Below are 103409 nucleotides of genomic sequence, written 5' to 3' on the forward strand. Positions count from 1 at the left end.
CACACACACACAAAGTCCAAGCCTGTTATCACGGTCAACAATTCAGCCTCGCAATGAGATGATATGATTTAGCACGCTCTTTGAGCACTGGCTTCACAGGGAGTGGAAAATACTGTTATTTCCCTCCCTCACAAATGCCATCTTGGATTTTATGCATGCATTCATTCTGGGAGGGGAAAAAATATTCCCCACGTTCAAACCATCTCCGTGTTTCATGTCAGTGCCATTAAAATAAACCTTCAGGGCAATTCAGTCGCTCTGGCAAAGACTTAATGTTGAATTTAATTAAATTCTGAAGGTTATTCTGCCCTCTGGTCGTCGTCTTCACAACGATTTCTCAGATGTTTTTCCCCCATATATGGTTTTTACAGCTTTCCCCATTTTATATAATTTTTCAGGATGATGTTTGCTAGATTTTATCTTCCAATTAACATATTCAGAACGGGAGCTTCAAAGCTACTATGGAAAAAAAAATCATATAACAGAGAGGGAGAAGTTGACTCATCTCCTCATTGTGGGCATCATGTTGTAATTCCATCCTTTAAATGTAAATCCAGAATCTACTGAAATACTAGGTAAGATGAACTGAACATCATGTCCTGGTCAAAATTGACTTCCAGCTACACATATTGTTTTCATAAATAAGAACATGAGCAGTAAAAGAAGTATAGTTTTTTGAGAAAAAATAAACATATAGTTCCTCCGAGGCACTTTACCTGACAGCATAATGAGTCAGACCTCAGAGGCGTTGACCTAAGACCACTGAAGCAGAGCAGGAGTAAAACCTCTTTGTCAGGAGCAAAACAGTAATTTCAGCAACATGAGATCAGTTCAGACAAGCAGCAGCGCAGAGGAGGAGGTGTGGGGGTGGGGGTGCGAGTAGTGAGGGGCAGATGAATGTGTTTGGTGACTCAATAGTGACACCTGTTGGAGAGACAGGGACTAGCGGAGTCTGAAACGATGGAGGAGGCAGAGGACAAAGGGAAAGAATGTGGCTGTAAGGGTTGTTATTTTTTGTGTGGTCTCTTAAGGAAAAAGTCAATTGTCCCTTACAGTTTTTCTCCATTGCTTTGGATCATTTCACGAAACAGAAATGACATTCTCAGAGCTCTAAGTGCAAATGGCAAAATAGCCCATATGGTTCAGCACAACTACATAGATCACCATCATAGATCACCAGAGCTCTGAGAATGTCATTTCTGTTTCGTGAAATGAGCCAAAGCAATTGAGAAAAACTGTAAACTTACTGTGTGATTGGTGATCAGATGTGTGAAACTCAACCTTCATTACTAAAGTTCTAGTTGCACTGAAAATTAAGCCAATGATCCAAGATATCCTTATTACACTATATACCATGATGTTTTTCATGGTATTATGTGCCTGTACGATTTTGACAGTAGAGTGAACTATTGTGCAGGTGATGATGTAAACAATGAAATTATGCCAACATGTTCTGCAGAGAACAACCACTTGACTGAGAAGCGACAGTCAGTTTTCACCAGCAATATATATTCAATTGGTAATTGGGCTAACTGAAGGCAATTGTACCTAACCGTTTGCAAAGGTGTGCTAAATCATTTGAAATTTGTGCAAGCTGTTGGAAATTGTACTTGTCATTGCAAGGATGTGCTAATACAATTGCAATTTGATTAAAGGAATGAGATATTCCAATCTGTTGTGAACAAGTGCCCAGTGGTTTGGAGGTTTGCACGTGTTGTTTTGAGAATGTCATTTCTGACCCAAAGCAATGGAGAAAAACTGTAATATAAATGTCTGTATCTATCAAATCCAGTTGTTTGACACTTTTTCTTCAACTGCATGCATGTCATTGAGATGCATTTCCTAGATTCAGCTCTGGGCTGATTGATTTGATCTCTGTTACCATGTTTACCAAGTATAAATAAGAAGACACTTGCAAATTATGAAAAATATGATCAGCAGTCTCATTATCGCACATGCTGAACATGTGCAGGTTTGTTACTTTGAGACTTAAAATGTCATCATTTCATGCAAGGTATGAATCCTTTATGTGAATAAGATTCTTTGTTGACTTTATCTGTAAAATATAAACCATTGTCTATACTATATTTTTTGCTGATTCTTGACTAAAATCTCCATAATTAAAAGGACATTATCAAAGCGAAAAACTAAAAGGGTTAATTACAGCCAATACCTACATCTTTAAACAGAACATAATTTAATTATAACTACCTCTAAATTCTATTGTATTTTATCATCCACAGATGCATGTTCTTTTTATAGGGTGGGGGTTATGTGTTTTGTCTTTTTTCTTGTTGCGTTATGCTGATTGTTTGGGACACTGAGGCAAATTCCGGACAAATAAGAAAAATTTTCGAAATAGACACAACCGCTTTAACAAAAGTTGTTTTATTCTCATGTAAATAACTTACAACATTGTCTTTTGATACAAAAATAAAATGATATCCAACCAACTTGACACATGTTGGACTCATCCACATCAGACTTAAGAACATGAGAAACCTTTTTTTTTTTGAATCAACACATGTTGCCTCTTAAATGCTTAAACAGAAGTGTTAATTTCAAGGGACGACTCCTGCGACTGCTCGTCTACTCTTCACCTGCTGTGGTCGGCCGCCAAACAAAAATGTTGCAAACAACATTACGTCACAAAACACAGAAATAAAGAGCAAGTTAACAGAGGAAAAAATCATGCAACAGAAGTTGGGGCAGGGCAGTTTCTTCACCAATCAAAACCACAGCCGAGGAGACAAGTTGACAAGCAAAAAGTATTTAAACATAAACCTTGTTCCAGTGTACCACCTGATGAACAAGTACTTTTTGAATATCTAAATGTGATTCGTGATACAAGCTGATTTCAAAAGAACAGTAAAGAAGCCTTTTAGCTCTGACTGATACACCGGTATATTGTCATAAAAAAATGTCATACCAACTTAAAGATGCTAAAAACAAAAATTCAGTGCAAATGCACAGTTTCTCTCAACTTCTCCCAGCATGATTTCTGCAGCAGTCAGTCCTGACAAACATCTCAGCTGTAGAAAACACCAGAGGCGCGTAGAAGGAGTAATGACTGAATAAGAGGATGCGCTGTTGATGGGGCCACGTTGTCTGTCAGTGCTGGTTCTTCATTCCCTGTGGTTTGCCTGGTTTCTTATCCTGCTGCTGCGGTAGCTGTATCTGCTGCTGCTGGCCACGACCGGGGCCGCTCAATCCTCTGCCACGACCACCAAACAGACCTACACAGAGACACGAGGGGAGCAGAAGGTTAACAAGAGCCTGTTCATTATGTGACAAATGTTGTTTTCCACTTCCACAAAACTTTATCACTTCCAGTTTGCCAGGTTATTAAAAAAGATGAAGTTGCAGAAGGCAAGACAGGTTCACTTAGAACACATAGGGCTGCATGTTGACTTATCAGGAAATTGCTGGACCCCCAAAAAATTGTTTTTATATTTTAACACCTGAACAAAATTAACATAAACTATTTTCCAATATCAATGTTGATGTTGTGACAGCAGGCACAAACAAATGGCCCTGCAGAAGTCTGAATTGCAGGAAGCATTACCACTCACCTCGGCCAGCTCCTCCCCTTCCTTTGCCCTGCTGTTTGTTCTGCTGGGCACCTCCACGTCCGCGGCCCTTGGACACCACCTCCTCCTTCACCATGTCGATGATCTCGTCTGGGATTCGCAGATACTTGATGGTGCTTCCTCTGATGTAGCACTCAGGCATCCTCCAGAACTTATCTCCATCCTGTCAGAGGTTAGAAGTGTCAGCGAATCCTAGTATCACTTTTTAAAAACAAGTATTGCTTTAGTTTTACTAACAAGTTTCGGTTTGAAGCTTTTCAGACGGTAGAAGATCTTTGTTCTATCTTGTATTGTTTTGAATGTGTACTTATTTTCTTAACAATGTTGCAGATTAACAGGCCAGTGTTGGTCATTTGACATTTTGTCAGTTAAACCACCATCATTATATTTAAATAATCATAAGTGACTTTTCGTAAATACAGGCTACTATACTTGTATGTATTTACCCTTGAGGTGCAGATGACTTCTCTCAGGTTGATGTTCATCCAGTTGTCACAGCTGACCAGGTGACCGTTATACGTCTCCCCATTTTTCAGCTCCACCAGCTGAGCAGAGAGGAGAAACAAAAAAAAATACACATTACTTATCATCTTTAACTTTTTTTTTTTTTTTAAACATTTACAATTCAACAGAGCGTTTTTGCACAGCAGCAAGAGCTCAGTGTCTCCTCACCATGGGGTGGTTCTGGGCCGTCTTCAGCAGAGAGAGGGGAAGCTGCAAAAGGACAGAAAAACATGTCAAACATTGGAATTAGGATAACAATGGTGTGTTTGGTAGATGAACTTTAAAATCAACATTTTGTCAGGCAAGCCAACCTGTATTCAATCTATATAAATATCCCTAATATTTTACCATCTAGACCGACCTGCATATTACTGACTATAGGGATACTACTTGTCGAGCCACTGGGATTTTGCCCTGAATGAAATGGCTTCGAAAGTTTCTTATTATAAATTCACAGAGCTCAGTTACTACACTATAAAAACCACTTTTGGTGCCTTTTACAGGTGTAAATCCTTAATGTTACGTAACCGGTCTACTAGAGATGAATGACAGACATTTGATCGTTTAAAAGAATAACTGCTTGATTTAATTTGATAGATTTAGATTTGCCTGTTCAATGTGAATCACCTTTCTCCCCATTAACAAAAGTTACCACTAATGTAACTTCATATCCTCCTTGCACTGACTCATGTTTTATTCCGGGATTTGCAATCAAACGCAATGCCTGATGAATGTAGTTTGTATTAATTGTGAGAGGTTATAATGTTCTGATCTGCACTTCAGCACGATGAAGGTGTTTTCTGTGGCTTTGTGTTAAAAAAACAAAACAGCAAACACACACCGTGTCTCGGTTAGCCTCGGTAGCTAACCTCACTTAGCTTAGCGCAACGTTGGCGGGCATCACTATGAGCCGGCGCTTCGGTAACACGAGGAAATTACTGAGCTCTAAAACACAACAACGAACGTTTTGTGTAGATACCAGAGTTAGATACTCACCATTGTGATTTAATGTCTTTTTGATTTTGTGTCTTGGTCCTACACGGTTTCACCTCCTCTTGTTCTTCTTCGAGTCTCAATGAGTTTCCGGTGGGAAATAACCAAGCTATTATAAGATGCTGCCCTCTGGCGTCAGATGCACTCACGTACCGCCAAATCCCCTCTACCCCTGATCAGCAGGTTCTCTTCACTGAGGTCGTTTCTTACACAAGAACAATATTGAACATCAGATCTTTTGAAAACAGATACAAAACAAATGAATGGTTTGTTTGCTGTTGTTATATATTTGGTTATTTTTAATTATTTTCTTTATCGCTGAATTGTTTTCCATATATTGTTTGGGACTATACAGCTGTATGGGGGCCTAAACGAAATACAAATATAAAACCTTGAATCTGTCTTGGTTAACGTCTGATAAATCAAATGTGCTGCATCAATGAATGTTATTTTTGGTCTGTCTGTCGATCAACCTATCCATCTGTCTATCTGTCTGTCTGTCTGTCTGTCGATCTACCTATCCATCTGTCTGTCTGTCTGTCTGTCTGTCTGTCTGTCTCTCTGTCTGTGTGTCGATCTACCTATCTATCTGTCTGTCTGTCTGTTTATTCGCTATCTGTCTGTCTGTCTTTCTGTCTGTCTGTCTGTCAATCTATCTGTCTTTCTGTCTGTCTGTCCGTCTGTCTGTGTGGCGATCTACCTATCTATCTGTCTGTCTGTCTGTCTGTCTGTCTGTCTGTCTGTCTGTTTATTCGCTATCTGTCTGTCTGTCTGTCTGTCTGTCCGACTATCTGTCTGTCTGTCTGTCTATCTCTCTGTCTGTTCTTTCTGTCTGTCTGTCTGTCTGTCTGTCTGTCGATGTACCTATCCATCTGTCTGTCTGTGAGGGAGGCTTCTACAGCCCAGCGTGTCATCGTGCGTCACACTGCTGACGTCATCACGTCACGTCGCACGCAGCGTAAACACCGGCAGTGTGATGCCAGAAGAGGCGTCAGTTGTACTTGTGTGTGAGTGAGTGTTTGTTGTCGGCTCTGTTTTTCGGTCGGTGGTTGGAAATAGAGAGAGACAGTGACACGGAGGAGCAGCGGAGCCTCAGGCCGGGAGATGGACAACAGTAAACGGACGGTGGTGGTCACAGGTCGGTGTCTCTTCTTTGTCGTGTCGGTTGTTGTCGGTCGTCGTCTGCCGGCGGTTGAGAAAAGTTGTGGAGTGACAGGAACGTTAATGGCGTCAGTCTGCTGGTGCTCCGGCTGCTTTCTGCTGAGGAGCGCGTCGTGTGGACTCTCTCACTGCTCCTCAGGTCTCGCTGGTCAGTAGAAACTACTGACCAGCGAGCTGACATCATCCCTAGTGCTACTGTCTGTTGTCTGTTTAAAAGGCCCCTGATGAAACAATACAAAGTGAGAGAGGCTGAACTTATATGTGGAGAATCCCAAAACGTGCTTTTAATTCGTCGTCTGTTTTCTCTTAACGTCCATTCTTCTTCTGTGTAGATCAAATGAGTAATTTTAATGTGAATGCATTCGCTCATCAATACCAAAGCTTCCTTTAACAGCCTATTTAACTCATATGTGCCTGGGGCAATGTACAACTGTCAGTGCCTCATGTTCCCTGCTGTAGTCTGATTCAGTCCTTTAATAACTTTCTAACAAAGAAGAGAGTCTGAGTTTAACTCCTTTGCTGCTTTTCGTTATTAGTTTCATCTTCTGTAACACAAACACTATTTGTTCTCAGCACCATGTCTCTTCACAGACATGGTTTCCTTACAGACAATGTGGTTACAAGTTAATAACACCAATAACCAACCAATAATTCTGTCCCAGTATTAATATCTTAATGTCATGTTTTCTGTATGGATACTCATCTACCCTGTTTCCTATTTAACTTAACTTTGCATTTCAATATCCAAATCTGGACGTTGTTCTTGTCAGTAGCATCGTACCAAAGCTGTTTGAGTTTAGAAAATATCATTTTGTGTTGTTGATGTAATGGGACTCATCTCCCACCTTATGTGCTAAACTACTAAAAACGACTATTGCGCAGGGTAATAAAACCATATCAACTATTCATTGCAATATAATCTTCATCAATAACACTATGTGTTTTGCTCTATATCAAGTTTTCAAGAAGAGTTTTAAACCACACCCTTCACTCAGGAGTTGGAACACAGTATTTAAAAGAAATAGTACTGACTGATATATAAATATTTTATGATATAATTTTGGGCCATATCATCCCGGCCCTGAACACGACTCTCCCCATCAGTTAATGTGAGCAGAGTTAACAGAGACGGTGACCTGGTGTTTTCAGACACAAAGGGGTGCGGAGGCCGGCAGACCCAGCTGATCGAAGATGTGCAGATTGCCTGGGAACCGCAGCTTCACAATAGCTGGCCGGCTGGCAGCTGCTGGCCCCTCTCGCTGCTCCTTTTCAGCCGCCTGTCAGACAGACCGATCCCCCTCCACCTCTCCACCCAACCCCTGGGGACCCACTGACCCTCGGAAATGTGGTGGAGGGGGATCAGTTATAGATCCCTGTATAAACAAGCCTGAGTGAATATCGGCTGCTGCTGCATTTCTTTTATTGTACAGGTCACTCCGAGCGGTACAGGGGGGAGATTTTTAGTGATTGATTTTACAGCAAATCTTATGCAGCAGAGTCTCAGTCTGCCAATATTGGCAGTTTTGCTAGAAAACAACTTAAAATATAAGAAACAGCTTTTTATTACAATTGCTACATTCAGCAAAGCTTTAACTTGGTCCTGTAGTACAACCAAAACTTTTACAAGTCCCAAACAAGACAAGAGATCTTATTCAGGTAATAATAGTGGAATAGGTCGGATCATCTCATTTCATATTGGGACAGATATCTGCTTGAATCGCTTGTTGGAAGGTTTGCTGTATTCGCATATGCTTTTTCTTCAGAATAGTTCTATTTGCATTTGCAATAAAATATATTTCAGAAAGAGAGATATTCCCTGAAATCACTGGTCATTTTCCTACTTTTGTAAAAACCAAACTGATTCCATAGCTTTATAATTAGAAACATGGTGTAAGAGAAATGTGTCATCACCAGCAAAGCATGTAAGCATCTCAGAAACTAAATAACTCTCATGTTTTGTAGGTTTCGGGCCTTTTGGAGAGCACACGGTCAACGCCAGCTGGGTCGCAGTGCAGGTATGTTTCACCCCTCTGTTAAATGTAACCTTCACCTAAATGATATGATTAAGCCCTTAGATGAATATATATTAACTTTTGAATTTGCTGTTGATTTTGTTTGTAATTCACATTATTCATTACACTGAGGAAATCAAATCTTCTCCAAAATTGTGTTATGATAAAAATATAAAAGCTCATTGTGTCTGTCATGTTATTAGCCAGATGTGTTCCTGTTTGTTTGACAGTTTTATGATGCTCTGATAGTTGCCGGCTTCACACATGTGCCGCAGAGTGTCCCAGAGGTTCCCTGTGTCCTGCTGGCGAAACTGCATGTGGGGGATGATGGTGGTTGTCAGGGTGTCTAGACGGACTTGATAAGGATATTAAAGGCAAACAAAAGGCCGCTTTGAGGCGGGGTCACAGACGTGGTCAGAAAAGCCCATTTTCAATAAAAGTGGGGGTCAGTGTCCAGAGCAATTTGTCCTGCAGGGACATTGGGGGAGGTGTTGGTCGACTGGCTGTGAATCAGTTTCACATTTGTCATACTTATGATATGTGTGACTGCATCTTTTATTTCCTGCTTGATTAGGAAAGTGGCCGAGTATTGTAGTTAATTTATTTCTGCTTATTTTATTTTTTAAGTTTCCAAATATACTATCAATTTCGCAGAAACACATAGATCACCATTATCAGTTCTAAATAGTTTTTGTGTTTTTGTGTTCTTATTTGTTTTTGAATTATGTTGGATATTTACATTTTTTTATTTATACTGTATATTTTCTGCTATAAGAGGCAGAGGTATCGACTTAATTTGTGGAAGTATGGCGCCAGTGGGAAGTGAGAGAACAGATTAATGAGGCAATTAGCTGAGTGGAGGTTTCTTGCACGATGGAAATAAAGTACAAAGCTGTTAAAACTCTAATAACACTCATACAGAACGATTGAATCTTCAACCTGATTAGTTTGAGCTTGTTTCTGTATCAGGCTCATCCGAATGGGGCAATGACCAAAGACTGCTTGCCAATCTACAAAAATGTATATCTTTCACAAATTGTAGAAATAGTTTACTCGGTTCCTTAACGTTTACCATATAGATTTAAATGTTTAAATGTTAGACTCTGTATGAAAAAAAAGATGAACCTTTGAACTTGACATTTTTTTAGTTGTCCTTGGTTTTAGCCTATTTTAAATTAGCATCCAACCTATTGGTCATTTCTGAAGCTTTCAACCACTATCATAGTAAGAAGTTCTCCATGTCACATAGAGCTGCACTCTCCAATAACACCTGAGAACAACGTTGAGAAATATGCTGTTGTCGTTGAACGCTTGGAGGACACATAACCCAAAAATAAATTCAAGTACAAATGTTTTTTTATTCTTTTTCTTCACCCTGTCAGGAACTGAAGAAGCTGGGACTGGGCAGCGAGGTGGACCTGCAGGTGTACGAGGTTCCTGTAGAGTACCAAACCGTCCAGAGTTTGGTTCCTTCATTATGGAAGCAGTATCATCCGCTGGTAAGAGGAGAACGTGGTGTGACCTGTACACGTAGTTCTTTGTGATAATTGGATCTGACAGGCCCAGAGAACAATCTGGTCATTAGAAACACAAGGCACAAATGCTGAACAAAATTTTATTATATACAATTATCAAATTATGCAACTAATTACTGGCTTGAGTGTAGCATTATCTACATGGGCGTTAACATTTACAAGGATTGTACTTGGGTCTCACCTTGTGTTCAGATACTTTTTGTGTTGAATAAATTTGACTATTTCTGGTTCAGTTGAAATTGCCACAGACATTTTTTTGGGGACCCACGAACATCTCTGGTTTATTTACTGTAAATAATTTGTATTATGGGACATTATTTCGGTAATTCTGACGTTGTGAATTTTATTGGATTCTTTGCCAGTTGGTTGTTCATGTTGGAGTCTCCGGAATGGCCACCACTGTCACCCTGGAGAAGTGTGGCCGAAATAGTGGCTATAAGGGTCTGGACAACAGCAGCTTCTGTCCTGACTCACAGTGCTGCATTGTGGGAGGCCCAGACTGCATCGACTCAGTTATTGACATGGAATCAGTCTGTAAGAGAGTGACCGCCTCGGGGCTCGGAGTAGCTGTGACTGTCTCCAAAGACGCTGGGAGGTAATTCCATTTCTCCACTTAGAATCAGCCAATTGTTTTCGCCTGTCACCTCTGGACCTCATGCAGGGATAGAGGCTGATTCATGTGGTCAGCATCACTCTGTTAAACACATGATTCAGCCATACAAGTGCATTCAGTTTGACAGGATGAGAGACAGCTTAGGTAAAAGCTTGGGTAACAGCGTCTTGAGTAAACCTGGGTTTGATCATGGGGTATACAATGCAGAGACTTGTAAGGTTTTTTGCAAGACATTTAACATGATTTTTTGTGTGTCCCCATTGGTGTCATGTTTACATCACCACACAACTCACTTTATAGCTGTTTTGAGGGTCAGATTTTTCTGAGGGACTCACATGCACACGGACATGTTCCAATGCACCCACATGGGTAAATAAAACACAAACAGAGATGCTGTGATGATCACTTCATTCTTTGCGCTGGATGCCATTTTTCCACTGTTTGGTAAATAGTATTTGGCAGCTTTAATAATGTTTAGAATCTTTAATACATAACCTTTAAAATGATAATGGTGCACTCTGGTGGAGCAACTGTGTAATGGCAGCACTTTTTGCAGAATAGGAACACGTAACAAGAACTCAGGCTGTATTTTATTGAACCATGTGGATTTGACTTATATAGTGACGCTGATCATCTATCAATCAATCAATCAGACTTTATTTGTATAGCAAATGGCTTATTGTACACTGCAGAATGAGGTTCATCTATGGTTGGTATGTAGAAACTTCTATTCACTTACAGTGATGCCATAAACAGTGATTATATAGCTATAATGATTTTATATATGTTTGTCACAATTGGTGATCATATGAATACAAGTAGGGAGAGACCTTTCATTCCCTTAACGTCCTGTTTCCCTCTCTGACAGATATCTCTGTGACTTCACCTACTACACGTCTTTGTACCTGAGTCACGGCCGCTCTGCTTTCATCCACGTGCCTCCTCTTGGAAAGCCTTACAGTGGTGAAGACCTGGGTCGTGCACTGAAGGCCATCGTCCAGGAGATTCTGGAGCTTCGTGACCACGCTGGGGAGAAGCTCCACTGCCAGCATCACTTCCACTAAGTGACCTCCGGATGCCAACCATCCTCTCTCCAGCAATCGCCACACAAGAGACATTGCACTTAACCACAAGTAGCCAAACGTCCTCCTTTTTAAATTCTTTGTCTTTATTTGGACAAAATGAAAAAGTCAGCATATAGAACGTTTTCAGTCTTTACTTCTCTTTGTTTTAGGTTTTTGCTTCTTTTTTTTTTTTGCTAAGCCTGATTATTTGTTACGTTCAAATGTCTCCTGATGGCGAGAAGATAGAATGGGAGTTTGAAGACAACCCTTAGTCACACTGAAACATAAGCCTTTCTGCCACTTCCAAGGAATATGAAACATTTTGACTTTGAACATGGGAATTAGTGTAGGCCCACGATGAAAACCCAGCAGCTAAGTGCTGCTTCTATTTGTTCACATGCAGTTCAAGTAGTTCCAGTTGGTTTGTAATGTGGCAAATATTGCAACCTTTACCCCAAAAGTGACTACTATTAACCTTATAGGGTTAGGGTTATTGAATTGGTTATAGAAGTCACATTTGGGGTAACTGCTATATCTGCTTTATACAATTAGATTTTCTTCATCCTTAGATTTTGAGTTTCCATCTTTTACAACATGTTTCAGTCGACAGATCTTTACACCTGGATGTCTCTAAATGGTAAATGACCATGATAAATTATGCAGAGATGTTCAGCATTAAGCTGTAATTCTAATTTCAGTTCCCTTCAGATACTTTTCCAGCTGCTCTATATCCTAACTGTGCCATTCACATTTTATGTTGAGTTGTTTCTTGAGTGCTTTTTCTTTATAAGAAGTCGTAAATTTGCCTTCTTTTACAAAGGTTATTTTAATCAGGGAACGGGTTGGTTCCAGCTCATCTTCCCCCAGGTTTATGGCCCAATTCTGACCGGAAAATACTAAACAGATTCTCCTGGGATCTGGCCCCAGGCCGTGCAATGTTATTTTACAGATCTCAGGTCTGTCAGTTTAGGAGATTCATGTTGTGGTTTTGCCAAAATTCTGTTAGAGTTGCAAAATTATCTGAGAAAATATTGACCATTGCAGTTATTACGATAACTTCCATTTAACAGAATAATTCTTCTGAGTGAGGTGTGGGTTCAAATGTTACAAACACGCACACACATTGGATTGTGGCAAGGAACTGACATCACAACACTGGATTTCTGGGTAGTAAAATCTTTGTCTCTTGATTTAGGGTATCTGTGTCCCATCAGAGCCAATTTATTTCAGATCTTACACTATGTTTAAAACCAGTGATTTGTCTTTTCATCGTTTTTCAATAATCGTGCAAACCACATGGGTATAAGCTAGTGAAAGCTTTCAGTTGCTCCCTGCATTGAATCACATGTAGCTGAAGATTTGATTCGATGTGGAGTTTGACTCTCACTTCAGTCAGAATTGGGCCTGGACATTTATTTCTGTAGCACTTTCCTTTATCCACTTTTTACTTATTCTGGAGTTTGAACAGCATTTTTCAAAGAATTTGTATGTTTTATTTTATTTTCAGTCACTTTAATTCGAAATATGTAGCTTTCCAGATATTCACGCACACCCAACCCATGTTTAATCTCCCCTCCCATTGATTGTGTGGTATGCTTTATAGTTGACTTATGCTTTACTTTCCTGAGCTTTGGTTTGTTCAACCTGCAGCAAATTCTTTCATCGTGTCTGTGATGGTGACACACTCCAGGTGTCAAGTTTCTCTTTTTAATATTTGTCTGGTTCACTGTGTTCACGAGCATTTTCCTGACGGCTGAGCGGTCGCTGAGTAAGTCCCACAACACCAAACACAGCGTCCGTTTTATATGTTTCAGTAGTAAAGGTAGCATTGAGCGTTGTATATGCTGCTTCACCCCCCAGTGTATCACCAACACTATCTCCCTGTTTAATACAAAGATGTAGTGTGTATATATATAAATATATATAAACTGCCATACCTAGTTTTGAGAAACTAGCATCATCAAACATTGAACTAAACAGGATTGAACCTCATCTCAGACTTTGAGTTCTCATCTCAGCCTTTGGCATTTACCTCCTGTCTCGTTGATGTGGTTTAAAGCTCCTGGAAATTTTGCAAATTTTTTTAATGAGTTTGCCGGTGCTAGTATTTTACTGTGTGGCTTTACAAGTGCTGAGGTGTGAGAGAGTTGTGGAGGAGCTCCCCCTAAAATATGTGTCCGCTCTCAAATGTGAAAGCCCCGAGTTTACGTACGAGGTGACATCTGACCCTGACTCTTTTCCTGTGCCTTGCTGTTGTTTATGTGTGTTATGAGGCCTTAAAAATGCTCAGCGGGTCAGTTCAAAGATATATTACTGATTCTGTCCAGTCAGATGTGTGGCTACCTCAAGAATACTTTTTATCTCTGTGCGTGCTCTGTTGTATAACATAACGGCTCTGTGAAATATTGTGAGTTCCTGTGTTTAGGGAGTTTCCTCTGCCTCTGACATTAACATAGCACAATAAGTCATCCTGGCTTTGTAAAAGAAAAAGCTTGGAGGTGAAGAATTAAAGGATCATAAATAATGTTTGTGTCCAATACTTCAACTTTGTATTTTTCCTCCAGTGGTTTTTATGAAAAAACGGTTCAATGTCTTGTCAAATGTACAAACACACAGTTGTATTAAAGGTGCCAATCAAAGATATGACTTAGAAGCACAGCTCTGTCTTAAATAATCGGCCTGATTTCTGCACAGATATGGTTTAAGTCTCCGCACAAGTTTTTTTTTAAACTCAACAAGCATGTTGTTTCAGAATACAGCAGTAAACATACTGCTTTTTCTACAGATATGTTTACATCACTTTTTTAGAACAATGGATGGTTTGTTGTTAACAAAATCCTCTTTCAATAATACATCATTTTTTTGGGACCTGTGATGTGTTTGGCTTTGGCAGAGAGTGGTTCATCAAATTAAGGACATATTGTTTTTGTTTACACATTTATTTATGCATCTTATTATTGTGTCCTCCCATAGCTTGAACTTTGGTGCTGTGGACATGTTGTACTCTGAACATGTGCATAGTTTGTATATTTTTAATATGTAGTCATACATGTACATCGAACGGTAGCCACACCATAGCTATTTAATTCTAAATCAGACCGTGAGCTAACTACAAAATGAACTACAGGTTATTTGGGAGTAAAACTTGAAACTAGAGACCATGATCTTGTCAGGAAACCAGTGGAGTCGCCCCCTGCTGGCACTTAGATACAATGCCGACTTAAAGGCATTCCACGTTATCTCTCCAGACCCTGATCCATGCAGTCTGTGATGTGAACCGGATATTTATTTTGAATAAAGAAACATTAGCATCTTGAGCATTATCATAGAGGATCGCCACACTTATGTGGTAAGAATGTAGCTTTGCACTGTGTGTGGCCTCCCCACCAACTCTCTCAACAGTGTCAGGGGAGGCTCAGTGAATGAAGGTGAAAACATGACATTAGTTATGAAATGATCTCTTAGAACAACCTGTTTGTGATCACTGATTAGGTTGACACTTCAGAGATACAGCATTTGATTATTTTACCAATGAATTAATAACACATATTTATTCAGAGGTCAATCAGCAATGTGGGTTCAAACAACATAACCATAATCACAAAAATTCAGAAAACTAGGAAAGTAAACTACGGTTTAGGGAGGGGGCCCTGTGTTATTGTGGCCTTTGTTTACTCACGCTGAACATCTCCTGTTTTACACTGTATATATTATTTCTATGCCATGAATATTTTTATATCTTCTTTGCATTTACAGGTATTGCAAGTTTGTATTACTTATTATGTGTGCAGCAATGCATATGTTATTATTCCCCGTACTTCTTATAATTCTTAGTTCTTCTGCCATAAATATCGTCCAGCTCCTCCTCCCGCAGTTTTGATCGCACATGAATAAGTAAATACATAAAAACGTGAGGCTCGGTGGGGAAATAGTATGATCTGTCTATTCGAAGACTATCACCACTGAAAATGTCCCCATTGTGTCACTGATAAATGGTCATCTCATCTCATATCATCCCATTTCCTGCCATTTCTTCTGCAGTAGTTCTTGGAGCTGTTTGGGTCTCCTGAAAAAACCTCAGAGTGAGAGCTCTTCGCGGTGGTGACGTGCCTCTGGTCCACAGTTACGTCACGCGTCAGGACGGTCTGTGACGGAGCCGCTGGATCTGTCGAGCTTCTCATCGGTTCCGCTTGTTGTCCGGGTTTCAAACCCAGACCCTCGGCCCCGACCTCGGTCTCCCGGGCGTCGCGCACCGAACACACCACCGCGAGGACTACGTTCATCCACGGGCGAACTACGGGAAGTCGTTGAGTGAAGCGAAAGTGTTAGAGTCGAGATGAGCGTGGAGGCGTACGGGCCGAGCTCCCAGACCCTCACCTTCTTGGACACCGAGGAAGCGGAGTTGCTCGGAGCGGACACCCAGGGCTCCGAGTATGACTTCACCGACTTCACGTTACCCAGCCAGACCCAGGGCCAGACCCAGAGTCAGCTGGACGGACAGGTGCGAGGCTTTTTATTTCCACGTGAAGACGCGACGAGACTGCGGTGCACTGACGTTAGCTGCGGCTAGCTCATCCGCCACCCCGCTATTATCGGAGGTTAGCAGCTAACGGCTAACTGTTAGCTTGCCGCTAGCTAGGAAACCTCGTTAACTCAACTCGTAAAGTAGCACCCGGTGGTTTTTGTTGTTGTGTTTGTTTCGACCCGCTCGGTTTTTTGCGGGTTTTAACTTTGACAACAAAAATCCAAAGCGTCGAGAGAACTGACAACACGTCAGCTCACATTTAACTCAACTGGCTTTTCCGCGCTTCCTAGCGGCTAGCAGCTAATCGTTAGCATCGGGTGAGTTTTTTTTTGTGTGTGTGTTAAAGCTTGTTCTGTGCTGCAGGTCAATGGTCCTGATGAGAATCTCCTAAACGGCGGAGTGGAGGACTCCGTCGCCAAAGCCAGTCAGCTGCTGGCCGAGCTCAACTTCGAGGAGGATGAGGAGGACACGTACTACACCAAAGACCTGCCCGTGCACGCATGCAGGTAGACGAGCCGCACCATGCCGGGGACCTCCGTGTCCTGTTTACCCCCGAAGACACTATTTAATGTTCACTTTGTGTGTAATCTGCCGAAGACAGGCGGTGGTTCGACTGTACGATCACCAGCTGGGTAGTCTGTGCTGCATTTGACCCGAATGGGGTCATACAGATGTGTCTGTTATGTAGCCCAGCCTCGATTTCAAGTTGTATTTGTCATATGCAGTTAGCATAGGCTCGACAGTACGATGGAAGGTGTTGGACAAGAAGAAACACGTCAGCTCAGCAGTGCAGTACTTATATTAAAGTTAAAGCCACGTAGAAAGAACTTACTAATATAAATACCCAAAAAGTCATATATTATAAAAAAGTAAAACTATATACATTCAAAGGTGCAGTGGGACATTCGTTGCAAATGAAGAAACAACTTTAACTATGTGGAGTGTGTTAGAATAGTTAATGCACGTGTCTGTGTTCATCAGATGTTTCACATTTTTCCAAATAAAACCCAAACGGGTGGGAAAACACATGTACAGAAGGTTGTTACTTATGAGTTTAGGAGCCTAGTTCCTCAAGAACCTAGTCCCTCATGTCATTCATATAAATGTAGTCGACAAAATCGTTAAAAAAAACAACACGTGTCCTTTTATAACCACAGAAGTCTACAGCCACTCCAAGTCAGTAAAGTTGAATCAACACCACTTAAAACAGTTTCCACACAAATTGGACCGTATATCTGTCAGGGCGGGTGTACTGGCAGAACTGTTGAATTAATATGACCTAGTTGCACATACTAAACTGAGTTGAGATTACTGAGGAAATGGTCTCGCTGCTTCTTTTATTTTCCCTTTTTTTTTTAGATGATTGTATGGTAATTTTATAATACTTCTTATTTTCTCTGTGGCTATTGCTCAGTGATCACTAACAGTTCCCTGCAGTTCTCATTCAGATATTTCCATACATCACTAACTAAGCAAATGTTTACTTTGAACAGACAGCTATCATGGGGACTCGAGCCCTCACACCTGAGAAGCGGATAACGTTGTATCTTTTGCATTTTTGCTGAATATAAATGGCTAATGGATTATAGTCAACAATGTTATCACCCAAATGATGACCTGTTGCACCTCTTCTAGATATGCAGTAATACATAAATGTGGAAAATGCCAATATTGCTTTTGCATAAAATGATGACGTCACAAAGAAGTGGCATCATTGGCACGATGTTAATTTCATATTGCAGTAATTCACATGCGTTTTTTATGGTGTTTTTCAGCTACTGTGGAATCCATGATCCAGCCTGTGTGGTGTACTGCAACACCAGTAAGAAGTGGTTCTGTAATGGACGTGGCAACACATCTGGCAGGTGTGTAATGAACTCCTCATCCGATCACCTCACATAATTGCCAAAATGACAGTATTTCGATAACAAACATTGTAATAACTTACATTAAAATTTGAACTGTACATTTGTTATTAAATGTTTTAAGTTTCGCCCACATCACAATCAGCCAGCTGTGAAGGCTCAGATGATGTTGAATGGGTATAAAGAGAGCTCTGCATGATGTAGTTTAAACAAGACTTTTCATTGTATTTTCATTAGTGAAGAGCCGTGTTTAGCTAACTAAGTTTATTTCCTGTCAGCTGTTGGCATTTGCGATACACTAACCCATTTGTTTAAAAACTGTAAAATGATCCCGGGTGTCTGTCCTGTCTTTGTACTGTGAGTCAACACACTACATAAACTGTCAATTGATTTCTTCTGCAGTGCTGCCACAACAAGTGTCATTGAGTGTGATTTTCTTTTTTTCTTCTTCTTTAATCATCTGACTCCTGTTATCTTACTTCCAGCCACATTGTGAACCACTTGGTGAGAGCCAAATGCAAAGAGGTGACTCTGCATAAAGATGGGCCACTGGGAGAGACGGTGCTGGAGTGTTACAACTGCGGCTGTCGAAATGTCTTCCTGCTGGGCTTCATCCCGGCTAAAGCTGATTCCGTGGTGGTGTTACTCTGCAGGTAGGTGATGGCCGGGCAGTAGGTTTTAACATTAACAGTTCAGTTACCAATGCCCTCAAATTCAGTATGTGTTGGTCAAACAGGTTCCTTGTGGACAACTTTGAACCTCTTATGATAAGTTACTCTGAATCATCAACTGAAAGCGAAACATGCAAATTCTTCGCATCCTGAGGCTCCAGAAACTGACGCAGTCCCTATGAAATGCTTGAATAGTCAGTCAGATGATAAAAGTAGCTACCTTATAAATGTTATAAAAATATGGCTGCAAACGAAATTGCCTGGTCAGAATTAGCAAATAAAAACAAAAACCTTTTCTGAAGGCAGAAAGCCAATTTCCAGACCTAGTTGTTCAGTACAGTATCTGAATTTAAATGAGATAAAACATGACAAATCAGTAATATGAAAACCAGAAATCGAAATCTATGTCACCGAGCAGACAATGTTACGAATGAGACACAAACTGTCGGTGCTCTTGTAAAACTGTAAGTTTCGGTTTTTACTGTTCTACATTTTGTTACTTATCAGCCAACATATTTGTCAACATGTCTTTGACAAGCTCGTAGGAAGAGGAAGTTGTACTGATTTATATCATGTTGTAACCCAAACTCTGACTGTACTTAAGGCAGGACAAAATCCTCTTCCATAATCTGATTACTGCAAAAAACCCACACATGAATTGAACGTAAACCAAGTTCTCTGATTTTCCTACCTTGTGTCTCCATGCAGGCAGCCCTGTGCTAGCCAGAGTAGCTTAAAAGACATCAACTGGGACAGCTCGCAGTGGCAACCACTGATCCAGGATCGTTGCTTTCTGTCCTGGCTGGTGAAGATCCCCTCGGAGCAGGAGCAGCTCCGGGCACGTCAGATCACCGCCCAGCAGATCAACAAGCTTGAGGAGCTGTGGAAGGTATGTGCCTTATGACTAAGCAGTGTCGTCAACAGAAGTTTGAAATATTAACTAGAGCTGGTTAAGGAGCAACCAGTGACAACCGTTAACAAGATTGGTAACCTGTTGAATTCCATTTTTTAAGAGGCATCTGCAAGTGAGAAAGGGAATCTTTTTATGTTTTTAAATTGTGTGATGAAGTGAAGCGCTTGTACTTACCTTTTCATTCTTCACAGGACAATCCCACCGCCACCTTGGAGGACTTGGAGAAACCGGGCGTGGATGAGGAACCCCAGCATGTGCTGCTGCGGTACGAGGACGCCTACCAGTATCAAAACATCTTTGGCCCGCTGGTCAAACTGGAGGCTGACTACGACAAGAAGCTTAAGGAGTCCCAGGTACTTAAAAGACCTCAATAAATCCTGGAGATTCTTACTCACAGAATAATGTTTATCATTGATTGTCAATGTCCTCTGTATTTATTATTATTTTCTAATGCTGCATATCAAAATGTTGCTTAAGTTGAGTTTTGTTATTTCTCATTGTTTGCCCTCTCGAGAATTTTTGTCACAGTGATATTAAACATTGGGCCTATTATTCATTTGTTGATAATATATTCCTACATTTCTTTTCGTAGACCCAAGACAATATAACTGTCAGGTGGGACCTGGGTCTGAATAAAAAGCGGATTGCCTATTTCACACTGCCCAAGACGGATTCAGGTGGTAATTCTCCGAGTTTTACTTCCTCCATGTGGTTCTGTGGTGCTGATAGAGCCTCGTCCCATCCCTCTTCAGTTGTCAGAATTGCACGAAACCTCCCCTGACCCTGCATCTTTTGGTGGCATGTGTGCTTGGTTTTGTCCTTGCCTCCGTTTTTGTAGTGGGGTTTTGTGCTGTTTTGTAGGTTCACGGTATTGTATTGTTTGGTTTGAGAACATAGCTTTTGCTCCTTAGTTTGTTTTTTGGGGGGGGGGTTGAGTTATTAAGGGTTCCTAACATGTGTCCTTTTTTATCAATCCCAGATATGCGGCTGATGCAGGGTGATGAAATCTGCCTGCGATACAAAGGAGATCTGGCACCGATGTGGAAAGGCATTGGTCATGTCATCAAAGTCCCTGACAGTATCCTTTATGCAGATTACAGCAACTTCTCCATCACATTCATGTAAAACATAACTATCTACCGCCGCTTACTAGACATAATGTACAGATAATGCTGAACTTCCTTAACTGCCGGTTTTTAAAGACTATGGAGATGAAATTGCCATCGAGCTGCGGAGCAGCGTTGGAGCTCCGGTGGAAATCCCACACAACTTCCAGGTGGACTTTGTGTGGAAGTCAACTTCCTTTGACAGGTAGGCAAAACTCTTATAACCCCAACATGTGACTGGAACATTTAATTTAGATTTCTTGAGACATATTATTCTACAGAACAGGAATAAAGTATAATGCATATATAATACAAAGTTTCCTTGATATGAATAATTGTTAATAACTGACATTTGTTGCTGCAGGATGCAAAGCGCCCTGAAGACCTTTGCCGTGGATGAGACTTCTGTGTCTGGTTACATTTACCACAAACTGCTGGGCCATGAGGTTGAGGATGTCACTATCAAGTGCCAGCTGCCAAAGCGCTTCACTGCTCAGGGCCTGCCTGACCTCAATCACTCACAGGTCAGACCTCACTGACCAGATTCCCCTGTGATCAGGGGATTCTTCCTCAAAATAGACATGTGTTTGCTTTGGCAACATCTGACCATAACAGTTTTTTTCTAAATTGCTCTACACATTCAGGTGTATGCTGTGAAGACGGTGCTGCAGAGGCCTCTCAGTCTTATTCAGGGTCCTCCCGGTACCGGAAAGACTGTCACCTCTGCCACTATTGTTTATCACCTGTCCCGACAGGGCAATGGGTAAGACAATAGTTCTATAGTAGTACACTAAAAACGAACCCACTAAAAATATAAGTGATGTCATTATTGTTTTCAATCCAGCAGCAGCATTTACTGTTCTTCTGCTTACTGTTTTTACATGTATACGTTTGTGTGTCCTGCAGCCCAGTTCTGGTGTGTGCTCCCAGTAACATCGCTGTGGACCAGTTGACCGAGAAGATTGACAAGACTGGACTAAAGGTCGTCAGGCTCTGCGCCAAGAGCCGTGAGGCCATCGAGTCCCCCGTGTCTTTTCTGGCTCTGCACAACCAGATCAGCAACATGGACAGGTCAGTGGCATGAAGGGAAATGTCCTCCACACACTAGACCCCTTTTGTGAATTAGTTCATTATTAATTGTACATCTAGAGAACTGGTGTTCAGTCAGAATAATCTTTGATGTCTAATAGAGCTTCAATCATGATAAATGTCAAATGTCTTTGCAAACAATTGCAACTGTATCCTGGGGGAAAAACTGAATCTAAAATTATTGACTTTTCTAAATTTAGCCCGACGGCATTGATCTTGAGCCATGACATGTTACAAACCTTTCTCTAAGCTTCCACCACCACATGATGCATGCATTAAAGTGATTTAATAATTAGATCACAGACTGGTAATAGCGAACTAACATTTAACTGCCACCCTGATTCGTCTCTGCCTCCACAGTATGCCTGAGCTGCAGAAGCTGCAACAGCTGAAGGATGAGACCGGTGAGCTGTCGTCTGCTGATGAGAAACGCTACAGGGCTTTGAAGCGCACCGCTGAGAGGGAGCTGCTCATGGTGAGGAGCATCTTCAAAGGGTCATACCAACATTCCAACTCAAAGCTGTGAATGGTGTCACTCTTCAAAACAGTCTGCTTTCAGACTGCTTGTGCAACAACTAGTTTTGACTAAGCATTCAAAAATAATAAGTAATCAAAACATGTCTTAATGTTTAAAAATCTGTAAACCGTTTCTTTTTGTCCAGAATGCTGATGTGATCTGCTGCACCTGTGTCGGGGCTGGAGACCCCCGCCTGGCCAAGATGCAGTTCCGCTCCATCCTGATCGATGAGAGCACCCAGGCCACCGAGCCGGAGTGCATGGTGCCCGTGGTGTTGGGAGCCAAGCAGGTACACGCCATGTTTGGCTAAAAACACTTATAATGTTGAGATGTCATCAGTATAATGTTTGGATAAAACTTCAAATGTGATTGATTGTCTTTATCAATAATATGATATAAATAATATCAGAGGTGCATACTTATGTCTTTTGACATGATTTTAGTAATGTTTATGACTAATCTGGATTTTAACTTTTAAGACCAAGAAAAGTAATAAAAAAAAATTGAATAATAACCCATGTTTAAAATAAGTTTGCAGTTTTATAGATGGTTTTACATAAATGTTCCCTCTTAACCCACATGTTGCATCTCTTCCTCCCCACAGCTCATTCTGGTGGGCGACCACTGCCAGCTGGGTCCTGTAGTGATGTGTAAGAAGGCAGCTAAGGCAGGTCTGTCCCAGTCCTTGTTTGAGCGCTTGGTGGTTCTGGGCATCCGACCAATCCGCCTGCAGGTCCAGTACCGCATGCACCCTGCCCTCAGTGCCTTCCCTTCCAACATATTCTACGAGGGCTCCCTGCAGAATGGCGTCACCGCAGGTTTGTCAAACATTAGCAGCGCATTGTCTGGTTTGATGGAGGGAAACATTTGTTTTCACTTTAGCTGGAACCTCACCAGGTAAATGAAATTCTACAAACTCCTTAAAAGACTAAAACCTTTTTTTAAATATCCTTGCCTTTCAAAGCTGACCGCATTAAGAAAGGATTTGACTTCCAGTGGCCACAGCCGGACAAGCCCATGTTCTTCTACGTGACTCAGGGCCAGGAGGAGATAGCCAGCTCTGGAACCTCCTACCTCAACAGGTAATATTCTTGCGTTACTTCATTCATGCTTAACATGCAAAGTGATTTTAATGCAATGGTGCGGAAAGGGCTAGATGAAGCCTCCCTCTGTATTCATTGCATTGTTGGAAACTGTACAGAGTTTAGTTTGTAATATTAATATAGACACAACACCACCTGATCACAAGATGAGGATTGTTTTCATAATCACCGCTACATCCTCCCTCTTCTGTTTGAGATTGCAAACACACTATTGTCGGTGCGCTCGCAGCATTCACAACCCAACCAGTGAGGCAGCCTTAAACAGTTGCAGCAGTTACTTAAATGACAAAGAAAGTCTTCCACTTGTCAGCCATGATCAACAGAAATGTCAGGTACATGGACCTCATTGATGGAGGATTATACTTTACCCAAAGTGAGATTAATTTGGTCCCATAAACCTTTAACAGTGCAGGGAAGGGGCATGAAAATTTGCGTTCATTTATATGCAGCTTTATGAACAAGAAAAGATCTTAAACCATATTGTGCAGGGTGTGTAAAGTTGATTCACAGCATACACGATTTATGTCTTAAAACCACTATGAGTCTACTCCCATGAAGTTGTGAGGTAATTTTTCCTGCTGCTGTTTTTAAGGACCGAGGCTGCCAATGTGGAGAAGATCACTACCAGGCTGCTGAAGGCTGGAGCCAAACCCGACCAAATCGGCATCATCACCCCATACGAGGGTCAGCGCTCTTACCTGGTCCAGTACATGCAGTTCAGTGGCTCCCTGCACACCAAACTCTATCAGGTACCACGCAGATCTGAGTAGATGATTAAATAATGTTTTAAAAATCGTTTCAACTGAGCAAAAATGGCCCCAATATTGTTTTTCTCTGAAAGCCTCACAGAAATTATAAGTTTATTAAAATTCAAATGGATGTAATTCTCCATTAGTCGATGTAAGATTTACTGAAGTTGTCAGCAACACTCCTCATCCCTGTCCATGTCATGTTCCTTTGCAGCAAGTGGAAATTGCCAGCGTGGACGCCTTCCAGGGCAGAGAGAAGGACTTCATCATTCTCTCTTGCGTCCGTGCCAATGAGCATCAGGGCATCGGCTTCCTCAATGACCCTCGCCGTCTCAACGTGGCGCTGACCAGAGCCAAGTAAGATCCTCAATAAAACTGTTAAAGCTGGCACAGCACACAGCTCACTTGTTAGACCTTCATGGAGAAGCAAATTTAGCAGTAATGAAAATCAGATACGTACTCTTTTTGGCCACTAGTCTGTGTAAAGTTCACCTGATTAATTCTTTATGGTGACTTAAACACGCATATTATCCCCTTTTGTAATAAACTTAATTGAGGTTAGACAGGCCTACTGATCAAATTTTGTTAGATCAGTAGTAGGAGGAATCAGACTACTGGAATTTCAACACTCAAAAACTAGCGCCGAGTAATTAGAATCCGATGCTGTCATCGCACAAAGAAATCTACTCCAAGTAGTCTCAACATTTCCCCTCAGTCTCTGTTCAGCAGTCTTATGCTCGTGTGTGTTGTGATTGAAGGTATGGTGTGATCATTGTGGGGAACCCGAAGGCCCTCTCCAAGCAGCCGCTGTGGAACAACCTGCTGAACAACTACAAGGAGCAGAAGGTCCTGGTGGAGGGGCCCCTCAACAACCTGAGGGAGAGCCTCATGCAGTTCAGCAAGCCTCGCAAGCTGGTCAACACCATCAACCCTGTGAGTGGAACCAACTGTGCACATATTGTACTGTGGAAACACAGAAGAAAAGATGGAAAACTGATTCTGACTAGGCTGTTAAGAAGTGTTACAGTTTTCTTTTCTTTTAAAAAGATTTAAACACAAATGTCACTCTGAATATTTGGGGTTTTCAGTCGTTTAGATAGCAATACAACATCTTCAGGCTTTAGACCACTGCTCAGAAAATACCTGATATTTGGAGACATTAACTTTGGCTCTTGGACATTATTTAAATTTTTCATGCATTGAGATTTAACAGACCAAGTGTTTGATGGGGCAACAGTGACAATAATTGTTAGTGTTAGCTCTAAATCTGAGAAAGTTTGCAACTGTACTGAATGATAATGTGTGATGTTTTCCAGGGTGGGCGTTTTATGAGCACTGCGATGTATGATGCCCGTGAGGCCCTCATCCCTGGCTCCGCCTACGACCGCAGCAATGCTGGTACGGACTATTTTTTTCAGTACATTGTGGTGTGACGCAAGACAATAAATTAATTTAAACTCTGTTACCAAACTGTGTATTTAAATGATCCATGTTATATGGGTTTTTTCATCAGGACGTCCGTCCATGTACTTTCACACTCATGACCAGATCGGGATGATTGGGGCGGGCCCCGGTCACATGGCCGCCCTGAATATCCCCATACCCTTAAACCTGGTGATGCCTCCTATGCCTCCACCCAGCTACTTGGGTCAGACCAACGGCCCCGCTGCAGGTAGAGGCGCACTGAAATAAGACAGTGGCTGAAAGTGTGGAAACTCAGGTCCACATCTTAAAAAGAGAATAATGAATTATGGTTGGTTACCTTGTCTGTTAATTTTTTTCCCCTCATCAAGGTCGTGGGGCAATGAAGGGTAAGCCCGGGCGTGGCGGGCGGCAGAGGCTCCGTGGCTCTGGGAACCAGGGCTCCGGTCAGGGTAATGGACCAAACAGCCAGGTCAGCCAGGATGGGGCCTCCCAGTCCTTCTCCCAGGGGCCACTGACACAAGGCTACATATCCATGAGCCAGCCCTCTCAGATGAGCCAGCCTGGCCTTTCCCAGCCAGAGCTCTCCCAGGTAACACATCCATGCTTAAGATTTTCATTAGTTATCAGTTTAAAAAAAAAAAAATAGAGATACTGGTAAGTTGTCCCTTTTTGAATTCCTGAAAACACTTTATCTAACTAGTGAAACTATTTGTTGAAATTCCTTTGCAGCAGGAAGAAACATATTAACTCTGCTGCGGAAATCACATGATCATGTTTACAGCACCCCCGACACAGTCAGCTCTTATCACAAACACACTTCCCATCTTTATTGGAGTTTAGTGAATGTCTGAGAGAATCTTATGGGAAAGGTTTGCATTAGAATCAAAGGGGTCCTGAGTTTGAAGTGGTCTGCTGTAATGTTGTTGCTGTCCTCTTGTTCATCAGGACAGCTACCTGGGAGATGAGTTCAAGTCCCAAATCGACGTGGCTCTGTCCCAGGACTCGACTTACCAGGGTGAACGTGCGTACCAGCATGGCGGAGTGACTGGACTGTCACAGTATTAAAGTGTAAGTATATTCTGTTATTGTTTAACTGCAGATTGTTTCAAGGGTAATCAGGATTTCACTGTGATGTGTTCTTGCTGGAAGAAGCTTTTTAGTTTATTGACAAAACCCTCACCAGGTCACAAAAGCCTTTATTATGCTCATTATGAACCTTGAATCATGGTCAGAGATAAAACATCACTTTTCAAAAGCTAAGCTTGGTAAACTTCTCGCAGCTGTTGTGACTTTTAATTAGCTATTTCTCTTTGGACTAAGACTAATGAACCCTGCGTTGTGTCTTGCAGGATGCTTGAAGAAGGGAGCTAGGCTTGAGCTGAGCTTAGTTCATCAGCTTTTTAATCTGGGAAATAATAAAAACATAAAATGGATACCTGTTTTCCTCTGCTACAACCGAAGCACCACCGAGTGAAAGCGACGGGATAGCGAAACCAAACCAATGACCAGCGAGAGAAAGAAGAGGGTAGAAGAAGAGGGCTCGAACAGAAGGGCAGGAAGATGGCAAGAGAGGCCGAGTGAACAAGCGAGAGGCAGGGACCGATGCCCGTGCGTAGTGAAGGAGGGAAGTCGAGAAGATGGGGGCGTGTGGTCGAGCTGCCGAGGGAAACGGGAGACATCCTGACGGACTCTCATGGGAATCCAAATGAGGCTGATCTCCTAAACAAAATAACCCACCCAACCCCCTGCACCTCACTGTCTCCAGGAGAGAGCGGAGAAGTTCTTACAGTCATCTTCAGAGGAGGACCAACGCCCTCCCGCCTGAACCTGAAGAACAAGATCTCCAGACCTGGACCGACGTGGTGGCAGAACGCCTTCAAACAGGCAACACACATCCCCATCCTGAGAGTCGGTTGGTTGCTCAACCTGTACGATGTCCCGGACACTTTTAAATTAGGTTTCTCACGGGAGGAGAGCGGCACCAACAGTCATCTACTGGGCCCCGAAACCTCAGCAGCCTCGAAGAAGCAGCGGTCGACGCCCTCTTGGAGAGGAAATACAAACACGGTTTCTGTGCTTGATATTGAGGAGGCTTGAATTGAAGTACCTTCCAGATGCCTTGAGAACCACCGGTTCAGTCACAAGGTCTTTCATGGGGTGGTTTCGACCACACGCCAGTGGTGGAGCGACGCAGGGATTTCAGACTTTTTGTTTTTTCAAAGGCATGAGGCGCGAATCCCTCCGATATCGCGATCGTCATGGGACAGTTTTCTTCTCTGAAGTACCTTTCTTATCACAGAGCACAAAATTGCAAAAAAGTCATAGAAACTATCAGACATGACCAGCATTGAATATTCAGCTCAGTGTCATTTGATGTTTCTGCGAAGGCTTTTTCCTTATTTTAATCTTTTGAACGGGGTTGTTGATGTCCGGCTGTGCTTCGTGACCAGATGTCTTCTTTTAAACGATCTGTGTACGCTTAGATCGGCAAATGCTTGAGCGCTTTGCATCGAGTGACTCCTCAGGGGATCGTGGACTGACCACACTCGTCACGCAAATCCCTGCTCGAGGTAAAAGAACCAAACAAGAAACCGGAGGAGGAGGAGGAGGATGGTAGTAGTGGAGGACGTGGCAATCAATCCACCACAGGTAAGGAGTAGAAAAGGAAGGTGGCTGAGGAAGAGGAGGAGGATAAGAGCATCCACATCTGGAAACCAAGTTCAGGTCACTTAAGGTTAAACCGTTGAATACAAGGACTTTATAGGCCCAACAGATTTGACCCAGTGTCCTTTCACAAGGCATTTTGATTTTGTGAATGTTCACCGGCTGCACAGCCACACTGACGGTCACGTGACCCTGCCACACAGCACGCTGCATAGGAGCGGCGACCAAAATCTGCAAATTTATACTTTGTCATGAGTTGTTATTTCAGACTATAAATGAATCTGAACCTCAAATACACCCTGTAATAAAAACTAATCGTCTTAATCAGGATTCTTTCTGTGGATTAAAAATACACTTTATCCCAGTCACATAGTGGAGAGGCCATTCAGCACCGAAGAGATGACGGCAAGGAGATAATGAAGTGATTGAAAACCTGATTCAGTGCCTAGAACCAATCCCCTTCAGATAAACAGCTGCAGCACAAGCATGAATGTAGTTAAAATCACTAAAAACTACCAGCATTTCAAAATAATAACCTTCCAGACACGAGAGTGCTGAGGAAAACCACTCGGTATATTTTATTTTTCTAATAAAACCAGATGAGGTCAGCGAGTTGTACAGCTGGGTTGTGTTAAGATGGGTTGAAGAAAAGAAGAAGAAAGCCACCTTCCTTCTCTGTGGGGTCAAAGCAAATGGAGGCTGGTAGAGTTTCTTTTGTGGACTTTTGAGTTGTGAAAAGCTGTTTTGCTCATGTTTTCCTTGTGGAGTTTCTCTCCAGATTTATGTGGATCCTATAAAAAAAAAAAAAAAAATACCTCTCCCTATTTCCTCCACACTTTGCTTTTGTCAGATGATTTGCTGCGTTGTGCTGCGTCATGTTGTTCGGTTCGGTCGGGTGTAATTTAGCCATGTTTGTGTACTTTTTACTAAAAATCCGTTTTTTGTAGCACCCTGCAGACACCGGGAACGAGGCTGTTTTCCTTTCCTTTGTTTTGTATCCTCTCCTCGAACAGTCCGAGGACTTGTAGTTTTGTAACTCCTCAAGGGACTACGCTTTTCTCTGAATCTGAACACAGAATGTATTCCACTGTTGTTTCTCACCTGCTTCTCATCTCCACGGACATGTGACAATCATTCTGCGAGTAGACGTCGCCATGTTTAATTGACGTAGAGGTAGTTGTGTGTACGAGTCTTTTTTCGTTTTGTGCGATGAATTAGTTTCACAAGTCAACTTCTAACATGTTACAGCTTTAAAAAACCTGCTGCCACCATTTTTATTGCTGTTTTTTTCCCCCTCCTTCCATCTGAGCCGCAACACGTGCAGTGATTATTAAAGAAGTGTCTCAGTTGTAGTTAGTTATGAAACCTTTTGCATCCAACCCCCGTGATTCTCTACATCCAGAGATGACATGAATGGTCTCAATGTGATGTAAACAGTTTTGTTTGAAACGATGAATCTTATTTGCAGTGACGTTTCATCACAACATGGTGATTCCCTTGTTAAAGTAAACTAATAAAAGCTGTCAAGCAACTGTTTTCACGGTATGAATTTATTTGCATATGCTGAAAAACAGGAAAAAATATTACAGATATTATACAATTAAACTAGATATACACAAGTCAGCTGTTTTCATGCTGTTGCCTGTGGAGCTTTTTTCTTTTCCATGTGTTTTGTCTTAGTCAGTTTCTTCTTCAGCTGTCCTTGTTTCTGTCTCTGCATGCTCTCCTGGATTTTCTGTTTGAACCTCCTCTTCTGTGTCCTGATCTTCTCCAGCTCGGCCTTCCTCTTGGCCTCCATGTCTGGATCCTGGGACGGAAGGATGATCACAAGTTAGCAACAGGACATTTGGAAACGTTCTTATTTAAACCGTCTGAAATCAGAGTTTGTTGTACGGATCTTTCAGATTAAGACCAATGTTCTATCACGTCTTTTGTTTTGTGCAAAGAGCTGATTTGTAAATTATTAGAGGGACAGAAAGTTCATAAACTTTCCCGTGTCTGTTGTTAAAGCAGGATTATGCAAAAACACCTCAAATGAATCCATTAAATGATGGTGCAGATAACTTCCTTTGATTCTTTCATGTCTAAACTAAGAACTAGATAATCGTGAAGATAGCTCTTCCTTGGCTGAGGTATATGCTCTACAGTCATTAACCGTTTGCCTGTGGACTAATTTTACATATTTAGTTTGTGCTCTGAAGAGACTTAAGGTAACTATCTCCAGCCTCTCGACAATTAAAACCACATGACATTTCTCTTTCCACAAACTTTACACTAACAAATCACACACGTAAAATAAACTGAACTTGAAGCTTGTGATTATTCACATGAGCCAAAAACAATTGTTTTAGTGGTTGATTGTAAACATTAAGGAACTTGCCTTTCCCTCCAGGATCAGCTGTTTCCGCTTATTGATCTCCTTTTTCTCATCAAAGTCGGATGTTTCCAGTTTCTACAAATCAGAAAAGGAGATTAACATAAAAAAAAAAACAAATATTCAGGCTGGAGACTCTGTAATTATACTGGAAACATTCAGCAATGAGAGGAAAAGAGGCGTTCGTACTATTTCACAGCGTCGCCTGGTCACGTTGACCTGGGTGAGGATCTGCAGGACTTCTTTCTCCTCCACAGGATACTCCTTCAGCTTCGTCTCTGCAGACAGTTTGCAACAGTTTGAGTACAGCTAAAGAAATGCACATGCACGCTGGACATTGGCTTCACATGTGACCTGGAACATCATCTCATGACATCACGTCTCATTGATTTGTGATAAATTCAGGAAAGAGCATCATTCTTAACATTTCACCGATTTCTTATCAAAGTAAATAATACAAACGTAATATATAAATGCTGTAATATTATCAATTCTATACTTGTCCTTGAGTGTCTCCGTTCTGGGAATGTCCTGACCATAACCAATAATAGCAACGTGCAAACGGATCATTTCTAACCTGTCTTATTAAATTGCTTCATCAATGCAGTTGTTTACCATGCAGCCACCAACACCGACAGTTGTCAGGTTGAGCTCTAAAGACAGAGATGATGGATCTGAGTCTATGAAACCAGAGGCAGGAGGGAAACGTGTTCCTGTGAATCAGAGTGGGACTTACGGTTCTGCTCTTCGATGGCGTTCACTAGGTGGATGTCATACTGTGTCACCAGAGTGATGGACACTCCGTTCCTGCCTGCAGAGGAAGAAAACCTGGTCAGGATTGGTTTAACATGTATATCGATAGACGACGCTGGAGGATCAGTGTTGGGCTTGTTAACCGTACCTGCTCTTGCTGTTCGCCCGACTCTGTGGATGTAGTTCTTTGGAAGGCCGGGGGTGTTGTGGTTAATGACGACCTGGACAGTTGGAATATCCAAACCCCTGTGGGACAGAAATAACCGAGGATGTCAAACAACGTGTCTACAGCTGCCTGTACAGATGCTGTCAGGCTTCCTTCAGTGGAGAACCGGTTTCAGACTGTGTGGAGTCGAGATGCTGCCGCTCAGCAAAGCTTCTTACCTGGAAGCCACATCTGTCGCAATCAGGATTTTGTAGACGCTGGCCTTGAACTTGGCGAGGTTTGCAAACCGTTGTTTCTGGAGGAGATAAAGAGCTGTCGTTTGTTCTGCAGGCCCATTCATCTGGTTTAAAGCGCTTCCCTGCACTAATCCCTTACACTTGCATTGTTTCTGTATTATCACCACGGTTCTGTGCTCATTTCTGTCTTTGCATCTTTAATTGGACTAATTCGTTTTCCCACACCCAGCAGGAGCTTGTCCAGCAGCTGCGTAACGACGGGTGATAAAGGAAACATCGCTGTGTTGGAGGAAATCTCCGTTATCAGCGTTCCTTCAAACAAAGCAAACTTTAACTCTCTGTAAGTGCAAACTTAACTCGTCTCCTCTTCAGCTGTTACTCTTACAAGGTGAAGGAGTTTTCCTCATAACCATATCAACATCCTCCAGCAGACATTCATTACTTCAACTGTGCTGAAGGATGATGTGAGAGAAACAGGGTTCGAGATGAAGTCTCACCTGCTTCATCATGGAGTGCAGGGAGATCGTTGGAAAGTGAAATTCCCGCAGCATCATGGTGAGGATTTGGCAATTCCTGAGGAAAAAAAATGTATAATAACACACAAATCATCTTGTGAGACAAAAGTACTTTTATATATGTATGCTTTTATATGTATTAACAACATAGTGGCAGACTCTAAGAAAACAATCATATTTCATTGAAGCTGCAGAGCCTCCATTAGAAACTCTGCACATCTATGAGCCTGTGAATCAGCTCCGGGCATCGTACTTGCACGTGTTGGTGAAGACGATGATGGACCAGTCGTCGTGCTCGTCAGTGAACGTCTGGATCAGGTGCACCAGGTAGGCGTCCTTCACCCGCTCGGCAGTGAGGATGAACCTCTGGTCCAGCTCCTCCACCGTCCGCGTCCTGTCAACAACAAACAAGACAATTCACTCATTCTGGTTTAAGGTCCAGATTTATTTAAAGCATAGAAATCAAAGCCTGTATACAGAGGGAATGATGAATATTAAAATGCTTTGCCACTAATAGTAATCATCAAACTGAGATGATTCTGTGAAAATCTGTAAACACGGATCAAAACAGCGTCTGTGACATCATCATGCTCAGCCTGATGAAAACTGCTCATATTACAATTTGGATTTAACAACACAAAGCAACTTCCTCTCAGCCATGTGAGACCCTTTGACAGGAAAAGAAAACACCACTAATGAATTAACAGAAGAGAACTTTTACCACAGTGAAGCTCAGTCAAGTTCAAATTTAACGACCACACTGGGGGGGGGGACCAGGATGTTTCCTTTGTGAGAAGGTGCTTTCTGATTTTATTCCTCCCCAGAGAATAAGGTTAAATAATTAAAGAGGATTTGCGCCATCTTAGCCTTTTTTTAATTATTATCTTCTTTCAAAAAAAAAACTGCAGTGTAAACCTCGTGGATGGATTCATGGTGGATTGACTCTTTCCTGGTGAAACTGGTGCTGCTTTAGATTAAACGCTCATTAAAGTTTCTGTTCCATAACTTTTCATGAAATATCTGTGTTCATTTTAACTCTGCAAATCATGTGAACAGAAGTTCATCCAGGGGAAACCTGGATCAACCACACGAAACATTTAGCTCCAGTTATTTGAACAACTCTCGGGCATCCAAAGGCATTTGTGCATAAAATGCTGTTCAATCTTTAGTTACGCCTCAGATCAGATTCAGATTCCACACCGCTGCTCCCGCGTCATTAATAACTCGCACGATTTCAGGCAAATAATGCATCTGAAATGAGGCGAACACAGTTGACTCAGTCTGACCCTGACTGCTTTTTAAGATATTTACAAATACAAGTTTAGTACTCTGCACAAAGGGGACTTCATTTTCCTTCTTCTCTAAGGCTGACCTGGCTAAATACTCCTGTCACCAGCCTGAGAGCAGCAGGTTTCTTACTCTGATGTGCTCTCCCAGAAGTACGGTCTGTTCATGGCGATGCCCTTCAGCTCCTGCAGCGTGTCTGTGAGCGTGGCGCTGAACAGCAGCGTCTGACGTTTGGCCGGGAGAATCCCCAGGATCACCTCCAGGTCTTTGGTGAAGTCAGTGCAGCCCTGTTCTAACAGCCGGTCCGCCTCATCCATAATCTGAAGCACAAGGTTGCAACATTGGTCTTCTTGGCTTAGGCATTTAAACATATAAAATCTGAATCTACAAGTGAAAGCGGGAAACTCCTGAACCCACCAAGAACTGGATCTTGCTCATGCTGAAGGTGTTGGAGCTGCGGATGTGATCAGCCAGTCGACCCGGCGTCGCCACGACCACGTGCGGCTTGTCGGACAGCTCCAGGGCCTGGGCCACCATGTCTGAGGTCAGCACACAGGACAGCTTTAGACAGATGCTGAACCCGAACACAGCAGAGGACTGATGTGTCTGCCTTTACTGAGCAACATGACAGAGGTCGGGCAACATGGGATCATGTGTATATATATATATATATATATAATATAATTAATTCCGTGCCGTGACGTGTGTAATTACCCATTCCCCCTACGACGATGCAGTCCTTCAGACCCAGAGGTTTCCCCAAGACTCGGAACTGCTCAGCGATCTGATAGGCCAGCTCCCTGCAGGAAATCACAGTTATTAGCTGTAATAAATTGGAGGATATGTTTAATGGGATCAAGTTTAACTGAAGTTGCACTGACCTGGTGGGAGTGAGCACCAGGCAGTAGATACCATATGGGTCCTCCGACAGTTTCTGCAGTACTGGGAGAACAAACGCAGCCGTCTTCCCACTGCCAGTCTTGGCGCAGCCCATACAGTCCCGACCTGTGTGTACAAATAATATAAATATAGAAACACCTCCATGCACCAGCTCTGGGCTCAGGTCTACTGAAGTACATGCTCTGTTACTTCAATGAGTATTTCCACCTCAAATGACCACATTCTAAAAACCAAACTCTGCTTGATGATCACTGGAAGGTCTTACTGGTCAAATCAGCTCAGCTTTGATGCCTCAACTTTCTAACTTTGATTGTCAACCTCTGCTGAGTAGTTGGGTACTTCCATGTCAAATCATTACACTTTCGTGATTCGGCGTAAGAGTTATTTATGAAAATGTTCATGTTGATCTGGTCCCATGAGAAACCAGTGGAATTGAACCTTTAAGAGTCACGGATCCTTATTAAGGCAGATATGAGCTGGGGATAGCTTTAACTTCGACTGGTCAGATCTCCCCAATATAGAGAAATAGTTTGGTCATACGTTTTTAGAGAGATCATGTTGAGTGACATCACAAAAAAAAAAACGAGCTCCTAAAATGATATCAGATTATTTGGCATAACTCCTGAAATCCTCCTTCTCTGATACAAGCACCGAGCGTTACATTGACAGATTCTTCAATGGAGTTTGGTTTCAGCGGTCAGGAGGATATTTACACCACATGTTTACAACCTGGTGGTGTTTGTTTCACCTGAACATTTAGCACAGTCTGTATATAAGGTCTCGATATAAGGTCTCACCCTCGAGGATGGGTGGCATACAGTTCTCCTGCACCGGAGTGGGTTTGGTGATTCCCAGCTGGTGACACTGTTTAATGAGCCAGTCTGACAGTCCCAGCTCCGAGAAGTCCGCCATGTCTGTCGTATCTCGTCCCCCAGACCTCGATGAAAACCTCTGTTAACGATGTTTAACAAAACAACAACGAGAAACTCTCTTTAAACCAATCCTCGTGTGTCGCATCAACAGTCGCTGATTTATTACGTCATCAACGCGACGTCTCCGTCTTCTTCCGCAAGAGGGGGCAGCGTGGCGGTGCGCGATGTTGCCCCCTGCTGGTCAAACAAATCCCTCATGTACACTGATGACAAAAACAAGAAGTGATCCCAGCTCCTCCCCAATGTTAATGACTTTTATATTATCATAACATTAACATTATAATCCTCAATATCTTGTAATTTCATAAATGTTCAGGTCCAGAGGAAAATAATTATAATTATACTAATTAGCTGGAGAGCCCTATTGACAACCCCACAGTGGTTCGATGTAACAAAGAAAATTTTATATTTATCTGCTGTTTACTTGATTAGATATATTTTCAGATACTTTTCTTTTCTACTCATCAGAAAATATCTGTACTTTATACTCCACTACTTTTATTTACAATGTTTTGCGTTGCATGCTCATATGGTTATAAAGTGAAAGTACTTCAGTCATCATCACTAAAGATAAGATAGGGTAAGATAAGATAAGATAAGATAAGATAAGATAAGATAAGATAAGATAAGATAAGATAAGGTAAGATAAGATAAGATAAGATAAGGTAATCCTTTATTAGTCTCACAATGGGGAAATTTGCAATATTACAGCAGGAAGAGTCAAAAATATATAAATCAGTGAGTAATAATAAGCAACATGCAATACTTAAGTGTTTGGAGAAATAAAAGATATAGACGACTAGGAATGGAATAAAAAACAAATAAATACAGTGTCAGAATATAATTACAGTCAATGGATTGCACATGAACCATTGTTTTACAGAGACAGAATGAAAATTGCACAGTTAAGAGAGTTAAACCAGAGCTTCAGTCTATAATGGGGCCTGTCGTTCTACTGGGAGCAGAGCTGCTTGTACAGTCTTACTGCAGCAGAAGGGAACGACCTGAGATACCTCTCCTTCAGACAGGGTGAATCAGGGCTGTGATGGTGTCCTGCAGGGGGTGCGACTGGTTGTCCATCACAGGTGACAGCTTCACCATCATCCTCTTCTGTCCCACCACCTCCACATAAACAGAGGAGAACTGGGTCATTGATCCAATCCCAGCGGTGAGGTAACATTGGACTCCGCCTGCTGCAGCACTCATAATAAGACCATTAATTCATATGACAATGCTACGTGTAGCATCATCTGCGGAGTTATTTATTAGCTTGACAGAGTGTTATGATTGAATCAAACAGAATATAGCTACTGTTCATGATGTAGTAGTTGCATTCTGGAATAATGTCTTAATTCAAGTATATTCAAAGGCAAGTACTTACTTCAACTCATGTAGAAAAGTTAATGTGGTGCTTTTACTTTACATTTATTTTTACGTGTCACTGCAGTAAAATGCTCTTAGCAGTGTATTCTGCATTAAGAGATTTTTTAACACCATGTGAGTCCAGCATGAACTTCAATAAAGAAGCTATTAAATCAAAGGTCCCTCCACAAGACAGCGGCTCTGGGTGAGGTAACCATACAGGATCTTTAGCCACTTGTCATTTTAAATTTAGTTGAGATTAGAATCGAATTCTTAATCTTCACAAACACATTCTCAAAGAAAAAACTGCTCCCAGACCAGCCGCCCACCGGGGCTTTTGGGAAACGATCACTCTTTGCCCTGTTGATAATCCGGCCTTGTTCAGAGCTAACAGGTCCCAGGGTGTAATGTCAGACACTCGGATGAACACAACAGTTCAGGTCTCTGCAGCAGGCTTCCTCTGAATCTGCTGATCTGGCTTTGTTTACCCCCGTTAGTGCAGCAGCAGTGAAAGGATGCAGGATATAATAATTCACACATACACACAGAAATATATCAAACTAATCAAGTTGTGGAAAAAATGACCTTTCAGCTGTGATAGAGATGTTCTGATGGTCTGTCTCATTATGAAGAGATTGATGATGAAGAACGAGACAGTTGCAGATCAATAAAAAACACCAAAAACAGATGTCAGGATGTTCTCCTTGTGATTAATGAGCCGCCACAAATCATACATCTTTTTTCAAATGTTACCCTCTCGTCATTTCAGGCCCAGAAACCATATTCTTAAAGCAGCCTGTGACTCGTCCACGTGAAACCAGCCTGAAAATGTCAGTGAGTTTTAGTCAGCGGTTATCAGGAGCAGCCTGATGTGCACTGTGGCGGTCTACAGCGTCCTCTGCATCCAGCTGGTCTGAGGATTTAAACCTTTAACTACAACCATGGAGCTGAAATCACTGAGGCAGGAACATCTTCAGATTTTAAATTCAGAGGAAAGTTTGTTTGTTCTGTGAAAAAAATCGACTAAATGACATTTCAACCTCCTTTAACCACACACCTGAGCAGTTCTTGATCAATTCAACTTTTATATTCATGTTTTAACTGATGAGATAAACTGACACAACAACCTGGATGTTGGATATTAACCATCATTGACAGGGGACATGGATGGACTATGTGTTTTGCTCTTTCCTACAAGGTAAATACAGAGTAGCCTGGATGTCGCACCATCGTGGATGAGTGTTAAATAAGTAATTCATGATGATACCATGGCAACACCACTATCCCCTTATTGTCTTTATTATTAAAGCACTCAATCAGGCTTCAAGTACTTTCTGCATAGAATGAAAATCAACATGAAAAGGCTTGAATGTTACTTTATTTACGTCTCGTATTTATTTTTTCCAAACGTTATATCCAGAGAGAGATCATAAGCACTGTAGGGGTGTGTTCATAGGTTGATGGAAACATGAACATTCACATATTTTCAACCAAAGGAAAAAGTCTGTCAAAGGTTCTTTCATCTTATGTTGAGCGGCTCCACCTTTAACTTAAATGTCAGAACTCAGAATAAGTATGTGAACTTGTACAGATACATTTGTGTGTTTTTTTTGTGAACACTGAATTAAACTGGGCTTTCTGAAACATCTATAAATACAATATGTACATGTGGGATTCACTAAAACAGTGATATAGAATAGTGTTGTAAATATAAATTACCTAATTTAAGAATATACCGTAAAACATGTAAGGGAGGGGTTGAATGTAAACATGGAAAACCATAATATAGATACAGGATGAGATGCTATTGGAGGATTTTCCCCATGAGATGTGGTATGAGTTGGATTCAGCCACAGCCCGACTGGTAAACACGAGGACCCATCTGTGTCTGCACGCTGAGCTGCCAGAGGTGGTTAAGGGCCTGCGTGTCAGAGACCTGAAGGTTCGGCATCAGGCCTCAAACTGCCTCCGACCGGCTGAGGAGTGACTGTGTACAGGAGCACGAGGGTTGTTTGCATGCGAGGCAGAGAGCTGATGCCGCCTGCTGCCTCCCTGCAGCACATGGAGCAGCTGCATCTCTGTAACAGGCCACTGAGCAGCGGGATCACCGAGCTGCTCCTCTTCGCTCTTCCGCCACATTTGACGCTCCATCCTCAGCCCACACTCTGAGCAAATAAGTGATTTATTCCAAATCTGTGGTGACACCAAATCCCGGCCTGTTAATGGGGGGTGAAGAGCAGCTCTCTCTTCTTTACAAGCATGACGGCGATGTGATTTTCACCAGTTTCACATGGGAATTCTGTGAAGCTTGAACAAGGGAAGAATAAGTGGTTGAAATATTATTTTTAACCAATAAGTAGCTCCATGGAAGTTTGACTCTTTTAAAACCTTTATCGGCTGCTTTAACATCATGAAAAATCTGAATTCTACTTCTTCCATCTGATATAAAAAAAAAACATTCATTTATATTGGTGAGGTCGTTGTAGTATTCAAACGACGTTATTAGTTTGTGTGTAAGTGTAAATTATTGTATCCTGCATGTTACTGATAAACAAATCAGAACAACTTTCCAAAGTCATGTAAAGAGGAGTTTCAACAGAAACGTGATTATTGATCTTATCGATGGATTACTCAATATTTCAGAAACAGTATTTCAAGAGTATCCTTCAGTATCTTTCAGTATCAGTTGTAGTATGTGAGATATTTGATGACACGACCATTACTATGAAACATGCTCTGATGAATAAAGGCATTGTATGGATACATGTCCCTGTTATATATTGTAGAGTAGGTTTATTCAGCTCAATGGTATTTTTTACAATCGGATCCCCCCCCCCCCCCCCCCCCGGCCCATCATCAGGGGGATATTTAGATTTGATACATCACAGTGTTTGATAGGATTGTCCTACAGCTCTGTATAAACAGCTTTATTCTGAACATCATCTGATTTAATGTGAGCTCAACAGACAGCGGGATGGTTCCTGCTCATCTGACTGGAGCTTTGCTGTAAACAGCCATTTGGCTCCTGTTCCTCCTCGCGTAATTTCAGATGTGACAAGCTTTTATTACGCTCCACCTCATAAATACGCACCGAGGGGGCTTTTAAAACGGCCCGCAGGACATTTCCCCAGATTACATTTCACTGGAGAAATTGGGAACAGCCTGGCTGGGTCGTAGTGTTGCAGTTTGGCCGTTAGGTGGCGCGGGAGAGGCTCCGCGGTGCGACTGTTATTGGCTGAACGGGATCCCAGTGAGGACTGGCACACTGAGTGGGGAGAGCAGGGGAGCACAGCACAAGTCCTGGGGGCGGTTTGAGCTGAAACTATTCCACCGCCAGACTTCCATCGACATTCCTCCGTGTGTGCGGCCACACAGAGCGGAGCCAAGGCGGGTTTACGGCGCGTAATTACGCACGAGCATACGACGGATCTGCGGTGTCACCGGCTGTGGACACCGGCGGACAAAGGGAAGAAGGCGAGCGGGCTGGAGTACAACAACTGACTCGAGAGGAGGAGTGCTGCTGGAGGGGGGGAACCAGGGGATCTGGAGTCGGAAGTGATTTCTCTTCTTTCTCTCTTTTCCGAAATATAACTTGCGCTTCAGGATTTCACATGAGAACATAATCGAGTTTGGAGACGCAGAGGAAACACGGGACGGAGAGAGTTCGTGAGTGGAATCTTTCCCTTGAACCATCATCCAGAGGAGCATGGGGTAAGTTGTGTGTGTGTGAAATGCGTCTGGAAGTGATTTGCTCGGGTGACAAAATGCGTTGAAAGTGAACTTTACGCTGACTTGCGGTTTTTTTTTCTGGGCGTTTGGCGAATCGATCCTTTTAAAACGTTCATTTCTTGTATTTCCTTTTACAGCATTTTTGGGGGAAATCGATCAGTTCACATGTGACACTGCGTTTGTGTTCTCTGTCCATTTCTCGTGTCACCAAAGACAAGAACCCCTCGATTAGTGATGCGTTGACCCAGTTTCATGAGAATCTGATGTTCGTTCACACCTGAACCTCAGCTGTGACCCACAGAAGGTCGAATCTCCACGGCTGCTTTAAACTGAGCTGCACAGAGACGGTTTGTTTAAAACTGAGCGTGGTGTTTTCATGGTCATGTGATAAAACACACAAACACACTCTCTCTCTCTCTCTCTCGCAGAGGTCACTCATGCATCACTCAGTTATTTGTGATTTCCTGTTTTCTTCTCTCTCCTCTGCTGTTTGCATCACACACACACACACACACACACACACACACACACACACACACACACACACACACAAACGAACACACAAAGATAGGGGGAGAGAGAAGAGCAAGGAGCTTGGGCCACTTCCAGGCTGATTTCTCTGTAGAGGATTCGGAGTGGTTTGGCTCTCGGTGTCCCATTGTGCTCAGTCCTGTTACCTGTGAGTGTGTGAGTGTGTGAGTGTGATAGTGTGTGTGTTGAATGATGCATGAGGACGATGCTTTCAGCTCAAACACACCTGAACTCTCCTCACATGTCCAGAGTCCTGGCTCTCAGCTCCTCTGGGGTCAGTTCAGTGACATTTAAATGGAGCTGCTTCTCAAATAAGTGTAAGAGCCCAATATGTGAGTGTTGTACTGATATGTATTTTTAATGGGAGTCGAGTACACCTTCGTCCCGTCCTCAAATGCCATAATATACAGTTTGCAATCAGGAGATATTGTTTTAATGCAGACCGTAGCTTCTTCAGACCAGTGCAGTAAAGTGATGCTGCACGGTGCTCACCTGTTTGTCCCAAATTGCTGCAGCAGCTGCATCAGAAGTCAGCAGGTCCACGGTGCTGTGGCCTCCGTAGGTTCTGAACTTTAGCCTCCCCCTCAAATGAAACACAAAAACTCACTGTGTGTTCAGAGGTTTCCCCCAAAACCCTCCAGCTCTGTCTGTCAGTTCAGCTCCATATTCTAATTGAGGAGAAGTTGAAGATAAACTTTTACAGCAGGGATAGCTCACGGCTCTTGAGCACCTGAGCAACCAACTCTCACATGTCTGAGTAAAAATCTATTTGATCTTGGCCACTCAAAAGATTTGCACCCCTTGTTGTCCTGTACGTCAGCAAATGTGGATTTGACAAACCCCATTGTATCACATGTAACTCAGTCACTGTGCCATACAGGGAAAACTCCAGGTGCCCTTTCATATGATGTCAGTGGCACAGCAGCACTTATGTTGACCTGTTTTGTGAAATCTGCAGGAGCAGGAACACTTACAGTCTGACAGGAGGTCTGAGACAAACAACTGCTGTGTTTTGATGTCACATGTTTGATGCCCATATACCGGCTGCACTCTGGCCGATAATACCGGCATCACCGCATGCGTCACCGAGGCAGCAGAGCACAATCACCTTGTCCAACTAGAAATCAGAAAGGAGCTGGATTTAGCTGCAGGGCCACTCACTCTGCACAGTCGGACAGGAACCTGCGCTGGAAGGCAGAGACACCCTGCCGCTCTGTTCCACTCCCGACTGAAGTGAGCAGCAGGAGAAGAGTCTTGATTAACGGCCCCTTCAAGTCCATTAACAAAATATATGGTCGGCGCACAGGTGCACGTACAACTCCTCTAAGAGTGCACACTGAAAACTAAATTTACCCTTGATATAATGGGAATCCTTAGTTTTCCTGTAACAAGCTGCTGACAAAACAAAATGTATTGTTAGAGTAGCTTCCATTATTTACAACATTAAGTAGTTTGACCATTTATCCACTTGAAGGAGACACATTATGATCCTGGTGATCCCAGTGCGTGCCACACTGGTTTCTGAGTGTGGATTATGAAGATGTGAGTATTGTGACATCACAATACCCCTGAAATACTGGCCTGACTACTGACGACCCTTTACCACAGACTTCAGGATTTTTTAAACTTTTATATACACAAAAAATCAAAATAACACATTAGAGGAAAGAGAAATCCTTCAAGTTGTTTATTAATCAGAAACCAGACCTGCTTTAGACAACTGGTAAATTCCACGTGGCTGGGTGAACTGGACTGAGGGAGCGTCGATAGCATGAGTGTGATAAAGTTTGAAAGTTTGAAAGTTTGAAACAAATGTTTTGAGTGATGATGTGATTTCCGTGTTATTCTTTGGTGTTTTCATGTTGAAATGACCCAATCTTAAGTGTATATTGTTTGATAAGTGAAGGCCATCAAAGCATTAATTCAGTGCACAGCTGATACAAACTGGTTTGTCTTTTACTAGAGCCTGACCTATAATGCAAATGCCAGTATTAGGGTGTAGAACATTTTTAAACGAAAATCTTTTGGGAAAGAGAAGAAAGATTTTGGGGTTTGATATTTTGTTTTAGTTGAATGATATAAAAGAAAACAAATATAATAAATAGAACTTGAATTAAGAAAATAAACCGTATTTTCTGCATTGTTTATTCTGTCAAGTAAATATTGACACCCACCGATATGTCTGTGAAAGGCTCGTACAGACAGATAAATCGGTCGAGCTCTAGTTTTTAGGAACCTGAGTGAGTGTTAAGTCTGTGTTGTGCAGCTGAGGGTTTCCTGACAACCTCCGCAGGTACATTGTTCTGCTTTGTAACTTGAATCCTCTTTCCTCTCGCCCTCTTTCCTCTCGCCCGGCTGCAGAGGAGTTGTCTACGAGCTGTAAAATGTACCCGCTACAACGAGAGAGGTACAAACAAACCCGCCTGGTCGTCTCTGTGTCGTGGCTCTGCGTGGCCGGGATGGGCGATAACTGCAAACTCAGATATTGATCTCCGAACGATAAAGGTGGAGCCAAATTCATTGTGTTTATTCATAATTAAAGAGTTAATTACGTGGATGTCGGTGTCACTCAGCAAAAATTACGAGGCACACGTGAAACCTACTGAATGTTAATGTTGGAATCCCTGTACAATTTCAAGCAGGGCAGCTTTTAATGGAAAGTCAAACATTATAACGTGAAACTGAGAAAGAGCTTTTCTACATTTTAGTTTAGCTTCTTGAAAAAACCTGAATCTGATATCGATAGTTTGGGGATCAATGCGCCCATCCCGACCTCGTCAGTCATTCATTTGCCTCCGAACCAAATCCACCTTCATCACGTCCCCATGATGTTTATCCTCCCTCAGCATCTGTTGAATCTACGGTTCACTGCTCGATCCGAGGGGGGGGTCCATGCTTGTCATGATGTGCAGATGCTGTGGGCAAGATCTTTGCTCAGTGTCTTTGTGGCTTCATGTCTCTGTCATCATACGTCGTCCTGTCAGTCGCTGCAGCTCAACTTTGAAACATCTCTGCTTTGTTTAAACTGTGCATCATCTCTGTACATGATCGTGGAACGTCTATCATGTCAAACGTCCGTGTTCAACTTAACCACACGGCTGTCACGCATGTGCCGCCGAGTTTCCACTTGCTGCTGTGAAATGGGAAACTGAGCCCCTCAGTGTTTGACGCTCAAATGACGGAGCATCACAACAACTACAAGAGCCGCCGAGCTTCCTTCATTCAGGTTTCTGTCTGACTGGTGATTGGTCGACTGAACAAACTGCTGCCGTACGTTGACTGAACAAGCTGGTGAGGAGTAAGTTAGAGGAGCTGAAGTCTGGAAGTGGCCAGATCCTAGAGCTGCAACGATTAATCTTGAGAGAGAAATGATAATCAGTTATGTTTTGGTAATTTTTAAGCTAAAATATCAAACATTCTCAGATCTTACCTTCTCGTTTGTGAGTTTTTGGTGCTTTTCTTTATCACATGACGTAAACCGGATGTATTTGCATTGAGTAAATTAGTTTTGTAATGAATTAAATAATTAAAGTAGAGGAAATATGTGCAGATAATTAACTGTTTTATTTGTTGTTGGGCCTTTTGTTTTGAAGAAAAGCTGCCAAATGTCACCAGAGATTTTATTTTTGTCGCTTCGATGGGAATTTCCATCGTTGTTCAAAAGATGAGAAATAGTTGTGTAAAGACTTTGAGTTGTGATGCAACAATGTAAACGATGGAGTACAACATAAAACAATAGTTACACATTACTATCATATTGTACAGCTGTAATTAGTTTTAGTAGAATTATGACTGTTGCTGGTGTCTGTATCGAATCATCTACAATAAATTAATTCCTCATATCGCTGCCGATCTGTGATGTTGAAATGGAAGCAGCTGATCCATCGGCCGGTCTCTGTGGAAACCGGTTCAGCATCCAGGAGAAAGTAGCTGCTCGGCGAGTGGAGGATCTTTTTGATGAGTGTTATGGAGACAGATCTGCAACTGCAACAGTAAACACTCGTGTCTCTTTGTATTCACTTCATTTCACTGCGTTTTATTGGCATGAAAGTGAATAACGGTGCCGCCGCAGGATTGAGCTGACAGACCCCCCCCCCCCCCCCCCCCACACACACACATACACACACACCACCACCACCATCATCTCTCTGTCTGACCTTCACATCCTGAGCACAGAAAACACTCTCTGTGCTTTGCGTCACCTTCACAAATTGTGAGCGCGCAGTGACTAACCGGTCCGACTCCTGCAAGAGGAGCCGACCTTCAGATAATGAATCGCTCCTCTGTCTCTCAACACAAACACAGGTCACATTTCAAACCTTTCTCCGAGTGTTTTGCCAGCGAACTGCTTGTGGTGATATAAAGTGGAGTGAGCTCTTATGAATCGGGGAAGTGGAGAGTCGCTCGGTGAGGTGGTCGACGGCTCCTGATGTCAGAGGACGTCCAACTGACAATAACAACAACTCCAGAGGGTTCCCCCACGTTTTGCAATGTGGTGTATGCAGCGTGCTGGGTTGTGGTTTGTGCCTTGTGACTTGTTGAGCTGCTACACTGTGAGTTAGCGTTTCCCCCTCGCCGTGCTATTTTGGTGTGTAGTTGTAGCGTGTCATGTTGCCAGACTGCGGGCAACACACTTTCGCTGGTCCGGGAATGTGGACGCGAGGCCGCCGGAGGTCAGAGGAAGCAGACGCATAAAGGAGGAACAGTGTCAGATGAATAGAGAGGGGCCGACAAAAGACCGTCTCTGCAAAGACTGTGACGTCCCTGGAGGCTGTGAAACCACACTAGAGATTCAGCAGTGTGTTGTGTTAATGCACAGATGGTGAAAAACGATGCTCTGCTGAAGCACTCAGCCGAGGCTCTCATTCACACTGACTTCCACTGCAGTCAGATGGAGGCAGGAACCAGGACCAGCGCAGGGTCGTGGGTCAGCACTCGTTATTTAACCTGACAGACTGGAGATCAGGCTTTTCTTTGTGTTAATGTTAGTCCCTGATGCATCTTTTGAAACGTGGCTCCCTCTCAATGGGAAGGATACTTGAATCGTATCGCTATCATGTGACTTGTTACATAAGACCACTCTCCTCTTTCATCTCCAGTGGAACAGTACTACAAAGCCGAGAGGTGATTTAAAGGGCAGCTACACGCTTGTCTTAAAGGTTCAGTGTGTCGAATTTAGTGAACTTTAGTAGTGAAGTTTCATGTTGCAGCTGAACACCCCCTCCCCTCCCCCTCTTCTTACAAACATGGAAGAGAACCTGTGGCAGCCTTCAGTTGTCGTAAGACTGTAAAAAAAACATGGCTGCCTCCATAGAGAGGACCGGATCTTGATGTAAATAGAGTATTTAATATAAAGGTGTAAATCTAAGGTTAGGAAAACAGCAATTCGTACAATTTACATCATTACACACTATTGAAAACATCACTAGGATTATTTTATATTTACTTTCTGCCAATAGATTACTTTGACCTAAATGTTACACTCACATTTGGTCGGTTGTTATTCTGGCTGTGTAGAGGTTCCATCCTAATGTAAATAATGAGGCGCTTGTTCTGTGTAAAACCCAAAGTATCATGCAGAAAGTGTTTTAGTTCAATATTTACCTCCACCAAGAACTTTGTGTTTTTAAAAGAAAATCTGTGCTTGTGTGTATGTTAGCAGGGTTACACAAAAATTACTGCGAACATAACACAAAACCTGGTGGAGGGGTGCGGTATTGACCGGGGGAAGTACCCATTACATTTTGGTATGCTCCGGATAAGGACTCATTCACTTTCTCACCTCACTGCTGGATAGGGCTCATTTCAACATTTTCATTGATTTCTCAGAGAATAATTCATGGGGGGGGGAAAGGAGACCGATACTTATGAGTGTGCACGAACAAAATAATAGTCGAGTGAGTTCAAACGTGGTTTCGTCAGCCGTCAGTTGGGCCTCGGTGAAAGTTGTGTTATTCTAATCTCTCTTTGTGTTTCTATCCACCGTCATCATGGAAACGAGGTCTGTGGTGAAAATAAAAGAGGAACCAAGAGACATAACAAAAAAAAGACCTTGGCACGATCAGTCTGACTCAAGCTTTGTGTTGCTCTAGAATGTATGTCTCGTCATTGCCACAGAATTCATATGTGAAAACTGCTAATGATCAATGTTGAAGGGGAGACCTCCTCTGAATTTAGGGTTTAAGAACAGAGGGTGTGGTTGCTCCGTGCACATTGTAACGCATGTTGATGCTTACATAAGGCTTTGGTGTATAAATAAAACAGGTATGATTTTGTGTCCTTGGCCTGAAACCTACTCCTCAGTGTACTTTGATATACATCTGGGAAAAGCAGTAGATTGTTGCATTGAGAAGCTGCAGCGTCAGTGATTTTATATTTGTATATTTGGCATTTTCGCTTCATGAATGACTTAAAAGATTAATTTAATAATCAACATATAGTTTGACGATTGATTTATAGAGTCATTGTTCCAGCACTACTTTAAAGATAATGTCTGTGAGTATATCTTGCATTTACATCCCATGTAGATCCTGAGATGTGGTATTGTTCTGTGTGTGATGCAGTTTCATGGCCCCTCGCTGCAGACGTATGACGAGCTGATATCTTCTCTTGTTTCACTGCATCTCTTTGGCACGAGGAGCGTTCAGCCAACCACAGCGCTAGCTCTTCACTTCTCTTTCTCTAGAGATGTGCAGAAGCCAGGAAGTAAAAGTCTCAGAAGTTTAACATCCTCTCCAAGTCCCTCTGGTATTTATTAAGAAAGTTGACGAGTGAGATAAGAGAGAATCGGCCACTGGATCCTCGGATGTATGGAAGTTCATTTGCATATGTGATTCATTTTAAGTTGACCCCCTCCACAGGCTATTTACAGTCCACAGAGCTCATAGGCTCCATTTCTGGCAGTTTGAGGACTATTTTCTCTTCTGCAGAAGCGACCGGTCGTGTATGACCGCGTGGCCAGACGGGGGGGGGGCAGCTTCTGTTTCACAGACCAGGGATTCTGCGTCGGGGAACGAGAGCTGAGGTTCAGAAAAGAGATGGAGGCATTAGCTAGAGAGAGGATTAAAAAGTGATGACTTAGGGAAAAGACACACAGCGCAACCATGGTGTGCATCAGTGTGTGTGTTTGTTTGCAGGTGGCGAGACACTGAATATGCAGAAAGTAAATATGCTACACTAGGAGCCCCTGAGCCTTTTCTCAATGTTTATGGTTAAAATTTAAAACCACTGTGAATAGTTAAAATTGTATACATTAATGGGGAAATTACCATCATCATCTTGTCTGCACAACCATAATAATAATATACCTATAATTTATGTTACGATTGTCTTTACAATGTTACCAAGTGCTTTACAAGGAGGAAACAATGATAATAAAACAATAGAATTAGATAGAATTATATAAATAAATAATTAGGGATATTATTTGGGCTCAATAAGATCCCGTCTCAGTGTGTTTTTATTATTGGGGTTTCAGAATAATTTAAGATTAATATATTCGCTAATAATGAGAAATCAAACAATGGAGAGTTTAAAGTGAAATGAAATGGACTGATTTTGATAATATAATTATCATGAATTCTTTCGGCCACAATAATCACTTGGTAAAAATATGATATAGAAATAGTTGTAAAATCTGGGAACATGGGAAAATATTCAAATTCTGTGTATTTTTTGTGATTTTGATATCAAACCTCATCCAATATGCAGTGATTTATAAATTGCTCATGCTAAACTGATCTGATATTCAAATTATGAAGGGATTCTTTATTTTGTAAATATATGTTTGTGGTGCACAAACAGCTCTGCCAAGTGCAATGAGAAGCTTTACAGTTTGGAGACTTTATGCAGAGTTCAATGGGCTCTATGTTCTACAGGTGCCACCATCAGCAGTTGCTTGTTAACTTTCCCTCTATGAGCTTCTTCTGTTGAACGCTAAGCCCCAGTCCACTGAGTCACTGCAGCATCCAGTCTAACCTGAATGAGCACAGGGCGTCTCAGGTTCAGTGACTAGCAGCACGTTCAGTAGCAGAGACAACGTTCAGTCAGTGGAGAGACTTCAGAGACGCTTCTCTCAGTTTCTTCACCTTGTTTTGAACTAATTGATCAGTATAAACGAATCATGGAGATGGAGGAATCATCTCTTAATCTTGAGTGTCTGAATTCTTTGAGGTGTGTGTATGATTCCAGTTGGACATGAGGACTGAGGGTTTTATGCTGCAGCCTGTGTGTGTGTGTGTGGGGGGGGATTAACGTGACTCTTTTGCTGCTGATTTTATCCGTCAAAGAGTCGCTCTGCTGTGAAATTGTTTTCAGACTGACTTGTTCGGCCCTTTTATACAATTTATGAAACTCTGCAAGTCTGTTGACTTTGCTTTTTGGAGAAAATGCACATTGTTGTGCTGTAATAAAACAACAGTGAAAGGATGTTCTCCTTTGTTGTTCTGCCGTCACTGGGATAATGAACTTACCTCCGACATCTAGATAACGTCATTATTGGTCTTCTAGACATTATAATGAGATGGAGCTCATGTTAAGGTTTGTTAAGGATAGTTTGGTTCTGGCTCAGGTGCTGTTGCGTTGCTCTGGTTTCAGGTCTGTGTGTTAGCGAGCTGGCTGTCAGCTCTGATCACACACTGTGACATATTCATTGAGGGGAAAATGTGTTTTTGAGGCAGACGGAGTGAACTGTGACCTGCGGGGAACAGATGATGTGTATTAGAGCACTTTTTGTACCATGGTGGTTAGTCACACCGCTGTCAGTGCAGGAACCTGCTGTCTGTTGTCCAACACATTTTTTGGAAAAGCTGTTTTCAGACACGAACTCGGGAAAATGTCATGACAATTGTGTCCAGACACTTTCCTGACTTTGCCTTTCACACATGAACAACACTGCAGGAGATTTTCCTGTCAGACGTGTTCACAACAACAGAAAATGAACCTTCAGGTGAGGGCTGGTGTCTGTAGAACATGCAGGAAGCAGGACGTGTTCCTTCTGCTGCGTTTGAAGCACATCAACACTCTGGAAACTCATTGTTTGTTTTTTAGTTTTGCCGGATAATTAGTTTTGCGTCTGTTGTGTCATCAACGTCCTCAGTTGGATGCTGTGAATCCTCTAAATGATTTCCAGCTGTATTCTCACAATGGCTCATTTGAAAATGATCCGGAGTGGTTAACAGGCGGCCAGAAGGAGAAGCTCCAGAGATTCTCCTGACTTGGATATTTGTGTTCTCACATACATCCGGCCCCCCTGGGTACTTCAGGAGTTTAATATCTGAAAGAGTCTGATAGTCTGTTTGTTTTTTCTCCTTGTCAGATTGGATCTTTTGGTTGAAAGTGAATTTTTGCATGTTGTGTTTATGGTAGATTTTTCAGCCGTTCATTCCGAGCAAGCCCATAATTTTGAAACTTGTGAAGAATAGAGCTGCAGATATTAAACCATATATAGAAAGTTAATTGGTTTAGTCATTTGCAATCAAATGTGTCAAATGTTCATGTCCAGTGTTGACTGCTTTTCTCTGTCAGATACAGTGAACAACAAGTATTTGATTATAGTATGTTGGTAGTATGAAGATGTTAAACTGCACTTTAATTCTAAATTCTCAAGCTGCCTTCTCCTCAAGTTGAAAATACAATTTAAAATAGAATGTTTGTATGAAACATATTTCTATTGAAGCAGTAGCAGCAACATTAACAATAATCTTTGCTCCTCTCCACGATAAGCAGATGTTGAGGAGGAGATTCAGAAGTGACTCAGCATGTGACTTTCCTACATCAACGTGTCATGATTTGATTTCTCTGCTGGAGGAAAATGAACCTTTAACAAGTTTGTCCAAGCGGTACATAGAAATGGAGCATGACGGCCTGCGCTGAATGCAGCCACTTAGTTCAGAGGCAGTTTATCCTTTGTGTGGTGATGGCTCCCTGTAGAAGACTGAGCCCCGCGCTGTCCGACTTCCAGCTCCTCCAGATGGAGCCGTCATAGAAACCCGTCTGTTTACGGCCTTCGCTGCAGGCAGAAGCCAAATACCGTGGTAATATTTTCCTTTCCCTGAGAGGAGTCACTTCATCTGTTTGAATGAGAAGCTGAGAAGAAGAGCGTGCACGCCCGGCAGAAGACTTTTCCAGGAGGACAGACTGGAGGAGGAAACCGGAGAAGTGTTTGTTTGCCTCAACCTGACATTTCATTAGATGTGCAGCCATATCCTTGAAATGCTTCTGAATGCTTCGATGCAATTAATTTATGAGGAAGGTGGGGTGTGTACCTGAGGTCCCCGGGGGCCGCTCTGCCTCCTCCTCTGCGTGGCTGTGTTTTTTATGTTGGATAAAAGAAAACTTTAAAACTTCAGCTGCTTTATTCCCCCGTCCTCCGACAATGGTAGCATATCAAGTTCAGTTTTTCCAAATGCACACTCTCAGTTTCTCTGAGGGAGAGTATAGTTATTGAGCTGCCAGTTGGCTCCTTATCAAAATCATCAGATGAGCCAGTGGTGAAGTCCCCTGTGACACGCTGCTGTTGTGGTCAAACGGCACATATAGAGGTGAGAACCACAGGGTTGAGCCCTGATGACCTGCCCGTCTGCCTGCCTGGGCTCAGATCCCAGCAGAGACGTCCTGCACGTGTCCCCCAGGTTCTACCTGTCTCGGTTTTTCTGTCTCCTCCACTCGGACCTGGAATATAAATAAGAAGAATTCCAAGGAGAATGGTTTGAGCTGTTCTCCATAAATGAAAAAACTGATTTTGTTTCTGTCATGAAAACCATCTCTGAAAAGTTTCTCAGGATTTTGGATTGGTTGTTTGACAAAACAACCAATTTGAAGATGCCATCTTGATCTATATGGAAAATGATAATATACATATTTGTTTTTAAGACCAAGGAAGAAGTTGACTGGACACTTTTATGGCCTGTCTGTGTTTGGGGCCTCTAACCACAGCTAGACAACTTAATTCTAGCAAATATATATACATAAAGTAATACAAATATATAATTATTATTATTTGCATGTTGTGACACCTGTTGTGATCCAGTTGAAAGCAGCTGTAGACATGTATATATAAATAAACTGGGTGATCACTTTTAGGTGTCCGCACATTCCCACTAACTTCAGATGCAGTCTATTATCTCAATCTCTACAAAAACAGTAATAATAGTGATAACTTGAAAAAGAAGCTTGTGGATGTTTTCCACAGCGACAGATTTAGTCCTTGAAAAACATGTTTTCACGTTTTTTAACCCCTTAAAGGAGCGAGCTGTAATCTGAAGCTCCGCCTCCTCGCATTCATGGATGAGTCGCAGTGAGTGTGTATGAATGAGGGGGAGGGGCGGGGAAGGATGTATACAGCACGTATGACCTGCGATAGATTAACTATAATTGATCCTGACGACGCCTCACTGGATTCAGAGCGGGGGGTGGGGGTGCACGCTGCTTCACAATCACTAAGCAACAGGGGTGGATCTACTCAACCACTTCTATTATCATGTATATTTAATTTGATACTCTTCTTTCTACTTCTACCAGGACCAGAATCTATATCATTTCCTCATGAGGTTTTGGTTTCAGCTGCGTTTGCTTGTTTATTAGGAGGATTACGGTTGAGGGTTTGATTCTTCTCTCGCCCTCTTGAACCTTGTGAGATCAGAGGATTGTTTTTTTCCACATGTTCCTTGATTTCACACGGAATCATTCATAGATCTCGATGAAAAGAATCGTACATGTTTAGGGAGCCGATATTTTTAAGTGTGTTTTTTAAAAATATATGTGATTTTTGCTCAAGGGACTGTTGGGCGGAGGAATGTGCTCTACTGTGACGCTCCCCTTGAGTCCGTGATCTGAATATTGTTTGTCTCGTAGCAATGCAGAGAAGTCGGCCAATAGAACGATGACTCCCTTTTTTCAATTTAATTCCCTCAATGACGCAGATTGAATGACATGTCGTCCTTTCAGGTTACAGACGTTGGGCTAATTTCTGTAGTTTAACGTTTCACTCGTCTTCTCTTATTTCTAACAGCAATTCAAACTGTCAGGTGTGAGCGTCGGCCTCCTGCTGCCCAGTCATTTACTCTCTCTACTCACACAGCACCGGATTTGATTAAAAGCTGCACAGACTCGTATGAATCATATCAGGTTTGTGTGAAGTACAACAGATTGCAGCTCACCAGGCTTTTCTCCTCTGCTCTGCATCAGTCTAGACGAGTCCTCTGTGACTGCCGGGCTGCTGCGGGCTGTTTGCTCTCCTTCACCTCAGGAGGAGTTTAATCCACTTTTAATTTGCCCGTATGACCGAACCTGGACCTGTCGGAGCTGCTCGGCTCGGCGGTCCTGTCCCAGAGCGACGTGAGGACAGGGCCAAACGAACGGAGGGGGGGGGGTTACTCTCATTCCTGTGAGATCCTCTGTGACGCCTGGAAGACGACGAGCAGTCAGTCTTCATTTTACATTGAGATGAGAAAAAGAAAATCCTGAGTGAAGCTATATTGCTCTGACGTTAATTCTATTTCGGCTTATTGGCTTAATGAGTTCAAAGCCCTGGTTATTGGTTATGGAGCCAGATAATGAGTTTTATCAAGTACTTTTCACGTTTCGCTGTCAAATTCGCTTGATTTGTGTGTGAGATGGTTGTTGCTTTCATAAAACTTCACTGATATTCGGTTTCTACTGTTGGAAACTACAAACATCACTTAATAAACAGTTGTTAAAATGGCCGCACTGAAGGACACAGTAGATCAGATGATAGAGATGGGAACTCGCTCTGTGAGACACGCTGCGGGGAATTTTAATGCAGTGATTGAAATGCTTGGAAGCAACGTTCATGTTAATCAACAGATGCCCTGTCTGTACCCGTGTGTTGTCACCTTCTGTCTGTAAAGCTGCTCTCAGACGTGCAGTGAACTCCGCAAGGGGCTGAACGTGAGTACGCAAATCTTGTGAGTCAGTTGCTCCGGACTTTCTCTGCACAGTTTTAGTAAAAACTCCAGAGAATATCAGAGAGAGCCTCTGTTCGACAACAGCAGGATATGGTCCAGAGAATTTCTTAAACTTGAAGAACAAAAACAAAGTAATACAAATATCTCAGGATGAAGATGAGGTTTCATACGCGTAGGAGACACAGCCGAAGAAGTCGATTTGGACAGACAACGAGATTCAAGCTTTGGAGGATAAGGGCCAATCCTGTGAACAAAAACTTGTGACTTTCACAGCAGTGTTTAGACTCCATTTTGGACAATCTTCTGCTGTGCTCCTCAAATTGAAAAGTAGTTAATGTCTGAAAACAGCTGATCGGAGCAGCAGACAGACAAATGCACTTTTAAATGTATATATATATATATATATATATATATATATATACATTTATATATATATATATATATATATCATCAGTTAGTTATATTTATTGTATCTGTAGCTGCTGTCTTCGTGGACCTGGACTTCACCTAAAACCACTTCTTTGGCTTAGGCCTCTGTAATCAGTGTTTGAACGACAACGACCATTGTTTGTATGCAAATTTTCTGTAAAACCACACAAATCCCACAGGAACAATGCACCATATAGCCAGTCATGACCTACATAGTAAATGGTTACTTCTCTTTGCCAAGACAAAGACTGGGGCCTCCTCCCAGCGCCCATTATCCTCATTGATGTCGGGGTATAATTGACTTTCCGTGGGAGCATCTTATTGTGTACATTAACATTATGCAAACATCAGTGGTGTAATGTTGCGTGACGTGTCTGTGAGTCCCCTCATGGTCCTGAGAGCCCGTTTCCACAGTCTGTCCCCACAGCGAGTGTGTGTTTGTCTCCAGACGGAGCGGGACGGCTAATTGGACCGCTAGCAGTTAGCAAATCTTCAGCTTCATTTGCACCGTCGGCCTCATTACACCAGGAGAGCGCCGCTGACCTTGAGGACGACTGGAAGAAACAATCACATTTGGAAATTGGAAGTGTTTTGTTCTATTTGCGACTCGATCCATCGTCATTCTGCACTCGGCCGCCACAGTTTCCCCTCGAACGGAAAAACAAAAGAAAAGATAATGATATCCAATTAATTTTAATGATGATAGCAGATGTTTTAGCCTCTCGGCTTTGATCACTAAGCTAAAAATGGTTTCTTGAGTGCGAGTTTAACATTTGTCTACGGTGCACATGTTTTTAAGTATAACTGTGAAGGCATTCTTATCATGGTTGCCCTATTTCTTTCATAATGCAACAGAAGAAGGCTTATTAACTTGAATATTTCTGCTGCATCTGTAAAGATTACACCCTAAAAATAACACCTACAGGTCCTATATTTATTTACATGGTGTGAAATACAAAGGAGAAAAGATCGGAGCAGAACTGGGAAGATCCCTCTTTGAACCAAAGGCTCAAAGTTATGCAGTAATTTCTTTGCTTTCATGCAGAAAATAATTCTCAATGGACTGATATGATGAAAATATTTTTTTATTTTCGTTCAATAATCAGTTTTTGAGCACAACAGGCAGTTGTTTGTTTCACCAGTGTGGATTAAGTGTGAAATCATACAGTTATTTTGATTTGGAAATAAAACCACAAATCGTGTGGTTGATTGTGTTTCTTGTTTACTGGGATAACTCCCGCTGCACATCTGTGTATCACTGGGATGGCTGCAGCTGAAGGGACACTGTGAAACTCCTCTGCTTAAAATTCAGATCCTGCGGTGAAATTGTCCACATAAAGAAACTTATTCAGAGAGACAGATTTATGTCTCCCTTAAAATCTGACATGTGAATCTGGACCTCAGGCTCCACTCGCTGTGATGTGTTCACAGTATGAAGCATGGATAGAAAATGAATGATACAACTAGCAGGGCACCCTTTACAACTTATACGCTTGCATTCAATAAGCTGCACCAAAGAACACACACTCATAGACATCAGACAAACCAACAAACACAAGGACAGGAGTGAAAACACGAAATACCTGGCAGAGGTAAAACTGAGGTACAAACCAAAATGTACACGTTTGTACATGTTTTCATTTGTTCTATTAGTTTCAGTCTTTTTCTGGTAGATCTGGTCCCTGACATGTCCACATATTTTTCTTTAGGCCTATTTGAAGAGCTGAAACATGTTTGCACGTTTGTTAAGTCCACTTCTGGCTGCTACCAGCTATAAATATAGAAGCTTTTGAAATAAAAAAAGGTTTGTGAAATAAATTTGAGCTCAAAAGGGACACTGAGCCGTTTTTTACAGACAGGAGATTGCTCAATGCCAGCAGGATCTCGTGGGACAATAACAAGCTCAGAGTGATGGAAGTCAACAGGAGCCGATGCCAAATTTGGGCCAATTAATCAAAAGAAATACAACATAGGGAGAAAAGCCTCGTGTTTTCTTGCTTTCTGGTTTGTCCAAATGTTGCCACGCTGATACCTTTTTAGATTGTGTTCCAGGATTCACCGTCAGCAGGCAGCTTAACAAACGTGTCTCGCTTTTGTCAATATACCGAGTTTGTCCAAAAAGCGTCTGACCGCCCGAAAACAAGACTTACAAATTAGATTCTAAACGAGCATGAATCCATCACTCAGGTTGTGAAATGGGCCTTTGAAAAATTCTGCAGTCACAGATGGAGAAATGTTTTGGCAGATCTGACATTAAAAGTGAAATATTTAATTGGAATGAATTATATATGAATTGTGTTTTTGTCCTACATAATCATTTCATGTTATACTTACAAATGCTGTTTCCTATATTTGCAAGTATCTCTGTTTGTGCATCACCATGTGGTTTTCATGTCATGTTTTTCTATGGCTGATCTGTTAGTGTCCTTTCTTCTGGTTTGCGAAGTTGTTGTTTAAATTGTAAATTAGAGTAAAGTAGTAAAGTATCCAGCTGATAACCACCGGTCAGCATGTTACACAAAGCTAAGGAGACAGCGTGCGACAACTGGAACCCTCTCTTCTCTTCCGAGTCCCCAGCAGCATCAAGTGAATGTGTGTTAATGTCTCTCTGTTGTGTGTGTGTGTTTTTTTTTTAAAGGGAGCAGCCCATCTTCAGCGCCAGAGCTCATGTCTTCCAGATTGACCCGGCCACCAAACGCAACTGGCTGCCGGCCAGCAAGCACGCCGTCACCGTGTCCTTCTTCTACGATGCCAGCCGCAGCGTGTACCGCATCATCAGCGTGGGGGGGACCAAAGTAAGAGCCTAACGCACACACACATACACACATTTATTATTAAATTATTATACATTATTCTTGCTGCTTTCTGGTGACAAATTTAAAGGATTTTGAGCTTTCATTGGTCAGCGCAGGGTCAGCACGGAGCTGTTCATGTGTGTAAGGCCGACTTTATTCACAGGGCCGGGGGGGGGGGGGGGGGGAAGACACACACAACATACACATCTTGGTATCCTGTGACATTTTCAGGACAAAAGAGAAACAACGAGCAATTCTACAAACATTTTTCAAGAGGAGAAATGTCAACACGGTTCAGGGGTAAATGCAGGCCTATAGCCCCCATCCCCAACCCTCTCTCTGTCTGCTTGTGTGTGTCTGTGTGCGTAGACACAACTGAAAAATGTGTGTTTTGTGCATAATTAAGAAAAAACAATTACAGTGGATGGGCAGATGGGGAAATTTCATCATGCGGGGGGGGGGGGGGGGGAATCTGGTAAATTAAAACTCCAGGAGAACAACAGGAAGATCAGAAGTATGGGATGCTGGAAGACACCGAAACCACTGCTGCAGATCGTGAGCCGGCCACGGTGCCTCGCTGCCGGTGTGAACAGCCCCATTGATTAACATGGACGCCGAAAGGAAGCGGACAGCCTTTCGTGGTGCTTCCGCCTCCAGAGTATCCGTAGCCTAATACTCAACGTGACCAAAAAAAGCTGTTTGTTGTATTCAGCAACTATTAAATCTGCCATGATTATATTTCTGTCAACTAAAACAGGACAAGATGTGTAACATAATCCAGAGTGAAAAATCGAATTTGTTTTTGAATTACAAACTGCAGTTAGTTGTATTTTTTGCTCTTCATAATCATCCTGACTTTCATGTGATCCTGCTCACTGTGGGCATCTTATCCTGAGGTTCTGGAAGTAAATAGAAATGGATCTATTTTTCAATTTGCATGTGGGATTGCATTTATATAATATGCACATGGTCCACGTGGGTAATAACAAATCCACAACAACATTAACGCACTAAAGGAATATCTTGTTTGCACCGAAGTGAAACTCAGAGAAAACACTGTGCTTTGTTCTTATCGGCCATATGTGCCAGTTTATTCTACTGAGGCTTTTGGAGGAGAGGCTAATGAATTCTACATTTGGCAACAAATCCCCTTATCACTCTGGATTCTGCATAATTTAATGTAACTGGTTGTGTTACAGTCGGATTCTGTATATCGACAATATTTATTACTGCTAATGAGCGTCCTCAGCACCAGCCTGTTTGATGTAACAAGCTGCTGCATAGTTGGCCACTTCACAATCAGATGGGAATCAGCACAGTCTCTGGTCAAGTGCGTCCAAATGAAAAATAACAAAGTGCTGTAATGAATTCGACATATAAATGTGACAGGAATTATTTATATTCTCCTCTACTGGCTTTGGATATTGTGAACCGGTTGTCCTTGAAAAATTACCTTCCTTTGAAAACCAGGTTGTGTTTTCGTGCTGTGATAAATGCACGTGTCTAAGTGCAGCAGATAAATACACGTGCAGAACACCAGGTAGTTGAATCAGAGTCTAAGATCTGACTCATCTGCCCTTCGGAAAAAAAGAGTCCATACAGTTTTTACCGACCCTGTAAGTCTATGTCCCAGTTAGACGAAAGATAGACGACGTGTCTCCACTTCCTCCCACTATCCAGAAATGGAGCCAAAATATCCTGGATACGAGCGATGCCATCTTGTGCATTTGGAGCCAGAGTTGCAATCGGGATGGAGACGTCCCACAGACACTTTCCCAATCCAGAGTCAGTCTCAGCTGTCAATCACTTCATCTTTATGGAATCAAATAACCAATAAAAAAACAAACAGACAGACAAAATGGGCAATTGCACAAACATCCGTGTGAGCAAAACTACCTGAAAATTGATGCGTACTTTAAATTTAGTTTGGTTCATGTATGTGGGGGTTTACGACCTATACAGCAACCAGCCACTAGGGGGTGATTTAGACTCTTTGGCTTCACTTTAGTTGGACCTTCCTGTCGTCCATCTTAATATAAAGTCTATTACAGCTTTCACACCAAAATAAGAGGGTGTACGGGTTTTTTAAATAAAAATGTGTGATTAGCTGCTTTCACATTGTCACTAGAGGAGTTACCTGCTTTTTTCCCACCAGTGCATCACAAACACACAAAAACCTAAGGCCCTCTCACACCTCACTGTTTAAATATGTGTGTTCCCCCGGGTGTTTGTTTTTCCTCCGATCGGAACCAGAGCCAATAGAATCCTGCGTCTCCTGCAGAGCCCTCAACCTGAGCTGAACGATTTGAATCCATTCCTATAGCAGACAAAAGCCAGATGTTAGTTGGTGGTAGTCGGGGGTTTGGACAAGTGGAAAAGGGGCTTATGAGTCGGACCATGACTTTAAAGGGATTTCTCTTAACAAGGTTCATCTCAGTTTCGATCCCTCTCCGTCTTTATCTTCCTCTCACAATGTCCCACTTTTCCTCTCAGGATAATCGATCCGCTCGATTTTAACTCGCGTCATTTCTTTTGTTCCCCCGTGGTGCCAGGCTATCATCAACAGCACCATCACCCCCAACATGACCTTCACCAAAACCTCCCAGAAGTTCGGCCAGTGGGCGGACAGCCGGGCCAACACGGTGTACGGACTGGGCTTCTCCACCGAGCAGCAGCTGCAGCAGGTGAGCATCCCTCACCGATGCAACTGGATTTTATTTACAACAACACTTACAAAACATCTCACATCTGGAAATACTTTTTATTTTCCTCAGCATGACACATTTCACAAGACGTGATATTAATCAACATCAAGATGTCAACATGTTATTTCACAATTTTCCCACAGCAGTTTAACCATAAACTTAATTATATATAACTATAAATAAAAATAACACACAAATATATAGATTTGTGTTCTTTTTAACTTTTTCAGAAACATATAGGCAGATACTGATTTGTCTGTAAAAAGTTCCTATTCAGGTTTTCTTTGTACACATAATATGACATGAGTGTGACTAATGGCTCCTCTCTCCCTCCACCTACAGTTTGCAGAGCAGTTTAAAGAGGTGAAGGAGGCAGCCCGCCTGGCCAGAGAGAAATCCCAGGAGAGGTTTGAACTGGCCAACCCGGCCCTCAGCATCGCAGCTCCACAGGTAGAGAACTCCTGCACGTTCATAAAACCTGTGTGTGTCTATTTCCCAGCTGCAAAACAGAACTCTCAAATCAGGTGCCTCCAAGGAGGTTAATCGGTCCTACTCCAAGCCGGTCTGATGAAAATGCATTTGTTGCTGTGCCAAATCAATGACTTTCTAATTATTTAGCCCCTGATTTTTTTTTTTTCATTTGCTGGCTTGGAAACTCACTTTCCAAAAGTCCTGGTTGTGAACAGTTTTCATCAGAAACTTTTGTTTTACCGGAGGAAAGATTTCTCAACCCAAGAGAAATCTGTGTATAATCCTCAGTAGCTGGGACATTGCTTCTGAACACTCACACTGCTGTAGAGATCTGTGATGCTTTCAGAAACACAAACAGGGTTCTGATTTCACATGTCAGAGAACCTCACAACACAAACCTCCAACTAACTGAATTCATATTTATGAGTTGTAACTATTATTTTTAAACATATATGATTTAATTGACCTTTATGGGAGTAAAATTGCCAACTATGTGAAGACATAAGTCACAAAAAGACCCGCATCTGAAAATAACATATCATAAGTAAACATTCTTAACCTATGTAATAAAAAGTTCAAAATTACCTCCCTTTCTTGACACAGACTTAAGGTTGAGTTGTAATGATTAAACGTGAACGCCCCTCAGGCCGACGTGACACCGGAGCAGTCGTACAACTACGAGCTCAGCGTCTGCGTTTCTTTCTATTTTAAATATGTACAGGAACACGAGGGGTTAGATGGATCCCCTTCTGGCCGCCTCATTATTCCTCCCATTGGTTCACTCCATTAAAAGACTTCCTGCGTGACAAATGAGGGTGGGAGGCGGAAAGAGACGCCGGGGCTGAAGGTGTTTCGGAGGGGCAGTAATGGCCGGGGCTGAAAGGAAGAAGAACGAGGGATGATTTGGGGGTCGGAGGGTGGGAAAGGAACTGATTCATCTATAATTGAAGGGAAGCTACTGCTGCTGCTACTGAAGGGACAATGGCAGTCTTTTATTCTGCCAGCATGTGTGGGTTCGTGGTGAACTTGCTAACTGAGGTTCAGATGTAAGAGTTTCCCTCCACTGGGATGAGAATAGCGAAACCTTCACACCTCGTTGGGTTCGGACCTTCAGACTTATTAGTTTGCAGTATATGAGACACTTTTTGGGTAGTTCAGACTTTTGGAATAATTAGAGGAAGTTGAAGAAGAAGTTAAAGAAGTGGAAGCAGCTCTCAGGATTGCTTGTAGTCTTCATTGTCTTAGAAATAATGTTTGAACAACGACAATCATCTTGCTTGTAGTAAAACCATATTGATATTAAAATGGCGAAGAAATTAACAAAGTAAACCGGTTCATCCATTCAAACTGAAAGACAACTTTGTAATGTATTAACGTTATTTTTTAAAGGACAATACAAAAGCCAAAACAAGATTCAGACCCCAGACGCACGCCCGTCTACAAACCAATCAATGTAAAGTACGGGTGATTGATTCCATTTTACAAACGCGGAGGAAATAATGTCCCACATAAGGTTCGAGGAGGCCCTTCAGCTGCCAGCCTCCTCTATTAGTTAGCTCTGCCAAGTATTAAGAGTGTGCGTCGGCGTCGCAGTGACAGATTCCAAACAGAGTGGTGCTTGTTAATGCTTTTGTGCGTCCACTGTGTGTAAATCTTAACAAAGAGCCACTGAGCGGCGTGACGCTGCCAAACAGGACCTCGGCTCCGAGACATTCACCAAACAGCTGATTGTTTGTCTTGTCTGTTGATTCAGTGTGGCAGAGAGAAAAACAAAGACAGGCTTCAATATCGAGAAGGTCAACTGCAAGTCCAGAGCAGAAATTAAACAATGTTTCTCCAGAGGGACGGACATTTAACAATAAACTTTTAAGAAATACCGTTTTGATGCTGCTCTGAGCTACACCGAACAAAAGGTTGAGTTCAGTAATTTTCTCCACATTATTATTAATAGTACATTCAGATTTCTTTAGATATCAGAAATAAGTGAAAGTGCTGTTGCTCCACTCACTCTAACCCCTGCATTTAAATCAAAAATACATCCATCTGCAGACTGAAAAGTCCTTTTATTGCTTTTAAACTGAAGATTTGGCTTTAAATGTTCATATTTTGATTTGCTCCTGAAGATTTGAAACTATCAAACATAGAGGAACATTGGACAGAAGCTTCTTCTTTCGCTCTGTGTATTAGTTTAGTTTGCATCACCTCCAGCTGGTCAGCAGCAGCCCTGGTTAGTAAGCAGTCCACAGTGCTGCAGAGCCGTGTCTACGCAACCTCTGGCTCTCCGAAGCACACACTCTCACTGTGATATGTGGACGGCAGCAGGGGATCTGCAGGCGGTAAAGCTCCGGCTTCCTGGCGTATTTGCAGAGCTCAGAGCTGGAGGAGGAGGAGACGGTGAAGTCAGCGAGATAAAGATGAAGAGACCGCAACCGAGAGAACATTGTCATATTGACACAGTGCAAAGATAATAAAGAGGTTTGTGCAAAGAGAAAAACCCACATTAAAAAATAATGGAGGTCTCAGTGGGAATACAACACATAACCCTGTTCAGATTAATGACTTTATATTGTGAAATACAAAGAACTCCAACCATGTTTAAGCTAGAATTGCACTCAGTCGATCATAGACCTCCGCCAAGACCCCTAGAATTACAACTGGCCTTATAGCTAAAGTCACATTATGTGTCTCTATGGTGCTAGTTACAGGTTTGTCACCATCCAGCAGCTGAAAACCCTCCACCCCAATTAAATCAGTAACCACACATTACCACACGTTCCCTGAATGTGTTCACATTTTTACATCAAGATTCATGAATTATTCTGAGAGAAATCAACAGAAATGATGAAAAACACCCTCTCACTTTGTTAAAGAGAGTAGGAAAATGTTCCTGGATCCTCCCCCAAATCTGGATCAACAACAAAATCGAACGGGTTCTTCCCTGATACACACTGCCTCCTTCCACCAGGTTTCATGGTAATCCGTCCAGTATGCTGTTGTGTAATCTTGCGAACTAACCAAACAAACACACAGTGATAACAGCACCTCCTTGGTAATAATGATCCTCAAGATTAAAGATGATACATAGTCATAAAAAAGATTGAACTATTGGGAAAAATAAAAGTTTTACTAACCCTCTAGGAAGACCTGTAACGATGTGTGCAGTGTAAACACAAACAAGTTGGCTGAACACCACCAGACACACAACTGAAACACTTAAGAGTTTAATGGTCTGTTTCTACCATCGCCAGAGACAGCCTCACTAACCAAACTGTTTTCTAGCTCTTTCCTCTCTTTGTGTGTGTGTGTGTGTCCCGGTATTACTCAGGTTGTGAGGACCTACGTCTGTTTACACCGTCACATTATGGGGACCTGTCTTCCTTATGGGGACAAACAGCAAATCCCCATAACATAAATCATTCAATTTGTAGGTGAAGACATGGTTTAAGGTTAGGTGTGTGTGTGTCTGTGTGTGTGTGTGGGGTGTGTGCAGGTATTACTCATGTTGTGAGGACCTACGTCTGTTTACACCGTCACATTATGGGGACCTCTCTTCCTTATGGGGACAAACAGCACATCCACATAACATAAATCATTCAATTTGTAGGTGAAGACATGGTTTTAGGTTAGATTAAGGTGCGTGCACACGCGTGTGTGTGTGTGTGTACACAGTATCTCTGGTGCATTTAGGCATGAATAAGTAAATCCGGTTTTACGGTCTGGAAACACTTGAGTGTAGAAACAGGAGCTTTTGGGAGCAAATGGACTGAAGCTCAGATAAATAAGTAAACCAGTGGAGCTGTAGCCCAGATGAACAGTGGTGCAGAGACGTCCTGATGAAAGCTCTCAGAGAAGCTGCTTAATATTTTACATATCTGCGAGATCCCATCGATCACAATATTTCACCTCCTCTCAGGGCCCCTAACATTTTTTATGAAGTTTCTGCTTCTCTGTATGAACCTTTTATTTTGCAGGTTGTATTGAGGTGTTCTTAGATTTCACTTTGCTGATGGTGAAACATTTATTCCACCTCCGTCTTTGTTCCGCCTTCGTCTATTTTGGCTAAGTCACAGCGTTTCCAAGGGATATCGCCTGCCACTCAAACAGTGTGGGTGGGGACTCTGATCTCCTCTTCTTTTGTGGATACAGTTTGTTTTCATCGTCTCTTTAGCCTTCACTGCTCCGGCTGGTTATCCTCCTCTTCGTCTCTCAACTCAAACAAACCAGAGATGTAAAAATCCACCAAGTCCTGCAGAGACGAAGGTTGAATGTTGAAAACAGTGAAGCTTTGATGAACTGGGAACAGGACGGATCAGTATGGGATTATAATAAAAGTGCGTAATGCGTGGCTTTAATTATCTAATGACTGTTTTTGCTTTCTCTCCTCATATCCCCTTCCTTCTCTGTTCTCCCGATGCATCATGGGACACATCATTCGTCTCTCAGCTCTCCCAGGTGCGTGAAAACACACTCCTGCAGCCCACAACACAAACAAAAAAAAAATACGCAAACATGACAAAGATCTTCTTTTGTTGAAGCGGCGTTCACAGACGTAGCGTTGCACGGACTATCATGCTTAATAATTCATCTGGAGTCTGATCACATTTGACATCAGAACAGATTTAGCTTCAGAACACAGCTGGGGTTTTCTGCCTGAGAAAAAAGAGCTTTGTTACCGACACCAGCAGATTGAACATTTACTCAAGTAGATCTTCAGAGAGCAGAACAAATAAACAGAAATGTCCTTTTGAAAAATGTAAACTCTCAATCAGTAGATGGTCGCTTGCATGTTTGTGCTCTTAATGTCTCTGCCTTGTTTTCTACTCAGCCAGTTAGTGAACAACATGCAGAAAAAATAACTGCTGTAAATTTGTAATCCCATTTATGACTTAAACATGACCCGCGGTATGAATTATTCAGGGGCATGCTGAGCCGATCCGTCGGCTCGGGGCCTGGACTGGAGTCGCCTTGGCTTTGATTCTCGCTTTGCTCTCTGCTTCCTTCTCCTGGACACTGTTTTATTGACATGTGCACGTGTAAGGACAGTGAGAGCTGATGAGGTGCAGATAATTAAGTGTCGTCCTCAGGGGAGCGACTGGGGTACAGCCAGGCAACCTTAAATTAATAATACAGGCGTTTTTCTTTCTGCAGTAAGTGCAGGGCAGTAGTGCTTCACTGAGGCACTCGCCCGTTGACAAGCTCAGGTTTCTATGCAGGAAGACAAACACAGAAGGCAACGGGGGGGGGGGGAGAAATGTGCCTGAGTTAATTCATCTGCACGCTTTTAAAAAGGGAGATGGAGCATGCACACACGCACACACACACACACGCACACACAGACAGTCACACACACACACACACACACACACACACACATGCACACACAGCCTCAAACTGGAGAAAATGGTTCAGAAAAAGGAAGCTCAAACTCATTTCTGGGCAGCAGGGAGGGAAAGTATCAAAGCCCATTGGTTAGACTTGTAAGTTCCGGGGCTGGAGTCAAGCCATCTGCATTCTGCAATGTCACATTCCAAGTCTCTTTATGACACTAGAGGAAGAGGAATTGTTCCCCTCGTACTTTATCACCATTCACTTTATTTAACCTTCATTTTTATAGCCGACGATACTTCTCAAGAAGTCTGTTAAAAAGTCAAAGCTGCTGATCTTGTGTTGCACAGAAACAATATAATATGTATATAATATAACCTCATTTATATGTTGAAGTGTACTAACCAGACTGTGAACTAAGAGCGAGGAGAGCATTCTGCAGATCCATTAAATGTTCCAACTACAGATCAGTTGTGTAATGAGTGAGTTGGTTGCTTCTTTTTAAATCCTCTGTATGTTATTGTTCTACATGAACTGTTGTCGCTCTAGTCTCGACACAATATCGTTTATTTTTCTCGGGGGAAATCAAGCAATTATGAAGTTTTAGTATTAACTAGAATGACACAATCTCCGTAGAGCACAAAGCTCAAGGGGTCTTTCCTGACTCCTACCACATGGTGGATTTGTCATGTCCTGTTATTAATTTAAAGTTTTGTTAGGAACTTGTAAAGAACAGCAGGTTATGTTCATGGTAAAGATATCATGAAAATTACATACAAAAACTTTTAATTAACAAAATAAAATGAAAAAAAGATCTCAACAAAAATAAATTATCTTTATTATTTGATCCTAAGATAATAGCTATGTTACAATTCAGCTGTGATAAACAGTTTCACTGCCACGTGCGTAAACTCCAGATGAACTTTTTTGAACGGGAGCTGTTCAGTCATCTGTTGAATCAGATCTGTGTTTGAGAAGAAGGCAGCTGGGCTCCACACACGGCTGCTCGCTCGACATGGATCCTGTTCGAGCGCTGACAGGGGCCCTGTCCTGTCATGCTGCTGTGTCGAGTCCATTTGGTTCTGATGACAGGTCTGAATTCACAGCAGAGACGCTGACGTGTCTGTCAACAGCCCGAGAGGCCGGGACCTCTGAGCCCAAATCATATATCTGCTCAATTTAGTTACATATAAAGTCAGTAATGTTTGAATATATCCAAATTGACACATTGGAGAGTTTAACTTCATATAGAGCTTTCACTCTTTATGAAATAATGTAGAAGACAAATCATGTCACAATCTTGTTCTCTAATCAGATAGATGTTAAGGACTCCTCATAATGATTTACAGCATAATCTTAAGCATTTCTAAAATAAAGATGCTGGTTTATCAAGCCCTTTCTTTTATTACTATAAATTAACATACTAACATTCTTGATTCATTGATTAGATACTTGTTCTAAAAAGTGGTTTTATTGTTGTCAGGTGACTTGTTTTTGTCCGACAATCCAATATTCAAAGATGTTTATTTTACTCATGCATCACAGTGAAAACCTTCAATTCCAACTCAAGACAATAATTTGATGATCAAAATAGTTGCTGATAAATTTCCTATCAACTGAATTGATTAATGGATTTATCTCAGCTCTCTTTTCATTTTGCTTTGGTTTCTAAGAAGCCCTTTTATTTATGATCCTGTTGATTCCTCTGTCGTTGATCTAGGAGTTGTCGGAGGAGCGACACTCGCCGCCGCTGTTGACCGTTAACGGGCCGGGCGAGGAGAAGCTGTTCCGCAGTAAGAGCGCCGAAGTGGAACTGACGGCAGAGAAGGAGAGAGTCAAGAAGATGCTGTCTGAAGGGTAACTGATGATGATCTTTTTATTTTTACGTTGCACACAACATTTACACCTTGCATTGTTTGGACAAAAGAAAATTTAACAACCTAAATAACTTTAAGACGAGCCACGATAAACCCCTCTGTGATTCAAGGGTAAAACACCTTTACATTTAATTCTAACTTTTTCTGTTTAGTTTTGAGTGCGTGAGGAAATTTAAATCAGTTTTCATGAACCTAATGAGACTTTTCATTGATAATCAATGATCAGTGATGCAGAGTTTCACACGTGTGGTCGGCCTCTAAAAGAATCTCATTATTAACACCACTTAAAGTCACAGTCAGTTCAAAATAAGTCAATATCGTATGGACGGATTTTCACCGAACTTGGTGGGAATATTATCTCCAGATAAGTTTTGGAGCAGTTTGGGTCAATCTCAACAAAAATACATTCTGAAATACACATTTTCAAGATATATCCACAGATAATAGAGCTACAGAGACAGTCTAAAGCCTGTAAGCATTTAAATATATGATATCAATATATATATCAATATAAATAAATACAAAAAATGATGCTTGTATGGTAGGATCATGAAGTCCTACTGCCATTCATCATTATAAAATGGCAGGATTATAATATAAAGAAGTTAAAATTATCCCCCGATGGTTTTTATTGTTCTGAATTCTCTTGATTACATCCACCTTGTGTGGTCCTTATTAAAGGGAGACAATAGATAACAGTAGCAAAATGTAATAATGTCATAATTAATCTTCATGAGTGTATGATGTTTAGACTCTACACTTGATGAAAAGATAAGAGAGAGCATCCAGCAATAAAAATAAGAAAGAGGGAAGAAGAGAGAGAGAGAGAGAGAGAGACAACGTGCTGTGAAATGTTCTCCTGGAACTTCTGATGTTTATGGAAGAGTATTTGGCTTCAAGCAAACACAGCATGAGAATAATAACAGTAGCACTCAAAACACATCGACATAAAATACATATTAAAATGAAACGACGAGAGAGCTCTGTGTTCGTGTGTGTGTGCATGCATGCGTGTGTGTGTGGGAGTAGTGGAATGGTCATTTTCTATGTCGGTGTTTGGAAAGTTAACGACAAAGGTTTGAATCCAATGTGTGATCCTCATCTTGGCAACATCAGCAGATGTAAATGCCCAAAGCACTTTGTTCAGCTCCGACTGATACTCTCTCAAAGTGCTAAATTCATGTTCTCTGTTAGAGGAGGAGGGGGACTTACAAGATATTGAATTGAATTGAATGAAGTACATTTGTTATTTTCACAATAGAAGTTAATCAGCATCACGTAGTTTCTTTTTCATCATGGTTTCATTTAAGTGTTTGTCGAAAAAATGTATATATTTGTTCTCTGGCTCATGGTTTAACTTGTTCCCCAAATCCCCTGAAAGCTGTTCCCAGGTCTTGGAGATAGACAGGTAGTTAATGTTAGGCAGCGTCACAGGGAACATACTGTTGTCCGTCCACATGGCTGAGCCGGTGCACACACTGCTGCTGAGCCGTTTCTCTCTGTTAGGATACCTGCTAGCAGAGAAGAAGCAGTGGCACTTTTCCAAGGATCAGAAAATATAAAGAAACTGAAAAAGATCTGTGTCTGTAACTCACACATATTCTGCCTTTTGAAAAAGTATGGAAATACTCACGAGTAAAAAAGTAAGGGTCTCATCTAAGATTTCAAATGAAGGTCATCCTGTCATGGGGAGTTTTACTCTGTCTTCATGAAGAAAAAAAGATACACAATCGAGTTTCAGTCTGAGAAATGGAGGAGCTTTGGAAAGGGAGAAATAGATGAAGTGTCCAACTTCCAGGATGGAAGGACATTTAATATTATAATATAATACTGCAGAGTAGACAGAAAAACAACTATGATGACACTCTTCCAAAGCCAAACACTTAAATTCAAACAAGCTGCACATAACTTCACACACTCAGAAATATCAGATATCAGACCCCTAAAATGGGCCTGATCATTATAATATGGGGATGTGTGTGTATGTGTGTGTGTTCAGTTCAGACTGCCCAGGCCTGAACTACACTGAATTTAGCAGCTCATAGTTATTATTACCTTGGCCGTTATTGATCACTCACCTTCCATCTGAAGCACACACACAAAAAAATCATCTCACTTGTCCTTGAGTGCTGTGCATCGTATCATCCAGGTCATTTGAGTTTATGATTGTCATGAGCTCATCCAGGTTTTTCTCTCCTCTGCTGTGATGAGTCGTTTTATGGTTGCCACGCTGTTAGTTTGGTCGTCATGGCAAAGACTCAGCCTCCTGAACCCCATGGTCCCATCAGACAGCTCACTGGTTTATTAGATATCCCAATTGAATCCTGACCTTTACTGGCAGACAGGAGCTGATCTCACTTCCCCACGCTGCCATAGAGACGGCACATCACCTGTCGCCTTGTTTTTTACATTCCACCGGGGAATATTTTAATTTTAACACCTAGACTGAAAATGATCAACCCTGGAATGTAGCTTTTGACCCCATGCTGGACTAATTAGTGATAAAACTTGTGTGACATGGACCTTTTATAGACCGTATAGCAAGAAAGATAGATTAGATAGAACTTTATTGATCCACACATCAGGGAACTCCACTTAATAGAGCTGCAGACAGGTCAAAATGAGGTAGACCAGACAATAAAGAAATAGAAAAAGGACAATAAAATAAAATAAAGTTTAAAGTTAAATAAAAAAAGAAGAGCTGAGTCTGTTCATTCTGTACACACAGGTTGAGTGTACGAGGCAAGTAAAAATCAGTTTGTACATCAGAGTAAAACTATTTCTTTCTATTAAATATAGTGCGAAATAAATCTAAAAGTAAAAAGACATTGAGGAAACAAGTCAGACATCTTCGAGTTTCACTCATCTCTGGATCTATCGAAATCCATGTGCTTACAGGCTCTTTGAAATTCATTTAATGTCCCATCACATATCTCAAAACAGCTGGTGCAACATATTATAAATGTTTCACTTCATTACCTCATTATCTCTGCTTCTCTGCGGCTGTAGCATCCAACCAGACCCATGCCTTTCACACTGATAAGTATTTCTGATGGTACAAATAGATTGAGTGTGTATATAGCTGCTTTCAGACGTGCGCTGAATGAGCAAAGAATAAAACACATAATTTCCACAGTGGGATTTAAATGTCATGTCCTGCCAACTGCACGACACCTTTTTGTCTAGCATAACAACTTTTATACAGTGGGGTTGTGTGAGTGTTGTATCTACAGGTCCCTGCGTCACAGCGGCCAGGATAAATACTATTAGAGCTTCGAATGGAAACCAACCTCTTGTGGCTTCTCCTCAGGTCCATGTGTGAGATAAACCTGGAGGCTGAGCTCTTCACCCTGCAGGACAGTAACGCCAAACTGGTGGAGGCGCTGGAGGAGGCCAACAGCAGCGTGGATGAGTGGAAGAAACAGCTGGCTGAGTACCAGGAGGAGACGGATCGCCTGCGAGACCAGGTGACGACAGCGTGAACAAAAGAACTCCAACATAACGGCAGCATGAAACTATTGATGTTTGATATAATCTGCAACGAATTTGTATTATAATATAACGTAAAAAGTAGAAAAAGAAACTTAGCAGTTAGAACAAAATAATTCAAATCTTTCATGAACAAATCTATGAACAAAACTTTCTTATAAGGCTGCACAATAATCAAGCTTGAGCAAATTTATGTTAGATTGCAAATTGCAACCAATTAGTTGCAATTTACATAACTAGGGCTTTAATTTCACATCACCATTATAATTATACATTTATTTACTGGTGTAAAAATACAAAATATAAGAAAAAGAGGTTCAGTCAACACTTTGCTAAAAGCAGAAATAGAGAAAAACCTTCCTGACGTTTCTGACCACTCAGAAACTGGGTGTGATGTTGTTTTTGATTCATGCATCTCTTGTATCACAGTAAAATCCCCACTCTGACTTGGTCTGTCCCAAACTGCAGGGGCATTTTTCATCCAGCACACACACACACACACAGATACACACACACACACACACAGATATACACACACACACACACACACACACTTGACAGGATATTTCTGTTGACAGGCTCCCGAGATAATCGCAGGGCGAGCAAGCAGACATTTCATCTTTAATTTAGAGAGGGGACATTATGCCCTTGCTCCAACCTAACAAGGCCTCTACAGTGCCACAGAGTTGAGTGCTGCAGCAGTTTGACGGCGATGACACTATCATCACCAGTGGCATAAAAACTGGCCTTTTATTTCTGGTCCTCTTTGTAGATTCATCCCTCGCTCCGAGTCCAGGTGAAGGATACCCCCCCACTTCCATTGTAAATACATACACACACAGCTACAGACTGACTGCAGCAAAGTCAACCAGGTGGCGAGAAGTAGAGCAGGCCCCAAGGGTTTGGCAAAGGGCTGTTTGACGGGGGGGCAGGGATGTTTTTTTTTTTTTCTGGGGACAGGACACCCTATACTGCTTCCCCCCCCTCCCCCCCCGTGCCCCAGTTGCGGGACGAAGATAAATCACCAGAGGAGCAGGCGGAGAGAGGTTGGCGTTGGCTGGCGGACGCTCCCTCGTCACACTCTCGGTTTCGGCCATGTTGAAGTCGATCTGCCACAGGAAGGCTCAGGGAGGATTTCTGGGTTCACTCTGACCCCTGCTCCGTTTTAATGAGAACTTTTGGCTGTAACTCAGGGAACTTGTATTTTACGTCATTTTAAGTACCTTTTAAATGTCAAAGCAGTTCCAAATATATTAAATAAGCCTAGAGTAGGACATGAAAGCCGTTCAAAATATGTTTTGCTGCAGTTTTAATTGGGTCTGTTTAATTAATTAATATTGTGAGATTTCTAATCAAACTGCAAAAACCGGAACCGACACCACACTCACAACTCCCAAATCAATTCTATAGAAATTTGATGTGCATCCAAAACTATGAGAACACTAAGAAACATGGTGATTCTTCTGATTCCAATAAATGTTTGTGTCATTTTGTAATTCCTAATATATTAATTTGTTTTGCCTGCAGTGGAGGAATTTTATAAGTAACTGGGTAAAAGATAAACATCCTGTTGACAGCTGGCCAGCACATGCTTCACCTGTCAGCTGAGATCATGTCGGGTTTCATCATATGTCACGTTTCATACAGCATCTGGAAATCACACTGGCATGCATGGCTTGATTTGATTCAATCCAATCAAGGGAAAGGTCAGAATAATTGCTGTGTAAACCTTTTAATAATTTGTCTGCGCTCAGACATAAACAGGCTGGACTCGATTAAAACAGAGATTTATACAAACAAAATCTACATTGAACAAACCACAATTTTTCAAACTGTCCACATGAAACATCACTTGAGCCTGCTTCTGATTTACAACAAGCAGAGTCGAGTGGGAGCTGAAGCCGTGAGTGTCAGTGACCATGTTTGGGTCCGAGCTGCAGATCAAACTCAAACGGTGAAGTTCAAACCTTAAACTGCATCTAGGAAAAGAAACTTGAAAGGCTGAACAGCTCGTCCTTCTCAGCCTCTTTGCTCCCAGGGCGGGAAAAATATTTATCATGATTCATCAAGTCAAGTTCTTACAGCAAATTTATTTTCAGTTCTGTGACCATTGGCAGTAAAGCTGTTTTCTTTAGAAGCATCGAAGTGTGTGTGTGTGTGTGTGTGTGTGTGTGTGTTGTGAGGACTCAAAGAGAGTAAATGAATCAAGAAACTGTCCTTTACTATTTGCAGATTGCAGAGCAGAGTGATGCTGAATGCTGCTTTCACTTCTGACTCTGTATGTGTGTGTGAGCATGTGTGGGCGGAAGGCGATGACCCTCTTGGTTTCCATCTATTCCATCAGTAGTAATCATCAAACATACAGTTTGTGTGTGTGTGTGTGTGCGTGTGTGTGTGTGTTGATTTCTAAGTGATTATATTATTGCATTTGTACAACGCTGCTGTTATGTAAAAACCTCCTCATGCTATTCTGGCTGATAGCCATGTTTTCATTGGAGGTGAAGAGCTCTGTGTTAATCTGAGACTTCATTAAATTACACTGTGTGCGTTTGGTTTATTTCACCTTTTCAACATCCCTTCGTCTGATAACCTCTCTAATGAGATGGATTTCATTTGACTCTTTTCACTTTCACCTCCACCGAGCAGAGTTGTCTCTCTCATCTTTGTCCATTAACAGATTAGGCAGAAACCATATCAGGCGGTTCCCACGACCCACGAGGACTCACTGGTTTGATTACATCATCAAATCATCTGATTCCAGCTCCTAATTTGATAACTTGAAATATTATTTCTAGGCTCAGGGTATGAATTGAGAGGATCGGAGTACTTCAATGTGTTACCATCGTTTCTGTGAAATGCCCAAATATATAACACAGCGCTATTAATAAAAGAATCAAGCACATGTAAAGTGTTGATATCTATGAACAGGTGAACGTTGCTTCAGATCCAGATAATGGTTTTGTGAATTTTAAGGGGGTCAAAAACTATCAACAATTTTATTATCATTCATAGTTAAAAGTGAGCATTTTGAAAAATATAATTCAAACAAATCTGATCTTAATACATGTTTATGTTGTACGGTGATAAAGTGGCCAATCAGCCTATATCTGATTGCCCTCCTAGTTTTTGATTGTATTGACTATCTGACTCTCTCTCTCTCTCTCATTCGTGTGTTTGTGTGTGATTGTGTGCGGGTGCACTCCAGGTGGAGGATCTGGAGGCCCAGCTGGGGCATCCTGCTGCCGCTCAGACTGGTAGAGAGGAGCTGAACCGCTCGCTGGAGGAGCTGGAGGCCCTGCTGAGCGCCAGAGACCAGGCAAGACACCCAGTCTGCTCCACACACTCCACACTGTGCAGATCGACTGAATCTAACAGCCTCACATGAAGCTCCGTGTGGGGAGCAATACAGAATACACCAGCACGTTCATTCACATTTATAAAACAATTAAATCGCTGAGTAAAACCTTTTATTTGTAAAGCCAGGATTATGTGAGTAGAGCTAGAAAAGCCAGGTTGAAAATGTGTTCAATAATTCATCTTTACATGGTTTTATTGGGACTGTTCTGGCTTAAATCTTTTAGTTTATATCTTGTCCTGAAGATAATGTATTGGTAAAATGTTTAAAAACTCATTGTGGATATGGACAAAAAAGAAAAAAGGAAGAATGTGTGACATTTCTCTTTCTCTTGTATTTCTTCATTGCTTTGGTCGACCCTAAAGAGAGGTTTTTAATAAGATATAACTTTTCATTTAGTAATCTTTTCTATTCATGCTTTAACATTCATTTTCATGGAGAAAAAGTACATTTTATGTTTGTTTGGACCACGTCCTTGTCCATCAGAATGCATGCTGGGCGCGATCAGCCAAAAGCCATTTTGCTTGGATAAATAAAAAGGAAATATTCATTGAAAACTGCAGCCTCATTAAAATAACCATGGCTGTCCCATCATTTGAACTATACTTCCACTCTTGGCTGTGGGATTTGTGTGAGGTGGCGGCGGCTTGTTTCCCTGGAGGCAAAACCCGCCTCTTCCTCACAAACATCAAGGTGTCCCAAATCTCTCCTCGATCCTGGTGCATGATTAATGACTCAGCGTCCTTTAGAGCCACATCCAGGTATATGGATTGAAGTATTTTGGTGTGAAACAAAAAGACGAGTGCTGCACTATTGCGATAAACCGGGATGTTCCGTGTGTGGGTATAAATTGGAGGCGTTATGATGTTTTAACGGTTTGAAATGACTTGTGTTTGCAGGAAATTCACAATCTACAGAGCAAGAAAACCGATGTGAGCGAGCTGGAGAGGGAGAGAGAAGATGCCACGCAGAGACTGCAGGTAACTGACGAGCAGTAGTGTTTCTTTACGTTTCCTAACTCGGCCCATTGCTTTCCACAACGCTGTTCTGCTACTGGTGTCTCGTATTTATCTATTCATCCTTTATTTAACCTAAAACGTCCCGTCGAGATACAATATCTCTTCTTCTGGGGAGTGCTGATAGCAGAATGAATAAAACAGTTGTATATTATAAATACAAGCAGGGAGAGATAACAGAAAATACCTCCGGCTAGGCCCAACTGTCCCCTTTATGAAACCGCATTTAAATTCACAGGATTTTGCACAAGCTACTACATATCACTTCCCTAAACATGTGTGTGATTCTTTTTCCATCAAGATCCATGAAACATTCTCAGAGAAATCAAGTAAAAGGTTGAAAAACGCCCTCGATCGCTCAAAACATTCCAAGCATGTGACTCATGAAAAGGCAGATTTGAGGCTCATACGGCCTCAATGGCCAAATCCTTTCATTTTAGGTTAGTGAACTTCTTAGTAAACTGTACATGATGGTTATATTTACATCAGATTGGTTGACAGGAACTGGAATTTGCTTATTTACATGAAGGGAAAGAGAAAATGATAAATAAGATAAAAAGAGGTCTTTCAAACATTTTCTTTTTAAGTTCCCCACTTCTGCAAACTGCTGCTGGTTTGTTTATGTATCGGTTCAAAGCTTTTTTTATTGTGGTAAGACGTGTCAGTTTTGTACTTTCGCTGTCTGGCCTCTGTGCTGGTTTCCTCTGTTTGCAAAGCACTGATGCTTTACTCATTAGAGAGCCCACTGATGCTGCACTGTAAGGAGCAGGTGCAGCTCAGACCAGCAGCCCAGTCGCTACAGGTGAGGTCAGGGCTTCAAGGAGGAAACTAATTGTATTGAATTACCATGGTAATGCAGGAGGATGAACCTGATCTTGCATCAGCCTGACCGGGTCCTCTGTCATTTTTAGTAGCAGTGTCAGTGGTGAATAATGTATATTCATGTTTAACCTTTGTTGTCCTTGTGCTCAGTCTCTAATATATTCATTGGTTCATTTGGCCCCGAGAATAACAGGAAACTGCACATTTAGATTTGCAGTGTAAACACTTTGAGGCACTTTGAAGCAATTCTAAAGAAATTCTAAGGAAACTTCACAACAACAACAAATGACAAATCTGCTGAACCTCCACACATTGGACTGTATCTGCTAAGTTTGATAGTTGGATAATTGCTCCAAAGCTGCTGAACTGCAGCCGATGTTACTCTCTGTCCCAGTTCGAAGGAATTGTACCTGTTACAATACACAGATGTACAAGGTCCATGATGAACTTTAAATATACAGTAGAAGTGCAGGCATGTAGCCATACATTTATTGTATACAATTTCTCAATTGATCTTTTGTGCTCATCTAAACTTATGATAGAGGAGCCATACAGACAAAAAAATATATATACAATAAGATTACCATTATAAGATTTGTTCGTCATTTATGGACAGAATTGGCAAAAGTAGCAGGAATTATTGTATAATCAATATTGACATTTTGACATTTGGCTCTCAGGAGTGATTTGCAGCACAACTACGCGAGGTGTGCCCGACAGTAAAACGCATTATAGAGACATAAATTGCTCATGCTGCTTCATTCAATGTGTGTGCAGGATCTGGAGAGACGAAACACGGAGCTGGAGGACCGGGTTCAGAGCGCCGAGACCACACTGGCCTCCAGCCGGGAGGAGCGGGAGCAGGCGGAGGTCGAGGTCCTACGCATCATCGAGGCTCTGGATGTCAAAATCTGCGACCTGAAGGACCTGAGACAGAGCCTAGAGAAACTGGTTGACAAATAGCCTCCGTTGGGCGGTTGGGCTGCATCTCCACAGTCAGAGCCCGTCTCCTTCATGTGGCCTTGATTTGTGTTTCACTGATTTAACAGCAGAGGAGGAATCAAAGTAATATGAATCAAAGGAGGGAGACACACACAGGCGTTTACCTTCATGGATCTGTTTTCTAGGATCAATGCAGGAAAACACACGAATCAGAAACCTCTTACAGGTGCAGAATAATCCATCTGCACCGTGCATCATTGTTACTTTCACCTTGGGATAATAATCATTAGCATAATGAGGTTTGTTCTAATTGGCCACTGCTACTTGTTGTTCCATGTCATAATTCCCACCAGCTGCACGTCCTTCAGTCCCTCAATTCTGAAGAGCATGAAATTATTTTTTCATCCTCCACCGTCACTGACAAGTCCCTCAAATAGGTGAGGTCCAATAGCTCTGGTAGAACAGCGCCCCCCCTCCTAATTTTGATGTCATAGCAGCCGGATGTGTAAGGTTAAAATCTGACCTGGTAGTTAACAGAGTAAAAAGTACAGAGCAGAAGCAGAAAGACCCTTAAAGTCTTTTCAGCAGGGGTCTCATGTTGTTATGGTGATAAAAGTGATGACTTCACAGCAACACACAGTTCTGCACAAAGCACCTTTTAAACAGGGATTTAGTGTTTTGAAAAGACATGTCCAAAAGGTGCCGGAGCATTTTCTACTTGTTCTTTAGTTTTTTTTGGTGTTATCTATTATTATTTAATACAAAATCTATTATGATTTGCTTCTAAATCTATAAGCACATTAGTTTATCGAAGGAAGAAGCGAGAGGAGGAGCAAGACTTGGGAACAATAAATAACTAACGACCTGTCAAACTGACAGCAGGAGCTGCATCAGGGATGGATGGTTGAAAAATAAAGTTGAATGGACAATAACATTTTATACTTATTCTAAACATTAATACTTAATAATGCTGGACACATAGAAACCACCGCGACTGCCCATAAAGGCTTTTTTTAGTGCAGTTTGGCAGAAGCCCATTTTCACATTAGATTAATGAGGCTCACTCGTAATCTAAATCTAACGTTTCCCATGCTACCGGTGAATCTTAAAAAGTGAGAGCTAGTGTGGCAATTACAAAATAATCAAGCTAATCAAGCTAATCAAGAAACACGTCGTCTTTTGTACAATAACAAGCTTTTGTTTATTTGGGCTGTGGAGATGCACCCAGCAGGAGTTTGGTTGTGGTCAGAACACATGGAGGCAAAGACCCTGAAGACAGTCAGTTCCGGTTCACCATCAGCACCCTGCACTGGACCACTGCTCCAACATCAACACAAGAGAAGACAAAAAACAACCTGCTCCCGTTGTGGTCTGAGGATCACCAGCTCATGTTTCATAAGGACTGCCTCTCTCTCTCTCTCACCTCTCACTCCATCATTCAGGTCCATCGATGAGTTCCTCACAGTCTAGGTGGGACATCAAGCTGCAGCTGGTGGATTGCTCCTCTCCACCGGCCTCTGACAGGTTGATCCTGATGAGCTGAACCTGATTTAGAAAATGTCTGTGCCAACTTTAATTTTGTCTACTTTGTTGTTTACAAGTTTTTTGTTGTTGTTGTTGTTTTGGTCCGTGTTCACACAAATTAATCTCGTTCTACTTTGTGTACTTTGTGCTTCACGACACCACAGTTTTACCATTCTAGTAATAATAACCCTGAGGCTTAGTGAAGCGGCAGAGCGTAGATCATTAGAGAGCACTGCATGAGCTCGGCAGAAGCCCCCGTACCTGCCGAGTAAAGTGACGCACGTTACTCAGCAGCGTGCCACCTCCAGTTTAAAAAAAGCACAACTGCAGTAGTTTTAGCGACTGGGTACTTAATTGACTTGTCCGTCAAGCTTTGTATGTGAACTTCTGACGCACACTATCGGTCTTCGCTTCTCACCCTCTGCTGATGAGTTATGGATTTCTTCACATGACGGTAATGTAGGTACAGTTGAGGTGCAGCTCCTCACAACTGATGATGCAGTAGCTTCCACTGATGATGACAAACATCGTCCGAATGCGATCCAAGCAGGTCAGAAGACTAAATCTGTCCATGTCATAAGTTTGCCGGACACCGTTGTAGCATTATTACACTGACCAGCCATTAACACCTTGTGAGGCTTCTGCCATTGTCAACTGATGGTGTATTTATTATTACTCCTTCGCAGTTTCTTTGAGATTTTCTTTTGTGCAGTTCCCAATGATCACCTCAGCCATTTCATCAAACCTAATGCAGTAGTAATGTTAATGTTACTGCATTGATCACTTTATTGTTTTAAGACTTCATCACTTTGACAGTTGCTACACCATCTGGCATTTGGGGCCTCAGCTGCTACATGCAAGTATATGACTGAATCAGCAATAAAGTTTTTTTTTTTGCATAGATGCCTGTTCCTTGTGGATTCAAGTAACTTGTAGGTTATGACATCTGTTAATTTATTTTCTCTCACTTGTTTAAAAGATTAGAATTGGAAGTTATCAGCTTTTTATCAAACATGGAGAAGATTCAGACGTAAGTGGCTCCTCAGCACCAGCTCACCGTTACTGTCAGATACTCAGCTTCACAGCAGCCGTATTCCAGTGTAAAGTGGCCACACAGCCACACCATCAATACCTTAGGAATTTCTGTTTAAAGAGAAAGAGGAAACTATCTCTGCCCCATATCTAGACCCGACTTCCCGCTGACCTCCGAGATGAGAGGTCAGCCGGAGAGGTCTTCTCTTCATGATAAATGGATGTATGAGTTAAAAAAGAGGAAAAGCACATTAGTGTTTACATTACACTATATTAACAGGTTTGTTCTACTTTAATATTAAAACATTAGTTGCATCTTTACTATTAGTGTCCCTACAAGTTTATAGGACAAATCTACCTCGTATTTAAGACTATTTGGGAGCAGGATTATGGGGATATTACACTTTGTCTCCGTAATGACTTTCTGGCAGAAATAACAAACCATTACACTTAGGTATAGCTCCTTGCAATTTCTAATATGGATTTGATAGCAAAAGGGTTTGTCCCTCTCATTAGGACCATAACAGAACACATGGTTGGAAATAAAGGAAATCACAAGCTCAAAAACGAAATATACACTAGAATAATGTGCTTTACAGTTTGTGTCTACAGCCACATTAACTGGAATAAACACTTGTGTATTTTGCTGGACTTTCATCTACTTTATTACATTTAGGTTTGTTCTTTAATTGCTCAGTGTCCCCACAATATCTGACAGTTCATTAAGATGCTAAATACCTCTGAATACTTCACTTAGTTTCATTGAAGTACTGGTGGTGTCGACAAGGCCACGAGAATTTCTGAATTTGAGGAGAGCGGGTGTTTGTAATGGGATCTGACTGAGATGTGTTCCTTATCTTTGTACAATTTATGTTTAAACATAAAAAAAAAAATCAATCATTCAAAAATCATGCTGTCTTCTTTTTGTGATGGAAGGGCTTCTGCATTCCTAAGTGTCAATTTCCCTTGTGGTGTTTAATTTTCTTCAGACTAATGAAAACACTGTCAGTCTTTTTGGACACTCAGCTCATCAGGCTTTGACCTGCCAACGTCTATACGACAGTGGCAGTGATCCATTTGGCCTGCGGCAGCTTGGGGCGGGTAAAGCTGTTTAAATAGAATAAGTGGCAAAGGAAGCAGCTGACAAACAGCAGATGATGGAGATGCTGTGGATAAAACATCATTTTGTCTTGGGAGAGACGGTGCAGCACATTGCATTTAGATTGTGCCATTACCAGCTATATAAATGTGTTTAATAGCCCATCGTTTGAGGGACTGTTGGGACAAATGGCTGTGTTAATCTGCCAAATGGACCTGTCAATTCAGGCAGGCAAAAGCAGTAGGTGCTGTTTTAAAGGACCAGATGGAAATAAACTGGAAATCACTCCAATGTGATATGAACCAGTGCAGTGCCGGGTCGCATTCGGGTCAACCAGGGTCAACTCCAGGAGGCAGGTTTAGTGAGTTACCAAATAATTTGGTTAAACAGCATCTTAAAACAGTCCTGTGAACTGTTCTAATGACTATGTTTAATCTTTGTGTGGAAAACAGTGACATGAGATTATTGATTCAGTCAGTGTAACTTTTTGTTTGAAGTTCAATAACCCTGCACGGCCCCACAACCTTAATGCAAACTTTAACTCAAACTGAGCCTCAAGTTTCTTTGTCTTTCTGTGTTGAAAAAGCTCTAATGAATAATACAAGTCAGACAAAGCAGGATCATTTTCCGACATTTATTTTAACACAAACTGTCATTGAGAGCCAATTCAGCCAAAATGGTCTACTTCAGCTTCTTCTTGGGGCGAAGGTTGTTGGTGTGTCCACACTTCTTCTTGCGACAGTTGACAGCACGGGGGTGCAGACGGGCATAGCATCTGTAACAGAAACAGAGCAGTCAGATCAACTCTAGGAAAAACCTTTGTGAAGCACGTTTTAAGTTAATAGTCAAAACTCACAAAAATAGTGATTTTTAGTCATTTTAGTCAAGTTTAAGATCTTAGTGAAAGACTGTTCAGATTTACGCCAACATCTAAGGTCACAACAATGGAGTCTCAGTTACATTTCATAATTACAGCCCATGTTAAGACAAATTAACCACAAGACAACGAAATGAAATTTCTTGACCGTGCATCACAACAGCACTGCACAAACACAATATCTCCAGGACTGGACTTACTTGCGGCAGATCATCTTGTCGCAGTTGTATTTCTGGGCCAGCTGCCTGAGGGAAGGCTCGATGATGCCACCACGCAGACGCAGAACCAGATGCAGAGTAGATTCTAGAGGATGGTTAAAACACCTTAATGCCCATTTTAAGTTCAGTCACATCCACATAGATTTATACTACGCGTTTTGTACTTTAACATATCACACACAGTAAAAGGTATCCCATAAAAGGATACAGTACCATCTCTACACTTTGATTTCATGTTTAAACACACAATACAAAAATACAATGATATAGCTTATTAACACTATCATACTTGAGACTTCTGGGCGCCTCCTGTGGTTATTTACTTGATTCCTTTCCCATACAAACTTAACTTTTTAGTAAGAAACAAATCAATGGTTCTAGGACAACTGACACACTGGGCACATCTGGCCTCGTCCTCGTTACCTTTCTGGATGTTGTAGTCTGACAGTGTGCGTCCATCCTCCAGCTGTTTGCCGGCGAAGATCAGACGCTGCTGATCAGGGGGAATTCCTACAAACAATAAAAACGAAAGATCAACAAACAAACATCCACATTTAACACACAAGGCAACGGTCAACACTGAAAAGACTGACTCTAACCCATCACATTACTCCTGCCAACAGTCTAGACTACTTTAAAAATCACAGCATCTGTCAAAATCCCTCAAGGGAACATCAAGGCCTGAGTAGAGGACCAGCTTCCTGTCTCCAATCAAACCTACTGAACTATTAACTGTTCAAACTAGACGCAGCTCAGTAAAACAGTAAATGTGAAGCTAAGTGGGATAAATGGTAGTTTCCCAGTTAACGTGAGCTACCCAGACTGGGACGTGACTCACCTTCCTTGTCCTGGATCTTAGCCTTGACATTTTCGATAGTGTCGCTGGGCTCAACCTCGAGGGTGATGGTCTTCCCCGTCAACGTCTTCACGAAGATCTGCATGTTTGCAGGCTGGAAGAGGGGGAACAAGTGACGTTAGCGCCGAGGAGAAGCTAACTAGCTAGCTCGGGAAGTTGACTTTAAAAAGAGGGATACAACAGAAAGACCGTGAACGGATATGTAACAGTAATATGGTGTCACCGTTTATTGCTTAAATCGTTTAACAGTTGATAATACTGATAGAAAAATGTGTGTAGAACGCTAAGGCGGAGACGATGCTAGCTGCTAGCTGTTAGCCGCACACCGGAGTCGGTGCGGGGGCCTCGCCACATGCGTGACGTTAGCGTGGCAAGTCGGTGATTTTCTCAATTTTCCGCCTCTGAACCGACTCAGACACCTTCGATACCAGATAACCGGTGATACACGAGGGACAATGCTTTGTTTTAACCACATTCCAGCAGTCAGAGATCGGTGAAACTCGACAGAATGTGCAGAAGAGAACGAGCACTCACCCGGCCGCTAGCTGAGCCTCAACGAAAAGAGAGCGGAAACTGTGAGTCGCTGACGGACGTCACTTCCCTTCTGTAAGTTTCCTTTATGTTCATAACACGTTGAAATAGTTGATTCTTCACTTTCTTATTGAAAATGATTTGACCACCAAAACAATCTAATAACATGTAAATCTGTAAATGTGTAACGACTTTAAATGTCATCTACATCCACAGTAATGCATTTTATTAGTATTATTATGATTAATATCAGCTTGAAAAATAAAACATTAAATTAAATTAAAGGCAATTTTTTTATTATAAATTATTTTTCCACATATTAACATAGTTCATTTAAGGGAACATTTTCAGGTATGTATATATATATATATATATATATCAGTATGTAAATTAATTTGTATTTGAAACAGCATGCAGCTGCAACATTAAAATATCACATTAATGATTGTAATTCCATAATATACTATAAATTATTTGAAATGGGCCATTCTGTATATTAAGTACTTTTACATTTGGAAGTTTAGCCTTTAGCTTACTCAACCCAAGTGCCTTTGAGTTTCATTTATTTGAAAGAGGAAATTAACATGTGTTTGGATCTGATGATACAATACCTGCGATGTCAAATAATGATCACAATTAGTGACTTTAGAAGAAATTTAAAGATGCAAAAAATAAAAACTGAATCTAAAATTTGTATCTATTTATATGAGACAAACCGTAAAGGAATTACTACTGCATGCGAATGAACGTTACAGCAAATGTATGAGAGGAATCACACACTTTTGTAAATCACGTAGAAGTACATGCAGCTGCAGTATGTTTTTCCACCACAATTTGATTCCACATGTAGACCAAGGAGGGCGACAGAGAGCAGTGTGACTCACTCACAGCTCAGTCGAGCCCAATTAACAAACACACACTGTAACCACTGATAATTTTTTGATACACATCTCTGTGCTGAACACAACTGTTTCATAATGACTGACATCTTATCAAAAGTGACACAAACCCACACATGTGCCATGAGAACTGTGTTTTTTTACTTGAATTTTAAATGAAAGTTTATTTTAACTTTATATACTGTATATGCACTCCCATATGTTATGTCTAATCAGAGCCTTCAGCAGGTTTCATATGTAGCTTGTAGCCCAACTTATTTTTTATTTGACAGCAGCCAACTAAAACGCTTCCAATATATTTGCCTTGGCAACATGATGGGTCAGAATCATGCTTCTCGGCAAGTTGATATTGTAAAAGTATTTAAGCTAGAGCTGAATTATTTAGTAGACTCTTGGAAAAAGGAAGTTTGTCCACTCAAGGACAAAAAGCAACAATTGTTCTCATTATCAATTAATCTTATCATTATCTTTGTTCATTAATATTAGTTGTTTGATCTATTAAACTTTAGAGAATAGTGCAGAACTAACACTATAATGTCCTACAACCCAAATTGTCAAATGTTGAACATGTTAGAATTCTGAAACCCCCAAATTATTCACATTATACAGATTATTATACAGATTATAACTTGTACCAGTCCTGCTTTTTCTAACACATGCAAAGCCACATAGAATGAAGCCCAGTTGCATTTGCTCCTCCATGACTAACCAGTCTATTTTCTTCCAGGTAAGCATTACTACCTAAGAGTGAGCACTAGGTTTTGTGGTACCAAATGGTACAAATGAATAGTTATGTGTGTCCACTCACTGGTTTTGACATAGAAACAGGACACCGTGCATTAGTTCCTCTGCCGGCGAAGCGACAGTATCAGTATCATCATGTTCCACAGCACAGAGGTTTCCATGGTGAGGCACTGTGCTTCAGATGAAGCTGGCTCTCTTCACCAGAGTCACCTTAACATCAGGAAGACACCGGTGGAATCAAACATGACAGCCGTGGTGGAAACACAGAGTCCAGCCCGTCCTGTTGAGTTCCTGCTGCCGACCAACATCTCGGACCATTCAAATGCAAATTCAACACAGTTTCAGGATGACCTTCGGCCTTGGTCTTCCACAAGGGCAGAGGGTGTTCGTAAGCCCGCTCCGGCCCAGGTGGACCACAAGGACTTGAGGCATATCAAGGAGTATGTGACAGAGGCGATGGCTTCCTACCAGTGTCACCTATTGCCAGAGATGATCCGCACACCACAAATGACCAGGCTTCCCACCAACTTCGAGATGCAAGCAGACACAGAGGGAGATGCTTTCCTCACCACCTACTCCCAGAAGTTTCAGGCTTGGCCCTTCCAGGTCCCTCCCACACCAGTTAGACCAACACAGGCCGTCAAGAGTAACCAGCACGTGGAAAAGCTTCCAGAAAGCACCAACAGATCCACTTTCATTCCACACCACAGTCCCTCTATTGTAAAAGCCACTGCAAAACATCTGGGTGAGTGACTTTAATTTCATTCTTTCACTGTAGTTTCTCAGTAAAACAATAAACTCATATTAGGTTATGGATTATGTTTGATTGATGTGAACATTCATTCATTTGGTTTGGAATTAACCCTTAAGAAGTGGTTAAACATTCAAACCTAAACATTATTGCCTCGTAATAAATAACAGTGAAGGAATCTAAAGGAGGCTGTAAATCTTGCAGAAACGATTGTCCCATAACATTTTTCAATGAAAGAATGATGTGCTTCTTGAAGACGGCTTCCCCACAATGAAAGGGGATGAATGCCATCGCAGCTTTGTCTCGCATTACAACGACACCTTCCAGGGAGCCTGGAGCAGAGCGGCTCAACCTGTGGACCAGGTAACAGCAGAAGCAACTTTTGACCATGAGGCATCGTGATAAGTCAACCTGAACATCACATGGCTGATTATTTCATTCAAACACAGATAACACTAATCCCTAAATATTGTACCTAGAGTCCAAAGGTAGTAAACAGTGTTGAACAGCAACAAAGTGCATTTACTCAAGAGATGTTCATTCTTTTGACTTACTTACTTTGACGAATAAGATTTTACATTCAAATATGATCAACCTATGAAACGTCCTAATTGTTCATAGGTATGAAAAAGAAAACAATATTTTAAATAGGGATGATGACATCACCAAAGATTTTATTTAACACTGAACTGCCTCTTTATATTTAATAAACACCCTCAACACTGATAGGGTCAACAATAAGTCCAAAATATAAACAAATTAGACATACAACATTTAATAAAAATGGAGAAACAAAAACAATATGATACATTTATTAAAAAAGAAGGGACAAAAAGTGGATTCAGTGATTCTCCTTCACTCTTTAACCACAGGCTCATTTAAAGCTTAGAAACAGTGGGGGGGTCCGATGAAAGCAACATTGATTTAGTTAAATAGAGGTATTGTGAGGAGACCATTACCTGTTGACCTGTCTCGTGACTATTAAGTACTTTTATTTGATAATAGTTTTGTACTTTTATATTTACTTGTAATTGAGTATGCTTTACACTGCTGAGGCCTACTAATAGGCTACTAGGTGATAGTATAAGGTCTGATTGTCTAAAGCGTTGTTCTACTTATATTCCTGACTTTTTATCCCAAAATAATGTATACTTCTACTGGTTGAGTCATGGTACATTTAGGGAACATTCTTAAACTCGTTTGATAATAGGTTTAAAAAAGAGAATCTCATTATGAAGATCCACTTTGACCCGGAGCACCTGCACTGTCAGCTTTAAGTCGACACTAGAGTGACACTTAGTGTTATCAGCACAAGTCTGTGACAGCCACTGTTTTTGTCACGTCTTTCTTCAGCACTCCTCCTCAGTGATTATCGGTGACCCTGTGAAGACTGTGGAGAGAGAAACAACCCAAAGTGCGTCATTCAGCCGGCCCACAGCCTGCAGGTCCACAGCTTTTCTGCTCCACTGATAAAACTCCAACCACGTGACTCAGTTTTCTTTCAAAGAAAAGCACTCAAGGCTTGGTGTCTGGTTGTGGATCTATCTCGGTCATTAAACAGATATTTTAGTCATTCAAAGGCTTCAATAACTTAAATTGTAAAGTGGCTTTAAATCAGGTGTTGAATTTATCCCCTTGCAAATGCAATAAAAGCCCTATCTGTGTGTTTGATTCAGGCCACGAGTGGTCAAAGAGCGTTTGAAGATCAACCTTGGAAATTTCTCAAAGAACTCTTGGTCCTCTACTTCCAAAGAAACGTACTGTTGTCACAAGCTGGGTGAGTGTTTTCTGCAGCTCTTACTCAAAGTGCAGCTTTGATGCTTAATGTCCCTTGGTGAAAATCCTTTTTTTAATGAATAAAAAAAAAATAGATGCTCCGGGTCTCCAGGAATATAAAACCATCATTACACAAATTACCTCATGTTTCTTTTGCACTGTTTATATTTGAGGTAACTGTACTGAGCTCATATTGTTTAGGGTATTGATTGAGCTGCACATTTTCTTATATTCCATATGACACTCTCTCTTAGAAAAACGTTTTGCAGGGATTAACCTGAATGACCCTGATTGCTGTGTGTCACTGTATAATGCACACATTTACATTTCCTTTTCTCTTACTTTTATTTAAAACCAATAAGACCAAGACTCTTTTATTTTTTCAGGCGGTCCAGTTGAGCTGAGAAGGGGAAACAAAACCTCCAGTTCCTTACTCAGTGGAGACACTGATACGAGTCGCAACAGAGAGAGACTGTCGCTCACCACTAACAGAGTCTCCTTCTCTGATGTGAGACAACAGATTTATCCATTTTATTTGTTTTTGTGCTTGTAAATAATGTATAAATCATAGAGTGGACATTTTTTCTCTTTAGATATTTAGTTGGTGTGCCACATAGACAGTATGTAAAGATGGAGGATGCATTTACTCCCTCCCACTATCCAGAAATGAAGCCATATATCCCGTATATATGATGCCATCTTGTGCCGATATCATTTTATCTACCCAGTAGTAATCTGGGATGCAGCCATGGTATCAAGGTCCCATCGATATGTGTCCTTTGTCCTTTCACAAGTCAGCTGTTTTCATGGCATCAAACAATACAAAATAAAGAGGAGCGATTTATGACCTATACTGCAGCCAGCCACCAGGGGGCTACCAAGACGCTTTGGCTTCACTCTTCCATCGTCCTTCCTTATATACAGTCAGTGGTACGGCATTAAACCATATAAGGGATTTCTGATCATGCTGACTGTGTCACTCTTTCAAGCCCACCCCTCCACAGCCTCCAGTGTATGTGCATGGGTCTGACCTGATGACCAAAAGCAACGTAGAGTTCAGCCCAGCGCCGACATCAGGCCTGTACTACACAACCACCGCAAAGCATCACTTCGGCAGAAAGGAGGTAGAGCCGGCCCGACCGGCCATCCAGTTCCGGAGCAACATACTGACTGGGCCAGGTGATGGATTGTGCGATTGGTCCTGTTGTGTGTATACAGGGAGGTACGTGTAGGTATTGAATGTGTGTTATCTGTTTGGTAGAGCCTGTGCCAAACCTCAGCACCACCCAGGCTGACTTTCTCCCTCTGAGGGCCTGTAAACAGACACCTTGTCTGTTACTGCAGCAGGTGAGAGATGACAAAATAAACTCAAACATATAAAATTCTCCACTCTGTGTAACAGTTGTAATCAGAGGTGCAATAGTTGCCGTAATGGTAATAATGTCAGTGTACTTTCTATTTTGTCTTTTCTCACAATAATATTTATATACTAATGATATAATGTTTGTTGTCTGTTAATCAAATAGAGTCACATCAGGTTTCCACTGGCTGAGCCACACTTCAGCACCACCCACGGTGAAGACTACACAATCAAACCTCTGATCGTGCAGCAGCCAGGCTGCAGCCACTTCCTCTCTCATATTGTCATGAAGTGACTGGCTCCTGTGGTCTTGCCCCTGACAGAAGATTTTTACTTCAGATTTTGTAGAAAATGCTGCTGAGATGTGATTTTGTGTTCACACTAAGACAATAGAAAGAGCAGATACAGTATCATTCTTTGTGATACCTCTTTATGATTGTAGTACACAGTGAAAAAAACCAATTCAATACCAGCTCAGACATTAATCAATGCTACAAAGGCTAAGTAGTGAATATTATATTCAAAAATATTGTTCTCTTGCCATAAAATAGTCATTATTGTGAAGTTTTGGTTAAATTGTAGCTTTTCTTGCGACTGGCTGCTGGAAATATAAATGTAATTGAAAATAATTTTATGAGTAAGTGAGAAAAATATATATTAAAAGTGAAAAGCCTGACCCTGTGTTGGGACATGACTTTTTGGGGTTGTGAATGATTTTTGAAAAACGTCTTGATCTCCTGGAGTTTACAGATGAGCTTTGGTGTTGTTCTAAATTATTCACATGTGGATCCTGAGCTTTAAAATCCATCTTAGAATAAATTATTAGGTTTCCATGTTTAAGTTTAATGCTCATGATATTCCTAAACGGCAATACATTAACAAAACCTCTACCTAGAACAGTACAGGAGCAATCGGAGTGTGACATATTGCAGCAGTGCGCTGGAGCAGTTTTAGCAGTGAGATGGTTTAAAAATAAACTTCAGCACGTCCTGTCATATTTAGACCAGGGCCGGGGGGGGGGGGGGGGGAGGGGGCATGCCTTCAACTCCACTGTCTTACTTCCACTCTGTTTATACTGTCCTGGTCCTCATCCCCTCCTTCAAGCATGATTGACTACACTTTGTAAAAACAATCCATGTTGTATCAATAACACAGCCAGGGCACCAAGATGCAGGTTCTGCTGATACAAAAAAAGTTGGCAGGCGAGCTGATGTAAATAAAATGTTTGGCAAGTGGAGCTGGAAAGTTCATAGACCAAAGTTCAGATTCAAGTCTGTATGTGTACAGCTTCAATTTCACGACCTCCCCCATCTGTTGGAAGGGTGACACGAAACTACTGATCTGATTTTCTAGAAACTTCCCCACCCTTTCACTTTCTTGAAAGTGGAAGGCTGGGGAATGCGCAAAGGAAGAAACCATTAACATGTTGCAGGCTAGGGCGTTTTAATACGTTTTTAAAATGTATTCTTCTTTATTTATCATCTTTGGGGGACTCGTATCTATGAGTGTGTGCAATTTGCCTACATGTCTCAGTGGAGTGTCATTCTAGTTTATCCTTTAGTTAACCAGGAAGGACACCAACAAGATGGGCAGGTAGTTTTCAAGATAAAGTACAAATGAGACCAGAAAAAACACAAGAATCAGACACAAAACAACCACAGATTTGTGGCTAGAAACAAATCACATCAAATTATGGCACTTGTTAAAAGCAATAGAATAAACAGAGTACATGGTTGTAAGTTAATCTCCAGAATAACTGGAGAGTGCTTGTTTTATTTAGCTTATTGGCAGTTAAGTCTATCAGAATTAAGATAATTGAGAGATCCATATCTTATTTTGCTGACATATTTTACCTATGTTGTGTTATGCTAAAATGTCTGGAACAGAATTATTCAAATTGGAAATGTCACAGTTGTGATTTATAAATATGCCCTTGAGCAGGACCTGCTACCTGCTCACTCATTAATATAGATTGCTTTTAAATGATTAGGCAAATAAAGAATACTATGAAAGTTGCACTAAATAATTGTATTGTCTTTAAAGAAAAATCTCCAGGTTGTCTGTGTCTCTTTATATGATCCAGTTTAAATCGTATCGATCTATGTGGATTACTTTTGCTGATGAAACTGTGTTGCTGCTGTTCTTAACCAGGTCTCCCTTTATGTGCAACAGCTCTTTGATCTCAGTGGGACTAACCTGGTTAGGTAAAGGCTAATAAACAACAAAACTAGAATTCTAGCCTTCAGTAGAGCATATACCTGCACTTAGATTCAAACAAGTCGCAAATCAAACTCATAGATATCAGTTCCCTAATTGTCTCTCAAAGCTTAAAAAGGTGCGACATCGTGTGTCCAAGAGAAAAGAAAGACCACCAAGAAATAAAACTATTAACGGTGAAATAATGAGGACACATATGAGTAATGTGTGAGTCTTTATATCTGAATGAGGTTCTGCTCATCTAGATCCACCAGTACACAATACAAGTTTGAAAGTTACTTCTGTGGAATCACCTTGTTATTGTGCCTTACTACAGTCAGGCTGGTCTGTTAACCCTGTCTCCCTCCTCCTCCCCCTCATCTTCCTTCTCTTCCTCCTCCTCATCTTCTTCCCCTTCTTCCTCTTTTTCCTCATCTTCAGCCTCCTCCTCTTTATCCTCCTTCCTCCTATTCTTCCTCCACTTCCCTCCTCTTCCTCCTATTCTTCCTCCTCTTCCCTCCTCCTTCTCTTCTTACTCCTTCCTCCTCTTCCTCTTCACCCCCTCCTTCCTTACCGCCTCCTACTACCCTTCTTCCTCTTCGTCCTCCTCCTTCTCCTCCTCTTCCTCATCTAAAGTGGGCGGGCGTGCCTCGCATGTGTTCTGTACCGTTGGTGTAACACAGTCGCTTTGTTTATGGGCGGTTAAACCTATAAACGGACGCTCTTTTTTAACAGTAGGATTTTAAGCTGCCACCGTTTATAAAGGCGCTGGTTTCCATTAAGCGTCGCCGGAGTTTGATTTTATTTGCGCGGTGAACTTCGTGAATCCACTTCGCTGCTTCAGGTGAGTTCAGAGACTTTAGACTAACTCAATGCCCACGACTGCCATTTACTAAAGATACGTATTCCTGGTCCTGATTGGCTGAAGCATGCGCTCTTTCGTATATGAAAATGAACGTTAAACACGTTCATGGTGAAAACGATATGATTATAATATTCACAGAAAACCATCCACAGTAAGCGGTGCAGCAGGACTACTTTTCCCGGCGGAAGAGTCGAGCACGGTTACTGTATCAATGACATGATGTTGTCATTTGACCTTACGTGTGTATCAATGCGCATTTAATTTGTTTAGGAATCATGACAACATAATAATAATTAAATGTGTTTGTGTAAATATTGTGAGTGAACACGTGGTGTGTTGTGAGTCGATGTAAGAGAAAGTGTAGCATTATGTTATTATATGTTATTCAACATTTATAAAACAGAAGAAAACACTGATAGCTGCAGCATGCACTGACAGGGCCGGTCCTAACATGTCGGGGGCCCACCCGGGCAGATCCACCCGACCCCACCCTAAAGGTCCCACGAGGAAAAAGCTTAAGAGCAGCCCGGACAAAATATTTAAAGTAAATAAAGGAATTCACATGCATCATTACTATGTTCTGGGTCTCCTGGTTACCACTGAATCCATAAACAAATGACGAAATAGTGTGTTGCCCTTTGCGTTATGTTTTTACAGCACCTGAAAACTAGTTCAGTACAATCCTAACACAAGCGTCTTCCCGTCGTCTCTCCCAGGAATGATGCTGGACCCCATCGAGTCTTTCACGCTGGAGCTGGATCGTCCTGACGACGTAGCATACACTGGTGGGGAGGTGGTGTCCGGCCAGGTGGTGCTGGAGCTCTGCAGGGACACCAGGGTGCACGCCATGAAGTTGCTGGGCCATGGGCTGGCCACTGCGCACTGGGTGGAGAACATTTGCATGAACTCCGTCTATTACGACTACACCTCCAAGATCGGCTACTTCAAAGAGAGGCAGCATCTGATCCGAGGTCAGTGGTGAAAGCTGCAGAGGGGTTAAGTCCTCTGAACACGTGATATACAGTTGACTCTGTGTTATAGCTGCATCTGTTTGCAAGCAACCACACGTCCATCCTGCAGAAATGTGCATTGATGTAACATGTAAATAATCCAAATATCTGGTATTGCAAATATGAGGCAGGTGATTTTAAAGGTAGTCATGAATAGTTATATTTTAGCTCATTAAATACATTGTAATCAAGGGTTTTCAGCGAGCGGGATCAAGCAGGGCCAGTCTGGCTCGACTGGGAAGCATTGACTGTGGTAACATTAGGCCAAAGGAGACTAGAAATAAACACGTCTATTTAAAATCAGCTTCTTTATAAGGAGGGACATTCGTATGATGACATTGCTGTCCTTCCCGTACTTTCTCGGGGGCTCTGCCAGATATTTGTACGATATTCTTGCATTCTCTGTGTAAAGTAAAACTGCTGATGTGCTCTGTCGTGTGCCAGCTGGTGAAATGAAGTCAGCTGGTCCTAACGTGTTGCATGGAAACGCGGGAGAGAAATCCACCCTGGCTCATGCAGATGTGTTTGCCAGATAACCTGATTCCCACAATCAAACCAAATAACCGCTAGCTCTTACGTTGTGCTGTGTTTAGGGTTTAACCCTGTAAAGTCTGTTTTTCCCAGACAGCAGGCAGCTTCAAAACAGAGGCAGAGAATATTGTCCATAGTGGCTGAGTAAACAAATTGAAGATAGTGGTTAATATTTGATTAGATGCTCTGTAAACAGTACATTGAGTTTGTTTCTTCAGTCGGGTTAGACTGACAAATATGAATGAACAACAGATGGACAGACTCTGATCTTTGTTGTTGCTTTTGCAGAATTACATACAGCCAAACTAGTTTCAAAGAAGTCAAATCTAAAATGTCCTTTAGTACAGTTTATTGTTTCCTGGTCTTTTACAGGTGCATCAACTATGCACGGGGGTCGAAGGTGCACGAGGGAGCTTTTGTACATTCAAACTAAATCATACACTGAGACTGCAGTAACACATCATCCATTAACTTCAATGCTTTACTTAAGTCCACAAGTATTTCATTTATTAACCATCCATCATTTTCAAATCATTGTTCAGGTTTTAAAATACTGAAAATAACCAGTTAAGAGTGTTTTCTGTTTAATGTTACGATAACATGAGATTCAGAAAAGTAAACGCGTAAATTGAATAAAAATGCATAATAAGGGAAATCTTGGTATTTTTGTTTGGCAAATTACTAGTGATGAACATTTTATTACTATATTATAAATAAATATCATGATCTCTGTGTAAAGTCACACACATCATGTGGTATTAGATCCACATCTGTGTCTACAAACCTCAATAAAATATCACATGATGGTGATGCACTAAAAATCACACATTTGCATTTTAAAAATGCAGCGTGTGTTGCTGCGGCAACCAGGAAAACAACACGTGGTTCCCCTCAGGCTCCGCCCTCCTCCACCTTGCTGCCAACTTCTGATGTTCATTCATTTCACAATGTGGTGGCACAATTCCTTCACTGTAAATGAATTATTGTTTTCCACATCCCAACTTGTCAGATCACTGTGCAATCTTCTTCAAAGTGGGTTAATATTTGTTTTACACCATTGTGTACTTTGCAGCTCCTCTGGTTAACACTGTGGAACTCACGCATGTTTACTTAAGTCTACAGCAACATGTTTTCAGCCATGATTATGTTGATCATGGCAGTGGCACAGCGGGGGAATTTATCAGGCCCATCGTTCAGCACAGGGCACCACATGTACTCCTTCTTATCAGAGACCAGGAGGCCTCGGCAGGGTCAGCTGCTGCTCCCAGTCACCACCAGGTGGCGTGCGGAGCTTGATTTTTACCCCAGGCCAGAGGTTTAATATATTTTAAATAGATGCACTTTGGACTTTCTGTCATTATACAGAGACATGCATGTGCTATTATATACAGTTAGTAGAGACTCTAGTATGTGATATCCAGAGAGCTTCATCTAATTGTCTTTTTTCAAATTTGCCCCACATTCACACACACATGGGCTGTAACAGCATCCTGGTTGTCCTGCAGCTGTGCAACACTGCCTCCACACCGCCAGCTGGTGGTAGTGGATAGCTCACCCCTCATCCCTGGGAACAAAGGAGTAAACAACTTTGTTTTTCTCAGACCAGACTTGATTTGTGCCTGAACGCGTTTGACCCAAATGAAGAGAGAGAGACTCAACTAAGTGATGAGTGTCTAGTTTACAGATTACCGAAGAGTCAGGACGTGTTAGAAGTTAGTTCAAGGTTTTGAGAAGATGGGAGCAATGTTTCATGCATATGATCCAGTTGTAAAAGTTTACTTTGAATAGGGGCTTTTATTTCTGTGCAGCCAGTTTCGTATCCCTTTATTTCTGAAGATAGTGTGGTTGTTTTTCATCAGGGGATCTGGTGACCATCCATTGCAAGGCTTTTGTGCATAGCTGTGTTTTTTTTCCATGTGTGCGGCAGCCCAGGCGGTGTAACAGCAGACTCAAAGCAACGCACAAGACTTGGAGTAAACATCTTTGGTCCAGGGTAAAACTATTTCCCTCTGAGCTGTGCAGGGAGGATCTCTGCCAGACTGAGGCCTGCTCAGTTGGTCTGTTTTCTTCTAGGAACCTGTAACCATCAATCATCATCAGCCCTGCCTGTGTCCTCTCTGCTCCCTCCACACCCAGGCTGCATGTTTATTATGCTGCGTTCACACTCAGTCTGGAAATATGGGCGCTGTGAGAAGAGCTACACCTAAGTGACTCAGATCAGACAGTTAATAAGTGTTAAGGAAGTGGGGATTTTACACGTTTAACTTGTCACGAAGAGATTATCAGCTGATAAGGAGGCACGGGAGGGGTGACTGTATGTGCAATTTGCTTTTAGTTTCATTTTTTATTATGGTTTCGCTTTATGTGCTGGCATCATGAGGGGGTTTTGCTCTTGGCATATGTTGGGACATGTCCTGGGGTTCCTGTAATTGTGGTCTCCTCCTTCACCAAGAGTGTTACCAGTAAAGGTGATAAACAAGGTTTGATTTGTAAATGACGGATTTAAGTTTTTTCTACTTTCTTTAATGATTCTTTAAATATAGATACACCATAAAAAAACAACACCAGATTGTTGACGGTTCAAGGTATAACAAGTTTGTATCAAGCCATCTCTGATAAACTATAACCTAATTGAACATTTTCAAATCACATGGGGGGGGGGGGGGGGGGGGGGGACAGTAGATTGAGCAACAACTTGAGAAAACTCTGGCTTTTCCAACTACATTGATCTCAAAACTTTATAGCCCATTCAAAGTAAAAGATAATTACACTAAACCACCAGCAAAACGGAAAAACCCAGATAGTGAGGGTAAATCCATATTGTGTATTTGTAACATCTGATCAAGCAGTGGGGCAATAATGCATGTATTTCAATTCAGACTTAAATATCTGTTGCATTGAGATGCAACAGTGAATGTGAGAATGGCAAAACTGTCTTGTTTACACCCGGAGAGGTGAAGTTTCCGTGCCCTCGGCGGAGCGCTTGAACGCAGCACCGCCCAGCCTTCAAACCTCTCCTGAGGCCTTACATATTAAATGCACAAAGCCCCGCCCACTTCTGGAGGCTTCAAATTGGGCTGCGGACCTGGGAGAGCTCAACACTCCGATCTTTAACAGGAGAAGCGAACACATCTGGACACTTTAACGCACTGAGGAAGAAGACGTGAAGAAGAGAAACTTCTCCTGCAAATAAAAAACAAACAAAACCAGAAGAATGATTTTCGACAAGTTGAAAAAGTTGGACATCGTGTTCGACTCCCCGGAGCTGGACTGTCCCCCGGTGTTCAGCAGCGGGGACGTGGTGTCGGGCCGGGTGGTGCTGGAGCTCAGCGGGGACAGCAAGCTGGACTCCCTGAAGCTCCACGCCGAGGGCTTCGCCAAAGTGCACTGGACCGAGTCCCGGTCCGCGGGCTCCAGCACCGCCTACACGCAGAACTACAGCGACGAGGTGGAGTACCTGAACCGCAGGGAGGTGCTGCTGCAGGCAGGTCAGTCCAGGGGACGGGACGGGACGGGGGGCATCCTCTGCACGGAGGGGACACACACACACAAACAAGTTCTTTCGCTAGAGCCAGTGGAACAGCACTGGAAGTGTCTGATTTGACTGGGGACCCCTGACCAGTTGTCTGGTTACTGGGGATCGTGTGTTTTCATGGTTTATTGTGGTAGTTAAACTGGTTTTGGGGCTAATAAAAGGGTTGTTTATGAGATGATTTATAATCTTCTGTATAAAGTTCAACGATTCTCAGTGAATGAAACAGAAGTCAAACATGCTGTTTTTTTCAAGGGATGTTTATTTTCTAGTTCAAACTTCTTTGTAGAGTTCAGAAAAATGTCCCACATCCCTCATTTACTGACGTGAGCCCTTTTGCTTTGGTTCTCTTTGTTATTCTCTTCTGCCATTTGAGAAGTTTGAGTTGTTGATCACTCCTCGATATGCAAGTGTTTAAAAGCCCACTGTACAGGAAGAAACCTAAACCCTGCTCCACTAGCTGTCTACACAGATTACTGTGAGATATCCGTTGAAAGGAAAGAGTCCTGATATCAGACTTTCTCCTCAGTCACAGAAAATCCTGAGTTGTTTTTCTCCAGCGACACTTGAGACCCAGCCTCTGGTTTTTGTCTCCATTCATTGGGCGCTGGGTTGTTTTGGTTTGCAGTGCACACAGGAAGCGCACAGCCGGGCCTCTGTCACTCTTTATGATGTTTTTCCTGCTTCGTTTGTCTTTTTGGATTCTAATGCATGAAAAAGTAGTTTAAATACACACAATATAATGTGTGTTAGTTTAGTCTGTGGTGTTTGAACCTGTTTTGTAGGTCTTCCTTGGGGAAAAACAAGTTCCCAATGACGAACTTGACCCATTAAGAGGATTTGACGGTGACAGAATTGTAATTTGAATCAAATTGGAGCTTGCACTTCACAAAGGGACGAAAACACACAGAGTCTTTTAAACGCAAACACGTGTTTCTGGACCTGTGCAGCAAGAGAGGGAGAAAAAAAAAACGAGCAGTTGAGACGGGCTGCGATACAGCTCGAGGAAAAACATGTTCTCGCTCAGCACAATGGAGCAAGAACCGCCCCTCAGAGCGAGCACACAGAGGCCATGTGATTGCAGAGAAACACAGAGAGATTTCTCTTTCGGCAAAAGTCATGCTCAAGTGATCTATTCATACTCACCGAGTCGACCTGATCTAAATCGATTTCCAAACAATAGCAGTCTTTAAAAGAGAGTTTGCCTCCTTTGTGCAGAAGAGTTTTATCTGGACTTTACCTCCAGGCATTTGCTTCCTTTCTTGTGCTGTATGAATTTCCTTACACGGAATCAGATAAGTACAGATTAAGAAACTTGATTCGCTGTGCTGGATTTTTTTTTTTTTTATTACTTATTGCTCTGTGTCCTGACATTAACCTGGCATCAACAAGAAGAGGCTGGTCCTCGAGGGGTTGAAGTCCTGTTGTCCTAGAATGCAAATGACTGAATGTGTTTTTCTTCTTTATTTCCTCTCCCCCTCAGATAACGGTGATGTAACCGTCCTTCCCGCCGGCAGACATGAATATCCATTTAGCTTCCAGCTGCCAGAGGAGACGCTGGTCACCTCCTTCGAAGGGAAACATGGCAGCATACGTTACTGGGTCAAAGTGAAGCTGCACAGGCCGTGGGCCGCTGTCAGGAAGCTCAAGAAGGAGTTCACTGTCATCGAGCCCATTGACATCAACACACCAGCCTTCCTGGTGAGCATCTCAGCCCTCGCTGTTCATCAATGTTTCTTTGCACCCCCCTCGTTGTTTTCTGGGCGTCTCGGAGGCACTTGCTCATTGGGTCTCATCCTTCCTCTAGGCTCCACAGGCTGGAACGAGGGAGAAGATGGCCCGGGCATGGTATCGCAACTTTGGACAAGTGTTAGTGACGGCAAAGATCGACCGCAAAGGCTACACACCAGGTAAGAGTCCAGCATCTGAACCGACACCCTTTTATAAATATGTTTTCTCGCTGGCACAGATTCAAATAAAATCTCCAAATTCTAATTCATTTCTCCTCTGCGCAGGTGAGGTGATACCCGTCTTCGCGGAGTTCGACAACTCTACCTCCAGGTCAATCGTGCCCAAGGCCTACATCACCCAGACACAGACGTTCATCGCCCGCGGCACGATGAAGCAGAAGCACTCGGTGGTGGCCACGTTGTCCGGCGACATTGTGGGCGCCAAGTGCCGGGAAACCTGGCACGGACGGGCCATCAAAATCCCTCCTGTGGGGCCCTCCATCCTGCAGTGCCGCATCATCAAAGTGGAGTACATGCTCAAGGTGAGCCGAGTCAACGGTGGCTGTCAGGCGCCTGTGTTCCCTCTTGCTAGTCACAGGGCTGGATCCAACAGTTCTCTGCGTTTCCTTCCTCCCAGGTGTGTGTCGATGTTCCCGGAACGTCAAAGCTGTGTCTGGAGCTGCCGCTGGTCATCGGCACCATCCCGCTCCATCCCTTCGGCAGTCGCACCTCCAGCGTCAGCAGCCAGTACAGCGTCCAGCTGGAGTGGCTGCGAATGGCCATCCCAGAGCAGCCTGAGCGTAAGTGTCTGACGATGCTTGAATATGTGTGGATCTGAATTTGCAAACTGAATGTGGACTTCTGCCACCATTCTCTGCTTGTTTCCATTGTGTCTAGCAAACACAGGATTATAAATTGGCTTTTCTTCCCTCGCTTGGCTGAACATTCAGTGCTCAGATGGGCCCATAAACCCATGATGCTCTTTATGGTCTTTTCTCACCATTTTAATAACACATAGACAGTTTCAAGAGATATTTTCCCTTCACTTACCTCTAAGAGTTTGTGATCCTGTTCTTATTTAGATTTTTATGACCCCTCCACTGCCAAAGTAGCACTGGGTCAGATGGAAACATGCAAAAACAAACACAGGGTTCGATTCAGCGGAGAATCACGCTGGATCAAATCTGTGCTCGTTAGTGCAAAAAGCAGTAAATGTTATTGGACTCTCGAGCGTTTTAACTGCACTGATGATGACTCGGCAGCTTTGTGTTTGGACCAGTGGATTTAACTGTCTTCCCCCTTTTTCCCCTGCAGCTCCTCCAGATTACAGCTCTGTGGTGACAGAGGAGGAGGCCGAGCAGTGCAACAACAACAACACGGTGGTCTCGGAGCCGGCGGACGACCTGAGTGGGATCCAGGAGCGCCCCCTCATGGCTTTCCTCCAAGAGTATCGCTTCCGACCTCCTCCAGTGTACTGCGAGGTGAGTCACCAGATGTTTGGAACCCGCCCCCCCCTTCACCTACAGGAAACTTTTGATTAGCACACACAAGAGCTTACAGAGATTGTTATTGAGCAGATACAAAAACATCCTTTACGGCAGTTTTCCCTGACAAATAATCTCTTGAGATCGCAGTTCAACAGTATCTTCCTGAAAATGAAACTTATTTGTCTTTTTTTTTCTCCTTGTTTTTCTGTCTATAGATTGACCCCAACCCTCAGCCCATCAACATGAGACGTCGCTGCATGACGTGTTGAACCATGAGCTCCGCCTGAAAGTCAAGCGACTGAAATTAATGAAATGAATCAAGAGATTTGTCTTCGCCTGGATTTCTTCTCTCTGACAGAGAGAGGGAAGTGATCGGCCCCTGGTCCCACCAAGCGTTGTGGCGGCGGACCGGGGGTTCCTCGGAGACGTCAGGAGAGAAGGAGCTCACAGGACCTGGCTGTCGGTGGAGGAGCTGCCACTTTGTTTCCAGTCCATAAAGTAAAGTGGACGCTTTCCTGGTCTGCCGATGGAGTGCAAAGAAACTCCTCCACATCGGTTCCTGTTCTCCCCCAAGTGATTTTTTTGTTTTGGCTCAAGACAAAGTGAGCTGCAAATACCTCCCAATCAACGATTCCCTCACATGTTGAGATTTTTGAGATTCAAGGGACATTTTTTATGGGGGGGGAAGATCACTTGATATTTGTGAGGTGCAGAGATGCAGTTGCAAGAGATGTTGAAAAAGAAGTGCAATTATTGTCTTGAGCATCCACTCCCCTCTGCCTGGTTACACACTAGACTTTAACAACCACATGGCTATCTATGCATTGTGTGACCGGCCGGCAGTGGGCCTGTGATGATTTCTACTCTTGTTTAAGCTCATACTGTATCTGAAGGTGTGACGGTGGAGAGACGATGGCGTATTCTATGCATGCAGGTAACAATATGTAAAAGGGAAATGAACCTACGTGTGCCTTAACTATCTGCAGCAGGAGATTGCATGGGAGTTTCAGGGAGCTGTTCTCTCCTAGCGTTGAATACAACGTAATGTTTTCTGAAAGAAACTAAGAACAAAAACGGTTTGGACTGTATGTGGATGAATTCCAAGTGAAGTGTTGTGTAAATGCAAAAAAAGGCTCAAGTAGCTGCAGTGTCAGGTAGCTGTGGTTGTCGTCGTTAGCACAGTTAAATAGAAAGAAGTAGGAAAAGCAGTTGTGTGTGTGTGTGTGTGAAGCTGCACGAGGCTCATAGATTAGCTCTCAGCTGCTTAACCAAAGGATGAGACCTCTGAGCCGTGAGGCCTGAAGCACGGACGGGAGCCAGATGCCTCGGTGCTCCGTCAGGCTCATGCACGGTGCGACGCCCGGCGCTCAAGTGGAGCCTTAAGCTGGAGATGCCACTGAAGCGCATGGACAAAAGAACATTCCAAATAGACTCGGGGATTATGTTTTTCTCCTCAACTTCCAAAAAAAACTGGTCTTCGGGGGTCAGCTGTGCGACTTCCTTGGCACGCACTGGAAAAAAAGGAATGTATTTTTATACAAATGCAGTTGTTGATGTGTAATCTTGCCAAAGTTTTGTAATTGTTTTTTCTAATAAAAACTCTTTTTAATGGATGTTTGTCTCCGGTGTTTCCTTGGGACCTCGGCTGGTATGTAAGCTGTACATTTGATAGGGAAACAGTGGAGGGACGCTGTCTGGCTTGTTGCGTGCCAGTGGATTGGTACATCATGTTCACTGGTGTGAGTCAAAACTATAATAATGCCAAGGGCAGCCCTCACTGGAGATATGAGCTGCAGTCGTTGGACCAAAGCTATAATTACAGTCTTAAGTTGTGTCTGCGACAGCTTCAATGTTGTGTTACCGAAGCAGTCCGGTTTTTCTGGGTGTCTGTCGCTCTATTAAAAAAAACAGAAACTAAAAGTTAGCACTTCAAATCAACACTAATTTAACTGTTGTATCAGTGGATCCCCTTGTGGGGGTCATGACATGATCTCCATGAACCCAATACATTTCAAATCTTTACAGATGACATAACTAAGCCATAATTGTTTTGTAAAATTTTATATAAAACCATACAAAAATACGCATTCTTTTATTTGCAATTTCCCCTGAGGTGATTATGACCGATAACTCATAGCATCAACTGCAGCAGGTGGACTCACAGCAACACAATATACATGCATGGATCCAGATGTCAGCAGTTTTCTGCCACTTGTAAACATGTCACACATGTGAACTAACTGGTAGTGAATTGTACACAATGTTAAACAAAGGTAAACATGGTTTAGGGACAGGTGGAAGAAGTTCTTGATTGGTGGAAGAAACTGGCTCAAAGCAGAAGTGTGAAGTCTCTCAAATCTCTTATCAAGAGAACACTTTCCTCAAATTAGTACTGAAATAATTAGATGGGTACTTGTTAATTCAATCGTCAACATATCTAATAAGCATCTATTTAAGCCAAACTACCAGATTCTGTGGGTAAGGTTCTTTAATGTGAGGATTTGCTGTTTATCTCCTGACTATGACAATGATAATAGTAATAGTAACTATGTTATAGTTCATTCACAAGAGAGATGATAAGAAATAAGATTAAGTTAATGTTATATAAAGTTCATTTTGTCCATTTTGTAAACAGCGAGAAACACAAGAAACACTTGAAGCTTGTCAAAGGTCTTTTAAGGATAAAATGAAGTTTGAATTTTAACTTCAACTTAATGGTCCGATGTTTAGGTGCAAATCAAAGTGTCAGTTCTGCTCCTCAGACAGAACTTCCTGTATTGTATGCAGCATAATTCATATATTTGTAGGGGACAGAATTGAACATGAATCAGCCTGAAGCTTGACCCACATAGTGAACCTGTGTGTTTTTTATGATGTGAGACGTGAGCAAGATGTCTCATGACTTTGTTTTCCACCAGGTATCGTGTCTTTTATGCGTCACTGGTAATTGATTCATCAGGGTTCATCCAAGTGAGTCATTCAACCTTTCAGATATTTTATTTTTATTTTATACTGCTGTCAAACCTGCCTGTCTGGTTATAGTGTGTGGATTTATAGCTCGGATATTCAGTTTGTTATACAGATACTGTATTAATAACTGTGTTTGAGTGAGAATCTATCAGCCTGTAAGAAGGGGCTGCATGCAGACTATATATAGAAAAGTGACATTACTTCACACAGGCCTGTTATTTCACAGAGGAGGTTATGTTTTCACCCCTGTCTGTTTGTGTGTTGGTTTGTAAGTTTGTTTGTTCTTAATTTACCAGAAGATTTCCACGAAACTTGGTGAAATGAGGTTGAATGGGTCAAGACAGAGTGACCTTCTAGTTAAATGATACTGCCGTTAGATTTCTGC

The 103409-nt window shown here is 42.0% G+C and overlaps 7 protein-coding genes across 8 annotated transcripts; 4 read left to right on the forward strand and 3 right to left on the reverse strand.

The window, feature by feature from the left end:
• Positions 1 to 2369: 2369 nt before the first annotated feature.
• lsm4 (LSM4 homolog, U6 small nuclear RNA and mRNA degradation associated) lies at positions 2370 to 5200 on the reverse strand. Its single transcript, XM_053430390.1, has 5 exons — positions 5091 to 5200; positions 4263 to 4304; positions 4037 to 4135; positions 3573 to 3753; positions 2370 to 3236 (listed from the first exon to the last, which is right to left on the reverse strand). Exons 1-5 carry the CDS (start codon positions 5091 to 5093, stop codon positions 3112 to 3114), a joined length of 450 nt encoding a protein of 149 aa, XP_053286365.1. The 5' UTR covers positions 5094 to 5200; the 3' UTR covers positions 2370 to 3111.
• Positions 5201 to 6043: 843 nt separating this feature from the next.
• LOC128448659 (pyroglutamyl-peptidase 1) lies at positions 6044 to 13996 on the forward strand. Its single transcript, XM_053431411.1, has 5 exons — positions 6044 to 6225; positions 8211 to 8263; positions 9643 to 9759; positions 10158 to 10390; positions 11277 to 13996. Exons 1-5 carry the CDS (start codon positions 6192 to 6194, stop codon positions 11470 to 11472), a joined length of 633 nt encoding a protein of 210 aa, XP_053287386.1. The 5' UTR covers positions 6044 to 6191; the 3' UTR covers positions 11473 to 13996.
• A 1592-nt stretch (positions 13997 to 15588) lies between these two features.
• LOC128448657 (regulator of nonsense transcripts 1) lies at positions 15589 to 29635 on the forward strand. Its single transcript, XM_053431409.1, has 24 exons — positions 15589 to 15973; positions 16361 to 16503; positions 17773 to 17862; positions 18348 to 18515; positions 19242 to 19422; positions 19638 to 19799; positions 20039 to 20126; positions 20426 to 20524; positions 20649 to 20757; positions 20917 to 21076; positions 21197 to 21315; positions 21459 to 21623; positions 22002 to 22116; positions 22304 to 22447; positions 22763 to 22976; positions 23123 to 23240; positions 23854 to 24010; positions 24225 to 24367; positions 24769 to 24943; positions 25327 to 25408; positions 25524 to 25682; positions 25804 to 26024; positions 26381 to 26503; positions 26785 to 29635. The coding sequence occupies exons 1-23, from the start codon at positions 15809 to 15811 to the stop codon at positions 26498 to 26500; spliced, it is 3297 nt and encodes a 1098-aa protein (XP_053287384.1). The 5' UTR covers positions 15589 to 15808; the 3' UTR covers positions 26501 to 26503; positions 26785 to 29635.
• Positions 29632 to 35392, reverse strand: ddx49 (DEAD (Asp-Glu-Ala-Asp) box polypeptide 49). Its single transcript, XM_053431410.1, has 13 exons — positions 35128 to 35392; positions 34312 to 34435; positions 34145 to 34230; positions 33848 to 33969; positions 33563 to 33750; positions 32397 to 32537; positions 32126 to 32201; positions 31611 to 31687; positions 31375 to 31472; positions 31210 to 31284; positions 30663 to 30751; positions 30480 to 30551; positions 29632 to 29906 (listed from the first exon to the last, which is right to left on the reverse strand). The coding sequence occupies exons 1-13, from the start codon at positions 35240 to 35242 to the stop codon at positions 29730 to 29732; spliced, it is 1440 nt and encodes a 479-aa protein (XP_053287385.1). The 5' UTR covers positions 35243 to 35392; the 3' UTR covers positions 29632 to 29729.
• A 4477-nt stretch (positions 35393 to 39869) lies between these two features.
• On the forward strand, positions 39870 to 79459 carry LOC128447577 (homer protein homolog 3). The gene is made up of 11 exons (XM_053429744.1): positions 39870 to 40335; positions 43246 to 43291; positions 56878 to 57034; positions 59587 to 59718; positions 60082 to 60189; positions 64654 to 64662; positions 67256 to 67392; positions 70723 to 70879; positions 74107 to 74217; positions 75156 to 75236; positions 76872 to 79459. Exons 2-11 carry the CDS (start codon positions 43269 to 43271, stop codon positions 77055 to 77057), a joined length of 1101 nt encoding a protein of 366 aa, XP_053285719.1. The 5' UTR covers positions 39870 to 40335; positions 43246 to 43268; the 3' UTR covers positions 77058 to 79459.
• Positions 79460 to 81311: 1852 nt separating this feature from the next.
• uba52 (ubiquitin A-52 residue ribosomal protein fusion product 1) lies at positions 81312 to 83224 on the reverse strand. The gene is made up of 5 exons (XM_053429743.1): positions 83177 to 83224; positions 82625 to 82736; positions 82210 to 82296; positions 81769 to 81871; positions 81312 to 81466 (listed from the first exon to the last, which is right to left on the reverse strand). Exons 2-5 carry the CDS (start codon positions 82725 to 82727, stop codon positions 81373 to 81375), a joined length of 387 nt encoding a protein of 128 aa, XP_053285718.1. The 5' UTR covers positions 82728 to 82736; positions 83177 to 83224; the 3' UTR covers positions 81312 to 81372.
• Positions 83225 to 91523: 8299 nt separating this feature from the next.
• Positions 91524 to 101667, forward strand: arrdc2 (arrestin domain containing 2). 2 transcript variants are annotated; one of them, XM_053429746.1, is made up of 8 exons: positions 91524 to 91743; positions 92481 to 92735; positions 98321 to 98538; positions 98645 to 98747; positions 98853 to 99109; positions 99205 to 99367; positions 99882 to 100048; positions 100270 to 101667. In XM_053429746.1, exons 2-8 carry the CDS (start codon positions 92483 to 92485, stop codon positions 100321 to 100323), a joined length of 1215 nt encoding a protein of 404 aa, XP_053285721.1. In that variant the 5' UTR covers positions 91524 to 91743; positions 92481 to 92482; the 3' UTR covers positions 100324 to 101667. The 2 variants fall into 2 exon arrangements, with proteins under 2 accessions (XP_053285721.1, XP_053285720.1); XM_053429745.1 differs by lacking the exons at positions 91524 to 91743; positions 92481 to 92735 and adding an exon at positions 95988 to 96793.
• Positions 101668 to 103409: the final 1742 nt, after the last annotated feature.

The sequence above is a fragment of the Pleuronectes platessa genome, chromosome 9, assembly GCF_947347685.1.
Source record: "Pleuronectes platessa chromosome 9, fPlePla1.1, whole genome shotgun sequence".
Classification (NCBI taxonomy): Eukaryota; Metazoa; Chordata; class Actinopteri; order Pleuronectiformes; family Pleuronectidae; genus Pleuronectes; species Pleuronectes platessa.

What these genes read in the sequence shown, in the direction of transcription:
- lsm4 (XM_053430390.1), bottom strand. An exon ending in AAGTCATCTGCACCTCAAGG is followed by an intron (nt 3,754 to 4,036) that starts GTAAATACATAC and finishes AACCTCTGACAG; the next exon opens with GATGGAGATAAGTTCTGGAG. An exon ending in AAGGGGAGGAGCTGGCCGAG is followed by an intron (nt 3,237 to 3,572) that starts GTGAGTGGTAAT and finishes GTCTCTGTGTAG; the next exon opens with GTCTGTTTGGTGGTCGTGGC.
- LOC128448659 (XM_053431411.1), top strand. Translation starts at nt 6,192, where the DNA reads ATGGACAACAGTAAACGGACGGTGGTGGTCACAG. An exon ending in CCAGCTGGGTCGCAGTGCAG is followed by an intron (nt 8,264 to 9,642) that starts GTATGTTTCACC and finishes TCACCCTGTCAG; the next exon opens with GAACTGAAGAAGCTGGGACT. An exon ending in GTCTCCAAAGACGCTGGGAG is followed by an intron (nt 10,391 to 11,276) that starts GTAATTCCATTT and finishes CCTCTCTGACAG; the next exon opens with ATATCTCTGTGACTTCACCT.
- LOC128448657 (XM_053431409.1), top strand. Translation starts at nt 15,809, where the DNA reads ATGAGCGTGGAGGCGTACGGGCCGAGCTCCCAGACCCTCACCTTCTTG. An exon ending in AGAGTCAGCTGGACGGACAG is followed by an intron (nt 15,974 to 16,360) that starts GTGCGAGGCTTT and finishes TCTGTGCTGCAG; the next exon opens with GTCAATGGTCCTGATGAGAA. An exon ending in GTGGTGGTGTTACTCTGCAG is followed by an intron (nt 18,516 to 19,241) that starts GTAGGTGATGGC and finishes GTCTCCATGCAG; the next exon opens with GCAGCCCTGTGCTAGCCAGA.
- ddx49 (XM_053431410.1), bottom strand. Translation starts at nt 35,242, where the DNA reads ATGGCGGACTTCTCGGAGCTGGGACTGTCAGACTGGCTCATTAAACAG. An exon ending in CTGGTGCTCACTCCCACCAG is followed by an intron (nt 34,231 to 34,311) that starts GTCAGTGCAACT and finishes GATTTCCTGCAG; the next exon opens with GGAGCTGGCCTATCAGATCG. An exon ending in CCAGGCGACGCTGTGAAATA is followed by an intron (nt 30,552 to 30,662) that starts GTACGAACGCCT and finishes TCTGATTTGTAG; the next exon opens with AAACTGGAAACATCCGACTT.
- LOC128447577 (XM_053429744.1), top strand. Translation starts at nt 43,269, where the DNA reads ATGTACCCGCTACAACGAGAGAG. An exon ending in AAGAAGATGCTGTCTGAAGG is followed by an intron (nt 67,393 to 70,722) that starts GTAACTGATGAT and finishes GCTTCTCCTCAG; the next exon opens with GTCCATGTGTGAGATAAACC. An exon ending in ATGCCACGCAGAGACTGCAG is followed by an intron (nt 75,237 to 76,871) that starts GTAACTGACGAG and finishes ATGTGTGTGCAG; the next exon opens with GATCTGGAGAGACGAAACAC.
- uba52 (XM_053429743.1), bottom strand. Translation starts at nt 82,727, where the DNA reads ATGCAGATCTTCGTGAAGACGTTGACGGGGAAGACCATCACCCTCGAG. An exon ending in AGACTACAACATCCAGAAAG is followed by an intron (nt 81,872 to 82,209) that starts GTAACGAGGACG and finishes ACCATCCTCTAG; the next exon opens with AATCTACTCTGCATCTGGTT. An exon ending in GACAAGATGATCTGCCGCAA is followed by an intron (nt 81,467 to 81,768) that starts GTAAGTCCAGTC and finishes TTTCTGTTACAG; the next exon opens with ATGCTATGCCCGTCTGCACC.
- arrdc2 (XM_053429745.1), top strand. Translation starts at nt 96,520, where the DNA reads ATGATTTTCGACAAGTTGAAAAAGTTGGACATCGTGTTCGACTCCCCG. An exon ending in CATCCCAGAGCAGCCTGAGC is followed by an intron (nt 99,368 to 99,881) that starts GTAAGTGTCTGA and finishes TTTCCCCTGCAG; the next exon opens with CTCCTCCAGATTACAGCTCT. An exon ending in CTCCTCCAGTGTACTGCGAG is followed by an intron (nt 100,049 to 100,269) that starts GTGAGTCACCAG and finishes TTCTGTCTATAG; the next exon opens with ATTGACCCCAACCCTCAGCC.